At 38.7% G+C, this 144179-nt stretch overlaps 1 protein-coding gene across 4 annotated transcripts; it reads left to right on the plus strand.

Moving 5' to 3' along the window:
• The first annotated feature begins 11397 nt into the window (after window positions 1-11397).
• On the plus strand, window positions 11398-119961 carry Ppp1r12a (protein phosphatase 1 regulatory subunit 12A). Of its 4 annotated transcripts, none has more exons than XM_038314419.1 (25): window positions 11398-11850; window positions 50015-50145; window positions 61136-61254; window positions 71853-72012; window positions 75227-75371; window positions 78808-78882; window positions 79488-79576; window positions 79727-79884; window positions 81891-82015; window positions 88595-88810; window positions 90196-90290; window positions 90570-90674; window positions 91556-91723; window positions 92104-92280; window positions 99687-99777; window positions 100828-101028; window positions 101241-101412; window positions 102361-102482; window positions 104198-104263; window positions 107163-107179; window positions 108728-108863; window positions 109497-109601; window positions 112208-112255; window positions 114615-114665; window positions 117808-119961. In XM_038314419.1, the coding sequence occupies exons 1-25, from the start codon at window positions 11614-11616 to the stop codon at window positions 117892-117894; spliced, it is 3096 nt and encodes a 1031-aa protein (XP_038170347.1). In that variant the 5' UTR covers window positions 11398-11613; the 3' UTR covers window positions 117895-119961. The 4 variants fall into 4 exon arrangements, with proteins under 4 accessions (XP_038170347.1, XP_038170348.1, XP_038170350.1 ...); XM_038314420.1 differs by having other exon boundaries at window positions 91592-91723; XM_038314422.1 differs by lacking the exon at window positions 92104-92280.
• Window positions 119962-144179: the final 24218 nt, after the last annotated feature.

Here is a 144179-nt window from a genome sequence, read left to right on the forward strand (position 1 = left end):
TCTTGCCAGAACCTAATAAAATTTACACAAGCAATTTTGCTAAATTTTTTTTCTTTTAACCTAGGCTATCTTCATTATTATTATTATTATTATTATTATTATTATATCAACTGTGGTTTTCTGTGATGTTCTCCATCTGTTATAAGTAGAAGGTTCCTTGATAAAGGGTGAGAATCACACTTAATTGTGGATATAAGGATAAATATTTAGAATGTAGCTAGAGATAATTCTGGTTTAGAAAATTAGTGGTTATAGTTTCTCCTCCAAAACCTATGACTGCACAAGTCTCCTATGTTTCCAGAATGACTTTCTTTTTGTTGAGTTGGCTGTAGGTCCTATAGTGTCACACTGGTCATTATGGTCTATAGGTTCCACACTTGGTTAGGACTATTGGTCCCGTCCCTCCTTAGGAAGCTTGAGATGGAAAGATTGCAAGAGGCAGAGAAACAGTGAGATTGTGACTCCTAGAAATGTTATAGAAGGTATACCCATAAACACTCATCAACATGGTTGTCTAAAAATGACCTCAACATGGACAACACCTATAGACATGCTAACATGGAGCAGGGAAAGCTCATGATACCCCAATCCTAGACAAAGATAACAGGCAATTAAGGAGTTCTGAAATAGTCTTTCCCAGGGAGGAGGACACCAACTGGTTATTGATTACCAAGCAGTCAGTCCTAAAAACGTGTACATAGAAGTAACATTATACAGACTAAGAAAGTTGTATTTATACACACACACACACACACACACACATACAAAATCACCACCAACAACAACAATTAAAGATAAAAAGGCCATGAATTTTAATGAGAATAGGGGAAGGGTTGAAGAAAGGGAGGGGAAGGAAATGATACAATTATAATCTCAAAAAATTTTTTAATTAAAAATATTATCTGGATGATGATGGTGCATGCCTTTGATGCCAACACTTGGGAGGTAGAGACAGGTAGATCTCTGTGAGTTTGAGACCAGCCTGATCTACAGAGTGAGTTTCAAGACAGCCAGGCTGCACAGAGAAATTCTGTCTTTAAAAACCAAAAACTAAAAGCCAAAAACCAAAACTACAACAACAACAACAAAAATTATGGCTGAAGAGATTGCTCAGCAGCTAAGAGCACTGGCTGCTCTTCCAGAGGACCCAGGTTCAATTCCAGCACCCACATGGCATCTCACAACTGTCTGTAATTCCAGCTCCAGGGGATCTGCACATACATGCATGCAGGCAAAATACAAATGTACAAAAATAAAGAGGAATAAATCATTTTAATTAAAAATAAAATACAACATAGTCTTTTATTAATATACCATGCCAACTGTCCTCATAGACTACTCTACATTCTGAGTGTGTTTGAGTGAATTTAATTAAATCCTTTTGGTAATATTAAAATGTTATTCTATTTTTTATATTTTAGAAAGATATATTTGAATAGAAGTCTTAATGGGGCTCAGGATATCCGTATTAGAAAAAAAAAAGTATCCTAGATAATACCAAAGTACATAATGAAAGTTACTCTATTATTAGTGGTATTGTGCTTGACTGCATGAGTTGAATTGTCCATTAGACATTGGTGATTATGCAAAATGAGTGTTTATATTGTTAAAGGCTTAACTTAATCATTGATTTAGATTGAGTTGTTTCTTGTTATCTAACATTTGAGGGAAATTTCCTTATTTTGAATCATTTTTGAAAAGATGATAGCATCTATTTCTGAAGCCTACATAAGATTTGACTCATGTGGAAATGTTTAATAGTATTTTGCTAGATGAATAAATAGATAAACGGCCTTATCTTCATTAATAACTACAAAATATAGCTGGGTTTTGGTGCAGAAGTTTAGAGTATTGGTTACAGACTAAGCTAAAGGAAAAACTATTGAGCATTTGTTACTTACTGGATTTCTTTCACTCCCATCATAGAAGCTGTCTCTGGTAATTAGAGAATCTGAATGTGTTGGAAAAATGGGTATCTCCCAAAACTGTGTATGTGGGTTAAAGGAAGGTTAAAAAAAATCAAGCAGTACAGACCCCAGAGTAGAAACTGACTTTGGCAATGATAAAGAGAGACTATCTCATGGCGTTAGATAGAGGTATATAATTTGTTTGCCTTTTGTTACCTGACATTTTGGAGAAATGTCCATAAGTTCAAGGGTTTTGAAAGGACAATGCCATCCACTATTGATGCCCAACTGGGATAGGAATTCTTTCTTCACCTGGTCATTACTTGGACATTCATGATGAGGACTGTAACTGAATGTTTCTTTCCCGCCCACCAGTTCCCAAAGAACCACTCGTAGGCTTAATATTAATTATAAACTGTTTGGCCCATTAGCTCAGGCTTATTATTAACTAGCTCTTATAACTAAACCAACCCATTTCTATTATTCTATATTTACCACTAAGTTCGCAGCTTATTACCACACATCTTGCTTCCCCAGCGGTTGCTGGCTTCTCCCTGACTCCACCTTCTTTCTCTCTGTCTCTCTTCTTAGATTTCCCACCTGATTCTATTCTGCCCAGCTATTGGCCAAATCAGCTTTTTATTAACCAATGGCAATAAAACATACTCACAGCATACAGAGGGGCATCTCACATCAGAGGATTTTGGATGGGAGAAAAATGTAAAAATGTAGAATTAGCAGCCAGGCAGAGGTAACACACACACCTTTAATCCCAGCATGGGAAAGCAGAGGCAAAGGGATTTCTTAGTTCAAGGCCAGCCTGGTCTACAGAGTTCCAGGACAGCCAGGGCTAAACAGAGAAACCCTGTCTTTAAAAACAAAACAAAATAAAAAAAAAAAAAAGCAGAATAGCTCGTTTTGCTCCTGGTAGCCATAATGGAAGGGTCAGCAAGCCTCATCTGCAACAGTGGAAACAACAGTCTGTTTGCAAAGGACTGGGAGGTTAACTGTGGTTAATAGTTTCACTATGACAATTCCCTACTCTGTGTTCATCTTTGTTTAAAGCTCCTAGATACAAACAAACAAACAAAAACAAACATTTTACCTTGCTAGCACTCAGAGCTGTAATGATTCAACTAAAGGCTTAATTGGGGCTGGATAGTCTGCTTTTAAAAAGGCTCACACACTCAGATGGAGGCTTTCATGCCTCACTACATGAGCTTCTCTGTAAGGTTGCCCGAGTGTCTGCAGACACGCCAGCAAAACACTCCTAGGGACAGTGATTCACCAACATGATAGAGATCCAAGACTGAGGTCACAATGTTTTTTGTTTCTTCATCTTGGAAGCAACAGATCATTACATTTGCTGGACCTATCGGTCACGCAGAGCAACACAGAAACAAGACAAAGGCTTTGTGGAAAGGTGAAAGCTGGGAGGAAGGAACTCTGGGGGTGGGGGGACAGTTACAGTGGGTTTTTTACTGTCCTAGGAAACATCAGCAGTGGCACCAACAATGTCATTCCTCAGGGTTCTCACACACAGTGATCTGTTTGATATTATCTTCCTCACCTCTTTTTCTACTGACTATGGTGGCTAATTAGCAGCCTTCACACTAACTCTGAAGCCAGTCATAATCCTTTACATAAAGATGTTTGCCCATGAAAGTACAGTAAATAGAATTCAAAGTTGGTCCCTATAATTCTTACCTCTGGTGCATATCGCATATATAATCCTCTCCACTGGAGACTGGGAGGGACTGAGAAAGTCAAGGGTTCCATAATAAGGTATTATTACACAAACCAAAAGAACGAATTCTGACCAATGCAATTAATGCTCCAAACCCGCTGATTCTTAGTTATTAAAAAAAAAGTTTCTCTGGGCGGTGGTGGTGCACACCTTTAATCCCAGCACTCCAGAGACAGAGGCAGGTGGATCTCTGTGAGTCTGAGGCCAGCCTGATCTACGAGAGTTAGTTCCAGGACAAGCTCCAAGAAGTACAGAGAAACCCTGTCTCAAAAAAACAAAAACAAAAACAAAAAACAAGAACAAACAAAAAATGCTTTTGGGGTAGAGGGTGCGTTCAGCGATAGAGCACTTGACCAGCATTTATGAAACTCTGGGTCCTATCCTGAGAATCGGGGGTGTTGGGGAGAAGAGTTAAAATATTTTGAATGGTTGGAGTGTAAAATGGTTTTGAGCACAAAATAGTATGGTGGACTTTCACAAATTAAAGCTAGAATAGCCATATAATCCAGAAATCCTACTCCTGAGTATTTATACCAAAGAAGTGAGATCAGACACTCATAATTATTTATAACAGCAGCCTAAATGTAGATGAAACCTAATGATTATTAATGGGTAAAACGATACGTCAAGCATGATACATCCATATCCATATTCATATGCAGGAGGAAATTCTGACACGTGCCATTATATGGATACAGTCTGGAGACAGTAGGCTAAGGGAAATCAACTGTTCACAAAAGGATAGATACTATGTAAATCTATTTATGAAGTACTCAGTAGTGTAACTCCCAGAAACAAGAGTCATGGCTGCTCAGGACTGGAGGGAACAGGGAACAGAATTCTGCTCAATATACTGAGTTTCTACCTTGCAAGGTGAGCAGCTCCTGTGAACAGACGCTGGCAATGGATGTACCAAAAACTACTGCACCACTGCCCCTGAACTGTACACTTAAAAGCGGCTCCAAATGACTGGGGTGAGGTTGTAACTCAGTGCTATCATGCTTGTCTAGCATGCAAGAAGCTCTGACTCACACCTCTAGTGACACCAAAAAATAAGTTTAACTGATAAATTTCAGTATACATTTTAACAATGACTGATGAAAAGGGGGAAAAAGGGAAATTATCTCAAATGCACTTGAATTTGAGGGAAAGCTCTTAAAATAGAGACTGGATCCATCCTTCCTAGAGATTTTCCTACTGGTCTGGAAAGACAGACATTGTGTTGTTAGTTGCCTAATGGAGGAGGAGACCATACAAGAAAGACTTGGGAACAGCTGGCTAATAGCCAGCAAGAAAATAGGACCACAGTCCTACATGAAACAAAATAGCAACAACAGTACACTTGGAACCAACCTTCAGAAAGAATGTACCTGCCAGCATCCCAATCTCAGCCCCTTATGATGCTGAGCGGAGGATGCTGCTGATGTACCACACTCTTGGGTGCTGCTGATGTATCACGAACTCTTGGATGCTGCTGATGTATCATGTATCATGTACTCCCAGCACAGGGAAACTGTGGGTTTAAATTTTGTGGGTTTTTTTTTTTTTTTTTGTTTTGTTTTTTTTTTTTTTTTTTTTTTTTTGTTTTTCGAGAGAGTTTCTCTGTGGCTTTGGAGTCTGTCCTGGAGCTAGCTCTTGTAGACCAGGCTGGCCTCGAACTCACAGAGATCCGTCTGCCTCTGCCTCCCGAGTGCTGGGATTAAAGCCGTGCGCCACCACCGCCCGGCATTTTGTTTGGTTTTAAGCCTTCATCTCTGTGGTCATGTTTCACATGTCAGCTGAAAACGAAGGCAGTATCATTGTCTGTTATTTGCGATCAAGAACCCCAACTAGTTCATGTACATATTGGGCAAAGAATCCCAAGAAATACCACCAGATTCTATGCAAGCAGACATCTATCCTACTAATTATAGAAAGTAGAAGTGATGCCAGACAGGTGACATTTAGAGAAACGAAAAACAGATGTCGACACATGTGCACATGCATTCATGCTCGCTCACACATGCATATTAGAATTTAATTTATATCTATTTTCCCAGGTCTTTTAAACACTTTTTTTGTTGTTGCTTTTAATTTTTGTAGCACTGGAGATTGAGCCCTGATCCTGACATAGTTTAAGCGAGTGTTAAACTGCTAAGCTATCCCTTCAGTCTACAGGACAGCTTCTTTGCTGTAGTTTTGAGATAGGTGGTGTCTTCCTGTGTTACAGTCCGTGCCACCCTTGAAGTCATGATCTTCCTGCCTCAGCCTCCCAAGCGCTAGAGTTTCAGGCTTACTTTACTACCTTTCCCAGCTGAAGTGACAGCCCAGAGGTCTCAAAGAGTCGTGAACAATTTCTAATCATAAGTCACCATCATTCCTTAACAGGGTCTTCCAAATCCTCGACTATTCATTTGGCACGATAGAAATAAATGTACATTTACAAGAATCTTTGGGTCATTTAGCCCACTCGAAGCGTGTGGCTGTAACACAAAAGGAACAACCCACTAGGCCATTTCTAGTGTCCCAAGAGTCTATCAGAATGGAGAAAAGAGAAAAGAAAGAGGAGGAGGAGGAGGAGGACACACAACCATCATCATCCATTGGCTTTCCAGTGTATCTTCAGCCACCATCCATGCCAGACTTCCAGACAGGAAAAAGCAACTCCCATTGAAGTGTACAAACATCAGGGGATATCACTGCACTAATGACTTTTCAGCCTTTGAGAATTTTGTTTTAAAATGACATGGGTCATACTTTAAGCCCTTTTAACAAACATCATAGTCTCAATTTATGCCAGTGATTAGCTAATTTCACTAATAGCAAGCAGGAGTCACAGTATGAATGACTATCAAGGAGCAAAGTGCTCCATAAATAAAGCGTCTACATTTTATCCAGAGCTGTCTACACACACACACACACACACACACACACACACACACACACACACACACACACGGCATGCGCGCATGCGGAATCATTCCCAGCATTGTGACAAAAGTGTCACCTACTTTGTACAGAAGACTTCTAGCAATCCAGTTACTAAACTTTGGATCCTGTGACAACCTCCCAACTGTTGTGTGTTCCGACCTGACTGTTCTTTTCATGCTTTTACGAGCGTATGCCACACCATGCTCCCCTCCCATGTTCGTGCATAGCCCATCTCTACTCCAGTGATTAGTTCACATATCATTGCCTTCCCCAAGGCTTCCTGTAGCGGCTACTCCTATGCGCTCTCAATTGCTTCTCAGTCTGTGTTCCTGTGGGAAGCTCAATGTCAAATGTGTTCATTTCCCATCATACACACACACACACACCCCACACACAGAATCTTTGATATTGATTGGAGGCTCTGTGGTGCAGTGAGTGCTGCTTTGGACTCCTGCAGTCTAAGCTTACTGATGGCAGGGTACTTTATTTTATTCATTCTGCAACTAGAATGAATGAATTCAGGAACATAGGATTAATGACTGACAATAGGTCAATCACAGTGACTCTATGGGCCGACCTCAGATCCACCAAACTGTTGCATTCTCTCTATACTTGGGGTGGCACTGGTATGTCTGGGAGATATTTTACAGCACATTTTACACTCCAGTCTCTCTGAAGCAGTTTCAGCCATTTTCTTTGAGAGTTTATCCCAGTCACAGAGGTACCTCCAGGTACAGGGGACCAATCTTTACAGTCCAACAGAGCCACAAGCTTCTCTCTTATCTTGATGGGTCTAGACAAGAAATTCTATTCTCCATGAAAACTTGCTCTCACCGTTAACAACCAAGGGCAGCTTAGATGAAGCCCTTCTGCTTGGTTTTCTCTTCTCCGTCTTAACTAAAGATAACAACCCATGTTACTATGGATCAGCATTTTTTGCAAGACAAGGCAAACATTTAGAAAATGTTATTTTAATTGAAATCTAATAGCACGCATATGTACTTCCCATAGGTTCCTAGTCATCTCACATGCTAGTCGCAACCACATTAACGGCCCTGAACTCTTATTAAATAGAAATTGGGGGAGGGCCACTTCAAGCTAGGAAGGAAAGAGTTTTGAAAGCTACTTCTCCTTCCCCACCCCCAGCCCCAGACACAAAGGTGCTCTGAGGCAAGGAAGCAGAGTTGTTCTGTGTTTGAGTAAGGGGAAGAAAGGGAGCGAACAGAAGAATACGAAAACCTGAATCTTTTCTTTCTCATATGTACCGCTTCCTTGATCTTGAAGATGACAGAACTAGTATTATTCACACCTACCAAAACTGAGACCCAGTAAATACCCTTAAAGAAGATGCTATGTGTGTTATCACTGTACCTTTTTTTAAAACCTTACCCTGGGGAATTTAGAAGCTTTCCCTGGGGTTTAATTAGAAGAACAATTGAGCAGGACACAGCAACTTTAACCCCAGCACTTGGGAGGCAGAAGCAGGAAGATCTCTTCGAGTTCAAGACCAGACTGGTCTACATAGTAAGTTCCAGTACAACCAGAGCTACAGAGTGAGACCCTGTCTCAAAAACAAACAAACAGACAGACAGACAAAGTCAAAAAACAATTGATGGGCCCCTCAACTAAATAAATACTGGTTTCTCCAAACAGGGCTCACACACTTAAATTTTCTTTCTAGAAATTAGCTCCAAAATTTCTGTTAGCTTTTCTCCCAGAGCACATAAGTACTTTCATATAAATTTTCCTTCCCAGTGGCTGTCTCAATACGCTGAAAGTCACTTGACTTCCAGGTTTGGGGGAACCAGTGCCATTGCTTCCTGGAAAGAGTAGTTACAGCTTGTAGTATGCCAAGGTTAGGTTTTTGGGATAAAGCCCGATATAGCAGAAAGTCTTCCCTGAAGAGTTAGAAGAACACTAACTACCATAGTGGAGTGCAAGGAACCATTGGGCTGAGGCCTGAGTCTCACTGGCTTTGCACAGAGGCAAAAGACTTTAGATGCCATGACCCAGAACTTGAGACGAGATTAAGTGTAGTCCAAAGCAAGTGCAGAGGTTCACTGTTGACTCAGGTCAACTCTTTGATTGGGACCCAATAGTTTACATTAGCTGACTGTAAACTTCTTTTTAGGTTCTAAACACATGCTCCTCTCTTAACATTTCATTTTCTATCTTGCATATAGGTCATTAGGAAATGGAAATAGTTGTATTTCTTCAACTTCTGATTAGGCCAATGACTCAGTAATTACAATATGAAATAATTGCTTTCTATATGTGCTAATAAAAATTTATGCTCATTTTAAGTTAACTATAGGTCTTCAGTGTATATATACACATTATATATACAGGATATATATATGACACACGCATATATACATAGCATATATGTGTACATGTGCACACATAGTATGTACATGTATATATATATATATGTATATATATGTATTCTAAAAAGACAGAGCAGGTGGCAATTGGAAGAGCTGCCTGACCTTATAAGTTATGAAGAAAAGCTAAATTCCATAAAGTTTGGACAAGTAAACAGACTAAGGTTTGAGGTTTCTGTTTAATTTTCTTTAATTGATAAATTTGGGGAATTGGACTTAATTCTGTTTTATTAATAAACTATTGTTTAGTTCTTGTATTATTTTCATATCCTGAAATAAGTGCTTGGGTCAGAAACGGCATACCTCCCTGATGGAGGACTCTCATTGGTTAATAAAGAAACAGCCTTGGCTTTTTGATAGGGCAGGATTTAGATAGGTGTAGTAGACAGAACAGAATGCTGGGAAGAGGGAAGTTAGGCAGTCGCCATGAAGCCAGCCACCAGGTCAGACATGCTGAATCTTTCCTGGTAAACCACCACCTTGTGGTGCTACACAGATTATTAGAAATGGGTTAAGCAATATATGAGAGTTAGCCAGTAAGAGGCTAGAGCTAATGGACCAAGCAGTGTTTAAATGAATACAGTTTGTGTGTTGTTATTTCGGGTTTTAAGCTAGCTGTACCGGAGCCAGGCAGGACGAAAAGCAGGCCTGCCCGCAGCTCATCACTACACCTCCCATCAAATCCCTCTTGCCCAAGGGAAAATTTGAGATACCAACATATATTCCAAGACTTTTAAGAGCTAATAAATAGACCAGAACATTCTTAGAAAACAAGGAAAAATCGTTTTTCTAGGGAGACTGAGGAGCTGACAAGGCTGTCCTCAATTCCTTTCTTTTATCATGAGGGCTGTGTTCCATTACAGAGGGATTTTCTATTTTAGTGTTAGGAAAATTCACGACCCAACACCATTATTACCATTGTTATGTGAAGGTCCGATGCTACGATCCTTGGCATATTTTATGAAGACACCATGGTGCATTTCATGTGTGGCACACTCGTTTTGTGTTTCAAAGGGAGTATTTTTATCCTATCTTAGATTCTATTGCAATTCCTAAAACTGAAATTCAGACTATATTCTATAAGGAAGGTGATTCCCTAAGCAGATTTTACTTAATTATTCTAATGTAGTCTACCAGAAGGGCAACATGCTGAGAATAAGAAAATAAGTCTTCATGGTTGTAAGCCTGGCACTGGGGCGGGGGTGGGGGGAGAGAGATGGACAGCCCTCCCCCCCTCCCCCGCAAGTCTGATCCATAATTGAAACTGTTTTCTGTTGTAGTGGGGGAATCTCAGTCTCAGACTGAAGACTCTAGAGGACCCCAAAACATTCAATGGTAGGGGTTATTATAGACCTAAAGTGTGGGTGGGTGGGTGCGAGAGAGTGTTTGGAAACGGTAAAGTTAAAACCCCTTTATGATAATTTCTTTTACAGCATGTGAATTTACGAAACGGGTTCAAATAAATCCTATTTATTATTGTTTGTTCAGTGCCCAGGGAAGTCACGACTTACTGGACAGGTATTCGATAAATATTGGTTGAATTAACGGCCTTCATCCACATTCCTTTTGAATTCTAGACGCAGCCGGGTCTTTACTCCATAGAAAGCAATGGAGCTGGAACCATAAATCCCTTAAAAGGTCAGGACCAGTTAACAAGGCTGAGCTAACCTCCTGGGCAGTGCCACACAGGCTGAAAGCCATGAAGGAAGAGGAATCAGAACAGGCTTAAGAGACAGAAAAAACAAAACAACAATAACAAGCACGTCTAAGAGGAAAGACATTTCTGCTGTGGGTGTTAGCAGGAAGCGACCGCAATTACCGTAGGTCATCATCCCCGTCAGTCAGTAGGCGATCACCTCGGTCACCGCCACCCGGGCCCTAGGGACGACTCACACCCCACTTTTTTTTTTCCAAAACGCTCTCCAGCAAGACTGCGCCGCCCGGGTTCCCCCGAGTTGCTCGGCAAGAGCAACCCCAGAGCCACCTAACGCTCGACCTGGGTCCACTCCGTTCAAATCACGCAGCCAATAGGAAAACCCTCCGCCCTGGGCCGACGGCGTCGCGCGGGCCGGACGAGCCCCGGAGGCAGGTCAAAACCCCGGTACCGCCTCTCCCAGCCGACCGGCGGGCCTCCAGAGCCCCTGGTCCCGCCGGACAACCTTTCCTTCCCGGCCTCCTCCCTCCCTTTCCAGGATCGTCCCAGCCCCCGGCAGTCCCAGCCACACCCGCTTCCCTCCGGTGGCGCCCCCGCCGTGCTCGGCGGCCGCGCTCTTCCTGGGCCGGGCGGGAGGGGCGGGGGTGGGGGGGCAGAGCGCGCATGCGCACAGGCCGCAGGGCGCCTCCCCGGCCACGATCTCGCGAAGTTACGCTCAGCCGGGCCGCGGCTGACGGAGGGGCGGGCGGGCGGACAGGCAGGCGGGCGGGCCGTGCCGGGGGGCGGGAGGGCGTCTGTGGGAGGAAGAGAGGTCCAGCTCTGCCGGGCTCGCCCCAGTGCTCTGTGGGATACTGGAAGTCTCGAGCGTCTCCTCCCCAGCTCGCAGCTCGGCTCCGGGCGGCTCGGTGGCCGCCACGGTCGCACACCCCCCGCGTCCCCTCTCGCCTCTCCCTCGCCGCCGCCCCCTTCCCCCCCGCTCGCGATAAGAAGAGCCGGCGGCAGGAGAGGGGGATGAAGATGGCGGACGCGAAGCAGAAGCGGAACGAGCAGCTGAAGCGCTGGATCGGCTCGGAGACGGACCTCGAGCCGCCGGTGGTGAAGCGCCAGAAGACCAAGGTGAAGTTCGACGATGGCGCCGTCTTCCTGGCCGCCTGCTCCAGCGGCGACACGGACGAGGTCCTCAAGCTGCTGCACCGAGGTGCCGACATCAATTACGCCAATGTGGACGGACTCACCGCCCTGCACCAGGTCTGTGTGCGCCCGCCGCTCGCACTCCGACCCCCACCCCCCCACCCTCCCCGGGCCCACGTCGTGCTCGTGCCCGTGCCCGGGCCTCTCCGGTCGCCGGTCCTGAAGGCCCGGGGTGGTGGTGGCGGGAGCCTCCCTGCTGCGGGTGAGGGGGCGGCTCCGGCGGGGTAGGCTGGCCGCGGGGCTCCAGGCCCCCTTCGGACCCCCGCTTGCCCGTGCAGTTGGGAGCCGGCTGATTTCCTAGACTCGGGGCAAGATGGGGCTGTGGGCCTCTGGGGGAGGTGGGGGACCCCAGGGCTATCTGTGGACATGTGTCTGGGACTCTGGGTCAGGACGAGCAGGAGTGTGTAATGGGTTGTGCCGAGGCCCGGTGTCACTGATCCACTGTAGCGGGGGAGGGTGGTTGAAAGCCACTAACAGGGATCGGTAACTTGGGCAGAGGGACCCCCTTGGGCCTGGAGGTGGACATGGGCTTTGGTGTACTTTTTCGGAGTTGATTACCAATGATGACGATAATAATAGTAATCAAGAGCCGGAGCCGGGTGCCCTGAGCGAACGATTTCCTGTTTTCTCCTTTATTACTCTTGGTCACTGGGGAGGGGAAAACGGGGTGTAATTAGCTGATCTGCAGTGGCTGAAAGAGAGGGGCTGGTAGGGTATCGGCTAGGGAAGCCTTCCCAAGTGGGCTTGCCCACCTCTTCACTGAAATCTATGATTCCTGGTCGCGAAGAGTTTGTCGCAGTGTCACATAGCCCTGAGCCCTGGCTCTCGAGTGTGCACCGGGACTAGAAAGAGAAGAATAAACACTCTACAAAGACAGTTGTCAAACTTTGCTTTTCCTTTTGGGGTTGGGGGGTTAAAAAAAAAAAAGAAAGCTATTCCCAATCTTTTCTCAAAATGGATGCTTTGTGCATGTTAAAGTTTTATAGTAGTCCGATTGGGATCTCTCGGTGTTAGCCAAATAAGGAGAAACTATTGGCAATCCAGAGATAATGTTGCTTTGCCTTTAACAAGCCAAAAGCAACAAAACCCTTAGAGTCCTGCTCGAAAAGCAAGTTTTTAAGTGCTGGTAATAGGTGCCATGGCATAAATTCTTACTATTTTCATATTAAGCAACTTGAAATTACTAGAAAATTTACAATGAAAAAGGCCTTTCTTAAGGCTATCTCGAAGTCGTCTTGGTTGGGTGGGAAATCAGATTCAGTTTGAATAATACTGTGGTAAAAACTCCTTTGGGTGGTTGGAGCTTAAGGCTTCACATTTTGTATCGGAACTTTAGAGTTTGTGACTCTTAACTTTTCACCTTTTAGAACAACGTGGTATATTTTCCTTATATTGCTTCCTGCTTTAGTAAGTGATGACCATGTTAAGTTTCATTTAATCAAATTCTCATATCACACTTGGCATTAAGCCTTTGTTTACAAAGCTGACTGGAAGGGTTGAAATGACTGACAATTGGCAGGACAGATCTGGAATTCAGAATGGCCCCCAGTGAAAAAAGACAGCCTGCTTTCTCTCATGTGCTGCAAACCTCATTTGCTTACAGCATAGTGTAACTAAAGATCAGAAAACATGGTCTTGAGAACGAAAACAACTTTGGCATTAAAATTTATAATTGTATAAAATGGAAGAAAAAATCTTAAGAGTTTTCTTTGAAATGTCCCTGCAAGTTTTAATGTGAAATTGTTTCTGAAACACAGTTACTGTTTGTCAGAATGCTTGGATAATGGTTCATATCAGTACATTTTCTGAAACTGCTAAGTAGAACCGTAAAGTTGCTTCTCTGTGGACAATTGTATTGGCTTGGAGACGAAGGCAATTCCCACATTTTTTTTCATATTGCAGTAGTGATTTCGACAGGAGGAAACACATGGAGTTGGCTTTTAAGGGCTTGTGTTTCACTTCTTTAAGAGGCTGGACCTGCGATAACTTCTGGTCTAACTGGATTCAGTGCTTTGTTTGGTGAATGTACATACAGTCTTTATTGAGAATTTTGTTAGAGTTGGCAAGCACAGGAGAAGTTTCTGAGTTTAGGCCATTTGCATAGCTGATTTGGTGACCAGTCCTTGAGTATTTTAGTACTCCAAAGACCATAAAATAACTGAAATATTTAACCAGCCTAGCTTCTCTGGAGTCTGTTCACATATTCCCTCACTTTTTAGTTTGGCAGGAGAAAAGCTGCGGTCCCAGCCCAGGGCTACACTAACTCTGGCCTTTTCCTTACCTTTCTGATGGAAGTGGTTGGCGGTTTAAGGTGTAGATATCGGTCGGATGAGCTCTGGTTGAAAGCAGTGAAAGAAACTCCACTGCTGTTGTTTATCTCTGGTATAGAAATGCCGACTGTTCCGAGAGAAGGCAAGCTTCTGTCCTAGTCCCTGGAGTAGCCTTCATCTTTCAAGTGTAGGATACGGTTGTCTGACTTTTTGTCTAGACCCGAGGTCTAGATGCAGTTATTCACCTGCAGAGCTCTATTTATAGTGTGCGATTATACCTATATTTTAGCGTGCTTCGCGAACAGTTTCAAGATCTGTTGTGTTATGTATAAGATGCCCTATCCTGGTCCTTACTGATACGCCTAAAATGCAAGAGTGTCAGTTTGTAGTTTAGCTTTTTTGTTTTATCCACAAAATCTTAACTTTTTCTCTATGCCAGTGGTTTTCAAGTCAAGTTCCAGTTTCCATTCTTATAGAACATTCTTGCTCAACTTTCTGTTACAAAATGAATTATACCTATATATTGTAATTTTAATCAAAAGTATATATCGTTAAGTAGGCGTGTCTATTCTGATCTGTTTATTTACCGTAGGTTGACAGCGACTTTGTTTTCACGAAACATTTCTTTAAGGGACTCTTTAATCTGTTTTTGTCACTTGTTTAGTTATTTTTTTCATGTCTTGACATTATATGGAATCCTTTTTATGCAATCTGAATATTCAGCTTTAGCTTTAAATCATCATGGATTTCAGATGAAAATGCAGACTAAAACCCCGATCCTCACTAAGCACGACTTTTCATTGACGCCTCTATTTCTGTTCATGATGTCAGCAATCTCAAGATAAAGTTAAACATTTTCGTTATAGTTTACTCTTGCTCCCAGTGTACATATGTCCAGGCAGTCACCTGTCCTTCAGAATTACCTTCAAATTAATTTTTTCCTTGCTAGTTTGAGTATCAAGCTGTTCCATGCACTTACATTTTTATCCTGGTATTATAGGAACAGTTTGTCTTCTCATCTTTATATGTGCATGTATGTATGTACGTACGTATGTATGTATGTTTGTATGGTTTAGTCTAGGATACATACCGATTTTACATACTCTAACAGTGCTGTGTTGTGCCTGTCCTCTTACTATATGTTTGAAACATTGTCATTAGCCTATGCTTAGTAACTGAAATTGGTGAACGTTTTCATTGGGACTGTATCTTTACTTTTTTTTTTTTTTTTTATTTCAATGCTTTTAGTCATCTCTTTTCCTCTACTAGACTAGCCTTCCTTTCTGTTCCAGCCCACAGTAGTTTTCTTCAAGGTTCCATCCAGCTGCTGACTAGAAGGGCTCTTTCTTTGTATAACTGTGGTAGCAGAGACACATGCGCTCTTCTAACGCACGCCCTGTACTTAGGTTCTGCCCATCTTTGTTATTAAAGCACTTCTTACTGGGTAGTATTTGGAAGCTTGCTTCTCCAAACTTAAAGAATCGGACCTGGTATGTTTCCAGGGACTGACTCACTAAAAATTTTTATTGAATTGTATGCTGTATTTCTTTTCATGACTGTCTTATGGTTGGTTATTTGTATACTGTGAGCTATATATTTGAAGCCTGCAAATCCAGGTTTTAGAACATTGGTTTAATATTATAAAATTTGTTTTTAATGAAAAACTTTGTAATGGATGTTTGGTACATTTCTTTTAATTGAGATTTAAAGTATTTCTAAGTATGCTCCCTTTCTTTTAAGAAGTATTAAACCAGCCTCAAATTTGGTTGAGTGGTAGAAAATACATTCAGTTGAGCCATTAGTCGAGGACCTCATAAGAAACTAAGGTAGAGCCAGGTGGTGTTGGCACATGCCTTTAATCCCAGCATTCGGGAGGCAAGGCAGGTGGATCTCTATGGGTTCGAGGCCAGCCTGATCTACAAAGTGAGTTCTCAGGAGACAGGACAGGCTCCAAAGCTGCACATAGAAACCCTGTCTTCAAAAAAAAAAAAAAAAAAAAAAAAAGGAAGAAGCAGCTGAGATAGATTCTCTAGTGAAATCCGAGGTTAGACTGTAATTTTACAGCAATGCCCCCCTGCTTCCAACTAGACAGACTTGTAGATAAGCTTAATAGTAAATCATTCTGCTCTTAAATGCAAGTTTTATCAACTTGTAAGGGATCCATTGAAAGCTTCTATGTAAAATGCAGGACAGGTGTAGTGCAGTTTTTCCTTAAGAAGCAAAGTGTTAGAATACTAGAAGCAGTTGATTTTTGAATTGCTTGTCGTGTAATAGTTCAAGTGTTATATACGTGTTTTAAGCTGAATACATTTATAGTTTTGTAACCTTTTCCTCTTCTTTTTTCAATGAAATGTTGGGGTTTTGATCAATTATAAAAAGTATTAACATTTCTGTTAAAAATGTACATGAAGCCAAGTAGTGCTGGCACACGCCTTTAATCTCAGCACTCAGGAGGCAGAGGAGGCAGAGGCAGGCGGACCTTCGTGAGTTCAAGGCCAGCCAGGTCTACAAGAGCTAGTGCCAGGACAGGCTCCAAAACTACAGAGAAACCCTGTCTCGAAAAACAAAACAACAACAACAAAAAATATACATGAAATCATTTTTCTGCGTGCTTTCCTTTAGAAAAGCTGTTCTATCTTATGCTGATGGCTCAATAAACTTTTTATTGAAATCCTTCAAAATCCATTTTTAAAATGTATTAAGCAAGTTGCCAAGCCCAGACCAGTCCCTTCCTTCACAGAAGTAAATGGACAATGTAGCCATATATGGGGTGAGCTGGTGCAGGCCAGCGCCTACACTGCTGCTCATTGCTGCTGTGAGCGCTCTCTGCACTTGCTGGCGCTCTGCTTCCTGGCAGCAGTTCTGTGGTCTGACTTTGAAGTGTCACAACCTAGACTATCTTTCCTGGGCTTTGGCTCCAGTGTGATTGCAAGCTGTGACTGAGCATTTTCTAGTGTAGCCAGGTAGGAGCACTGGGCAGAAGAGCAGGGGAAGCTTTTGTCAGCTCTCTTACCATGTTCTCCTCCATGTTCTCTTCAGTGAGAGAAACACATTCGGAGTCCAGACGATCTTGAAGAAAGGGCTTTTAGAAACCTTAATAGGCGTAAAGACAAAACATGATTAGATTGCTACTGTAGTAATAAATACCTCCTAAAGGTGCTGGTCTCATTGCTTTAGAGTCTGTTTAATAAGAGCCGTCTTTTATTATACCTTCTCTTGAAAGTTTGCTGGTTTCCATAATCACGGGGAAGAGATTTCGAGAGCTCTAGGAGTTCCTGTAGGTTTACTTTGTTAGGGTTGCAAGTCCAGTAGCCATGACTTAGCAGTGTCTTAGAAACAGTGTAGCTGTAATTCTCACAGCTGCCTTCCTGTCCTCTAGGTTGTCAGCACGAGGAATGGCAGAACTGGAATGCTAAAGCAGCTCCGAGTCCAGAGCCCAAGCTTTAGTCTAGGTACCCACTTTTTAAAACAAAAACAAAAAAAACCAAGGTTTTTCTCTCTGTGTGTATTCCTGCCTATCCCTGAGTTCACTATGTAGATGAGACGGGCCTCAAACTCACAGAGATCCTCCTGTCTCTGCCTCCTGAGTGCTGGGGTTAATGGTGTGCCACCATGCCCAGTGTCCTGTTTTAAGTCTGAAGAAGAAACTCTTTAAAATCATTTTTGTGATTGTATTGAATAGTATTTGAGAGTTTTCCCTGCACAAGTACATTTTTTAAAAACCTACTTTTGTTTCAAAGAACATTTGAAATCTTTTGATGGTACTTAAAATGCAATAGTAATATATTTAAAATTAATCTAGAATTCAAAATTGCTCTAAATTTTAGGACTTGCCAAGATTGTTTTGCTGATCATTAATTAAAGAATACCTGATCGTGTGGCTTCTTTGCTTTGTTTTTTATAATTTACGAAGGAAATTACTACAAAATACTCCTTTTTTTCCAGAATATAGAATTAGTTTTTCTTTTCATTTTTCTTCTAGTAACAATTTTATTACTACATTTAGTATGTACTTATTTCAGTGATTTTTATACCTGAGTGTACATTTTGTTCTTGGAGACAAACTGCAGGCAGACTCATATCTGAGATACTAAAGACAATCTCAGCTAGACCTGGCTATCTAAGCCTTTTATCCTCTGGAAGGCAGAGGCAGGCGGACCTCTGAGTTTCAGGATAGCCAGGGCTACATAGTGAGGTCCTGTGGTCAAAAGAAAAAATAATCTCACCTTGTCATCACTATGCAGCATAAAATTTCTCCAATTTACTTTGTAGACTGTGATCATTGATATTTTGGGCCAGCAGATGGGATGTTACACAAAATGCTAATGTAGCTTCTGATCTAGGAAAATGACTTTTACTCCTGCTTGATTTGCCTATTGTTTATAGGAACATCAAGTTATGTATTCCATGAAGTAATTTACAAGTGTAGCCAAGTTGCCATTCAGGTCTCAATTTGAAAAGAATAATTTTTTTATTTTGATAAAAATATGAAATATGATTTCTTTATTGCCCGTTATTCTCTGGATTTTATTTACATGAACATCTTTATTTCAGTAACTAAAAGTACATCTTTTTTTTTTCCTTTGCTCCATCAGGGAATTTAAAACAAGTAGTTTGATCACCTGGTAGTATCATCATTTTATAAAATAATGGAATATTTTAACAAAAAAGGATGTCGCATCAAAATAAAGGGCAGTTGAGATTCACTTGTCAATCTAGTAAATTATCAAGAGATTGACAGAGGTGTTCTTTGTGCTTTGGTGAAAGTACATTTGCAGCCAGGGCTGACCAGACCCCATGACTATGCTATGTGTTCTGCTTTTACCAGGCCATGTTGTGGCATTCTGTATCATCAGAGTTTAAGCACTGCAGCTCTTGGATACATAATAGGAAACAAGAAGGAATTTATCTGAAGGGATTGGGGAAATGGGTGAAAGCCTTTGGGACCATTGGTTTCGTATTCCTGCTTCCATAAGTCTTTGTGCTTCTTGTTATCCTGTGGAGTGTATCTCCCATCTTATTTTTAGTAAGACACAGCTCAAAGCACAGAGTGTGAGAGAGGTCTTGGACACTAGAGTACACGGCGATTCTCTGCACTTTCTAAACCATATTTTTAGCATTCATATATTACCTGTTATTAAAAGTGTATCTTACTCTCAGACAAAATAGGAAATTTCTTTACATAGTTATTTTTAATTTTTCTTTGTCTGCATTTTAATTCAGTAGGTGTACAATTGGTATCTTTTTTAAAAAAAAACTAAATATTGCAATTTTAACAGTAGCATTAATAGGAAATGAACTGATAAGTTGTCTGGGCAACTATGACAGTATTTATAGTATCAACAGGTATCAGAGGCAGGGTGTGTGGCACATACCTTTAATCCCAACACTTGGGAGGCAGAGGATGCCTGTCTCTGGGGAGTTTGAGGCCAGCCTGGTGTACACAGTTGAGTCCCAGGACAGGCAGTGCTACAGTTGGAGCCTGTGCCTCAAATAAATAAATAAATGAATGAATAAAGAAATAAATTTATGTTTAAGTAGATATTACTACTGTAAAATAATCTGTATTTTAGATTTACTAAATAGAATATATTGCTGATTATTAAAACAAGTTTGTGTAATTTATTTTAAAAAATGAATATCTTTAAAAAATTCTTGGTATTCATTTAGGAAAGGGTTCCTTGGTAGCACACAATAAAAGCAGTACCTTCATTGTAGTGATGCTAATTAGAGACTCTTTGCTGAATGTTTTCATTATGGATCCCTCATACACACAGTTTTCTGACCTCACTTGTGTTTTGGTTGCTTATCTTTCCATTGTTGTGCTGGCTAGCCATAAAAAGGCAGGCGTCACTTATGTCTTACTGCCCTCCATGCCTGCTTGACTCAGATGTTCTCAGGGGTGGAGACATTCCACATTGTCATGTGTCATATAGGCATTTCTGAAATGACATTCACTAGAAACCATGGAGAGCAGTGAAAGCATTTCTCAGCTGTCACCTCTTTAGTAATCTAAGTATGCTATGTGCATCGAGAGAAGAGAGTCCATGGAGAGAGCTTTGCCTAATAGAAAGCTCTAGCTTGACTGTTACCTCATATTGACTTGGTTGTGTTTTGGATTAATGTAGTCTCCTAAAAAAATTCAAGACTGTACAAACTGTCGCTTTCTGCAGTATTAGATAATACTAAGGAGATTGGATTTGATGAGGTGTGAATTAATGCCTTCTTCAAGTTTGGTAGCCATATAGGAAAGTATTTTTTCATGAACTAATTGTTGAAATACCCAAGTATGCATGCACATTCATGAATTATCCTTATATTGAGGTTTTATGTTTATAATATTTATATAAAATAATATAATTACATAAGATAATTTTGAAGGCTATATATCTTTCAAGATTATTTTAGATGGAAATATCAGTGCTTTGGAGCATCAGCTCTAGGACATTTTTATGGATGTCCTCTCTATTAAAATATATCCAGTAAAGTTACATTTTGAAAATGCTGATTACTTGTAGTTGTATCTGGTGCATAGGTAGATTGTGATAATAAGCATGGTATCATTAATAAATAGCATGAGTAACTACATGTTTTCTACAAAGCTTATTTTAAAAAATTTATTGCTTGAGAATTTCATACATGCATGTAAGGTGTTTTGATCAAATGCGTTTCTCCATTTTCTTTCACCTTCTCTTCTATCCCATCCCTATTCCTTCCCAATTTCATATGTTCTATTTTTGAAACCCACCAAGTCTGCTCAGTGTTGCCAATATAGGTGTGGTGGCCTCATCCCTAAATACCCCAATTCTCTTTCCTCAAGCCACTACCAGTTGTCAGTAGCTCTTCAGCTAGAAGTGGGACCTGGTGACCCCTCCCTCATCCACGAACGAGCCTTTGTTGATCTTGTACTGGCCATGTGCATGCAGTGTAGCTTCTATGAGTTCATGTGTGCCACTGGCATGTCATAGCATGAAGACACTGTCTCAGCATAGTCATCCACTCCTTCTGGTGCTTAGAATCTTTTCCCCTCCTCTTCTGAGCCCAGGGAGGAGGGCATGTGATAGATGTCCCGCCCTAGTCTCTCTCTCTGTCTCTCTCTGCACCTTGACCTGCTGTGGGTTTCTCTATGAATTGCCATCTTTGCAAAAGGAGGGGTGAAAGGTGCACTCATCTATGGGTGAAAAGGTAAGTTGTTAGGAAGCTGTTAATCTCAGCAGGATGAGAATACCGGGTTCTTCCCATCTAACCATGGATTCCTGGCACTGTTATGGTACCAGGCATGAGTTCTACCTTGGGGAACAGACTACAAGCTTACTTTTAATTAGAACATGATCATAAAGAGGCTCTCTGAAATTTCAGTTAACTCTTTGCACAGTTTTTGACACTGGGTATAAGTTGTTTCAGAATTTCTCTTAGTGAACCTAGTACACTCTTTTGTTTGTGTTCTAGGTTTTGTTTGTTACACTTGACAGTTTGAATATTTGTGTATTTATGTTTTTGTTCCTAACAAAAGTTTTGATGCTGCTGTATCCAGACTTGGATGCTGTATTTTGTTAAAAGCATGTTAATTAATCTGTGTAGTTTTTCTCAAAATTTTTGAACAGATCGCATGTTCAGCAATTTCTATATCCTTCTGAAGTACATTGGGCAGGATCTGTCTTTTCCTTGAAAATGTCTATTGCAGCTTTATCCCTTCAGCCACCATTTTCAGTCTAATCTCAGTGCATTTACCTTAGGTATGAAAAGCTATAAGTAATTATTAAGATTTCAATGCTTTCTGTGCTTTGTTTTTGTTGTTTGCTTTTGAGACAGGGTTTCATGTAGTTCAGGCTAGCCTTGAAATCCTGATTCTCTTGCCTCAGACTCTTCTTTTTATTTCTTAACACTGTTTATATTTATGCTTATTATATATGCATATTATTGCAAATAGAAATGCCTCGGTAATTAAAAATGCATAGGAAAAAATAGAAGATGTTTAGTGCTAATCAAAGGTCCAGGGTTGAAAATAGCCCCTTAAAAGTCTACTAAACTTACTTTAAAACAAGTATGTGATTACCTATAAATAGGATTATGCTTAGTTTCTATTTTTAAGATTATACATAACCTCTGTTAATTAGTGTTAATACACAGTTTTCCTTTAACGGTTTTATGGAATTTCACTTTGTGTGTCTAAAATTATTTTTCTAATTTGATGACTGTTTACTACCTTTTCATGATGTAGCATGCAAATATTAGACTATTTATCTTCATCTTAATTCCTTGTATTCTGTGAATTGCTCCCAAAAAATGTCACCTAAAAGTTTTATGTTTTGTTCAGAACATATGAATTTATAAATTGCTTCCTAGAAATGTCACCTGAAGTTTTGTTTTGCTAAAATGTTGTGTTGCTTTTGTACTTGTTTATAGAAGACATTTTTCAGTGAAGCTTCTGATATGAAATATAAGAAAACTGACCTTGAACAGACTACAAGATGACACATCTGTTAAACTCGTGCGATGATGTCATCCTCCATAAGTCACCCAAAGGAAAATTATTTTATTGTTTCGCTACTTTGTGTGAATGTGTAAAATTTGTTGTATTCACTGAGAGAAGTAGTTAGAAAAGAAACAAGATGAAAGTATTCTTCCTCACCCACCTCCTTTTTTTCCTATTGGTATGAATATGTATGTGTGTGCATGCATGTATGTGTGAGAGAGAGAGACAGACAGACAGAAAGAAAGAAAGAACATGGGCATACACATCTGCAAATATACATGTAGAAGTCAAAGGACAGCTTTGGATGTTGGTGCTCACCTTCTCCCTTGTTTGTGGTGGGGACTCTTGTTTTCCCAGTGAACACACTGAGCTAATTAAATCCCTGTGAGTTTCTAGGGAGTCTTTTGTTTCTGCCTTCAGGTCCTCTTAGGAAGGAACACTGGTATTTCAGAGGCTCATGTTACATATCCGAGTTGCTCTTCTAGAGGACCAGAGTTCACTTCCCAAGGTCTACTTGGGGACTTAGAGCTGTCTGTAACTCCAGTCCCAGGGCTCCTTTCTGGCCTCTATAGGCCCCAGGCAAACATTCATGCAGGCAAAACATCCATATACATAAAAACAAATTAACAATTAATTTAAAAAGAAGTACGTCATTTTTTAAAAGATTTAATTTGATGTTTTAGAAGTTTGCAATGTATGTTATTAAAATGTTTACCTAATCTATATTTGTATAATGCCATTATCCACTTAGAGGTTAACTTCATGCAACAAATATTTAGATCATCATGTTTGACACTTTACTAATCATATAGTGTCAAGTGTGCTTTTGATTGGCATCGTTAACAAATGATAACAGTTCAGGAGCTGAAAAGGTGCAGGGTTAGATTATTCTTTTTGAGAAGGACTTAGCCCAGAATATCAAAAAACTATTTGAGTAATAAATTTATAAGTTTATTTAATCTATGTCATAACCTGTTTCCTCTGGTTCTTCTCAGAGGTCTTTTTTAAAAAAAATATTTATTTATTTATTATGTATACAATATTCTGCATATGTGTGTATGCCTGCAGGCCAGAAGAGGGCACCATGCCCCATTACAGATGGTTGTGAGCCACCATGTGGTTGCTGGGAATTGAACTCAGGACCTTTGGAAGAGCAGACAATGCTCTTAACCTCTGAGCCATCTCTCCAGCCCCTTCTCAGAGGTCTTGTTCATTTTCTTTCTGATGTGCTTTTTAAGGACAAGCGTTCCTAAGACTCTTGTGCCTTTTTTTCTTTCTTTCATTCCTGTAGTTCAGCTGTTTCCAGAAAATCTGAGCTCCTTTTTACATTGTCCGTATCTTTTTATTTTAGCATCCTCATTCTTCAGCTTACAAAGCTAGAACTTTGATGGCCATCTTCTGCTTTCTCTTCTTCACCTCTTCCATACAGTTATCTTCCCCAGCAGTTTCAGGCCTGCAGTATAGTCTGCTCCAGTCTTAGTTAGGGTTTCTCTGGCTATGATAAACATCATTACCAAAGGATAAGGGAGGAGAGTAATTGACCTTCCATTTGTTATATTGTCACTTAGTAAAGCCAGGACAGGGACCTGGAAACACAAACTGCAGCAGAAGCCATAGAGAAATGCTGTTTCTTAGAACACCCAGCACCACCTGCCCAATGGTCGGTCATACTATCCACATTGGTGTGGGCCCTCTCACATTTATTTACCACTAATTAAGAAAATGTAGCACAGGCTTGCCTATAGGCCAGTCTTACAGAGGCGTTTCCTCAGTTAAGAGTTCTTCCCCATTGACTCTAGCTTGTGGCAAGTAATATATAACTAGCCAGCACAGTTCCAGAGGCTCTTAAGTACTCAAAGATGTGTATTTTTTGTAAAACAAATTCTAACAGTGCTCTCTAATGAAATGAAGTTGCTTTTGCTTTAGGAAATTACAAGTCAGACCCACAGTGAGTTACCCATTTCACAGCCTCTAGGATGGCAGTGATAAAATGGATAGGAACATGTAGACTAGATATGTGCAAGTTGGAACCCTCCTGCACTGCTGGCAGTAATGTAAAACATGTAGCCACTTTTTTAATTATTAAAATTTTATTTATTTGTGTATTTGTGTAAGAGATTATGTAAAGACTGGAGCCTGCATGAAGGGAATAATTTTGTCTCTGTTGTGGGTTCTGGGAATCAAGCTCAAGTTAGCAGGCTTGCGTCTTTCCCACTGAGCCATCTCAGCAGCTTCACTTTTAAAACAATCTCATTTCTCTATATGGCTTAGCAGTGTGTATGTGTGTATACAGTGTGTATATATGTGTATATGTATATAGTATAATATATATTCTAGAAGTCTATCTTGGTAAATGATTTTATTTTAAAGCAAAATTGTTTTTACTACTAAGAATTAAGGCATTGACAATTCTAACAATTCTAAACCTTAGACTAAACGTGGCATTATTCGGTGTAGTTAATAACAAACAAGTTGGCCTGTGTTGCCTTAGTACGGCTTGCTGTCTGCTAGAGTGTATAGGTAAGCAAAGGAGCAGTCACAGATTTCTATCCGTTATATGTAATGACCTGGAGTTGTTGTACTCCAGAGTGTTGTGAAAGCTTGTGGAGGCACATCCACACTAGAGTCAGGGCACCCCAGATTGTAAATGAGAGCAGTGTTTGGGACAGTCCTTCAGAGACAGAGAATAGCATATGCAGAGACCTGGTGGTGAACAGAAGTGGACAGTGTCCTGACAGATTTGTGTCAAAGATTTGTGTGGCCCATATTCTGATGTGGTTTGCGTGTAAATGAGGGTTCTATATCATGTGTTTACTGCTTGTCTAAAGAGGGGAGTATGAAACAAAAAGTGACAGGTGAGTGTGAACAGTGTTCTAAAGGGTACGTGGTTGGACTAGTGGAGATGAGCATTACATATGTTCCTAACTATATGTTATATATTGACTTGGCGGGGGGGAGGGGGAGGGGAGTTGTACTTAGTCTATTCTCTGAGGCCGTTTCTGTCTGCTGGAAATTTGATAACCAAATAAAACAAAGTTCTAGAAAAACCACAAGAATACATATGCCTAAAATAAATCCTCTCTCTTTAACTCTTCCTGTACATTTCAGTCCTAGGATATCTTCTGAGTGCTGCGAGGTGTTGAGAGCAGGTGTTTGGGGATGTGGCTTGAGTGCATGCAGAAGTGTGGGAAGAGTAGTGTAGTGCGGTGACGTCAGCTGAGATGCTGCGCTGGGAAAGTGAGCTCAGAGGCAAGGAGGCGGCCGAGAGGTCAGTGCTGGGAGCATGGCAGGTCGTCCTGAGAATCATACACTTAGGAGTTTCTCCAATGCCTGCAGCTTCCCTCAGCTTCTACGTTTACTCAATAGTGCTTTCAGGGAATAGAAACATTTCCTGTAGCAAAGAAAAAAGCTAGTTAGGCTTTTCTTATGTGTATTATGTTGGTATGATTTTGTTAAGAATATAACTAGGCATGCTTTTGTTTTCTGAAGTTTTTCTTTTGACATTTTAATTTTTTGTTACACAGGTAATGAGAAAAACAGCTCTTAAACAGAATTTTGTGGTCTGTTTTAACCTGCAGTAAGTTCATTAGTCTTATTTCAACTTAAGTGGGCCAGGAAGTAGTTATCTTATTGAATTCTGACTTTTAATATGTAGTTTTCTCTTTTCTACCTACCTTTGACGTTTAATCATGTGTGTGTGTGTGTGTGTGTGTGTAATGTGTGTGACATGAACTGATGGTTTGTAAATTGCCCTTTCTAAAAACACTTTAATGTAAAAATGCTACTTGAAAGAGACAATATGTATGTTATACCATCTGGAGACAAGGCATTTGTATAGGATACAAATGTGGAAATCACTTTAGCTGGTTAACAGTGACTGAAATAGACATTTTATTTTTTTATTTTATTTATTTATTTATTTATGGTTTTTCGAGACAGGGTTTCTCTGCAGCTTTTTTAGAGCCTGTCCTGGAACTAGCTCTTGTAGACCAGGCTGGCCTCGAACTCACAGAGATCCGCCTGCCTCTGCCTCCCGAGTGCTGGGATTAAAGGTGTGCACCACCACCGCCCGGCGAAATAGACATTTTAAATTATGCCATCTTTGAATGTTTTTTTTAAATAGTTTCTCTTGTTCGGACAAGGGAAAACATCTGGTAATATTTTGAGTGTTAACTATAGATACTTGGACATAACTGAATATTGGTTTGCTAGTTTGTTAAGGGTTGGTGTTGATGGTACGTGCTTGTTTCTGTATTGCACGCTTCTCTTCACCCTCTTTCCTGGGGAAAGGATTGGTAATGTGATAGACACTTCAGGAGAGTTTTTAAGTGATTTTTTTTTTTTGGAAGATAACATTAGGTATATTTTGTAGCTATTGGCAAGTAGACCCTGAGCTATTGGCAAGTGGACCCTGAAAGTTCAGAACAAGTTGATTACTAAAAAATGCACATTCTTTTCAGAGGACACCATATTTTCAACGACAGTATTTGAACTCCAGCAGTTTGGACAGTTCCAGCAGGAAAGATGTAGACAAAGAAAAAAGTCCATAAGGCAATTTTTATACAGTGAACATTTTTACTTTGTAAACTATGAATATAAAAAGTATTTGGTGATAAAGATCCATTTTAAGAATTAGTTGGAAAGTGGCCACAAATTTCTAAAAATTTTTGGGAATATTATGCCCAGAATGATATGAATTGTTGGGAAATATTTTTGAAACTGGCGAAAGAAAATGCTGGCTGAGTTCAGGTCCTGGGTTCAGATCCCCATGTGGCAGCATGGTGCAGCCCTGGCACAGGGGAGGCAGGGACCCAAGGATCCTGGAGCTTACAGCCAGCCCAGCCATTTCTGTAGACTCCAGGTTCCAGGGAAAGATTTTGTCTTGAAAATCAGGTAGAGAGCTACTGAACTTTTGAAGAAGAAATTCTGTGTCAACTTCTGGCCTCCATACATATGTGTGTGCAACATATGAACATGTATACACCACACACACAAAGACTGTGAAAGAATGCTGTTGAAACCCACAAAAGAGAGAGTTGTGTGAGAGCCCTTCACTGAGAGACCGAGCAGTTAGTGGTTGATGGGAAGGGTTGCCATTTTCTCCAGTGGTGGTGTTCCTAACAGATTTACTACACTCTAGATAGGTCACCCCATCTTTGCTCGTGCACTGATTAAAAGCAACCACTGATTAAACTCAGTGGGTCCTACTCCAAAGGGACATAAAAAGTAGGGAAGAAGGGCTTCATCAAGAGAGGGAGAGAGACAGGATAATAAAGGGTAAAGATGGTGAAATACATTACATATGTGTATAAAATTGTCAAAGAATAAAAAGTAAGTTACAAATTAGAACAAGAATAGGAAGAAGGCAATAGAATGGCATTTATATGTATAATTTTATATGTATATTTATTTTAAATGGCTTGTAAAGTCTAATATGCATTGTAATGGTAATTTTGGAAGAAATTTTATTGGTTACTAGATGTCCATTTGAGTTTTGTTTTTTTTTTTTAAAAAAAAACAAACAAGTTTTGTTGACTTTTTTGTTTGTTTTTGGAACCTGACTTGGAAGTAGCTCTTGTAGACCAGGCTGGCCTCTTTTATAGTGTGTGTGTGTGTGTGTGTGTGTGTGTGTGTGTGTGTGTGTGTGTTTATGCCACAGTGCACCTTTAGAGGTTGGAGGACAGCTTGTGGAAGTGGGTTTTCTTCTTCCATTGTGTGTGTTCTAAGGGTATAAGTTGGGGCTTAGGGGTAAGTGACTTTACCCACAGAGCCATCTCACTGGTCTGTCTTGACAAGATTTGTAAATTCAAATGAGAATATTGCCAACTAAGTATGGTTTAAGATCTAGTACAGGATTTGGGTAAATTCATATTTCCTTTGTGGTTAACATGACTAAGGTCTGTCACAGCTAATAGCCAGGCCCAGGTGGATAGCACCTGGCTGACTCACTGTGGGTATGTTAGTCTGGTGATGGGTGGTTATGTGTCAATCCAGACTCCTTGGTTCTTGATTTTGACCCTGTCCTTGCTGGCATGTTAGTCAGCACAGCTCAGGGACATTTAAAAGCATATAGAAGTGGGTTTTAATAATAAGATGAAAGAAGATGGTATTGACATAAAATTGCATTTCTAAATTGCATATGCAGGTTGAAATCCTCGACAGACATGAGAAGCAAGTGTGTGCAGGGATGGAGGCTAGCCCCGCTTGCCTTTCCTTTATGACTTCCCACCTTAACTTTTGAGACAGTCTCCTTAATCCAGAAGTCATAGCTTAACTAAACTAGATAACTAGTGAGCTCTGGCGACCTGTGAGCACAGTCTTTTCAGACAACTCATAGAGCCTCTCTCATTGTATAAACTTTTCTGCTTAGCCTCACCTGGGATAAATACATTTGTCAGTGTAAAAAGTTATTCTTTTTTTGTTTATTTTTGTGAACGTGGTATTGAAGCTAGGCTTCATTTGAGTTGTCAAGTTTTCAATTATAACAGGTTCTTGCATTCTTAAACAAATGGAAAAATTGATAGCTGCATCTTTGGAGGGACCTGCTTAAAATAATGGATAATAGAGAATTGTATATTAATGTTTGTGCATATCATAAATGTGTACATATTGTTGAAGGCAGTTACATTAGTTTCCATTCCTTGTGTAAGGATTATTTCATTATCCCAGTGAACAGAGTGAGGTACATTGTGACGATTGTATTGCGGAGCTGAGATACGAACGTAGTGATTAGATACCACTGGACATAGACTTTTCTGTAGTGGCTCTCGACTATTTGAACCAGATTCTATCACTGTGGTAACCTCAGGAATCCCTGGGGCTTAATTATAGACAGTTGATAGGCCAGAGTTGGTCCGTTATCTCCTGAAACTGAACCAAAGAGCTCTTGAAGAAACTGCTGAGCGGAGCCAGAGGACTCTCAAGGCACAGCTTGTCCTGTGCTGTCCTGGAACCTCTTAGCTGTTAGGTGGTACTGGACAAGAACTAGGGGATCCTTTGCTGTACAGTTAGTTTTTGTAATAGCCCTGCTTCTCCCTTTAACCTCAAGAGTGTTAACACACAATGATCAAAGTGCAGCATAGAACTAACAAGGCATAGGCTCTGCTAAGACGTTTCTCATCCCAGAGGACATGGTGTAGGCTTTAGGGAAAGTGCCCTTTTGCTTCCAATGTATGGGGCTCTGTACCTGCTTTCCGCTAACATTTGCTTTTATGTTCTGTCGGTTTTTCCATTACTAAAGCTTGGCTGTTATTTTTGGATGCTCTGATTCCAATTTTAGAACTTCTACGTTTTACATGACTGGGGATGACAGGGAGATAAAAACAAAATATAGACAGCAAGAAAAGCAAGCAGTTCTGAGTTTCAGGAAAAAAAAAACATAAGCTTTTTTCTATTATTAACTGTTCTTTTCCTATTTTGGAATAAAGTAGAACTAAAGCCTGGTTTAGGTAAGGTAGTTATCAGAGACAGTGATAGTAGTACACTCTTGGAAGATAGGAAATAACTAAGTATGTAGCGTTGGTTATTACTTGTTGAAAGTAGAAATGAATTTTCAGGAAAGACACTTTAATTACTCTGAAGACACTGCAAGACTTTGTATTGTTTAGAGAAAGCTTTTTATTGGAAAACCAATTATGGGTTAGTATTATAACTATTGTTAAAACTCCTAATTAAACACTGAGAGCTATTTAAATTGTTTTATTTTTATCTTTTTATATTTATGTATTGTTTATATGTATGCTTCTGCACCATGTGAGTGCCTGCAGATGCCAGAAGAGGGTGTTGGTTCCCCAAGAACTGAAGTTACAGATGATTGTGAGCTGTCGTGTGGGTGCTGGACATCAGATCCAATTTCTGGAAGGGCAGCTAGTGCTACTAACACTGAACCATCTCTCCAGGCCTTTGGACATGCTTTTATGAAGAATTCTGTTCTTTCAGAAATTTACGGTAGCCAGTAGTAGTCTGGTTTCTTTTTAGGTTGATAATGGAGTTCACTCCATTAAAAATGCTATGAAAGTTGTATTAAGCCATATAACTCTAAACTGTATTAATTTTCTTGTATTTTAAGAATAATCTATCTCTATAGATAGTAGTAAGATTAGGGGAAGTCTACTGTTAGTAGAAGCGCATGATAGAAAGAATGCGTAACCTCCTTTCTAGGTGTGTGCTGTTAGCATTCTCTTATTTTTAATCTTCTCTGAAAGAAATAACAATATTTGATTTATTTTTTTTTGTTTTGCTTAACCTTTAAGAAATTTTTCTTTTTATTTATGCATGTGTGCACGCTGCATGTGCAGATGGGGGCCACAGAGGGATATTGGATATCCTGGGACTGGAATTCCAAGCAGTTGTGAGCCCACCTGATGTGGGGGCCATCTCTCCAGCCCCTAACTTGATGTTTTTCATTAAAGTTAGCTGAGTATCTCTTTTTTCTCACCTTTCTTTTGCCTCATTTTTTCATTCTACCTTGAAGGTAGCTCTAAAGTTCAATATTATTTTTTAGTTAACTTATTGTTGAAAAAGTAGCTAATTAATTCTCTAAAACTAAGGGAAGGATATGACTTGATGTTAAGGATCATTTTGGATAATTTTAAAAACTTTTTAAATTAGAGTTTTTAAATTACATATATAATATATTTTTATTTTACGTACTTGAATTTATGTGAGTGTTTTGCCTGTGTGCATGTATGTGCACCATGTGCATGCCTGGTACCTGTGGAGGCCAGAAGAAGCATTGGGTCCCCTGGAACTGAAGTCACACAGAGTTGTAGGATGCTCTGCTGGTGCTGGCTGGGAACTGAACACATGTCCTTCACAAGAGCAAGTGCTCTTAATTGCTGAGCCATCTTCCCAGCCCCCAGTATGGGGTAATTTTATCAAAAGACATTTTAATTTTCTTCTGTGTATCTTTTCCTCAGGGGCTTTATTGTGGGTGGCAGTCATAGTCTCTAGCCCTCTCTGCCTTTCATATAAAGTACCCATTGACCTGCGGCAGGAAAGCCAGAGCTGTTACAATCTCATTGCTTGTTACTGAAATCCACTTAAAAATGTAGTCACGTGTTAATCTCTAGGAACTTATTTTAATGATTTGAAAAAGTGTGATCAGTCTTATATACATTAAACTGTGCAAGACTATAGCCTTTACCCATATATTATTATAGACATATTTTCATGCAGCCCACTGTCCTGTTTCTGAGTGTGTTGTGTATATCTTTATATAATTTGTATACTTTATATAATTTGTGTATTTCCGATTATGGTGTACAATTTATCTCAGTGAATAGCTGATTTTCTTAATTTTTATCATTAAAAAGCTTTAGTATTTAAAAAATTTTATACCTATAGTTCTGTTCCAGCTTACATTCTTTCTAACTTATTTATTTAAACAATTGTACACTTTCATACCAAAAATTTGATGAACATTTTGATACAGAGGGATGTTTTCAGTAAGAAATGATTTTTTTTCCAGTTCTCTGGACTGATTTTTATTTATTTTTGTCAAAGTAAAGGAAATGTTTAATCCCTGGAGCATTACCAGATTGCCCCCAAAGGATCACACCACTCTGCGTTCCCATTAGCAATAGTAGTCTGTTTTGCCATGTTCTTGATTTGCGCTGAGTATGGAGATGGGAATGATTTTCAGTATTTAACCTGCTGTAAGTAGAGTATGTCAAAAATTTTAATGGTATCAATTTATTCCACAGTTGATGAGGGCTTGGCATAATTGCTGACAGGGATTGGTCAGCTACATGGTTAAAATTGTATAGCGTGGATTTTTATTTCCTTGGTTGGCTTTTTCACGAGTAGGATCCTCTGTAGTAGCCAGGCTGACTTCAAACTTACACAGTTGTCCTCCCTTTGCTTCCCAGAGTGCTAGGATCATAGCCACCACATACCTTTTATTTAACTTTAAAATTAAAGCTCGCGTTTAAAAGTTGTGTTTTGATCATGATAGCTATGAAAATTTTCCTTCACGGATGGCCACATTTTTCTGTTTTATGTAATCAATCTAAGTAAGTAGTTGCTTCTGCCAAGAGGCTTATCTTAATTGGATTCTGATCAACATACATCTACTGCGTCTAGCAGTTCTGTGGTTATCTTCCTGATTGTCTTCCACTATAATAGAAGTTCCTTGATTCTTGTCTTCACGGTGTTATTACTGAACACAGCCCCTAAGAATATTGATCACTAGACATGCACAAACTGTTTAAAGATAGGAAGGAGTCTCTTCGTAATGAGTCATTTCAAAGACTACAGACTTAAAATGGAATTTAACATTTAAAAATTGCTTACAGGGCATTCTAGAAAATGGCTCAGCAGCTAAGAGCAGTGTCTGCCCTTTGAGAGACCTTGGGTTTGAGTTCCTGAATCTACATGGAGATTCGTAACCTTCTGTAACCCAGGTCCAGGAGATCTGACACCCTCTTCTGGCCTCTACAAGTACTAGGCATGCATGAGGTACACAGGAATACATGCAAGCAAAATACCCATACATAGACAACTAAATATTTAAAATAAATGCAAAGAAATTCTCCCCGCTTATTTGGTATGCAGATAGACAGCCAGATAAAGAACAGAACTAAGACGTTTTAACAGACAAATGACCCTGTACTCTGGCACCTAGCAACTCTGAAGATTGAGCCTATTTGGTTCAGCATTGCTGACTATTTAGAAATCCTCTCCTATTGAACTTCAGTGTACTCACCCAGAAGCCACTTGTTTTAGAGTTTTTATTGCTGTGAAGAGACAGCATGAGCATGGCAAATCCTGCAAAGAAAACATTTAATTGTGGTGGTGTCTTACAGTTACCGTCATGGCACGGAGCATGACAGCATGCAGGCAGACTTGGTGCTAGAGCAGCTGAGATTCATACCTCTTGCAGGAAAAAGGAAGTCAGTTCACACACTGGGCAGTATCCTGAGCATAGGAAACCTCAAAGCCCACCCCCACAGTGACAGACTTTCTCCAACAAGGCTGTACCTCCTAATAGTGCCACTCCCTATGAGATTATGGGGGTCAGTTACATTCAAACTACCACACCGTGTCCTTAAGTTAAAGAGAATGATTATACACACCATGCAAGGATTCCTCCTGGAAATATTTCTGAAACCTGATTCTCTAGGAAGGATTTGTGAGTACTGTGCCTGGCCTTTTAAAAGCTGTGCTTGTAAGACAGACAATCTATTGCTCAGGATTTAAGTACACGACCATTTGTTGACAGCACACTTAGAAAACTGTATATTCACTGAAATTGTGGTAGGTACTGAGAGTCATCAAAAATCCTGGACATTCTTATGTACAGCCTCTATTTGTTTTCTTATGTTTTTATAATGTAGATGGATGGATATGACACCATTGTAAAAATCCATAATGATATTTAGGGAAAGGAATCAGCTTAAGAATAGAAAAAGTAAGAAAGTTTTCCTGAATATTTCAGTTAAACTAACAATTTGCTTGATTTACAAACCCCTACACTGTAGATGTTGCAGAAGAAAATGGCCACTGTGACTTAAACATAAGTTACAGCATGCAGAATGACAGAAGGTGCAGTGCAGAGCCAGTTGTCCCCACCAGGGAAAAGTGCAATCTAATCCAAAGGCTAATGTGACAAAACCTGTCAGGTGTTGGCGTACCGCTGTGGATGACGTTGTGAATTGGTACGATGACTTTAGGAGAATATCAGGGAGTTTCTTAAAAGAGTGATTGTACACCACAGAATTCCAATTTTTATATTTACTGAAGACACCAAGATCGTGGATTTACTTTTAGGATTTATTATTTTTATTTTATGTGTATGGTATTTTGCCTGCGTGTGTTTGTACACCATTTGTATGCCTGGTGCCAGTGGGATGCAGACGAGGGCCTTATCCACCTACTCATGAAAACATGAAAGTAGGAAGCATTATTCAGACCTCTTTTTCTCTTAATTTTCAATTCAGGGTGTATGTTTTACTAATTGAGATTTCGGGGAGGAAAAGATATGAACACAATTGGTCAGGTGGATAGATAAATGGCTGTTTCTTAATTTCATATCCATGTATTTGATTTTGTTTGAGAATATTTACAAATAGATTTACTATCATAGACAAATGAAGAGGGACCAGGGTGGCTCTAATAAAAGTGTCATGTTTGTAGTGAGAAGGGATGGATCTCAGCAAAATGACATCCCTGCCTGACCCCTTTACATGTAAAGTGATGTCAACATTTATTTTCATTTGTATTCTGCCCAAAGCATGTATAAAGAGGTCTAAGTTTATGTTGACATTTATTTAAATAATATAATGATATTATTTTGACCGGCTTTAAGAGAATTTTTAAGAGCCCTGTATTTTACTCATATTTGAAAAGTCTGTTGTGCAGGCTAAATTTGGGGTTCTTCTCATGGTGGATGAAGTCAGTTACAACTGCCCTCCCCTCTTCTGTCTGCTTAATTCTTTTCTAGTCATTGCTCTCCTGTCTTTAACTCATGACCATTTGATGGTAGTAAATGTTCAGGATCTGATACACTTCTCTTTCCTTCCTCCTTTAGCCTCTGCCATCTTACTGTTTAAAACTTTACATTGTGTTTCCTAGAAGCCCCAGGACTGCTTAGGCCACTGCCCGTTTTCTGAGCTCTTCAAAGAAGTATGGTAGTTGCCATGCTAGAGAAAGATATTCCTTCGTTTGGAAACATCAGTTACAGTTTGTCTTTATACGTCCATCAAATGCTTAAGGAAATGGTTGGTGCCCAATAATTTTTGGAAAGAGGTGAACAGTGGAGCAGTGTGGTAAAGGGCAGTAAAATAAACAGGAGAACAAGAAAAGAAAAACGTTTCTGGTCTTTCGAAGGATTTTTCAGGAAGAAATGGCTTATTACAATAAAAAGAGAAAAACAGCTTTTGGACTCACCTGCATATCTTATTTATGCTTTCATAGTAACATGAGTAGCTGCATCAGATAAGAGTTTATTTTTATTAGCTGTAACTTTATTGAGTTTTAGACATTACTGAGCTTGTAAAATGGCCTTCTTTTATTTCCTTTCCTCTCTTTTTGTCCCAGTGTACATAAGTATGTAAAATTGTAAATAATGCAAAGAGTTAGCAGGCAGGGTGTACGTGACTGTAATCCTAGTTTACAAGTGACTGAGGCAGGAGGATCATGAATTAAAATCTAGTATGGGCTACAGAGTAAGACCCTGTCAGAGACAGGGCAATGGGGTGCTGACTTAGGGTCTCTGCGTTTCCTTTGAGCTTTCGCTGTTTTGGTTTTGTTTTCTCTCATAGGAGTTCTGAAATTGCTTCATGTGGGTTTCTAAATCACCTCCATACAAAGAAAGCAAGATTAATGCTTTTGTTAGTTTATTTTTTTCAGTAGTGGTCAGTTTTGCTATTCTTTGTTTATCCTTTTTAGATTGTATACACTGTAATTCCTCTAGTAACTTTCTTCCCGTGTTGGAAACTTTGTGACCTGAAATATAAGTGAGGGGAGTATTACTGCAGAACTGAGGAAGAATTTTCACAGCACAGATGACCTCACTTGTTCCTATGTACTGTTACTTTAGACTCCGCTGTTTTTGGTTTTGTTTTTTAATGTTTGGTAAATTAAGAGCCATAAATTAGAATGGAAAGTAAGATGCTGTGAGTTTGTTTTAAAAGGTAGTAGCTGAAAGCAAGCTAGAAAATAGTAAACCCTGTTAACAGAAAGCATGTTTTCCAAGAAACATTATCAGGACCATTTTAACTATATAAGTGTAAACATTTGAATCCTTATAGAAGCATACATCAGTGATATAGTAACATCAGAGATGATCTTTGATGCCAGAGTGAATTAATAGAGAAAAGGTAAATCCATTTTGGTGTTTGATTAACGTGAGAAAGGAGTAGGAAATAGAAGAGGAAGATTTGCACCAGAGGAACCTGAACTAATCCGTATGTACTCAGCTTTGTACACTGAGTTTGTTTCGTTTGTTTACTTGTTTGTTTTCAGTTGCATTTCTGAGATTGTCAGAAATCCTAGGATAAAATATATGCGCTCTCTCATGGTCATTGGGTACCTATGTTCTTGTATTTTCAGGTTTTTAAGTTTGACTTTAACCCTCTTCTCTTTCTTCCTTGGGAATCCCAGAACCTTATATGGTCAAGACTTAGCTTTCAGACTTTCAGTAAAATGCAAGGCACCATTCCAAAAGAAAAAAAATGCAGGCTGGCTTTTACTTTGTCTTCAGTGTTCTTGGCTGCCTCTATTACCACAGTAGCTGAATTACTAAGAACCTTATGTGCTGCATTAGTCGTCGTCTTGCTAAGGGAAAAAAATTCCTTTTGTGGTGGTATTTCTATGCTAGAACTAACATTAACAAATGGCACATGGCAGTGGGAATATAATTTGATTTTAAAAAATAAATTGCAAAGCAGTTCTGGTTGTTTTGTCTTGCCGTAAATACAGGGGCTATGCAGTCTCTGATGTGTCACACCTAAGAAATACAGAATTTGTTTGTGGTACAGTGTTAACGAAACTAGAAATAGAAATTGCTACTTGAGGGTCTTTCCTCCGTGGTATTGCTGCTGTCTGGACAGAGGACACGTGAAAGGGTGTGAGCAGCCAGCATGCTGTTGGATAATTTCTTTCAACTTCATTGCTTCTTATTCACATCTAGCAGAATTGTCATTTTCCCTTAATAAAATAATTTTTCTGGGTGATTATTAGTATCACGTAATTATACCTTTAACTGTAAGGCAGCTTGATATTTTGTTGACATCCATTGTCTTCCTCCGAGAGCTACCAAGTTCTAAACCACACTCGTTCTTAGGACGGAAATGATTGGAAGTTCTGGGCAGCAGATCCCCCGCCCCGTCCCTCTCAGCTGTTTTCTCCCTTGAACTTCCATTAGAGGAATTTGTAGGAAAGAGAATTACCTTAATCTTGGAAGGCAGTGACTGTGGTCAGCATAGCTAGTAAAGGTGCTACCACACTGAGGAACAGTCCCCAACAGGAACTTCTGAGGAAGGCGCTCAGGCTCTAGACAAACTGGAACAGAACCTAAGAATGTGCTTTTGTGTTTCCAGCATGGGATTTTGTTTCGTTTAAGAACTTTAGTTATCTTAGAATTTTATGTCTGACTTTCTAACAGAGAAACCTTTTAGTGGGAGACTGCTTCCATAAATAGCAGACTGTAATTTTACTTAATCATTGAATGTGTAGTTGGATAATAACTTCTGTGTAGTCAGAGGTTTATAAAATTTGTATGCAGTTTCTCTTCCCCACATTGAATTTTAATGAACTATTGATTATTATCTGTATCAGAGTTTCAGACTTGACAGTGCAGTGTTCAGCTTATTCATTGCATAGTAATACAGATAAGATTCTAGGGAGTGGTGTTTCTAAATTCATTTATAGGTACTGTTATGTGTGATGAACCAAGCATATTATAAGCAAAGCTTAACCATTTTTAGCATTGATCTAAATTCTGTAATTGATGCTAAAATGCAACAGTAATTCCCATTAAATATTGGTTATCTATAATTGCCATCAATCAGTTAGGAAACATTTCAGAATCTTTCTATAGAAACCCTTTTGGTGTACTCTTTGTAACTTTTTTTTTCTTATTGTGACAAGGTAACATGGAGCCCAGACTAGTTTCAGACTTACTATGTAGCAGAAGATGACTTTGAATTCCTAATCTCTCTGCCTCCATTTCCAAGTGATACCGAATTACAGGTGTCTATTTCCAGGCCTTGCTATTTTCTTTATAGCCAAACTATTTCCTTTAATAGTAAGAAGATATAGTAAGGAAACATTGTAATAGGACAGATTTTACCATGAAAGAGTTCCAAAGGGGTTTATTTAGCCTCCCAAACTATGAGGGTATAGCTAGAAAAATGCCAAACACCAGGTCCTAACAAATAGTCCAAAAATATAAACCAGCAGAAACACAGGATATATAGTTTTCCAGTTCATCTTATGAGTTTTTGAGACAGTCTGGTACAGCCCACATTGACCTCAGACTCGCTGTGTAAGTCTCGCTGAGTTCCTGACTTTTCTCACCTCCGTCTCTCAAGTATGGGGATGTGCCACCACATAGGCTTTCCTTCATGGTTCATTGTATGTGGGGTCATGTTGGCTCACTTGAGTGAGGAACTCTTATGTTGCTGAGGAAAATAGAAAGAAGGTGCGACTCAATATATTACCATAAAAGCCTTTCCTTCCTATGAGTTTCTACCACCTTATATGGCCTACAGTTGCTCTAGCCATATCGTACTGTATTGGTATTTTTCTCAGGCAGAAATAACTGTGTATTAATTACTTTGTTTTTATTTTTAACACTGGTTAGAAACTTTACTCATGTTTATACTTATGCTTTTCACTTGATAAAATATCCATAAATTTATTCCATATTTCTCCATAAATTAGTTCTTCATTGATGACAATTAAGCTATGTTCTACTTTGATTCTCTGTTGGCTGTGATAAATACCATGAAAAAACAACTTGGGAAGGAAAAGGTTTTTTGTTTTACAGAGCACAGTCCATGGTTGAGAGGGAAACCAAGGCAGTAACCTGGTTTTAGGAACTGAAGCAAAGCCCTTAGAGGAACGCTGTTACTGGCTTGCTCAGCTACATCTTGTTATATGTCCTGCATCTCAGAACGGTACTGCTCATAGTGGACTGCTCCCGTGGCCCTCCTACATCAATACCTGCAGGGCGTTCAGAGGGAAGTGCTTTCTCAGTTGAAATTCTCTTCCCAGGTTTGCGTAGGTCTGTATCAAGCTGAAAAAAAAAAAATCTATGACAGTATGTGAATTAATTATTTAAAAGTATTTAAACTTACCAGGTTTTCATGGATACTTTTGTGAGCATATATGTCTATAGAATAACTTTCTAGAATGAAATTGCATTGACCAGAAGCCATAGGCATTTTAAGTTTTGATAGTAGCCCGGAGCATACATTTAGGAATATTATTGTGCATTGTGCTGCAGCTGCTGTTTAGTCAGTTTTGTAGCCTGTTGGTTAGAGACACAGGTAGTAGAACCAGACTTGTGAGTTATAAACCCAGTCTTGCTTGTTATCAGCTATTAAATTATGATATGATAGTAGTTCTTAAATATTGGGTTGCTATGGAGATAATTTAGTTACTGCATGTGAAGCAGAACAATTTCTAGCATATTCAGAAATGGAATAGAAAGGTTGGTGTTTATTTGGGAGGTAGATTCAATGAAGTGTGAACTCAAAGCACTTGACCTCCTTAAAGGTTTTGTTTAGTTTTGTTCCCATTTTCTTTGTTTGCTTAGAGCACTACACTTGGGCTCTTTATTTCTTTCTTTTCAGAGTAATGCTTCTGATTGTGATTCTTTTTGTAGTTGTTTTTATCTGTATGGATATTATGGGATGCATATATGTCTGCACCATGTGTGTGTCTGGTGGCCAAGGAGGCCCAGAGAGGGCATAGGATTTATACCCTGGAATGACAACCAGTTGTGAGCCACCATGTAGTCCCCAGGTCTTGGAACATGGATTGCCTGAAAGAGCAGTCAATACTCTTAACCACTGAGCCGTCTCTCCAGCCACTGTGTTCTTTGTTGTTTCCATTGTGGAAATTCTCAGTCTTTCCTGTGACATAAAGTATGTTTTAAATATGCTGTTTGTGCCTTACCATCTATTCTTCTAGATCAGCTACCATGGGCAGCAATGCTTATGAATCTAGTGAGACTCTATGTTGTAGAATAGATTAATACGAATAATAAAAACCCAGAGACAGATAGCTGAAGATAAGAAAATCAAAGCAACCAAGTCACTAGAGCGCTCTTACCTCTACCAAGATTCAGACAAAGGGGCAATCCCCCGATGCTCTCCACCAACCTCAGACTCTCCACTACCACATTCCACTGTTCTCCTGTCTCTCCCCCTTTATATGCTTCTCTCCTGTCTCCACCTCCCTTGTGCTGGTATTAAAGGCCTGTGATCACACCTTTGTGTGAGCTGTTTCTCTTTTAGAGAGATTCAGTCTTGTGTTACTCAGGGTGGCCTTGAACTAACAGAGATCCATCTGCCTCTGTCTCTGCTGTCCTGGGATTAAAGGTGTGCGCCACCACACCCTGGTCTGTGTGGCTGACTAATATGGCTGCTGCTCTCTGATCTTCAGACGAGTTTTTGGTATTAAAACACAAATAATATGCCACTGTAGATTTAAGTACTCCTTAAAATAGAAATTCTGGGACCATTATGAGAGGTTTTATTTCCCTCACCCATGCCCCCAAATCTAGGTTAATACTTTAGTCCATACAATTTATAATAGTTCTTTTTATTTTATATTTGTATTACATATATAAAATAAAAACATATTATATATTTATAAATATATATATTTTACTTTATATTTCTTCCTATTGGACTATAAACTATGTGAGTGCAGAAATCTAGTCTGTGTTCTTTACCATTGCATTCCTAGCAGCCAACACTGTGGACACTCAATAATTGTTGAATTGGTGGAGAAACCATGTTCTCTATGACTTTCTGACTTGCTGAACCTTGAAGAAGCGACTAGATGATAAAAACTATGATATATTTGTTTTTGGAAAGCCATAAGAACTTTAATGTCCTCACTAGAAGACACTTTGGCAAAACAACTCAGTGACTTAAAAATGTTTTGTCAATTAATAATTGGGTATGCATTCTGACTTATTTTCATTTGTCAGCTCAAGGGCAAGAATTGCATCTTGATGCGTAAATTTGGGTTGTGCTAAGAATTGACTTAGGACTTAATGAGTGCTAGGCTGTATTCCCAGCCCTCTTTCTCAGACAGGCTTTCATAGCTTATCCAGCCTGGTCTGGATCACACGCTGGACCCACATCGCCTCAGTCACACTGTATTCATATTCTTCTGTAACCTGTTTTTTATTTTCATTTGCTTGAGTAAAATTGTAGATACTTTTATTTCCTCCCTTCAACTAATGCTGTTTTCTCATTGGTAAATTGATTTGTTAAACTCTTATGTCTGAGTTAGTAATCATGATTGCTAAACTCAGGCTTTGCTTTTCTTTTTTTTGTAACTAAAAATTTATATCTCGAAGACAGAAGTGGTTTCTAGTCCCTTGTCAAGTAAATCATTGAAATAACATTTTTAGGTACTATGTAATGTATAGACAGTTTTTGTTTCTTAGGAACCGTAATTGAGAATAAAGACTGTAAATTATGAATCTGTAATAAGATAGCATGTCTCATATATAACTAAATATAATTTTATGTGAGGTTAGTGTTTTCACGTCTCATGTTTATTATGTACTTATGGATTAGCCACTGTACAAAGGAAGTCAAGGAGAATGTGCCCTCTAGTGCTGGTCTTTGGCTCTACAAAATGCATGACTTGATAGATTGTACAGAGTGGGCAATTAGTAAAAATTATTAATGAGAGAATGATGCTAGAATTTGAATCATTTCATAGTTCTAAGAATTTTAAACTTCAGAAGAAGTGTTCTCTTTCTAAGTCCCTAAATGAAAGTGTAGCCTCTAAAAATTTAGGTTTAACTTCTGCTTTTTAGATCTTTATCAATAAAGGGAAAAACTATAAGTAGATTTGAACATGTCTTAATCTTTGGATATTTGCTTCCAGTTTTGAGGTGTTCTTATCCAAATACTTAGTGTTGAGTGAGTGTTTAAGCAGTGTTTAAACTTTCTCCATAGAAATTTAATTATTTGGAAAATTTTTGTCATGTTTATTACTTTTTAATAGTCTATTTGCCATCTCTAGTTCGTCCAGCTAATAAATATCTAGTGTCTTTTTTACTATCAAAGAAAAGACACTATCACTATATTAGCACAGGTGTAAGCTGTTTCCTTTTCTGAAACAAGGGGTTCCTTCTGGATTAATAAATACGTTGAATCTGTCTTGGACTGCTCTGGTCATTTTATCATTTGGATGTATCCTTTTTGAAGGGCGGGCTTTGTGTTCCATATACGTGCTTACATGGTGGGGCAGTAGAAAGCTTAAACCTTCTGCAGTGTGGAAGTACTCCTTGCTTTCATAATTAGGTAGAGTAGTAGGCCTCTGTAGATTCTCGCACTTAGTTATTGGGCAATTCTCAGTGCAAGACCATGGTGCTTGTTACTTTGCGTAAGAATACTGCTTGGAGTCCTTATTAGCTAACTCACACTTATAATTCCTCTTTTGAAATGTCTTGCTGCACTTTAAAATGGAATGAAACCATGATTTGGACACTGACATTTCAGTTCCTCTTAAGGCAGACTGACACATCAACATGTGTGTCACACGAGTGTATGGACTGTTTCCTAGTGTATCCACAGATTGTTTCTGTCAGTAGAGTTTTGTTTCTTGTAAGAGTCATACAGAGTTTATGTTTTCATGTTGTCTTTTACATGTCAATAACCGGTACTAATGATTAGGCATAAGCATTTTAATTATTGTTGGCAATTAAATTTTCACACTAAATTGCTATAATTACGTTCATATGCAACTGCTGTTTTCCATTGCTCTGCTTTTTGCATCTTATCTAATTTGCATGAGTAAGCTTATGGAAGGCTCTTTGAAGGAGGCTTGGGATCCCCAAGATACTCTTAGTGCATCATCTAAAACTTCGTTATCCATTTGTAGGTGGAACTCTTACCACAGTGTAGTAAAAGAAATATTTGACAGTTTTTCTCCATTTAACGTAAAGAGGGGGAAATATTTACTCTTAAATTAAAAATATTAAAAATGAAAAAAGTTAAGTGGGAAGGATTTAGTGTGTAGTTATAGAAAAACAGTAGCCTAGTCATTGAAGGGTACTGCTCTGTGTTGTTAATTCATGTGCCTCTCATCGTAAACTTTTGAGTTGCTGGATACTGTTGTACCGTCATCTTTCCAGAAGCTTTGTCTCGGCAGGTGAGCAGTCCTCCCAAGGAGACAACTCCCAGACAGTCTGCCTCTAGAGCGTGCTTTTAACAAAAACACTTTGGGGGGGACTAGAACGGTATTAGAACTTATTTTAAGTACTGTTGTTTCTGTGGTTGTGATTTTGCCTAATTAAATTATATAGATGCTGAATATTTGGTTTTGACTTATTTTAGGAATACAGTTTAATGTTATCAAAGCTAAACAGGTTCAATACAAAATTTGTCTTCAGGCTCTGCCTTGAAGTTTTTTTTTGTAGTCCCTTTATGCATACTTCATTTTTTTTATGCACACACGTGAATAAAAACAGAAATCTTACATACTTGAACCAGTTTGTTGAGTAAGTTTGCAGCTCAAATTAATGTGCTGCCTGGACCTAAAATTAAAGGATGAAGACGTCTCCCACAGCCATTTACTGTTGATAATTGGCCTGGATGTACATTCAGTAAAAACTTAAGCCATGTCTGTTAAGATTTTAGTAATATACTTGATTCATTGTTTCTTACCTTGTATGGCTCAATAACTGACCAAATTTAGTCAAGTATTTTAAGTCTGCAAGTCACATGTCTCTTAATGTGCTGCATGTGTTAGCTTCTGATCTTCTAGAAACAGCACTTTTTATGCCTTGCCAGTGTGTGTGTGGCTTACAAATACTCAGGAGAACAGTTTGAACAATTTACACCTTGAATTTGAGATGTAGATAGAATACAAGTTTGTGATAGTGCTAGCATTAATTCATATTAAAACATTACAACTTATGAACTAAGCAGATTTAGCATTAATTATTTTATATATTTGTGCTATTTTTGCATTATATCAAGTTAAACTTACACATATTTAAAATGCAGAGCTTCATTTATCATAAAATAGGTATTTTCTATATGCTATTTTTTTTTCAAGTAGCCTTCATCAAATGAAGAAACTTGAAAAATACATCTTTTTTTTCCCCCTAAACATTTTCATAAGAAGGCAACTAAGACTATTCTGGATCCTACTCACCTTTATCTTTACCATGTTCTAGTTCACGTTCTTTATTATATACAAGGGTTTGTTACCCAGTTATTTTTACTTTAAACTCAGATATATATCTCTTGTAGGAAAATGAGATTCTGTTTCAAATGGCTAATCTAACTGTATAGAAGTTTATTAAGATGTATAGACTTTGGATTGGGTTAATTTTGATGTGTGATGGGTTTTCATTTGTAAGTTTTTCATGTTTATTTAAAACATACTTTTCTTTGCTAATTGAATAAAATGCTGTAGATGTCTTTATTCTAAGCAGAGTATGCTGATCATAATTTACTTCTGTTGGTGGACTTTTCTCTTCTGCCAGCCCACTTCCAAAAAACCACACGGAGACTTATTATTAATTATAAATGCTCAGCCAATAACTTAGGCTTGTTACTAGCTCTTATAACTTAAATTAACCCATTCTTATTCATTTATGTGCTGCCTCAGGCTCAGTTACCTCATCTAATGTACTGCCCATCCTGTTTGCTCTGCATCTCATGGCTTCTCCTTGAGACTCCGCCCTTCTTCCCTGCATTTTCTCTGCACCAAAACTCCTCCCTAGTCATCGGCCAGTCAGCTCTATTAGCCAATGAAAGTAATACGTATTCACAGTTAACAGAAGGGTTATTCCATAGCATACTTCTTATTTATGATTTTACAATCACTTTCCTTCATTTTTTCAACAATTTCAGGTCCCATCATTTTATTTGTTTGTTTTAAGATACAATTATGTCATTTCACTCCTCGGATCTTATTATTTTAAGAAATTACCTCAGTGTAGGTAATTTCCTAGTTTATATGTATTGCTAAAACTGAAAGTTTGCAAATTAGATACATATTCAAATTTCTAAGCTCATTTATTCAGAATTAATAAAATCACCATATTTCCCCCTCTGTCTACACTTTGAAACTCTAGTTTTCATCCCCATAAGTGGCTTTCCCTTGCTCTTTACTCTTAATTTTCATTAAACCTTATAGTTTCTCAAAGTTTCAACATAAGCCCTTAATTCCAGGAGGCAGAGGCGGGTGGGCCTCTGAGTTTAGGCCGGCCTGTTCTATGTAGGAAGTTTCAGGCTAGCCAGCACTACAAAGTGTGACTTTTTTTTCTTTCTATACTTCCACCCTTGTTATTTGCTGCTGCTGCCCACGCCTAGGATGAAGATAGCCATTCCTCTCCATATGCTTCTGGTGATGATTTGAGATCCTGATGGGATCATGAAATTCCTCTGCTTTAAAACTGTGCATTTTCAAATGTCACCTTGAATCCCACCTTGATTTTTTCTGTTTCTCACCGCTGTTACTCTGAGCCACTATTACTGCAGGAGCATGGTATATCCTTCTCTAAAAAGCCTCCTGTATGATTGACTTTTCTTTGAAACCATAATTGCATTTGCATTATAAACATTTGTTGAGCAATCTTATATTTTGTATTGATGATAATTAGAATACTGTCTTAGAGTCTATGAGAATTAGCAAAGGTTGAAAAGGGAAGAGAACTCAGTGGTTTTTTTTTTTTTTTTTTAGGAAAATGATTATTATGCTTAGAAATATCTCCAGTAAGTTAACATGAAGTATCATTTTCTTTTAAATAACATTCTGTAAAGTACTTCCTAACACAGTCAAGTTTTGTATCATTTCTTTGTTTTGGTATTACATAGCTGTGGTCGTCAAATCCCTTATAACTATTTTACCTTTAACCACTGCCCACAAAAGGCCACAAGTTTAAATTAATAATAACTGCTACCTATTAATTTATGATCAGAATATGTTCTAAGTACTTTGGACCCTTCCATGACTTGTAAATTGTTGAAGGGTTGTCGCAGATGTATATGAATTTTAACATGTTAGAGAATTTTAGTGGTATGTAAATATCAGCTTCTTTCCTGGACTGGAAATAACTAAGATACTAATGCCACAAATGATGGTGTGTGTGTGTGTGTGTGTGTGTGTGTGTGTGTGTGTAAGCCAGAGGCGGATGTCCAGTGTTTTCTCTGTTGCTCTTATAAGATAGGGTCTTGGTGACCTGGAGCTCATCACTTTAACCCCACTGGGATCCTGTTGGCTCCCTTTGCCTAGCACTGGGATTCAGGTGCATATCTGTGCCTGGCTTTTCGTATGAGGCCTGGGGACCCAGACTCAGATTTTCATGCTTGTGCTGCAAACACTTCACCAGCTGAGCCATTTCCTCTGCCCTTCATGATTTTCTTCTTCAGAGAAACGCTACTAACAGCATTTGTCTTGCTTCTGGAGAAAGTACATGTTTTATGGAATCAGAGACAACTATGTTAGTGTCCAGACTGTCACTTATGCTACTTCTTCCAACTTGTAAAACCTTTTAGGTCTTTGAAAGTCTGCACTCAGTGTGTCCTTTCACATGCCAAATACCATACAAAGTATTAGGTTATCAAAAACTTTCTTTTTGTTAAACCTTTGTGTTAGCAGTAAGAGAAATTGGTGGTGAGCAATTAAGCAAAAATATGTAACATGTTGTAGAATAAGTGACGTGGAGAACATGGTAGGGCAGGAGTTTGTGGATTTTATATGGAGACCAGAAAAGACCTTATCAAAAAGGTGACATTTGCTGGTGCCTGCAGCTCATCGCTAGTGCTTGCCTAGAATGTGTGAGACCTTGGGATCTGTTCCCAATACCACTGTCCCATTCCCACTCCCTACCCCCCAAAATCTGTGAAACTAATTTTTTGTAATTGCTTAGGAACGAAGAGATTGCCGAACAGTTAGGGATTTTTTTGCTGCTAAGGCAAAGAACTAGAGTTTTCCAGCCTCTTTTAGTCATCTCACGACAGCTTACAACTCCAGCTCCAAGGCATCCAACACTCTTCTGGGCTCTGCCAAGTGTCTGCTCACACACTCATTAATTAGTTAATTAATTGAAAGTAGACATTTAGACAAAGACTCTTGTTATATCTGACATCAGTCATCCCCAAACTGCTTTCACTTACATTGAAATGGTCTTTACAAGGCTTTTTTGTAGGGATAACCTAGCGTACACTATCACACACTCACACACACTCACACACACACACACACACACACACACACACTACTGATGACAGGGGACTCATCCTCTCTACTGTACTTCACTATATGGTTTGTATGTCCTGTTCTATGTGGTCTCCTTTGAGGAGAGAAACTTGTAACCGTTCATTGGCTCATAAGTGAGTGCCTTTGTATTATTTATCTTTGGCTATCAACACTGGTAGCTGTTGTTGGAATCCTTGACCACCCGAAAGCAGATGGTGTGCTGTCACTGACTGTCGGCCTCCTCCTTGGGGCCTTAGTGAACTTGAGGGTGTGACAGCGTCTCAAGAATCAGGAACATTTGAGTTTGTTTTCCCAGCTGCATGAGGGGCCTTGTCTTATATTCTGGGAATGTGATTCTATAGCTCTGTGAAAAACTATCTTTTAATCATAGGTACAATTTTGCTGATGGTTGCAAACTTGAACTTCGTATGTTGAGTCGACTCCATAGTAGTCAATGTCTCAACTTGGATTGATGAGCTAAAAATTTCTCTATACTTCTAACTGCGTCCTAGTTAAGCAATCTGACATTTTACTTAAACAGCACAGCAACAAAATGACTTTTAATGGGGGGGGGGGTGCACTGTTAAAATTACAACCCATTAGACGTGAGTTCCAACCTAAGAGCTTAGTGATACCCTCATGAAGTTTTGATTTTTGTGTAATTATGTTCTCTACTTTCTGTAGCAACGGATAAAATGATAGTTACCAGCATTGGGGACACTGACACCCATGGTTTTGCTCAGAACACTGGGGGAAACAATCTCATGGTGAAATACAGGATGTATATGCTTTTGCTGGTTATTTTGAATACAGACCAACTATGAAATTATGTTAAATGTCAGCAAAAATATAGATAGCACAGAAAAGAGGAGCTGTGTATTTTATCTTTCAGTTTCAGATCAGTTTTGCCATTCAAATCTTTTTGTTGTTTTCTTTTTAGAAGATAAGTTTCTTTTCCTAAGTATAAGCAGATACTTTGGTTGAGAGCTGGTTAGGTATTTGTTTGTTTGTGTTTATGCTTTTTTAGGATAGGATCTCCCTTTGTAGCATTGGTTGGCTTTATTCATGGTGCTCTTATCTCTCCATTCTCCAATGAGGGATTCTGGGATTGGGTTTCCTGGACTGAAGATTCAGGCAGTTGTGAGCCACCATGTGTTGGTATTGGTAACTGAGCCTGGTTTCTCAGTGAGAACAACAGGAGCCCTCTTAACATCTGTGCCACCTCTCCGGTCCCCTCTCCAGGTTTCCTTATTTACGCTTAAGTTTTGAAGATTCCATGAGTTCTTATAGATTACATTAATATTTATGGAGTCGTGTGTTAGAAATGAGGATTTAAAATATCAAATAAAATTACAATAACTTAGAAATAAATTTTTCTGATCTCTGAGATATCAAAACAAGCAAAGTGCTTTTTCTACGAGATTTATGGTCTGAGGTCTGTCTGGTACCCACATACAGATGGAAGGAAAGAACTGACTCCACAGAATTATTCTTTTACCTCCACACACATGCGTGTGTGCACACCCACATGCATACAGTAATAATACATTGATTAATTTTTTTCTCATGCTACATAAAGAATATTTTAAAATCAAAACTATTTTCTTTTAAAAACTTGAATTTCACCTTGGTGATGTATTGGTTGCATGTCTAGTATTGGTGTTAATTTCTGTTCTTGAAATGATAAACTGATTTTGTTCATTTTTAAGAAATCAATTTTCCAGAAATCAAATTCACCATATTCTTGCTGTGGCTTGTCATTAGAGAAAAGTAATGCCCATTAGAAAAGTAGCTAGTTGTAACAAGCCGCTTGTATAAATGCTTCTGAAGACACCTGTCATATCCAGAAAAGGGCTTTAATGTATACTTCCTACTTTATGCCGTAGCGTATTAGACGAACACTACCCAGGAGTTGAGATCTGATACAGTTTACATCTTTATTACTATTGCTTTTGTTTTCCAAGTGTTACTTGTCACAAAGTCACGGGGAAATAATATTTTGATGTTATTTTGAAAATAATTTGGTAATTTCCTAAAAGGCTCTTGGATCCTTTCCATTCCCTAATCTAATAGACCACCTTTTGGAAATCTCCGCTATAGTCAGTAAAAGGTGTTATTACTTAGTTATGATATGTTGACTGCTAAGTATATCTGTCTTCTGTTTTGTTGAGGCAGGCCCTTGCTATGGAACTCACTGTAAATCAGGCTGGCCTCAGATTGTTGGCATTCACTCACCTCCATCTTCCCGATGCCAAGACTGCAGATGTGTGTGCCTACATGTGTGGCTTGATTTGTTTTGTTACATTTTAGTGGGTTGGGTTGGTTTTCCTGCTTGGGTTGGCATAAAGAGTAGTCGCCTGCCATACTATTAGTGAATTTAAGGGAGGATTCGTGGAATCTAGTGTCATTGTACTGTTTGATGGCTGTATAGTCATGATAGTTACAGATTAATTTACAGAGGATATATTTAAAGATGCATAAAGCAGAAGTTTTATTCTGTTGACTTGTTTTTCAGACTGTTGATTCAGTTTTTCTCTAGTCATGCTTTCTATTTTGTTTTCAGGCTTGCATTGATGACAATGTTGATATGGTGAAGTTTCTGGTAGAAAATGGAGCCAATATCAATCAACCTGACAATGAAGGCTGGATACCACTCCATGCAGCCGCTTCCTGTGGATATCTTGATATTGCAGAGTAAGCCATTTCTGTGTTTTAGTGTTATACTAATATCAAAAACATTTTATAAAAATCCTTGTGAACGTTTAATCCTGCTACCTTAACTTCAGGAAAGAAAGCTAGCAATTCTTATGCATCCAAATACTAAGTTTCTTACTGCTGGGGCTTTTGCATTTTGTATTAAAATCAATAATGCATACATTGTCCATTTGTTTTCTTTTGAGTGTAGCTATAGTCTGACCGAATGATGCAGGGTTAGTAGTTAGCAGTCTTGTCTACTGTGTAATCATGAAATCGTCAGAAAGGAACAGTTCTTAAGTGAGTTTCATTGCTAAACAGAGAATGATGCATAATTCTCCAATTGACCTCATTAGCTTTTCTTAAGATCATTTTCTGGAAGTACATCTTGTAGTGAGAGTCACTGTATTCTCAACTGCCTTTTATGTATGAGTACTTTGTTCAAACATTTAGTATGTTAATATAGATATATTAAAATGTTTCTGTTAAATTAGTTTTTATTACTATGCATACCATTGTATAATCTATTTTCTTATATCAGATTTTAACAAGTACTAAATACTGAATATGTTAAGCACAGTTAATGAACAAGGACTACTAAAGTAGAGCACTTTTGATAAACGTTCATAAAATTATGTGAAAGAGGTAAAAAGGGGTAACAAACTACTGTTTGCAGACCATAGTTGGCAGCAAGAAGGGACTATTGTAATTAACTTTTAGTAAGCCTTCATTGTGGATCTCAGTGTGCTTTTTATTTTCTGCATGTATATGAAAATTGGGTATATATGTTTCAAGGGGAAACAATATAGTGTAATAAAAAATGGCCTCGCCTAGAAACAGCTTTATTTTATGTTTGCCACTAATCTGTTAGAGGTTTGTTTCTTCTTTCTGAGGCCTGAACTGTTTGCTATAAACTAAAGAAGTCTTGGTAGATATTTGTGAGGTGTTTGTGTGTGAGTACAGATGTGTGTGCACGTGTGTGTGTGTGTTTGGAGGACGGGGCAGCTCTGGTGTTGTTTATCAGATGCTTTCTAACGTAGTTTTGAAGCAGGGTATCTCACTAGTCTGGAACTAGGTGACTAGATGAAGCTGGCTGACCCCTAAGGTGCAGAGATCTACCCAGCTCCACACCCCAGTGCTGGGATTAAACTCACAGGTCACCACGTCTGACTTTTTTTTTAAATATCATTTCTTTGCATAGATTCAGTTGAGTCATAAACATACTGCGTCAGTTGTCATGCCTTCAGTTATATGTAACAGAATTTAAAATTTAAAACGACTTAGTCAGCAAGGACATTTGTCCTATACAATAGTATGTAGTTTTGACGAATGGCTTCATTCATTCATTCATTCATTCATTCAGATTTATTAAACTATTTAATATCATCATCAAGGACTTGGACCATCTCAGGATTTTCTTATGAATGTCCCACTTACAGTTTTTAGTCTTAGCCATGTTTCCTCTTGCTCACAAGATTATTACCACAGTTCAAGAATTGTGGCTTTATACATACATTCACATCTAAGAGCTTAATTAAAAATGGGTCAGTAATTTGGCTATTGTAAATAGTACTACGGTAAGCATTGATGTGCCATATCTCTTTGATATATCAGTGGCTTAGGGTTTCTGTTGTGATAAAACATCATGAGCAAAAGCATCTTGGAAAGGAAAGGGATTATTTCAGTTTACAGCTTGCAGGTCTCGTCTGTGATTGAAGGACTTCAGGGCCGGAACCAGGAAACAGGAACCAAAACAGAGGCCTTAGAGGAATACTGCTTACAGGTTTGCTCACTCATGGCTTGTTCAGCCTCCTTTCTTACACAGCCAAGGACCACCTTTGGCTTAGAATCCTTGGTGCAAATGCCCGGAAGTTGGTAGCATAGTAGGGTTATATAGTAGACACACTTTTAGATCTATTTTGAGAAAGTTCACTTCTGACTTCCATAGTGGCTGCACTAGTTTAACTTTGGAGCAGGCTTCTCTGTTGCCAAGTCCTCGCCATCATTTGGTGGTCTTTTTTAATAACCACCTTTACACCTGGGATGAGACAGAATCTCAATGTAGTTTTGATTTGCATTTCTTTGATGTGCATTTCTTGTAATGAAAATGAACATTTTTAAATGTTTTCTGTTATTTGTGTTTTATCTTTTGAGAATGTTCTTCTCATGTCATTATCCCATTTATTGATTGAGTTGTTCGATTTCTTTTTTAGTTTTTATTAAGTTCTTGTGTGTTCTTGATATTAATTTACGTAAAAATACAAGCTATAATTTTTTTCCTCTCACTCTATATGCTGTCTCTTCACTTGAATATTTCCTTTACTAAACAGAAGCTTTCTAGTTTGATGAAATTTCCCTTGTTAGTTGCTGGCATCATTTCCTGTGAGACTGGAGTCTTGTTCAGAAAGTCTTTCCTATTCCCATTTAGGTGTTGCCCCTGCTATTTTCATTTTAACAGCTCAGAGGATTAGATCTTTGATCCTGTGCAGTTGGTCTTAATACAGGGAAGGGATAGGATCCGGTTTCGTTCTCTTGTGTGTGGCTGTGTAGTTTCACCGTCATCACTGTCTGTTAAAGAGGCTGTTTCCAAAGTCAGGTGCCTACATGTATTTACATTTGGCTTGACTCTAATACTCCACTGATCTCCGTGTCTGTTTCGTGCTGGTACCTTGCTCTGCCGTGGCTCTGTGATAAAATTTGCAACAGGTTATGCTGATAGCTCCAGCACTGTGCTTTTGTTCAGCAGTGCTTTGACTATCAAGGTCTTTTGTGCTTCTTTGTGAATATTAAGATGGTTTAACCTTGAAGTTTTGATGAGTTGTGTAGAATCTGTAGATTGGTTTTGGTAGTATATATACATTTTTCTAGTCTGTGAGTATGGCACATCTTTCCATCTTCTGATGTCTTTTTTAGTTTCCTTCATGACTTTTGTACAGTTTTCATTGTAGAATCTATTCCCTTCCTTTGCTAGGTTTAGTGTGATATAGTTCATGGTATTACCAAGATATTTGTGGGTTTTATTTAACTTTTTTGGAGGCAGTTATGGAAGTTTTTCCCTTTTCTTTCTAAAATGTTTATTAGTGACGTATAGTAAAGCTGTTGGTTTTTATGTTGACTTTTATATCCTGCTGTTCTGCTGATGTTTTTATCACCTCTGAGAGTTTTCTGGTGGGGTCTTTAGGGCCTCTTTATTTTTAGAGCTAAGTCATCTACAGGTTAGAAGGCTTTGATGTCTTCATTTTCTACTTATGCTCCAATCATTTCTTCTCCTTGGTTTACTGTTTTTTTTCCTGTGTTGATTTTAACGTACTAATTACTTTTCAAGTTAAGAATCTTTTGAAGCTCATACATTTACATTTGATGTACTTCAGCCTTTTCTTGGTTAACAAATTATACTGTAATTCTTGAAGAAGCCCTACTCTTTTGTAATGTGTTCTAAGAGTGTACATTGCTACTGGATTGGTAATTTCTCCATTCATAATCAGTAGAGGTGTTATTCTTTAGTCCTCTCTTCATGGCCAGACATTATAGGATCAAAATAACACACCATTGCTAATCAGCTTTGTCATGTATTGCACATACATTCGCCCGAGTGTCCAATACTGGCGACATTGTTTTGTTTTTGGTATTTTCTTTCTGTCTTTAGGGTATTTGACTTGTGAATTTGTTGAATGATTTTGTGTTTTGTTTTTGCAGTAGATTTTATTATACCACCTGTGCTGGCCTGGTACTTGACATGTAGCTTAGGCTGGCCTCAAACTAATGAATCTCCACCCTCAGCCCAGGATTATAGGCATGCACCTTTTACCCAGCTGGAATAATTCTTTGTTCTCAGTGATGCTACCAAGTTGACAGTACCATGTCGTTCATTGGTTAAGTTTAGTTTTAGATTCTTTTCCATTTAAAATTTTTTAGGTAAAATTAAGTGGTAAAATAATCATGTAATTACTCCTATACCCTATAAATAGCCATTTATAAAAATTTCTCTACTAATATCCTAATTGGATTTTTAAATCTTAAGTATTAGTGAAAATAAGTATCCCTTTATAGATAAGTAACAAAATAGCAAAAATATTCCTCCAATCTATATTTTAAAAATGACATGCTGTTCTGGGGACCACTCATATTAGGGTATAGAGATAGATATGTGTTTGTTTTCTGTATATGCCTGTGTATGTCACAGTTTTACCTGTCCCACTTAATTAACCAGTGAACATTGTAGTTAAATAATTATACCTCTAGTCTTGGCAGCTGCCTTTTTTTAATTCTTGGGAAATATAGGGATTACTATATTTATTTTAAAAAATATTTTGAGTGATTTAATTAATGTTTTAGTTGCTGAGATAGTTCTTTGTATTTTACTTTCATTGCTGTAATCCCCTTTTAAGCTTCCACTATAAATGCTTAAGGAATGCTTTTCTCTTAAGTAGCCGTATGTTGTAGGAGGCTGCTTGTTGGTTCCTGCCTGCTCAGCCCCGAAATCATCACACAGAAACTATATTAATTAAATCACTGCTTGGCTTATTAGCTCTAGCTTCTTATTGGCTAACTCTTACATATTAATTTAACCCATTTCTATTAATCTGTGTATCACCATGTGGCTGTGGCTTACTGGCTAAAGATCCCGTGTCTGTCTCTGGCAGGGCTACATGATTTCTCTCTGACTCCCCTTTCTTTCTCCCAGCATTCAGTTTAGTTTTCCCCACCTACCTAAGTTCTGCCCTGCTATAGGTTCAAAGCAGTTGCTTTATTTATTAATGGTAATCACAGCATACAGAAAGAAATCCCACATCAGCTATAAAATTTTCTAATATAAAAAAATTAATCCTATATTAGGTTAGCCATATATAGTCTCATAAAATATAGCCTGATTAATTGGTACTCTAATGTATCTTCTTTTATGGAGCAGTATTAAAGATTTTATATCTCAAAAGGCTTGTAGCATTCAATAGCATTTTCCATGGTCTTATTTATAGTGCATGGAAAAAGGCTTCATATCTTTGTCACTTGGTCATTAAGGACTTGGCTATTTAAGGATATAACTTTAAGATGTTTGTGGTGGTTTAGTTACGGTTTGGTCTTTCCTCTTTATAACTTTGATCCATAAGCTCTACCAAAATCCACAAAATTTTTGTTGACTCATCAGCAAAATATGTCCACTGCCTAACTACTTTTTACCATCTCCTTTATTTTCTCTACTTCTGGGCACTGTTGCTTTACACTGGGTTATAGTTCCTGCACCAAACAGTCTCTTCTCTCCACCTGTTTTCCTTGGTGTAGCTGACAGGATCCTGTTATAGTACCTCAAGCTGGGGAACATCACAGACTTACTCAGAGCCTCTAGTGCATTTATACTGTGTTCAGGGTAGAAAGACGGTGACCCCTAAGAGTCTGTTTTGTCTGCCACTCACCACTCTGACTTTCTGACTCTATCTTTGGCCATTTTCTAGATTCTTCTATACCTGTTATGGTCTCCTTGCTGAGCCTTTAGACTAGCTAGACATCTTCTTTTATGGTCTTAGTCCCTCTGTCTAAAATTCAGTATTGGTATTTTTTTAATTTTTAGTTTTAGATTTTAAAAATTATACAATATAATTTGATCATGTTTTTCTCCTCCAGCTCCTCCTAGTCCTACCCACCTGGAGTGATCTGAATAGGCATGGCCCCCCTAGACTCATGTGCTTGAGTGATTATGGAGGAAGTGTGTCACTGTAGAGGCAGGCTTTGAGGTCATATATGCTCAAACTACACTCAGGGTGGTAACTCTCCTTCTGCTGCCTGCGGCTCAGGATGTAGAACTCTTAGCTCCAGCTCTCCAGTACCATGTCTGCCTGCATGCTGCCATATATTGTACAAGTTCTAATTGGTCTTAATAATAAAAACTCAGAGCCAGATACTGGGACAAATGCTGAAAGATCAGAGAGACAAAAGAGCAAGCCACAGCCAGCTCTTATCTTGCTTACTCCTCAGCCAAAAAAGAGCCAACCTCATGTCTCTTCCTAGCTTATAGTCCTCTTTCCGCTGAGCCATATCACTTCCTGTCTGTCTGTACAGACCTCCAGACCTCTATGATTAACTAGTGGCTAGCTCTACCCTCTGATCTTCAGGCAAACTTTATGTATTCGGGCACAACAAAATATCACCACAGTCATATCCTGCCATGATGATAATGGAGTAAACCTCTGACACTGTAAGCCAGCCCCAATTAAATGGTTGCCATGGTTATAGTGTCTCTTCACAGCAATAGAAACCCTAAGATACCATTTAACTTCATAACTTCATCTTTATATTTCCCCTCCAAAAACAAAAACAAAAATCTACACAGTAGTGAAAATCAAGCAAGCAACAGCTATTAAGAAAAAAAATGCCAAAGAGTAAAGTTAATAAAGATAACATTCAGGTTTTTTTATGTGTGTGTTGTCCAACATCCCCTGGGCACGAGACATGCTCAAACCTATATAGGTGCAAGCAAGATGGAGTTTTAGCCCTGAGGGGAAGTGGACATGGGGTCCCACCCCTAACCAAGAAGCTATTTGCACTTGATTCCTGCCAGCAAAGGGAAAATCAGTTTTCATCCATAAACAATCAGTTGCTTGTATATCAACACATTTCAGGTCAGACCCCATGCTCAGTTAGATTGCTAATTTTTCAAAAATTAGTTATGTATTCTTAGCCACTAAGACCCTATTTACATTATGTAATTTATTTGGATAGTCCCATGTAGATGAAACATGCTAAAAATGAAATTTTGCTATAATAACTAACATGAATACTTGAGAAAGACTCAAAGGCAAGTCCTACTGTTACATAAGTAGATGCTGGTGAGACAACTAAAAGACTGGAAGAAAAAACTATATACATAGAGATTGCTTTGTTAATTTAAAATATCTGCTTTGAATGCATAGCTAAAGCATTACAGGTGTGGCTTGCCATACACTTACAGATATTAGAAACATCCAAATGCTTGGTCTTCAATATAGGATGAGTAAATTATTATAATTTATCTTTTAGGTGTTGAAGGAAATGTGTTTTATATATATTTTATGATCCACTGGGGCTCGGGGGAGGGGTTAACAATGCAAATGCTGGTCTTGATACAGGAGCTTCTTTAGACTAGTATTTTCGTGCAGACACTAAATTGAGAGTATTAGATACAGCATGCAGAGACTTCTGTGCCGTGCTGAGTCTGTCCTTTGGTGGGTTACATATTTATTCTGTTCTGTTTTTGACAGACCAGGGAGGAGGAACAAGGAAACTAGAGTAGTGGCAAGCAAGATTCGTAGTGGTAATAAGGAAAAAACATGACTCATTGGCCTAAGGCATTAGAGTAGGCAGGAAAGTAAAAGGTGTTGTAGTGGTGACAATAGCTGACGTTTGCCCGGTGTTTGCTGTGTGCCTTTTCACTGTTCTCAGCCTGTGACGTAGTCTCAGCTCTTTTATAGCCACATGAAAATACATTTTGCTATCCTATAGTTGTCTTGTGCATAATCCCAAACTCCTGAAACCCCAGGGAATGCGATTCACAGGTTTGGTATAGTTCTAGAGTGAAATAGAACATGATCACAAATGGTGCAGTCGTTACTTATCCCACATAATTATAAATTTCCTTTTTATAGAAATATGAGTTTGGTTATAGAATGCTGCCTCAAATTGGTGAATATGTAACTTATTCTGTATTGTTTTTCTGAAATATGAAATTTAGATTCTGATGAAGAATGATATATTAATAAGTCTTAATAAATGAGGAAAACAAGTCAAAGAAAAATCACATGTAGGAAATGACAGAGCTAGTATTTGAGTCAAGATAGTCTAGCTTTTCAAATTTGCATTTTCAGCCCAAACAAGATTATGCCTCTTTTCTTGCCTTTATAATTGGGAGGTTTATATGGTTAAGTTTATTTAAGTTTAGGAAGTTCATTTTGGTTACTCTCCTTTGGGGTACCAGTGGGAAAGTTTCAGTAGCAACCAGAATACAGTTCTATAATATACATTGTGGGTTTCTTCAAGTCTAAGATTGTGTCCTTCTAATTCAATGTATTCTTTGCCAGTTAAAACATAACATTTTTAATGTAAGTTTATTTTTAGCTCAAGGGATTTTTTTCTTCATAGTGCTGTTATCTGTGCCGACAAAAGTTACAGTTTGACTTAGTGCTGCATGGTCTTGTTCTTCGGCTTCCTTTTGCTTTGTTAGGACCAGTGTTTGAGTATGCACACAAAAACCTTAGGAAATGGCAGGTGGTCACTGTGGTTATTGTTGGAACTAACCAGAGACTTTAGCAAGTTAATGAATGTCTACCAGGTATTAGAGGTGAGTGCTGAGCTCAAATTCTTCAGAACATACAGAGTAGTGCTTGTCTCTGCCCAGCCAATTTTTGAGTTATAGATTAAAATTGATTCTGTGAGATTCTGTTTAATTTTGTATGTCCTTATGAAATATTTAGTTATAAATGATAAGTCTAGAATACTACATAGTTTTATCAAGTATATGCTGAATGCACGAATGCATAATTCCTAGACTGAGCTTTCTCAGCAGTTGCAGAACTTGGCATTCTTTCATTTCTTGGGCATCTGTCATACTGTGTGCTTTTGGATTGTTTGGCTTTGAGGGTGTTTCTTTGAAATTGTGCTTCATAAAACGCACCCTTCGGCCATGGCAGTTGCTCTGAGTTGTGTACTTTGTTTTCAGTGTGTATGTCCTTTAAGTGACTTCTAACACCCCAATAGACGCATTCTGAATGTAGTCTCTGAGGTTTGCCTGCCAGATCGACTTACATACTGTCTTGACACAGAGCAGTTTCGCACATCTTTTCTGCCTTAGACTCCTCTGTTTGGAATATTTAAGAAAATATTCTTTTTTAGTTTTCTGTTACTTATGTTAAAGCTATATGCCTCAATTCAAGTATAACCTCTCTTTATAGAAGTTCCATGAATAAGTTTAAACTATTAAGGTTTAGACTGGTATGTTAATGTTTTGTTTGCAAGCTAAACATATTACAGAAAGCTTATATAACAAAAGGATCTTTCCCCATCTGTACCCAAAGCAGCGGATACAGATCTTTCCTAAATGTACCGCCTAGGCATTTAACCATGTGGCACTTAGTCTTTCTCTACTTTCTGTTTCTGTGTCGTGTGTGTGTGTGTGTGTGTGTGTGTGTGTCTCTCTCTCGCATGCTGGAGATGTAGCATCTGATCATTCTTAGTTACTCTAAGAAAACATCTTCAGTCCCTGAAACACAATTCTTTCTGTCCCTTTTACCTAGAATACATTGTCCCTCTGGTGTTTGTGTGTGTGTGCTTCATTTTGTTGAAATGAAATTACACATTCATCAGATAATCTTTTCTTGATTTCCAATCAGTTTTATTACCACATTCCTAATCTGAAAATCTAAAATCCAAAATACTCTTTAAAAAAAAAAAAAAAAACAACTCTGATACAGGTGCAAAGTTCACACCTAACCTCATATTCCAGCCAAGTCAAAGTACAGTTATACTAAAAGTATAGATATTGATGTTGGCCATATGTTATGTTTAGTCTTAAGGTCATTGTTGTGATACTTTATTAAGTATATGTAATTATTCAAAAAATAACCCCAGATATGTAATTCAGAACACTTTAAGTTCCAAGCATTTTGGTTAAGGAATATTCATCTTATCTTTAAATAACACTTCATTCCAAGACTTAACAGTTTTATTTTTTGTTAATGCTGTTTATTTCCTTAAGACAGGGCTTTGTTATGTAGCCAAGATTAACTAGAATTTACCATCTTCTTGCCTCAGCCTTGGGATTACAGACAATTTTGCATTTATTTCCTTTTTTTCCCAGGGTTGGGGGATGGATATTTCGAGGCAGGGTTTCTCTGTAGCTTTGGAGCCTGTCCTGGAACTAGCTCTTGTAGACCAGACTGGCCTCAAACTCACAGAGTCCGCCTGCCTCTACCTCCTGATGCTGGGATTAAAGGTGTGGGCCACCACCACCCCACCAGTTTTGCATTTCTAGGTGTTATTTAGTCTAACTCCTACTAGATTGTAAGCTCTCTGAAGGATAATCCATGTTTATTATTATAATTCTGGTATGTAGCAGAGTAGACGGCCCAACATAGTTTTCAAATTATTGGCTGCCTTAAAAATACAAGCAAAATATGTAAACACATTTCACAAAAGGAAAGTACAAATACCAGTAGAAACTGTCAGCTTCCTGTGTAATTAAGAATACAAATAAAGCAAAAACAAGGCATTATATCTCCATGTTGGCAATTTTTTTTTAAAGGTTGATAACATCAAGTGACCATTTAAGAGCATGTCTATCATCTGGGGAGCCTACATGGGACTGAACTATGGGCAACGGTTGTGTAGTTTGGTCTGTTTGTGGGAACTAGAGCCCATTTCCTGTGGTGGAATGCCTTCATCAGCCTAGATGCAGCGGGGGTGGGGCCTTGGTCCTGCTACAACTTAATGTGCCCAGGCTTTGTTAACTCCCCTTACCCTTTCTGAGGAGTGGATTGGGGGGAGTGAGAAGGAGAGGGAGAGAGGGAGAACTGTGGTTTGTATGTAAGATGAAATAATAATAATAATAATAATAATAGTAATAATGAAAAGAAAGAGCATGTCCTTTAAAGAGGTAATATTAAATAAAGACATGATCCTTATTTTATTTAATAATAGATGTATTTTTAAGTTATTTGGAAGAATTACATTCTAGTTCACTTAAAGTAGTTTTGTTTGTTGAATGAAGGTAGCTGTGTGTATATGTTTATATACACATAAATTCATAGCAAAGATACTAAAAAATCATTTTGTTAGTAAAGCAGGTATATCTGTAGAAAATTTAAGAATTACACATTTCAAATTTCTGTGATGATTTTTGTTTAAATAATGTGCATATTTATTGTTTTTGTCCTTGTTGCTGTCCTGACATGAGAGCTTTACTGTTGGATGCACGTTGGCTCATTTCAGCAGTATTTCTTTAGCTAGCCTTCTTTTGATTTTGCAGGTTTCTGATTGGTCAAGGAGCACATGTAGGAGCTGTCAACAGTGAAGGAGACACACCTTTAGATATTGCAGAGGAGGAAGCAATGGAAGAGCTACTTCAAAATGAGGTTAATCGGCAAGGTAATATAAAAAACAATAAAAGGGGAACCTGTTTGAAACTATTTTAGAAAGAATGTCATACATGACTTCCCTGAAAAATATCTGTTGCCATTGAAGGACAGTCATATTTGAATAAATTTTAACAGTCGTTTTAATGATTTTATATATAGAATTATTCTATTTGAAAAAAATAGTAATTCCTCTCTACATTGTTTTAAAAATTTAGAATATGTATCATAAGACTTGGGACATAAAAGTACATACAATAACTTAAGAGTGAAGCAACAAGCAAGAGGACATACACGATAGATGTGTCCCCTTGCAGATTGGAACAAGATGGCCATAAATGCCTACTGATGGGAACATTTGAGCTGAGCTCTGAATGAGGGGGAGAGGGTGAGTCATGTGACTCTGGGAAAGGAACATTCTAGACAGGAAGCGATGACTATAAAGGTGAGAAGACACCTGATGTAGGCAAACTGCACTAAGCAGACTAGCAGGGTCCACGTGGCAGAGCAGCAGTAAGACTGCAGATGAAGATGGGCAGCAACAGCAGGCCTCGGGCCTACGGGGTCTGGCTCTAACTTAGTGAATTACGGGGCTGTGGGAGGGGTCGAGGCAAAGGGTGGATGGAAGGTTGTGTTTACAAGTTTCTGATTGTTATGCCAGGAATAGATTGAAGGGAAGAGTCAAAGTGTGATATTTAGGAAATAATTGTGGTAATCTAGTTACAGTGCAGTTAGACATGAGTGGGTATAGATTAAGTGACTAGAAGGGATGTGAGTGTGTGTCATATACATATATAATAATGGGGGATGAAGCAGGGTTTTGCTGTGTAGCCTAAACCATCCTTAAACTTGCAGCAATCCTCCTGCTTCAGCCTCCTGAATGCTTTGATTACAAGTATTTGTCATCATGTCTACATCAGAGGATTGTGAGTATAGTTTGATAGCTTGACCAAGAATTGAGTGATAAGATAAAGGGTATGTAAAAAAAAAAAAAAAAGAGTCCAAGGTCTTTCAGTGAACGTTGAATGGACTGTTTCCATTTAAATAGAAAGATTGTGAGAAGAATTGTTTCAGAAGTTCATTTAAACATGCTGAGTTTGTTTTGCCTGTTAGAGAGGCAGTTGAATATGTGAATTTGGAGATACAACATGGACATAGATGGTTAGAGGAACCTCTTTGTGATAGGGAATGATTGCTAATGGGGACAGAGCTCTTTTCAGTAGTGATGGGGATTACAGAATTGGTTGTAGTGACAATTGCACAACACAGAGGATTTTCTAAAAATGCTGAACAATATACTAGAAATGGAATATGCCATATCTCTTGAAGGAATTTTTAAAACACATATATAATATGATATTGCAGTTCTGCTTCTGGAGGTATGTCCCAAAACAAAAGAGTCCCTAAAGATAAATTTGTGCACTCATGTTTGTAGCAGCCTTGTTCACAATAACCAAAAGGTAGAAAAAACCCAAGTGTCTACTGATGGAGAACTAATAAACAAAAAGCAGTGCGCAAGTGCAGTGGGCTGTTGTTAAAGCCTTAGGAAGAAAGGACCTTCTGATGCACTAGTCAGCCTAGAAGAGATCATGCGGAGTGACAGAGGCCACAGAGAAAAGGACAAGAACTGTAAAATTACACCTATACAATGTACCTGGAATAGTCAGATTTGTAGAGAAAGTACAGCTATGTGTGGGCACATTCCTGTAAAACTAGTAATTGGGAGGCAGATGCAGATTTTGAGTTCCAAGCCCACATGGACTACCTTGGGATAACCCAAGAAGAAAGGAAGAGGAAAGGAGGAGGATGCTGAACAAGGTCTGAGAGGAGGATACTTCCAAGAGTTGTTTAATGGGTAAAGAATTTCAGCCTTATAAGATAAAGAAGTTTCGGGTTCATTAAATAGCTGTTAATATACTTCACTCGGAATACGTGTTAAAAGTGACTAAGATGGGGCTGGAGAGATGGCTCAGAGGTTAAGAGCAATGGCTGCTCATCCAAAGGTCCTGAGTTCAATTCCCAGCAACCACATGGTGGCTCACAACCATCTGAAATGAGATCTGGTGCCCTCTTCTGGCTTGCAGATATACACACGGACAGAATATTGTATACATAATAAATAAATAAATATTTTTTTAAAAGAGTGACTAAGATGACCCAAGTGGGTCTATGGCTAGGACCTACAGCTTGCTGTTGCTGCCTAGCCACATGAGAATAGAATTTTTCTCACAAATCACTAGTTCAGAAAGTAGTATATTTTTGAGTTTCCTTCCAATTCATAACCTTCCTTAAGTTGAAAAGACATGCCAAACTGTTTTAAGATGCAGTCTGTATATGTAAGAAAGATTATAAGATATAATAGAAATTTCCAGCAATGTTCAGGTACCTTACATTTGATCTTATACATTTAAAAAATCATGAAAGCATGTAACTATTAGGTCTTCAAGGCTGCTGCCTATATGCTTTGGTAGTGATTCACATTTTATACCATAAACTATTATTTCTCTATTGTAATGGCTCCGGGCTTTGCAATAGAGAAATTATTAATTATTCAAAAATTATGAATGGGTTGACAATTATAACTTTTTTCAGATAACTAAATAGAATATTTGAGTATATTTATTTTAAAAGGGAGGTCAGAAGTACCTGTAGGATGGTCATATGTCAGTTATGGGGAAGGAGAGGAGCTAAATAGAATCCCTACTATATGATTCAATTTTATAAAATTGTCTAAAGTACAAGCTAAGCTACAAATGAGTGGTGGTCTAGTACTGGGTAATATCAGCAGTGGCAAGAGGGAAAATTATAATGAACATGAAGAAGTTTGAGTGAAACTTTTGTTATTTAGCTTGATTGTGGTAATGATTACGTAGGTATGTGTGTCTATTAAAACCTTCCCAATTGTACACAAAATATCTGCCTTGTGTTATGCTTTAATTAAAAAAATAATGAATTTAAACCAAAAAGGCAATGGAAATGTAGTGAGTGATAGAGTTTTCACTTAGCATAGTAGACACTCTGTGCCCAGTTCTTACTGCTGCGGAGAAGACACAGAATATTCAGGATGACAGCTGTACTAAGGAGGAGGCCCTTGTCCACATCCCGGCCGCCCTGACACACAGAAACTGTATTGGTTAAATCACTGCTTGGCCAATTACTTAAGTGTATTGCTAGCTAGCTGTTATATCTAGAATTAACGCATCTCCATGATTTTATATTTTACCATGAGGCTTGTGATAGATTTGAGGAAACCTTGCCGGTAGGCCACAAGCCTCATGGTAAAATACAGTTTCTGGTCTTGGTACTACAGGTCTATTTCGCCAGGACCCAAGCAGACCCATAGTGGAAGGAACCTAGAACGTGAACCTGGGTTCTGCTTCGTCTGAAATTTAAAACATTAAAAAGAAGAAAGAAGTTGCTAGTATAGCTGTGATCAAGACCAGTTTAATTGTAACAGTCCATTTACTATTGATTAATGTACTGACAGATGTTCTAAGTGTTAAATACAGCAGCAACAAAAGAATTAGAGAATCTTGTTTCTCAATGATTTTAGTGTAGGAAAAATATAGCAAACGTTTGAACATTACAACATCGTGTGTATGTGTACAATATGCTGTAAGGACAGCATGTTCTAAGAGTAACTGCCATAGCTAGGAAATGTTTCAGAGGGATAGTGTTTGGAGGCAATTTGCTTGGGTAGAAAGGGGATATGTACCAAGTAAAGGAATTTGGTCCATAGTTTATGTCGAGCATTTATGACTATGGGAATATAAATAATGAGTTAAGATGTAAGTAGTTAAAGGTAAGTCTTGAAAAGATAGGCTGGAGCCGGGTGGCAAAGGACATTTTTTTGGAGACATTGGAGAGATGGGAAGCTCTGTCTGTGAGGAATTCATTTGGTTGGATTAGGTTTTTATAATGAAAAGGATTATCATATGGGGGATGAAAAATGTACAACTCCAGGAAGCGTGTATTCCTTAAGAAGGCGTTCTTTTAAGTTTAATTTCTTTAAGTAGTCTGAGTGAAAATGATAAGAGCCAAAACTTGGTTATTTGAGGTGGGAAAAGGTGGGACTTTGTTGAGGGACTGGAGATGAAGTGATCCAGTTGAAAACTGACTGTAGAGTTGACATGTTAAAGCAGCTCACTGAAGTTTGCAGTCGAAGAAGTGATGCTTACATAGTTCACAAGGGAAAATGGGATGAAGCAGAAACTGATTCTAGGACTGTTTACTTTGGAATGTTCTAGGCTTTGTAGTATGCCCCATGACATCCAGATAGCACTGATGGAATTGATGGAGATGTCAAGATGAGAAATCCGCAGGAAAAGAGAGACTGCTAGTGGTATACAAAGGCCCTGCACTCTTGTTGGTGCAGAATGGGTGTGGAACTCCATGCGTATTCTTTGATTTCATCATCAGCTGTTCTGTGGTGTTTATAGAACTGCTAACCCCATTTTACAGATGAGGAACTGAAGCTTGGTTGCTGGCCAAGTTCATGCAGAAAGAAGTAATAATACTGTAACTCTGCTCCAGAATGTGAGAAGATTGGTTGAATTTGGGGCTTGAGAGATGGCTCAGCAGGTTAAAAGCAATTGCTACTCATCTAGAGATGTGAGTTCTGTTCTCAGAACCCATGTGTGGCAGCTCTGAAGTAACTATAACTCCAACTGTCTCCCAGGGCACTCCCCACATACATAGCATATACTTACACAGACATAGATACATAAAAATAAACTACTTGTTTTTGTTTTTGTTTTTCATTTTGTTTTATTTTTGGTTTTTCGAAGCAAGGTTTCTCTCTGTACCTCTGGTGCCTGTCCTGGAACTAGCCTGGTAGACCAGGCTGGCCTCAAACTCAGAGAAATCCACCAGCCTCTGCCTCCTGAATGCCGGGATTAAAGGTGTGTGCCACCACCGCCCAGACCCCCAAAAAAAAAACTCTAAAGATACATTGAACTTATATTCAGTCATTGTAACACAGAGTTTTATTGAATGTGTCCTAGAAAGTACTTTTTAATGTCATTTTATTCTTATGATGACAATTGTGTTTATATAAAAATAGCTTAATTCTAAAGAAGCAATTATAGGGAAAGTTCAAATTTTAATAATTTCAAATGGAACACTTTTAATATATCTTTAGCAGATATAAAAATTTTTTTAATTATTTATCCCACCCTGCCTCCAATCTCTTGCCCTGTATTGCAGGCTAATCTCAAATTCAGCTTTTTCTCCCTCAGACTCTGAGCACTGAAATTATAGATGTATACCAGCATACCTTGCTCACATCACCTTGGTATCAGAATTCTTATGTTTAAATAATGGTATGCAGGTGCACTTCTGCCTGTGTCCACAGAGGTAGAGGCAGAGCACAACTCAGTGTTGTATCTCAGGGACTGTCAGATTTTAAGGCAGGGTCTTTCACTGTTCTGAACTCACCACACAGGTTAGCTAGACTGACTAGGTTGTGGAGCCTGAGCGACTCATTAGCCTTCCCTGCTGGGGTTGCACCGTGCCAAGTACCACTTAACAGCTGAGCCCTCTCAGCCTCATGTTGTTGTTAATTTGACTTTTTCTTTTTTAAAAAGAGAGTCTTGTTCTGTAATTCATGCCAGCCTGTAACTCACATGGTATGTAGCCCAATCTGGCCTTAAATTCTAGATGCTCCTGTCTCAGCTTCCTGAGTGCTGGCCTTTTACTTTCTTATTCTTCTATACTTGAGTAGTAAATAGTTATGTTTAAGTAAATGGTCTTTGAAATTAGTAATGATTAAGCAGAAGCTAAAAGAATTTTTGCTTCATATTGTGTTTGTGTGTGTGTATGTGTGCGCGCGTGCACTTAAGCAAAGGTTACAGATATTTGGTTTTTTACTTAATTTGTTTCTTTGAGACCGACTTTCTTTTTGTAGCCCTGACTGTCCTGGGACTCACGCCATGGGCCTAGCTGGCTTTGAACTCAGAGATCACCTGCCTCTGTTTACCAAGTGCTAGGATTAAAGGTATGCACCACCACTGCCAGGCACAGATAAGTTTTTTTAATTTTAGTTAACCAAATTACTGTCTTACTATGACTGAGAGATTTGGCTACATTTTTTTGTAACATACTATGACAATTGTTAGTCTAATCACTTGAATATATCCTACTCAATTTTATCTTCTATTTGCATTGTTTAAAGGTGTTAGAACTATAGCAGATGACTGAAGGAAGGTTTATTTCTCTTAGACAATAAGGTAATAAAAGAAAAGCAGAATCAGAGTTTTAGAGCTGGTGCTAATTGCTAACATCTTTTATTGATTCCTGTTCTAAAACTTTTTTTGTGTGTGTGTGTGTGTGTGTGTGTGTGTGTGTGTGTATCTTCAAAATAACCCTGTGAGGTCACAAATGAATAATCTGAAGCGCAGCATGTATTTATATCTTCCCATGGTAATACAGCTGTTGAGTACCAAGTCAGAGGTTCAGTGTCAGCCAGTCTGGGTTCAGTTCTATTTCTTTTGTTTTGTTTTGTTTTTTGAGATAGGGTTTCTCTGCAGCTTTAGAGCCTGTCCTGGAACTAGCTCTTGTAGACCAGGCTGGTCTCGAACTCACAGAGATCCACCTGCCTCTGCCTCCCGAGTGCTGGGATTAAAGGTGTGCGCCACCACCGCCCGGCTCAGTTCTATTTCTTAATCTGTCATACTAATAGCCAGATAAATTAGGGATTTCTCAGCACCACAAGTCAGTTTTTCAAAGCTCTGGAATCTTAAAACAGGTCTACTAACATAAATTACATGATTTATTGATAGTTTTATTTCATTCTAGATTTTTTTATGAACTAAATATTAGTTGCATTAAAAGTTGTTTTAAGAATAAAGGAAGAGAGGTCTGGACAGATGATTCAGAAGCTAAAAGCACTGGCTACCCTTCCCAAGGTTCTGGTTCATTCCCAGTGCCCACATGATGGTTCACAGTCAGCTGTAACTCCAGTTCTAAGGGACCCAGCACCTTCTGACCTCCATGGGCATCCATCACAGAGGTGGTGCACGTACATTTGTGCAGGCCGAACTCTGTGCACCTAAAACATGAGAGGGATTTTCTTTTCTGATTTTTCACAAGGTTTCCTTTACTGCATACCTTAAACCTGGATTTTTTTTTTGGCAAGATTTGGAGGTAGGGCCATGGTGGCACACACCTTTAATCCCAGCACTCGGGAGGCAGAGACAGGCAGATCTCTGAGTTAGATGCCTGCCTGGTCTACAAGAGCTAGTTCAGGACAGGCCCCAAAGCTACAGAGAAACCCTGTGGAAAAAAAAAGAGAGAGAACCTTTTTTTCCCAGGGTAATGCAACATACCTTTCTACTTCAGAGAGGGAGCCCCTGACGAACTGAAGTCAGAACTGCACAAGTGATCACTAGGAGAGCCAGTGAGCTTTTCTTGGCGTTTCCAGCAGATGTATGGGTGAGGGGTCGCTCACAGGAGCAGGGATGAATCAAGTGCAGCTGTCTCACTGAGAAGCCTGTCTTAACAAGAGTGACAATGAACTTAAGCTGTGTCCTTGGGGCTCTCTGTAGAATCTACAAACTCTCCTTTCCCAGTTGGTCAGTCTCCTTCTGTAAGGCTGGCGAGGGATTTTTGTTTTGTTTTGTTTTTCGAGAGAGGGTTTCTCTGAGGAGGGACTTTTGAGAATCTTGCAAGTTTCTGCTTTCTCAGCTATGTGACATTTTGTTTACCTCCTGGGTCTCCTGAGCCTTCCAGAAGAATGCCTCAATCCCAAGGAGACTGCTGGGAGTGATTGCTTTGTAATTGGATAAAGATAGATAAACAGCAAAGTCAGAGTCTGAATGCTTTAAGATGGTGAGAGTAGAAAAACTTCTAAAAAGAGCTGTGTCCTGGGAAGTGGTAATTTGCCAAGCAGGCAAAATAAAGATATGATCTGTGTAGGAGATAATTGCTTAAACAGCATGGCACATTTGGGACCCTAGATGGAGATCTAGATGTTCACACCGATTGAAGGTGGAAGAGGAAGACGAGAGACGACCATGTCTGCTACTTAAAAGACGTCTAGCTTTGTCTCGTAAGAGATGTTCAGCTGTTGACAAATTTTAGAGAGACGTAATGACCAAATTGGGGCTGTTCCCATCTGACAGTGGTAGGGGTTTTGAACTGGAAGGGTTGGATGAGTTCAGTTCATGATCAGAGTCCAGTGTGAAGTGAACTAGTGAGAGGAACTGTCAGAGGACAGACTGGGAGATGGCCTCTCAGAGTCTGGTAGCTAATCGGAGAGTATTGTATGGTAAAGGGACAGTGACTGCCAGGGTTCTGTATGACCACAGATTACTTGGTAGCTGCAGCAACAGCTAGTTTCCGGAAGTTGCTAAACTTCTACTACTGAGTTTGAGATACACATGGCGGTGTTCCACTGCATTGTTTTTTTTGTTTTGTGTGTGTGTGTGTGTGTGTGTGTGTGTGGTTTTCTGCTCCTCAGGCTGTTACTCGGCTGATCTTAATCTCTAACTACATTTGTATGAGGAAGGACAATTGTGCATAGGAAACTACTTACAGAATGATTGATGGAAGTTGGAAAGCTTAAGAGTAGAACTAGTTTCTACAGAGTAAAACTTCCTCCAAGGTCAACACCAACAAATCACTAGGTTTAAAAGTAAAACCTGCATTATTTTATTTGGCCCTGTCAAATAAATAATTTCAAAATAAAATCATTTCTTTTTAAATAAGCTTTACTATTTTGTGTGTGTGATATTTTCTCTTCTGTATCCAAATTAATATTTGTGTTCAAACTAGCAGAGATTGCTCTACCATGAAGTATCCAGAATGAACCACCTCTCTGCCTTTCCTAGTACTACTCTAGTTAAGGTGACCTCTGTCTCCTGGTTGAGTCATTGTAGTAGCCTCCATACTGTGACGGCTATTCCACGTCTCACGTTTCAGCAGAAGTGATGCTTCTAAATTAAGATGACTGGTCATGCAGTTCACTGTCCTCAGTAGAAAGCTTGACATCCTTTATAAAGAGAACATTCTGTGTAGATTCCCACCCAGGCACCAACTGGTACTTCATTCCCTCTTTTCTAAACAGTGATGGCATCATTTTTATTAGAGACTATTTTCTGCCAACCTGTAGAATAGCTTCTCCTCATTAATCTCAATCATTTTTGTCTTGTTTCATTTTTTTCCTCAAGTATAACATTTTCTGCCTTATAAATAAAAGCAGCTTCACGTCTCATAATGTAGGCACTCACTGTCTGCCTGGCTGGAGAGGAGGGTGGGTGGGTGGGAAGATCCTAGCCAGACAGTTATATATATGGATATAGATTATGAAAATATATTAGCTAAAGGAGATTAAAAGGGTTATGTTATATATTGTTATATATATATATATTTTTAATCATTTACTCCGTCAGAAACTATTTCTTTACCACTAAGTTTATCTATATTCTGTCAGATGATTAAGTTATAAAATAAGGGAATATGTTGCCGGGCGGTGGTGGCGCACATCTTTAATCCCAACACTCGGGAGGCAGAGGCAGGCGGATCTCTGTGAGTTCGAGACCAGCCTGGTCTACAAGAGCTAGTTCCAGGACAGGCTCTAAAGCCGCAGAGAAACCCTGTCTTGAAAAAAAAAAAAAACAAAAAAAAAAAAATAAGGGAATATGTTTACTTTTGATAAGCTCATTCTTCTGAAGTACAGTACTTTATAATTTATAAATAGTCATATGTCATTAAGTAACCATTAATTGAAGCCATAAGAAAAGATAAGATCATTTAGCAATTTCCCCATTATCTTTACTAATTTAAAAATACTTTCTCTCATGGTAGAGAGCCCCTTGAAGATGGGAAAGAAAATCTTATTCATGTTTATATTTGCTCTGCTCTTATCACTTTAGTCAAGACAGTGCTTATAATACTTTTTAAATGAAAGACTTTCCCTGTAACTAGACATTCCCATCGTATGGAGAATATGCTATGCTGGAAAAGAAAGGGTGTTTAGAGAGGAAAAAGAAGGCAGTTAGAGCTTGATGCATTGACTGACACTCCTCCACGTGGCAGAGCGAGGTCCACTTCACTTGTGTAGAGTTTAGGAGATATATATATATATATACATATATATATATACACACACATTTATATACATCTATGTACATGAGGATTAATCATATCTAATTGTTCTAAATTATTTTATTTTGTACAAAGGATGCTTGAATTAAAAAAAAAAAAAAACAGAAGTAGCCAGAAAATATAAAAAGGTTACCGAATTAGATGTGGTGGTGATTACCGAATTAGATGTGGTGGTGCATACCTTTGTCCCAGCACTTAGGAGCTCAGCGCCTGTCTGGTCCACAAAGCCAGTTATAGACTACCCAAGGCTACACTGTCTCAAAAACAAATACAACCAGAATAATATTGTGGGGCAAAAGCTAAATACTTGTCTGAGAAGGCTAATAAAATATCTATTGTATTTCACATTCCTTTATAATTAGCAGCCATTTTTCAAAACCGTTGTGTAACTGTTAGTTTTTGTTTAAACATTAATTTTTGTAATCTTGTTTCACTGTGTAGAAATGGGAAGAGTATTCTTGAGTAAGAAAAATGAAAATAATGTAAGTATACTTTTCCCCCCAAAAGGTGTTGATATAGAAGCAGCTCGAAAAGAAGAAGAACGGATAATGCTCAGAGATGCGAGGCAGTGGCTAAATAGCGGCCACATCAGTGATGTTCGGCATGCAAAGTCTGGAGGTACTGCTCTCCACGTGGCAGCTGCCAAAGGCTATACAGAAGTTTTAAAGTATGTATTACTTTTCACAGAGTTTCATTTTTTTAAAATATGTGCAAATGTTATTTTGAAGCAGACTGTAGAAATATTTGTTCTCAGAGGAAAACATTGTTTCTAAAATTCTTTTCTCAATTTTTTAATATTTCTGTTCTCTGGATATTTATGTTTGTTTGTTTCAGTTACAGTTTTCTCATAAAATGGATTTAAGTATCAACCAACCATTATATCGTATCTGTCAGGATGATAAGTTACTAGAGTCATTGGAGAGTTCCATATTGACTAAAGGTTGAGAATAAAAACAATATGTAAATAGTTTTCTTTTTACTATAGAAACGCTAGAATTCAATTTGCTGATACTAATAATATTAAGTATTAGTCGTATTAGTCCATAAACATCAGTGACTATAAGACTGTATGCTGATCAGCTAGTTTCCTTGTGGCAATGTTCCTGTGTGTTTGTGTGTGTCTGCGTGTGTGTGTGTGTGTGTGTGTGTGTGTGAGAGAGAGAGAGAGAGAGAGAGAGAGAGAGTGTGAGAGTTCTTAATAAAAACAATAAAGGAGCTCTTCCCAGATTTCCTGACCATTTTAATTTCACCTTCAGTAATGTAGGTTTCTCTTAGAATAGTAACATGGTTAGTTTTCTGTTTCTTTCTAATCTAAAGCTTTTCTGTATTTTTCAACTCCATTAATAAGTAATGTGAATGTAGTGAGTTACCAAGCAATAATAATTATTCTTTATCTCAGCAGTTCTACCTCTAGGAGTTTCTTACAGATCTCACTTAAGAAGGAAGTTATGTGCTGGCAATATAATTTGTAATAAGAATAGAAGAATGACTTAATAAATCATAGTACATAGTTTCCATAGAAGACTCTAGCAGTTAAAACATAAATGAGAAAATTTCCTTTGTATTATAAAAAGAATGCTAGTGTTATGAAATGTCAAAATCAAGTGAAGAAATAAGTATTAAATTAAAAATTAGATTTGTAGATGTAACTTTTCATGGAGTTGTCTAATCTGTAGTCTTGTAAACTAATCAGCACTGTACAGCTTGGGATAATACCCTCCTTTTGTATTTTTGGGTATGTGCATGTTTGTGTGTGTGGTATGTGGGTGTGTATGTGTGTATGTGTGTGTATTTGTTGTATGTGTGTGCATATTGTGTATGTGGTGTGGTCTAGTGGGTGTGTATGTGTGTGCATGTTCTGTATGTGGTGTGGTCTGTAGTATGTTTGGTACTTACGGAAATAGGTAAATAAGATGAATAATGAAAAGAAGAAACCTGTTCCGAATGAGGCCTCTGCTTTCTCTCCCTGTGGTCATGCACAGCTCCTTGCAGTGTGATTTTGAAGGCTTTCCTTCTCTGCCGCCGTTGCAACTCCGTAGAACCTGTCTGTGGGGGCTGGGTTTTGTTTTCTCATTTTGCTGTCCATCAGGAAGCTCTTTGAGTGTAGGTGCTTTTGTTTTTCTTTATCCTTTATTCTTCTTTATCTTCTTTTAATTTTTGTTTTGTTTTTTTCTAAGCGTCCTCATAGAACCTGGCATTTAGAGAACTGTGTTGAAGATGTATTTTCCTGCTAAAGTCTTCCCTCTACACCCACTCCCAAGTATTTATAATTTCATGTTGTTAAAGTTCATATTGCCTAATGAGGATATGTTTTTATTATCTAATAGTCTAGTGTTATTTTTCCCTCTATTAATACAAATTCTGGTTATATGTAAAATAAAGGAGATCTGTTTACATCTTTTAGCCTGTTCTTTAGATCATTGCTTTTAAATACTGGTCTGCAGACAAAAGCCAGGCAATATTATAAGAACCATATAGAAGTATTATAATAAGGATTATTATGTATGTAAAATTAGGGATGAATGGATATAGACAGACAGCCAGGCCAGCAGACATGGTGGCACATGCTGCAGTCCCTCTACTTAGGAGACTGAGGCAGGTTCACCATGGGTTTGTCGTATGTAATAAGATAGTCTCAAAACCAACAAAATATATTTGGATGTATAAAAGCCCTAATAATTAGAGCCCTAATGTGCTGATTCAATAGTGCTATATTTGACCTGGAGAATATTTTTTATTAAACCAAGTTTTTAAGATGGCTTTGGTACTGAGCTAGGTTTGGAAATAGCTGCTATAGCTAGATATTATTAATTAATAGGCCAGTTTATATTTCTTATGTTTTGGCTTGTTTTACACAATCTCAGTCTTTAACCCAGACTAGCGGCAGTCATCCTGCCTCAGCCACCTAAGTGCAGTGACTACAGATGTGAACATTTACACATAACCACCACTTCTAACAGTAAACAAATAGGTGATTATACATTAGCTGTCACTACCACCTCCTATAGGTAAACAGAAGCCCTTCTCAAGCTCACCATCTTGGAGAGTCAGGTAAAAGTATATTAGATTTCTGATGTAAAGCATCGTTTGCTTGTGTGTTGGGCTGTGCTATGTGCAACTTATAGGTTCATTATGCGAACATAATTTCTGAATAAAACGAAAGTCAATGTCACTGTGCAGTTAGAAGGGCATGCTAATTTATATTATTCTTTGCGTTGTATAAAAAATGTATTTCCATTTTATAGCTTGTTAGTGATTGGAATATCTGCTTTCTACTGATGCAAAATAGAAGACTCAGTACCTTGAAATACGTGTTTCGCTTTGTTTGTTCCTAACAGAATATCAGTTTCTTTTGAAATTTTTTGTAGTAGATCATAAAGGTTCAAAAAGCTTCCATAAACCATTTCCTCAAATACAAAGCAGCTAAGCATTACCAAATAAGCTTCTTGGATTCTAATATATTTTTAGGCCACATTTGGCCTGAGATGATGTATCATCTGGACATCTAAAGATAGCTCTTGCAGCAGCAAATAAGCTTTATGCACCGATTTATCCATTGTGCTTAATCTTCCTTTTAAAACTGGGCTTCTCAGTGAAAATTTTCACTTACAAGTAATACTAACAAGAATTAATCAGTGTCATATCAAACTGTAAGAGTTAAGATCATTAGCATTAATTAAAAGCTCATGTGGCAATGACTCAAGTGTCTTCTGTAAGTTACTTTCCATTTGCCCTAATTAATTCATTAAGAGGAGGAGGACTTGGAAGTCTGAAAAGAATTACATTGCTAATTGTGCTTAAATTGCATGATAGAAGGCTGTTGATCATGTTTGTTAATTTCTAGATTTTAATGATTATCTAATTCACTGTAATTTCTTTAGACTTTTAATACAGGCAGGCTATGATGTTAATATTAAAGATTATGATGGCTGGACACCTCTTCATGCTGCAGCTCACTGGGGTAAAGAAGAAGCATGTCGGATTTTAGTGGACAGTCTGTGTGATATGGAGATGGTCAACAAAGTGGTAGGCCTTTTAAACATATTTTAACACCAGAAATAGAATTCTAACCACAATATAATGCAAGATTATGAATTATGTGACCTTTATCTGCTCTCCATTAAATGTTTAAGTTGTTTTAGCTTCCAAATGAGGTGTTTATGCTCTGTTCTGTGGAAAAGGGAGTAAGATTCTTGAGTAATCATTTTATCATACATGTACAGAACATTTGAAGACTTGCATAGCTACTATATTTTTAGGTACTCATATATTAAGAAATTATGTGTTTGTTTAAATGTTTACTGCTGTCAGTAGAAGTCGGAACAGTGTACTAGGGTGTTTCTCATTCTTTTTGACTGGTCATCTTTAAGGCTAGGGCTTCTTTGTTTGGAGACAGTGTCTGATATAAAACTGAGTTCTATATGTCACTGAGGTTTATATTGAGACTGATTGCCTGCTTCCACCTCACATGTACTGAGATTGCAGGTTTACACTGCCTCCGCTGGCTGATAATAATCTCACTAGCCTGTCACAGTTGTTAGTGATAGTGGATCCTGAAATGAGATTGCTGAGATAGAGCACTGACCAGAAAACTGTTCAGTGGGTAATGAATTACTTCATGATCCATAATGGATAAAGGAAATGGGGAAAAAATAAATTTTGTGCATCATGTTTTTACAAAATTATGGAGATCAAGTTACCAGGTTTCTTGGATCACTTTTCCCTTTCAAGTAGTGTCATTTTGTCATTGAACAGAGTATTCTTGCTAGTTAGTTTCCTGCTCCATGTTGGTAGACAGGTTTCACGTTTCTATATGAAAATGATGTTCTAAAAGTCAATAAAAAGTTTTCTCACCTTTTTAATTTGTCTACAAACTAAAATATTATTTTAACTCTTAATATTGATTTTAAATATAAAAATTTTTATTTTGCTTTTTATTAAAATAATTACTAGAATGTACCTATTGTCTCTTCTTTAATATCATTGATGATAATTTTCTTATTGGAATTTCTGTTTATGCACAACAGTTAGAGCATATCATTATCTCGATGTCATACAGGTTTAAGTTTTTCTGCTGCTAATGGCACAGGTATTTTTTCCCATCCTAATCCTGCCTGACCTCATGTTTGCATACTGTGCAGTCACATCATATGCTGCAGTAGTGCAGGCCTGGGTTCTCTGCCCACGTCTGCTTCTCTCACCTCCATGACCCTGTCAGTTAGCACTCAGGCTTTCCCTTTGAACACTGAAAATCATCAACAGTTCTAGAACCTGCTTCACTGGTAATCCCAGAGATTTAAAGAGATCGTGGCTGCAAAAGCAGTTCGTTTAGAATGAGTGAGAAAGAAAAAAATGAAGAGAAGATGAAGTTAGAGTCAAACCATGGCCTTGATAGATCTGTGGCTCTGCTGATGAGTAGGTGTATTGAACTGATTTGTCAAGCAGCTTGTTTTGTTCTTTTGATTTGACGAGTTCCTACTTTCCAATATCTCATCTCTGTGTCCTTATCCGTGTACAGTTGCTTCGTCTAAGCTGTGTGCTTTCCTGTGCTTGCATTCCATTGGTAACACCGGTGGCACATGAGGATAGCTGCGAGTCTCATAATACCTAGACTCTCGTGTCTTGCAGATCGCATGCAGCCCGTTTGTGTTCCTGATACATGTTGATAGGTGTGGGGGTGCTTTTTACACTGAAATGTTTTCTCTCTTATAGCCCACATTTTACTTTAGTTTTCATTCTCTTTCTGCTGCTATTTGCAAAGCAGACTCATTAATCAAGGGAGAAAATGAGAAGAAAGGTTAGTTAGTAAAGTAACCGGTTTCTAGCTATTAAAAAGAAATTTCAATTGCAAAAATGTAATTACAATTCATAAAATTTATAATGGGATTTTCTTCATAAGGTTTGGTACGTGTTTAAGAAATCAGTGAGTTATTTGAACATAAGGACATGATATTTAAAATACAAATTGCATTAAAATATAGAACTCCAAACATTTTAGAACTAAATGTCAGTATAATATATCAAAACTGAATTTCTGTCTTAAAATTCTGAACCAGTTATTTTATTACAGATCTTGGTTTGGGGTTTGTTTTGTTTTTTGAAGTCAGTTTAATTCTTAGCTTTTACTGCTTCAGGCTGAAATTCGTCAGGAGAGATGTTCCAGCTTCACCCATTGGTTTGGTAGAGAAAGGTGACTTTAAAACCTTGAATGTTGTTCCACAGGGAATACAAATATGCTGACAAGTGTTCCTTTGAACTCATTTTTAAGAGTAAGCAATGCTTGAAACTGCTGCATAAGCACACACACGTGCATGCATACACACACAAGCATGTATAAGATTTAGGAAATAATCTAATTAAAAGGCCTCAAAAGTAACCATATCACTCATTAATTTCACTTTTAACATGGAAATTGCCCCCCCAAATACACACACACACACACACACACACACACACACAGTGCGACAGTCTTTATAGCAGTGTCTTTTTAAGGACTTATTTTTACTATTTTAATTATTTGTATGTATATGCATATGTGAGTATATGCACGTGAATGAAGGCCGGAGGTATCAGATCCCCCTAGAACTGGAGTTACAGGCAGTCACAGTGTAAATGCAAGGAACTGAACTTGGGTCCTCCGCGGGAGCAGTCCTGCTCTTCATCCAAGTAGTGCTTCTTATTGTAAGCAGAGAACAAAAGCAAATGACAAGTGTTGATTCAGATTAGTAAAATGTGTACATCGTGCCATGGAATTGTATTTTTCAGTGAACGGGAATGAACTAGTAATATATGTTATAACATAGATTAATCTTGGCAGCATATGAAATGAAATAAACCTATCTAAAGGAGTTGAGTATAGTTTGATTCATGTAAAATGTTTAACGCAAGCAAATATATATACAAGGTAGGTTAGTGGTTGCCTTAGTTAGGAGACATGGGAAGAAGGTAGGCAGATACTTTAGGATATGCTTATTCTTTTGCGGGTGGTGAAAGTTTTCTAAAATTGTAGTGTGAAGTTACTGCTATAAATATACTCAAAACAACATTGGCTGATTCTGGTACTAACATGTAGGGAAAGTATTGTGTTCCGCTGTTGTCACACATGAATTTCTCATGTAGCATTGGAGTTCTTTGTATACCTGTTTCCAAGGAATAGAGAGTTAGCCTAGTCACTGGAGTGCTTCCTTAGCAAGTCCTATGACCTGAGTTCAATCCCCTGAACCCTATAAAAGGCTGGGTGGAGTAGTCTGAACGTCAATGTCCCTGGTGCTCACTGGCCCAGCGTAGCTTACTTTTAAGTTTCAGGCCTGTAAGAGACTCTGGAGCACAGATCCAACAGTGCCCTCTAACCTACACATCGGTACTCGCACACATGCGTGTATACCGACATGAACATGAAATGTGTGTGATTATTCAAAATTGTGATTTATTGAATTTTTACTACTTCTCATTTCCTGTCTAGGGCCAGACAGCCTTTGATGTAGCAGATGAAGACATTTTAGGATATCTAGAAGAGTTGCAAAAGAAACAAAATCTGGTATGTTTGATTGCTAAAAATTGCTTATATTAATGAATTTGCCATAGCTTTGAGTTTTAAGCAGTTGAGGTGTTGTGGTGCTATCTTATACTGTTTTAAAGTTACCCTTAGTAATCACAAAATGACAGTGGGCTAGAATATAGGAGTGGTGGGGCTGGGTCACCATATTGTTGGTTACCTGTTTCTGTGTCTTGCCTTTTACAAAATGAGTACTTAAAACATGTTTTTCTAATTTCCTAAGACAATATGCTTAAAAGGTATGACCATAAACCCTGAGTTTATAATAGAAGGCCCCAAACAAGCAGGGAATGCTATAAGTAGGGGATAGAGTCTACATATGTTACTATCGGTCACCACCATAAGTAGACAGTGAACCCTGACTTCCGTGAGCTGAAGACAAAAGGACTGACATTTTTCTTTTTATTGCTGATTAGAATTCCTGGGGTTTGTTGTGTTTTAAACTACCAATTGGTTTTCAAGCTTTTTCTTTGTAGTTAAAATTTATATCCTTCTAAAACGACATTTTTAATAACTTCATTCTCTTTATACTCTGTACTATGCTAATTGATATTACCCTTCTTTCCCTTGCATTACTGTGGATAAAGCTTCATAGTGAAAAACGGGATAAGAAATCTCCACTAATCGAGTCAACAGCAAATATGGAAAATAATCAGCCCCAGAAGACATTTAAGAAGTGAGTAATTGATGAAGGAAGGGTTTGTTTCTGCTAGGAATGGAATAACGCCGTGGCCACTGAAGCTACTTGTGTGTGTCTGCGGGAAACTGATAATGTATTTGGACCTTTGATGTTTACAATCAATTGAAGTTTGTTTTCCCTTCACAGCAAAGAAACACTGATTATTGAGCCGGAGAAAAATGCATCTCGCATTGAGTCTCTGGAACAAGAAAAGGCTGATGAGGAGGAGGAAGGAAAGAAGGATGAGTCAAGCTGCTCCAGCGAGGAAGATGAGGAGGATGACTCAGAGTCCGAAGGGGAGGCCGGTAAGCTTAGGAGCATCCGTTCACTTTAATTTTATTGTTCCTGAAGTTTTAGCTTTTTTTGTACAGGCTTGCTACCTGTTGTGTCTATCTTGGTAACCTGTGAGTTTATTGTTTTCTGCCTGTCAGGAGGTGGTACACTTCTTGCTTGGTGGTACACTCCTCCACTTCTTGCTGATGTGTGTTTTAATTTAAAGAAGGTACAGAGGCTTCTCAGTGTCCTAGGACCTAGAGGATGGTACAGATAGAGTTTGAGCGGCTTCCCAGCAGAAGGTGGTACAGAGACTTCTCAGAATGTCCTTGGACCTAGAGGATGGCACGGATAGAGTTTGAGCGGCTTCCCAGCATTTGAGAACACAGGGATCTACTGGTTCCTGTGATTCAGTAATCTAGAAAGCTGGCTCTGTCAGCTTCCCAACTTTTCCCTAAATGGTCAAGGAGTGGAGGAGCTGCTGAGATTACTTTCCTGTGAGGCTATGGAGTAATTGGTTTGAGATATTTGAAGATATTGGCAAAGTGTAATACAATAAACACTCATATTCTAATTACTAAGATTTCAGAAGTAATAACTCTTGAAGCTCAATCATACTTCAAATTTTCTTTTTAGTAAAATAAAGATATTATATGCAGCTGCCTATAAAATCTACCTTAGCTTTCCTTTTCTTCCTTCTCAAAAGGCAGTCGTGAGATTTTTTTCAATAATCTTTTAGTTTGTATCTATAATCTTCTGGTTTTTCAAGACAAGGATTCTCTGTAGCTCTGAAGCCTGTCCTGGAACTAGCTCTTGTAGATCAGGCTGGCCTCAAACTCACAAAGATCCACCTGCCTCTGCCTCCTGAGTGCTGGGATTAAGGATGTGCGCCACCACCTTCTGGCTCCGTGTCTATACTCTTATAGTACACTCGAGTAATATATGACAACTATATTATAATACCAGGGTCATGTACATGAGTTTATTATTTCTCATAGAATGAAAACTTCATGCAATATTTGAAACTTTCTTTGGTTGGTTTATCTCCAGTGCTTACAACAGTTGAAATATAGAAGCAGTGGGTATTTTTTAAATGACACTCTATATGTTAAGTACATTATTTCAAGAAAAATTAAATTGTGCATATTTAACTTCAAATTTCTTGCAAGAAAGAAAGTCATATTCTCTGGGACATTTAACCGTATTGATATGACTATAAACTATTGTCGAAAGTAATTTTTTAAGATTTACTGGAATAATGATCTTGAATAATAGTTACTTTGTTAGAAAATTAATGACTGTTGTAGGCTTTTTACTAATATTTCTAAGCATTCAAATTTTAAGTGTTACTTAAGATTTTCCCTCTAGTTCAGCAGTTCTCAACCTGTGGATCACAGTCATCATGAAACACATATTTTCAATGATCTTAGGAACCACAAACCATAACTTTATTTTTGTTGCTCCTTCATAACTAATTTTGCTGCTGAGCGGTATTTCACTTCCTAAGACCATTGGAAATACATGGTTTCCAATGGTTGTGATCCACAGAGAGAGAACCACTGCTCTAGTTTTAAGAGTTACTGAAGTTAGGTCCTGTTTGTGCCCTTGTTTGTTAATGTTATTTAAAGTTCTGCATCCATAAAGACAGATTCTAGAAACTCCTTTCAACCCTAACTGCTGGGCTGGAGAGGCAGCTCAGCAGATAAAGCTTAAGCACCAGAATTCAGAGCTCCAGAGCCCATAGGAAAGCTAAGCAGATATGCTGGCTACTTGGGATGCCAGCCTTCAGGAGGCACAGACAGGAGAGTCTAGACTAGCTGCAGTTGGTAGGCTTCAGGTTCACTGAAAAACTGCAGGATGTTGACTTTGGGTCTCTGCATGCATGTGAACATACACTTATAGAACCATTAAATACATGTACATGTGTGCGAACATGCACACACACACACACACACAAAGTGTGTAATAGGGAAAGAGCTGTAGGAGCCTAGTTCCTATAAACTCTCAACTCTTTAATTTTTTTGTTTGTTTTTCATAGATAAGACAAAAGCAATGGCTTCTGTAACTAATGCTCACACTTCCAGCACACAAGCAGCTCCTGCAGCTGCAACGACGCCTACACTGTCCTCCAGTCAGGGTACCCCAACATCACCTATTAAAAAGGTAAGCCAAGACCCTGTTATGAAATATACATGTATTCAGTTTATGTACCATTTGCACAAACTGGTTAGAATTGTTTGCAATGTTTATAGTTGTTTCAAAACATACCATATTTTCTGCTCTTAATTTGTAATTTCCTCTAAACTGTGGCATAGAGGATTTTTTTGCCTTTTATAATTGATAGTAAGTTGATTGATACTATATTGATAATAAAGTATATAAAGTTAATAAAGTATAGCAGGAAATCAAAAGCTTTTATAATATCAAAATTGACAAGCATGGTAGTTTTTACTTTCAGTAAGCTTTTCTTTTAAGAAACTCAGGTTTTTATTTTTTTGTCTCTTAAGTATGACTTAAGTAGAGTCATATAATGATAATTGCTCACCTTGGAAAGCACAGCATGATGTCAAATAAGGCTCACAAGTAAGGGGGAAAAACAATAATCTAAATTTTTTTCCAATTTATACAAGGTACCTGGCATGCCACTGTCATATGCCAGTAAATGCATATCAGAAACAAGTGTAGTTACTTGTTTTTATTTTGGGTAAATTACTGTTTTTCTTACTAAACAAAACCAAGATAAATAAAATTAATAATGTAAAAATTATTTGAGAGACAGTAGCGTGACCAGTGATGAAGGATAATCCCAAAATGTTGGCTTCATTTCTTCTATTGCCCCCTCCATTCTACAGCAAAGCTCAAAGCTATTTCCTAGTGGTGTGCCGCTCGCTCTTAAGCACAGTAATGAAGAGCTTTCAATGTACTTTTCTTAACCTTCGGTTTTCTTCATACATGTTTGTCCTCAGCAGCCCTTACCTTTAGTGAGCTCACTTGTTTGTGCCTTTTCCAGAACATTTAAAAATGTACATATTGCAGTCACCATTAACTTTTACCCTGATTATGTCAGTTTGTGTCTCCTATGCACAGACATGTTATCCTCCATTCCCACAGTAAAAATAATCACGCATAGGAGAGTTAACGTTGATGCAATACACAGTATATAATAATATAATCTATGCTAATTAATGTGCGTGTGCAGGTTTTCCAGATTGTGCTTCAGTATTAACTTTTATTGATTTGTCTGGGTAGAAATTGGACAACTTGAAGGTTGTGTTTGGTTGTTGTATCTCTGTCTTGAGATGCATTCTGTTGTGTATCTGGCAATGTTTGGGTTGAGGGGACTTGAGGACTGATTTTAAATCCTCACTAATTGTATATATAAGAATTTTTTTAACCTCCTTAGTCAGTATAACTCTTCTGAAACCCTGACTGATAGGGCTGTAACTTTATAATAGTCTTTGTCTAGATAGTGGGGAAAAATAAACAAAACTCAACCTAAGAAAAGCCTAAGAGAAGAAAGAGCATCAGTTCTCAGTGCTGGAAATATATGGGTGTCAGTGGTGCGCAGTTAGAGCATCAGGACACCGTGGGTGAATTGTTTGCTTACTGCTCTAGGACTGAAGTTCTTAAGACTATAACTACATATGCTTGACATGAAATGCTCTTAAACTTTGATTCCATTTTGAAGATTGCTGTAGATTGCTAATTAACTAGCATTAGCAAAGTTTGATTGAACTATATTCTATTTCATTTCTACATCTGTCATGTGCTTCTTCCGAGAATACTAAATTTGTGTTTCTTTCATTTAGGTGTTTTGATTTATTGTTTACTAAGACCGTAGGATTATTTCAAGTTCCCATGTGCCACTGTTAATATCTAGGCAAGAAATCAGCTATGTCTTTTTTGATAGTTTAACTAAGCAGTTCTTTTCATAAAGATGTAGAAAAAGTTACAGTAGACTTCCTGTGTTGTTTTCCTTCTCAAACACAGCTCACTTCTTAGCTGACACCTGATACACTAATGGAAAGTACTTTGTATCTGTGTAACCACTAAGGTGGTAACTTAGTGGTTACACAGATCATTCCTGTAAAGAAAAAAAGCTTAATTCAGATCTTAGTCTTGATTAAGCTGAATTAAACATACACATCTATAATTTATATATTTGAAAAATCTCATGTAACTTACCTTGAAGATCATATTGTTTGAGATTTTATTCTTAAGATTTTATAACCAATTTGTACAAAACATAAAGACATAACTTACTCAAAATCTGAACATTTTTGATGATAGAAGAGTCTTACAGTATGGCATAATTTATATATAATATTTAAACTTTTATCTACTTTAGCATTTAGTGTTTTTAAGTATTTTTTAAAGGTTTTGCCTATAAACAATTAGAGACTTAAATGAATTTGAAAGTGCATTAGTATTGATACAAAGTTTTCTTGGGCTGTTCAACCTTGTCTATCAGAGCCTAGACTATGGATCTGTATGTGTGCACTCACTCCAGGGACTAGCTCACACATGGAAGCAGCAACGTGTTATTAATGTCTCTTTATAGTACTTTAGTATACAAGGTCATTTCGGCTAACAATCAGATATGTTCATTTTTCTTGCTTTAAGGTTTGATCCTAAAGTAAAAGAGCAAAAGCATATGAATAATGCCACATGATAATCTGTGGAAACTATCAGCTTGAGCTAGGGGTGCAGTTAAGCAGCAAGCTCTTCCTAGCATGTGTGATGCTTAGGTTTTCACCCTCATCCCTTACCCCCTCACCCCCCAAAACCCACAAAGAACTGAAATTAAAAAATACATAAACCATCAGTTTAATTTTAGACTTTAAATTGGTAGTTAATAATATAATTAATTAAATTAATAAGCTTACGGAACTTTCTCTAGTCAAAGTAACTATTGGGATTCTAGCAATTCACAGAACCAAGGAAGTGTGAAGTATATTTGTTTACTAGATAGGGAAAATTTAGAATTTTCTCAGAATTAATTGTCTGGTTCACTGGTTTGTCAAGCAGAGCAATAATTTTATGAAGACTTACTTGTGCTGTGGGTACGTACAGTACACCAGGGTAGTGGACTGGTGTAGATGGTGTGTAAAGGTGAGGAAAGTCCATTCAGTTTGAGGATGTAATCAGAGCACTTGAGAGAGATGGATAGGAAGCGCTTGCATTGAGAAAAAGCTTGCATAACTTGACTGACAAGAAACAGTGAACAGCCAGGCATGATATATAATAGGGAACTGAATTGATCACTTTAGCTTCATCCACTTATATACAGAGTAAAGCAGGAAATGAGGGTAAGTTATGGAATGCCTTGATTTATGGGGTAATAATTTATATAATAGTAAGGATCACAGGAAATATGTGAGCAGTGCCGTGAGAGTTCATTCCCTATGTAGTGTTACTCCGGCAGTTAATGTGTGGGTACATTTAATGTTGATGAGAGAAGGAGGAAAGATTGCCCACAGTGATAATGTGTATAAATAGGGACATAGATGTGGGCTTTTAAAAGACAGAAGGGAATTTTGAAACATGGTCCCTGATTTATAGATTGAAGAGAATGACCAAAAAAAAAAAAAAATAATGTGACTGCAAATTTTTAAACAGAGGACATTGAGGAGATAACATTGGAGCCTTTACTAGAAATAGAAAACTGGTATTTTGGAAGGAAAATATTTGGTTGATACATGTTAAGTTTTAAGTTCCAAATGCAATTTATGAGGTCCATTCTATAGGTAAATAGAATTTAAGTCGAGGGCTAGCAGGATGAGTCAGTGGGTAAAGACGTTTGCCATTAAACCTGGAAACTTGGGTTCAGTCTCTGAAACTCATGCATTAGAAGGAAAAACTAAATCCCATAAGTTGTTCTCTGACCTCCTCACATGCCATGGCACACATGTACACACATGACAGGTAGATAGGTAACTAGGTAGTTAAGTAGGAAGGGAGGAAGAGAAGGACTTTTTAAATTAAGACATATAAGACTAAGAATCTGGGCATGTTGGTACATGCCTGTAATCACAACACTCTAGAAGCAGAAGCAGGAAGATCTCTGAGAGTTCTGGGATAGTCAGGCTACACAGAAAGGAAGGAAAGAAAGAAAGAAATTAATTTAAAACTAGAAATTTAGGGCTGGAGAGATGGCTCAGTGGCTAAGAGAACTGGCTGTTCTTCCAGAAGTCCAGAATTTAATTCACAGCAACCATATGGTGGTTTACAAACCATCCTTAATGAGATCTGGTGCCCTCTTCTGGCTCACAGGTATACATGCAGACAGAATACTGTATACATAATAAATAAATAAAATCTTTTAACAAAAAGAAAAGACTAGGAATTTAAAGGTTGGACACTGGACTAGAAAAGCGCAAATTTTAGAATACGCTTAGTAAATTTAATATTTGCCTTGAAATAGAAAGCTACTTTCAACCCTTGGCAGAAGAAGAAAAGAAAGGATATCTAGAAGCTAACTCTTAGAGTTCTTCTGTTGAAAGATTAAGCACAGTCAGGTTGTCAACCAGAGAGAAACAGAGTGGTCTGAGGAGTAAGAATGGCGACATGGTGTCCTCTTATAAAACAAGAGAAGGAAATTTCCAGTAGGTAGTTACAGTTAAATATCAGTAGGTTTCTTCATGTACCAGCTCAAAATGAAAGGTACTTTTAAACATCTGGACCATCTGGTTTTAAATCCTTGATCTTTAATATGGAGGTTTATCAACTGTTAAAATACAGTGTTGTCATTTCAAAATTGGTATTCTTGCTCTGTTTGTGTCTAGTCTAAATGAGTAATAGCAATATTTCATTGTGTGTTAGAGTAATTCATGCACAGAACTTCGCTCAGAGCTGGACAGGAACAGACATTTGTTACATGTTGGCCTCTGCTATCTGTCTGCTTTGTCATGGGGGAAAATTCATTTTACAGAAGGTGCAGTTGGAGCAGGGGTTGGTAAAATATGTCTGGTAAGCCAATGTCAGTTTACTGCCTATTTTTACCTAGCAAACAAGGAAAGAATAGCTTAAACATTTTTAAATACTTGGAGAAAATATGTAATACACCACTTTGTGACACAACTTCAAATTTCATCGCCCTTGAATAAACTTATTGGAGCATAGGTCCATTCATTCATTTATGATCAGTGTTTTGCAAAGCCCAAAGTGTAGACTTTTAACACAGAAATCAAAAAGCATTTCACCCAATGCCTAGCACACTGCATAGAATATCACCACAGTTTCAGACTTGGGGTGTGTGTGTGTGTGTGTGTGTGTGTGTGTGCTACCAAATTACATAGCTATTAGCCAAGCATGGTGGGCATACTCCTAGAATCCCAGCACTAGAGAGACTGAGACAGAAGGATTGTCAGGTCAAAGTCAGCCTGAATTGCATCCTGGGATGCTGTGTCCAAAAGGGGTATGGGGGTGCTTTTTTTTATTTATTAAGTATTTAGGTACAAATAAGATCGTGACAGCTTGTGTTGTATCCAGGAGATGTTACTATATTTGTCCTTAGAGTTCTTGTTTCTTTGTTTCATATCCTGAAATAATTCAGTGTGCATTTGGAGAAGTGTGATCTAACTAGACTGTTGATGGAAATTAATCACAAAATGCACCAGAAAAAATTTAAAGGTCTGCTAGCATCTGTCAGTATAACTGAACATTGTTAACCTACAGATTTTAGCAAATTTTGACCATAAATAAAAAGACAAGACCTTGTTACATTTAGTTGTTATACTCTTCGCTCTGTACATTGAACATTATAATTTGCAAATTGATAAGGTGAAGTTGATACAGTGAACTATTTAAGGATAACTAATATATTTTTAGTACTGCTGAAAAACCCTTAAAGGAGAGTTTTATGCATAAAAATAGTTTTTTAGCTAAAATGTTGTAGTTAATGTTCATTAGGAAAATTCAACAGTAAACTTGGAGTTATAGTTGAAATAATATAGGGTGTATACATCACTGAAAACAAAATTCACATGCAGTGACTTGTTCACTCATGCTGTATGGCTCTATGCCATTAACTAGTTTGGAGTTTTCTTTATTAGATAATTCCTAATTACCTCTTGCTGCAGCTGGAATTGGTTTTAGCGTCTTTCAAAGGTTAGGCCACCACACAGTTACTATGCATTAGTTTATTATAAAGTTGAAATTAGGAAAAAAGTGTTGTTTTTTTTCTTTTAACATCCCTTTTCTCTTTTCATACTTTGAATCTATATCTCTTGACCTGTCTTATTTTAATTGGCTTTAGTTTGATTTCATTGCTTCTCTCATGCCTGTGGAGTCAGTAGATCCTGCATCATGGAGGCAGGGCTTGCGCAAAACTGGCATTGTGCTGGTGCCCAGTAAGGGCGAAAAATCCATGGTGAGGCATTTCTATGTGCAAGAATGTATATTGGGTTACAGCATAACAAGCTTCGTATGAGTGTTGATTCGAAAGATGCATGGTTTAAGTCCTTACGGTGTGCTCATCTTTTTTTTTTCTGTATTTGCATCATAATTCTCTGTGTGATATGAAGTGTGTAGTGTGTTTTTGTAACGCTAACCTCGGAAAGGTGGTCTGTTTACTCTTTAAGGTTTAGATCTTTTTATTTTTGCCTTAAGACATTAACCTTAGTAAATGTTTTCTCCTGAAATTGCCACTTAAAATCCTAGACATTGTCTGTAAGCTGATTGTTTCCAACTGAGGGCTGCTTTGATAACTTGTTGTTTTTGTCCTTCATGAAATGAAAACAGTTTCCAACATCAGCTACAAAAATTTCTCCCAAAGAAGAAGAAAGAAAAGATGAGTCCCCTGCGTCCTGGAGGTTAGGACTTAGAAAGACAGGCAGTTACGGTGCACTGGCAGAAATCACCGCAGCTAAAGAAGCCCAGAAGGAAAAAGACACTGCAGGTGTAATACGTTCAGCTTCAAGTCCGAGACTCTCATCCTCTTTGGACAATAAAGAAAAGGTAACATATTTCATAATCTGCTTTCAATAAACTTGAACTGCTTTTCCAGGAGCATAAAATCTGCAAATCAGATGCATTTTCTACGAGGCATCATTAGACCCTAGGTATCAACTTAATTCACAAACTTTATAGTGTGTGTGTGTGTGTGTGTGTGTGTGTATGTAGTATATAATGTACCTGTCTTGTGAGTTCCAGGAAGGTCAGTTGCATTTACTTAAAACTTTAAATTTGGGGAAAATACTAAGCTTTTGAAAATTCTTTTCAATACTTTTTTTAGATTTGTTTATTTTATTTGCATGAGTGTTGCCTGCATCTGTGTATATGCATCACACAACAGAAGAGGATGTTGGGTTCCCTGGGACTGGAGTGACGATTGTAGAGCAGCTGTGTGGGTGCTAGGAACCAAACCCAGGATTTTTGCAAGAACATTGAGTGTTATTAACCACTTAGCCATCTCCAGCCCCTCAAACCCTACCACTTGTAATAGAGTATATTAGGGAATGAATAGGCTTATTTAATTTACTATAGAATGTTTTCTGTAGTTAAGGAATAGAAATGTTTTTCTAGCATGTGATTATGATCAAATTACTTTCATCTATCACCTTCAGTTGCTAGGCCAGCTTTCTGATTTTTGTCTTAATAAACAGTTTTAATGACATTTTGAAAGACAATATTTATATTGCATCAAATGGGCTCCTCAAAATTGTTTTCTTACTGAATTCTCTGTGATTGGATTTCTTAGGTTTTTTTTTAATACAGTTTACTTTCTCTGAGTATTACTGTGTGTTAAGCATTCTAATATGAAATTTTTTTTCACTCACTTTAATGTTTTTGCTTTTTTATAACTTATTGCCCATTTTTTCCAAGTGTACTGGCAGTGTGCCATTATCACTGACGCTACATACTCTCATCCACATATTGTAGTAATGTTTAGTTAATTATTTAGTTAATTAATTAAATTAACTAATGTAGTTAATGATTTAGTTAATGTTCATTTTCAGTGTCTTCATATCTTAAATCATGGATTGTTATAGCTAAAAACAGCTTATGTAACATAAGTGACTCCTTGTTGTACTAGATTTGAACCTTATTTCTTCAAAAGAAATAAATGAATTTTGACAAACAAATGTATTTTGACTATATTACAGTTATAGTAAATTATTTTCTAATTTAGCCTAAGGAAAATGAAAAGAAAACTGGTTGAGCCAGGTATTCTTCATTGCTTTTGTAGTATCTGATTGATTGTATCAGTTTTAAAGTTCAGGAACTAAACTGTGAAAATACTGAACAGTAAATTGTGTGGCCATATAAGTATACCTTATTAAAAACCTTTTCTTAAGGATTCCAACACAATTTTTTCATGCGTGATTTTTTCTTGTTTTCAGGAGAAAGATAGTAAAGGAACAAGACTTGCGTATGTTGCACCTACAATCCCGAGGAGACTAGCCAGTACATCTGACATTGAAGAGAAAGAGAACAGGTATGTGCAGTAGGGCTTATCTTATGTGTTCCCTGCAGAATCTTTATTATTACCAGTGGTGCTAGTAGGTCAGGACTGTAATTATGTGGTACGGGGGTTTCAGTGTCCTCAAGAACACTGGTTGCACAGTCCCTGGGTGATAAGTGTGTACAGGCTTGGTGTGTTTATAAATGATAAGGAAGGCATTGTTGCTGGACCATAGAAAGGAAAGTTGCAAAATAAGAGGTGACAGACACTAATGCAGCATCTACCAGAATCTGAAGGGCGTTCTTTTCACAGAGACTCTTCAAGTCTGCGAACAAGTAGTTCTTACACAAGAAGAAAATGGGAAGATGATCTTAAAAAGAATAGTTCAATCATTGAAGGATCCACTTACCATAGAAGGTAATAATGTGATTTGTTAGTAGATTCTCTATGTTCTTATAAAAACAGCCCTCAATTTAATATCAGTTATGCACATCTTTTAACTACCGTATCTTTTTTTGTGTTAAATTGTAATTTAGAGACACAGTATATATTTAAAGATGGTGTGAACTTGCTCTGTGTATATATTTAATTAAACTTGGTATATTATGAAGTATCCTTTAGAGTCTAACACTTCTAAAGAACTTCTTATGATTGACTAAATAAGTCAGCTGAAATAGATCATTGTCATAATTGATTTAGCCATTGTCTGTGATCTGGAACATTGCTATTTGGACTAGAACTCAGAGCTATGAGAGTATTTCCATTTAAAATCTTGGTGTTGCTATTTTGAAGAGTAGGGACTCCGTTCTCTGCAAGAGAGAGAGAGAGAGAGAGAGAGAGAGAGAGAGAGAACTAAACTAAAACAGAACTTCATTCTCAACTGAGAAAGGAGAAAATGTGAGCACATGTAATGTAGACATGGGTCATTCCTAAGGATCTATCCCATGGCTAAAAACTTTTCTTCACAAATGCCAAATGCTTTATTTTGCTTAAATGAATCCATTCCACGTTTTTGTTAGAGCCAGCCTGGTGTGATTGTATATAGCATATTCTAAAAAATGTGCAGTACTGACTGTTATTGAAGGCATTTGGAGAAGGCATAAAATTCTACACTATCAAATTGGTGAATTTAATCTATACTCTAGCAAGTTGTAGGTGCAACTCTTGGTGCTGGAGCTGGTGGTGATGATTAGGAACACAGTTGGTTTCCTAGTGCTTGAAATTGTGTGATGTATACAATAGTGAATATAGAATACACATACAGACACATCCTATATAGAAATGACTCTTTCCTTTAGTTGCTCCTTTGGTAGAAGACAAGATGATTTGATTAGTTCTAGTGTTCCAAGCACCACATCAACACCAACAGTTACCTCTGCAGCTGGGCTTCAGAAAAGCCTACTCTCCAGCACAAGCACTGCTGCAAAGATTCCCACGGGGTCTTCCTCTGCAGGCACACAGAGCAGGTGAGTCCCGGAGACAGTCTGTGTTCAGGTCTACTATGTGCTTATGTATGTGCATGCGTTGTTGTGTAGAAGAATGTGGGCTCTGGATTTTTTTATTTACCTAATTAAAATTATTCTTAAGCAAAAATTGGTTCCAAAACCAGCAATTATGCATGTCTGGGGAAAAAATAAACCTAAGGTCTTGAATCATATTGCTTAAAATAAAAATTTCTTTCTTTGACAGCTCTCGTTGAGCTTTTTGATTGCTAATTGCAAGAAGTCTTATCTTGTGTTTTTAAAAAATCCATCCCCATTGTCACATGTTTCAGCTTCTAGAAATTGCTTTCGTTGTTTAGCTGTTTTCCTTTTCTCTTTTTGTGTTGCTGCTTATGATGCTATAGTGCCTCAGATCGTTTGTGGGCTGAGGATAGTACTGAGAAAGAAAAGGACAGTGCTCCTACCGCAGTGACCATTCCTGTTGCTCCAACTGTTGTAAATGCCGCAGCTTCTACCACAACCCTGACTACAACTACTGCTGGCACTGTTTCCTCCACATCAGAGGTCAGGGAGAGACGCAGGTGTGTAAAGGTCCTGACAGTACTAGTTCTGCTGATATGCTTGCCCAGTTTTTGGTATTTGTGTTCTTTGCTTGTTTGTTTTGTTTTGTTATTCCCAGAGATGTGGTAAGTGTATTAGTTCCTTTCTGTCGCTATGATAAAACACTGACCAGGGCCACTATGGAAGAGGGTTCCAGAGGGTGAGAGTCCATGATGACAGGGTGCTGTGGTAGCACCAGGAACAGCAGGCCACATTGAAATCTCAGAGCCCACCCCTAATGACATACTTCCTACAGCAAGGCCACACTTCCAAAGCCGCCTCAAATAGCTCCACCAGCTGAGGGCCAAATACTCAAGTAGATGACCCTAAGGGGGACATTCTCATTCAGGCCACCGCAATGACCATGTCTCTAAGAGGCTAACAAATGAGATAGTGTGTATCCGCTCCAGCCTAGGAAAGTTGACAGAGCTAGCAGCTTTTAGCCGTTAGGCTTGTTTACCCATCTCTGAAAGAACTGATGTTTGGGATAATCTAAGGCAAAGCCAGACAATTGCCTTCTTTGTGTGCTGGTGCACGCACATGTGTGTGTTATGAAGACCTAAAGTTACTTAGGAGAACACACCAAAATTTATAGTTCCCTTTGCAGAGGAAATAAAATGTATTTGAATTTTTTTTAATTTTCACCTTAACATTATTGAGCTGGCAACGTAGCTTAATGATGAAGCCAACACCTAACTCGCCAGTTCTAGGCCCACTCTTTACTCCTCCTCCTACTGCCTTCCTAGTCTTGCTTTTCCTCCCTTCCCTCTCTTTCCCTTCCTTCCTTCTTTCCTTTCCTTCCTTCCTTCCTTCCTTCCTTCTGCTTCCTTCTTACTCTTTTATTCTCCACTAGGAATCAAATGCACCGAGTTACACTGTGAATAGACACTCAGGTCTTAATCATGATTTCTAGGTCAGAATTTTTTCTTATATGGAAAGGTGGTTACTATACATACTTTTTTTTTAACTTCTAGAATCTTTTCTGCCTCAACATTCCATGTTTTAAATAAAATTCCCAGTAATGAAAGTTTCCCCACCCCAGAATCATCGGTTGTTTCAGAATTCAGTATGAATGTGTCTTCCACCTTCCCATTCCCCTCAGTGCTGGGGCTCAAAACCAGTGCCTTGTGCATTCCAGGCGAGTTCTCCAGCACTCAGCTTTCAGACTAATTCTTACATCAGGTTTATTGACCGTCTTTCAGGAGACAATTGACATGTGGCCTTCAAGTTAGTATTAATTTTAATGAAGGGTGTTAAAGATTAGAAAATTAAATCCTGAGAACTGGAGGGATGGCTTAGCGGCTAAGAGTATTGGCTGCTGTTCCAGAAGACCTGGGCTCAATTCCCAGCACCCACACGGCAGCTCACACTTGTCTGTAACTCCAGTTCCAGGGGATCTGACACCTTCACACAAGCATACATGCAGGCAAAACACCAACGAATATAAAATAAAAGTAAATTATTTTAAAAATTGTTAGGACAAAGATTATTCTAAGGCATAAGAAACAAAATATATGTCATCTCTTTTCTGTCAACAACTAAAAGCAATATTTCTTAAACACTGCTTATCACTATTTTGCCTTTTAAAAAAAAGCTTTAAAAGAGTGATTTCAATTTAATGCCATCATTACTTGGGTAGGATTGTCAGTCAAAGACATAGAAGTAAAACCAGGGCCCTTCATAGAGAATTTGCAAAGACTGCCACACCCGGGTTGGAGGTTTTCATTTGGTTTTCAGACCCTTCGTCTTAGTTTCCCATGTTTTCTGCCTATCTGGCAGTACTGTCTGCCTTCAAGGCCTCAGCCAATCCCTTTCTGGATTTCTTCTCCTTCTTTGTCTCTGGGTATTGGCAGTAGTTACCCTTTGGCTGTAGAAATAGGGTGGCAGATGAAGACCTGCTGACATCATCAGTTTCCATGGGAGAGGTGAATTCGGGAGAGTGTGCAGATCAGCACCACGTTGCACACTGCTTCATCCTTCCTTCCCAGTTCCCCTTCACTCTCTCTGACCTGATGTGTCTGCAGATCTCCAAATGTAGACTTTTATATGAGAACCAAGGATTTTAGCCAAGGCCCTTATGCTTAGACAGCAAGTATGCTTACCCACAAGTCATCTTTGGAACCCCCAACAATTAATTATTTTTGTTTGTTTGTTTAAAAGTAGAAACACATCAAACAGGTAGAATATGGTAGAAAATATTTCAGTGTTGTTTGTAATTTACCATAATTTTAAATGCATAGGAATGTCTTATAAATGATTCCATATTTGCACATAACTCTTGCTTTAGTATAGTTACCCTCTTCCACCATTTTCCCATAGCTCTCCCATTTGTCTTTTAAATATAAAAAGACAAATATAGCCGGGCACACGCCTTTAATCCCATCACTCGGGAGGCAGAGGCAGGTGGATCTGTGAGTTCGAGGCCAGCCTGGTCTACAAGAGCTAGTTCCAGGCCAGGCTCTAAAACTACAGAGAAACCCTGTCTCGAAACACACACGCACGCACGCACACACACACACATGCACAAATATACACCTCTGAGCTAGACATGGATACATGGTGGCTCATGCCTATAATCCCAGCACCCAGGATAAAAGCCAATCTGGGCTTACATAATAATTTCCAAGCCAGTCTTGACTGTATAGTAAAACCCTATTTTAAAAAAAAAAACAAGCAAGCTGGGCGGTGGTGTGTTACATGCCTTTAATCTCATCTCTCTAGAGGGAGAGGAAGGTGGATTTCTGTGAGTTCAAGGCTAGCCTGGTCTACAGAATGAGTTCCAGGACAGGCTCCAGAAAAAGAAAACAAAAAGCTATAGAGAAAACCTGTCTCCAAAACAAAACAAAAATTATTTACTCGGGACTCAAAAAATGGCTCAGTGGTTAAGAGCATTGGCTGCTCTTTTGAGGGGACTCTGGTTCAATTCCCAGCACCCATATGGCAGCTCACAACTGTCTGTAACTCAAGTTCTAGGAGATTCAACACCCTCACACAGAGTATATACAGACAAAACAGCAGCATACGAGAGAGAGAGAGAGAGAGAGAGACAGAGAGACAGACAGACAGACAGAGAGACAGACAGACAGATAGATATTTTGGGGGGATATATTTACTCTGGAAAGAAACTTAAGTGTGAAATAAGAAGTATGTTACTCATTTTTTTAATATACAATTTGTTTGACCAATTAAAATAGCATTACAAGTAAATATAGCATTCCAGCTAATAAATATCAGTAAAATAAAATTTTGTAAGATAAATCATTAGAAAAAAATCTTTAAAGTGCACAGATTTTATAACCCTTTCAATTAGTAACTTAGCCCCTTAACCTGCCTATGTTCAACGGTTATGAAGAACTAATGTTTGTGGAAATTTTGGAAGTGAATTTAAAAAGAATCCAGGCTGGAATAAAAGGTAGGATGACAGGTTAGTGCTCTTTCCCATAAGGGTAAAATAAATAGTGAAGTGGGACTTGAGAGATAGCTCAGTGGACAAAGTGCTTGCTGTGTAGGCGTGAGGATTGGAATTCAGACCCCCATCATCCGTATAGATGCCAGGTGGTTGTGGCGAGGGAGCTAGCCCTGGGTTAATTAAGAGACTCTTCTTCGATGAGTAATTTGGAACACAAACAAGAAAGACCGCTGATGTCAACCTCAGGCCTTCACATGCAGTCACACACATATGCACACATACATACATGCATAAACATGTCGTTTCCCCCACATACAACCAAAGCACACACGTACACATGAGACAAAAAAGAATGAAGTGGATATTTCATACAGAGCTGAATTCAGAACTCAGTAGTCCACGTTCCTACTTTACTTAACAAAGCAGCTCATGAAGGCTGAAGTGATGGATGTAGCTATCTGGAGTCTTACTCTAGACAAGCTCTCACTTTAGACTTTTCTTTTTATCTGGTAGAATTCACAATGAGCCCATATGTGCTGAATGAATGAAACAAATAGCTCTTTTTCCCAGACTGAGGAGCAGCAACATTTAGTAGAGTGCCACACAAAAAGAAAAAGGGGAAAGAACGGGGAAATGTCCTTTATTTAAATTTTAGTAAATACATGTTACTTCGTTTACTACATTGTAATTCTTTACATGTGATTGTCCTAGAGAAGGCTATAAAATTAAACCCTTGTGATACACTAGAATTTTTCTTAAATTTTAATACAGGATTGAGTTTTTTCTTCCTCCTTTCAAATCTTGTGACATAGAAAATTCTGTGTAGTTGTTAATGGAAAAATTGGCAGTATCTGTTACATGTATGTAAAAACTAGGAAAATAGAATGAACATTATAAAACAATGGTAGAATGAGTATACCAAGCTTAGTGTGGCCGAGCAGATGAAAGGGTGTCAGGTCGTAGATGTACTCATTTATACATCATTCACTTTGTAGTGGTGCTGATGAGAGCATGTGTAACAGGATCTCAATTAAGATTGTAAGAAAAATTCAAGCTAAAGAAGAGTTGATAGACAAAATGTTTTGTTTATTGGTTTTTTCCTCCTCCACTTTTAGAAGAACATACTAAAGTTGCAGAAAGCAAGATTTTTTTAAAAAAATTATAATTTGGGTTTGTGAATTTAGATCAGAATGAGTATTTTTGTGAGATTCATTCAGTAAGAAGGAATTCTTTTGTGAAATGTCTCTATTACAGAAGAAGCCCTCCTTATGATAGACATAGTGCTGCTTGACAGCAGAAAGACATCTTCTGGGACGTAGCTCTCATTAGTTACATCTTCCTGAAATGTGATACTCAGCCAGATGAGCCTACAGTGTATCCTGAACAGGCTGTTGTAGTTAGGGCTTCTGTTCCTGTGACAATCGCCATGGCTAAACGCAACTTAAGGGAAGAGTTTATTCCAGCTAACAACTTGTGGGCCACTGTCCAGGGAAATTAGGTCAGAAACTCAGGATAGCAACCTGGAAACCTGGAGCAGGAGCTGATGCGGAAGCCATGGAAGAAGTCTGCTGATTGGCTTGCTGTTCATGGTTTTCTCAGCCTGCTTCCTCATAGCACCCAGCACCACCACCCATAGTGAGCTTGGCCATTTCACACCAGACATCAGTGGAGGAAATGTACCACAGGCTTGCCCACAACCCGGTCAGGTAGAAGCATTTTCTCAGTTGAGGTTCCCTCTGCAAGTGACTAAGACTTGTGTTAAGTTGACATAAAACTAGCTAGCACAGAGGCCATAAAAACAGCTTAATTCAGAATAATTGCTGAGGTGTCATTTTGGCTTTCTTAGCCATTTTTTAACTTTTCTGAGTTGCTCTCCATTGCTGTAATCAGTAGAGGCAGCAAAGAAAGGCAGTCCTCTCTTGCCTAGTCAGACCATTGAACTTTACGTAACTGCTGAGATCAAAGTCACTAATTAGAAATAAGCTTGTCATCTCACAGTTATTTATATAAGAAAATGAATGCTAAGAACAATGAGTCATGTATTCTAGTCTTAGATAGACTTCAGAAACAAAGTATAGGCAGTATACTAAGTTCCTTTGTGTTTGAAAGGAATTAGAGTCTCTAAAGAACTTGGGGTGGGGTGGAAGGGGGGACTGTGGATGAGTCTAAGGAGTCTGAGTATGTGATGTGCTGCTAGATTCTCTGAGGTTGGAGTTTTACAGGTGGCATGAAAGTGCAGTCAGCACCAGAGCTTATTGTGCTTTAATGAACAATGTCCAGTTACAGGACAGACTGATAACAAATTGAGAGGCGAACTAAAGCTGACAGGGAGCCCCTTTAAAAGTTCATTGGAATAAATAAGATTGACTTTGGAGAGCAGAGCAGGAGGGATGATCTAAACTCTCCATAGAACTCCTGACGGTTATAGACAGATGAGGGTTGTGTGGCAAAAAGTGATCATGATTGAACTGGCCCTAGCAGTGCTGCTTCCCCAAGAGGCAAGTCTTCATCCCCTTTGTAGATTATTCAGTCCTTAATCAAAATGTGAACAATTGTAGCCGGGCAGTGGTGGCTCACACCTTTAATCCCAGCATTGGAAAACAAAGACAGATGAATCTTCAGGAGTTCAAGGTTAGCATGGTCTACAGAGTGAGTTCCAGGAGAGCCAGGGAGGGCTACACAGAGAAACAGTCTCCAAAACAAAACCAAAGAATATGATTTGTACTCAGAGTTTAAATAGATAACAGGCATGTCCCCATCTCAATACAACCGTTCTGACATTTACAATAGAGATTTTAAGGCAGACATCTCACACATCATCTAAGAATGCTAAAACAAGCAGAAGCAGGCCTAACAGGGAGAGTTTAAGGAATTTGAAGTCAGGTTTGTGTAGGAAGAAGCCGCTTGTTTGTCCCGGCCACCCAGAACTGAAATAATCACACAGAAACTGTATTAATTAAATCACTGCTTGGCCCATTAGCTAACTCTTACATCTTAATTTAACCCGTTTCTATTAATCTGTGTATTTCCATGAGACTGTGGCTTACTGCGTAAAATTCCCAGCGTCTGTCTCTGGCAGCTCCATGGATTCTCCCTGACTCTTTCCTTTTCCCAGCATTCAGTTCTGTCTTCCCCACCTAAGTTCTGCCCTATCAACAGGCCAAGGCAGTTTCTTTATTTATTAACCAAGAAAAGCAACACAGAGACAGAAGAACCTCCCACACCAGGTTTGGAAAGAAAGATATACCTAAAAATATTGTAGATGTAGAAAAGATAGCCCCCTCTGTTTATATAATAAAAAAAATGGTATAACATGGTCCATTAAGTGGACAGTGCTAATAAATGGATTTGTGGGGCTCTAGAGAAGTAACATGGAATGAGTTGTTTCTCAGTAGATCTTAGATTCACCCTTTCCATATCTGTGAATTGGCACTTTGCTAGTGAAATGATTATGTCTCTTTCAATAGAGCAAGACATAATCTTCAGTTCCCTGGTTTCTTTTTGAAAATTAAGTTACAATATTTTTTTTTAATTAAGCTATACCATTCAATAAAACAAGAAAGGAATCGACGTGCCGTATTAAGTATAACTAGCTTCCTGTCTAGAAAGAAATAGAGCTTACTCAGGGATTGAGAGCACTTGTTCTTCCAGAGGGCCCAGACTCGGTTCCCAGCACCGCATGGTTGTTGGTGGTCATCTGTACCTCCACTCCCAGGGGGATCCAGTGACTTCTGTGGGCATCTGGCAGGCAAATAATACAGACATACATGAAGGCAAAACACCCATACACATAAAATAAAAAAAATAAGAATGGTCATACTGAATTAATGAATTTCAAAGTAGGTACAGAGACATTTTCTGAAGATTTTTTTTAACTCATTAAACACTATGCTTTCTTGTTTTAATTACAAACATTGGTGAATATTTCTATTTATAAATATTGACTCTCCAAATGACAATTTTTATTTGTTACTATAGGTCATACCTCACTCCCGTTAGGGACGAAGAGTCTGAATCCCAAAGAAAAGCAAGATCTAGACAAGCAAGACAGTCTAGAAGGTCAACACAGGTATATTTATGTGTATGATATAAAGAACATACAGATAATTAGTATACAACCTTTTCATTTTCATTCTGCTGTGTGAATAACCAGAAAAGATAAAAGATTGCTGGAGTTAACCTTCCATAGCTTTTATATATAAGGTTACACTTTTGATATCACATTGCATCTAATTAGTTATGGTCTTTTTTCTCTTTGAGTATTGTTTTAATCCTCTGTTCCTAATTTGGTTTCTGGTACAGTGTATTCATAGGTGTTAAAATGAATTAATCATATAATGCTTTTTTTTTATTTTTCAAGACAAGAGTTTCTCTGTGTAGCCCTAGCTGTCCTGGAACTCACTCCGTAGACCAGGCTAGCCTCGAACACACTTCCTGCCTCCACTTCATAAATGCTGAGTTTAAAAGCAGACACACCACCACCTGGCCATATGATGTCTCACGAATATGTGGAGGTGGAGGAATGGAGAATAGGCCTGGTGTTCCATATTGAAAACACCAAATGAACAAATCTACAAACAATATCTCTTGGGCTAGTTACTGTCTTCTTACTTCCTCCTCATCAGTCTGATTATGGTAGATCTTTTCTGGAGTTGAGGAACTCAATAGTCTGGATTCAGCTGTTTGAACCTTACTATTACTTGCTTTTCAAAGCATTACATTTGCTGGGTCTTAAGCTACTTTTTCCATTTAGCTTGTTTTCAATAGTCTAACCCAAAACCATTGCTTACTTATTGAAGATTTTGTCAAACCTCAAGTTAATGTGTAAAAATTAATATATGTAGTATTTTATATAAATGGATTATATGGATTGGCTCTTCTGAAATTAGGAACATATATTCAGATTTTTCAATCTTTCTTAGTATTTTGTTACTTTATGAATGTAGACAGTTTCTTATTTATAGTTATGACTTTCTCAGTTACTATCATTGTTGCTCTTCATAAAATGAATGTGATTTTATATATTAAAATTACATTCATATTTGATTTATCGGCTTGCAAAGTATTCTTTGTAAATGACCTTGCATGTGTCTCACCATTTATGTTTTTTGATGTGCAGGGGGTAACGCTGACTGATCTTCAGGAAGCTGAAAAAACAATAGGAAGAAGTCGTTCTACAAGAACTAGAGAACAAGAAAATGAAGAGAAAGAAAAAGAGGAAAAAGAAAAACAGGATAAAGAGAAACAAGAAGAAAAGAAGGAGTCAGAAACATCTAGAGAAGATGAATATAAACAAAAGTATTCCAGAACCTACGATGAGGTAATGCTATGGGCAGCACAACTGTGTTAAGTGTCATGGGTGGTTCTTATGGTTCTGAGTGTGCTGAGATGTATGGCCTAATAAACAGTGTATGAAATACGTGAACAGCTTGGGCTAGAATCTGAATGACTTTGGCATGCTGAGGATAGTACTTGTCCCTTGAAATCAATGTTGTGTATATTCCAATGGGTTTTAACTTTAATGTTCCACAGACTTATACACGTTACAGACCAGTATCAACTTCCAGTTCAACCACTCCATCATCATCCTCTCTTTCTACTGTAAGCAGTACACTCTATGCTTCAAGTCAACTAAACAGGCCAAACAGTCTTGTAGGGATAACCTCTGCCTACTCACGGGGATTAACGAAAGAAAATGAAAGAGGTAAGAAGCCATATTTTTTTCAAGTAATCCTTTGGGTAGGTTTCCCTAGTTAATAGTGCAACTAAAGAAGAAACTCTTAAACTGGTGTACTGACAGAAACAATGTAATCAGTCATGTTCCTTATGTGTCTACATTTTTAGCACATTCAAAGGCCCCTGTATTCTTGTAGTATCGAAGCTGTTTGCAAGGAGGAAGCATAAATCATGTTTATATTGATTTGCTTTTAATGAAAGATAGATAAATTTTTCAGATGAAAAGGTTTGTCCTTAGAAAGGAAATGAAGTGTCTGTGATGTGATAGAGTGGTAGAGCAGCAGCTGGTTCAGGGATCCTGCCATCTAGCCCATCGGTTTCTGTTTGCTTTGTTTCCTCTCGCATTGTTAGCATCATTGGGTGTAACCTGCTGTCCACATTGATAACTGGAGTCCTGTTCTTCCTATCAGTTCCCTTGTTTTCTGTTTGCAAATATTGTGTCTTTGGGAAATGTTTTTATTTTGAACAGCAAGAAAGTAGAGATAATTTGTTCTCATGACCATTAAAAATGTGTCTTAATGGGAGCTTGAAATGTATGCTTATACCAAATATACACCAGTACTGATGGAAGGAGAAATTATTTTTAATTGAAGAAATGTAGGCTTCACAAAAGAGGCTAACTTAGAATTGGGGTGTGGGTTGGTTTGTTTGTTTGTTTTTTAACATCCACTTTTTTGTGTGTCCTGGGCAAGGATGTATATGTGAGGGTGAGGATGATGGGGCACTTGTGCAGGTCGAAGGCCACCTTGACTTGTCAGAGTCTGTTCTTTCCTTCCACCATGTGGGTCCCCTGGCTTGGCAGCAGTTGTATTTACCCACTGAACCATCTAGCCAGCCCTAGAATTGTTTTGACATGTGCTTGTAAAAACATTATCAGGATAAATTGCATCCATGTGGTCTATGTAATCCATAATAGAGGGAGAGAAAAAAGAAGACGAAAAAGAAGGTGAAGATAAATCACAAGCTAAATCAATCAGAGAGCGACGGCGACCTAGAGAAAAGAGACGGTCTACTGGAGTTTCCTTTTGGACACAAGATGTGAGAACCTGTTAAAAATGCTTGATAGTACACTTAAGTACTTGCTCAGAGTTGTTACATCCTTAAGAGGATATATGTTTTAAATTATCAATCCAATTATTAAATTTTAAAATGTGTGTGTGTGTGTGTGTATAGAGAGAGAGAACCTGAATAAATGTAATGTGTGTGTGTGTGTGTGTGTGTGTGTGTGTGTGTGTGTATACACAACCTGAATAAATGTAGCCTCTTGGTATTTTTTTATTTTTAACATTTTTAGTAATTTCTTCACAAAGCTGAGGGTCATATTAGGGCACCATGCATTCTAGGTAAATAAATGCTTTGTTGGTGAAGTACGACCTCAATCCAAAAAACATTTTTATTAAAGTATGATTTTTATCCAGAAACATAATTAATAAATGTATAGCTTAGTGACACACAAAAATGGTGATACAAAGCTCCCATATTCTTTCTGTTTTATTGCCCTCATTTTCAAAGTCAGCAAGTAAGCGCCTCTGAGTACAGCTGGGTTCTGGTTTGGAAGTACATCTGTGTTATTATATGTAACAATACATTTAATTTTATTGCTATAAAAAATTTGAATCTCTAAGTTGTATACGTTGCTCCATTGAAAAAACAGAAGGTTATAGCCAGGTAGTGGTGGCACACACCTTCAATCCCAGCACTCAGGAGGCAGAGGCAGGTGGATCTCTGAGTTTGAGACCAGCCAGACCTACAGAGTGAGTTCCAGGACAGGCAGAGCTACACAGAGAAACTCTGTTTCCACATAAGGTGGGGGGGGGGGCACTTTCTAAAGGGAGGAAACTTTCTCCTCATAATTTTTTAAAAATTTTCAGAACTTTTATTTTCAGTTTACTTTTGCCATAAACAACATACTCCTGTCAACTTTTTTCTAAAAACTTTTAACTTCAGAGGCTTAGTTTTCTTCATTTTATTTTATATTAACAGTGTGATTACATGTAGTACAAATAATATTGGCATATACAATTTAAAATATATAAGGGGCTGTGATACATGCGGACAGTATCATAGATTATGGGAACATGTTAAATGACATTGAATACTTTAATGTCTTTACATTGTCTGGTATGAATGAAATGCTTGTATGTACACTTGAGTAATCAAGGATGTATGCGGCTAGGGTTTTTGTTTTAAGTCAAATATAATATCCAGGTAGAACTTAAGACCCATAAAACAAAAAAAATAAAGATTTAGGAAATTATATTTAAAGAAATTTACCTTAAAACAGTCTTATATCAGAATTGTAACTTACAGCTTCTGAAGTACAGCCAAAAATATTAAAAATAAATTTTTTAAAAAGTAGCTTAGTTTTGAAAGTTGGGACATAATGAATAAACGATAAGGAAAAATGGGGGGGAAGCAAGTGTATTTTATTTCCTTTAAAATTTTTAATATTGACCCTGGTGGTGGTGATGCATGCCTTTAATCCCAGCCCTCGGGAGGCATTGGTAGGTGAATCTCTGTGAAATCAAGGCCAGCCTGGTCTATAGAGCAAGTTCCAGGACAGGCTCCAAAGTCACACAGAGAAACCCTGTCTCGGGGGGCAAAAAAAAAAATTAAATACTGAAAAGTTTGAAAATATATAAAAGTTACGTGGTATATTCTGGACAGAATCATTTTAAATCCAGAAAGTCAGAAATATCAAGTGTTCAGCATCTATGTCTGTTTTTAAAACTTGATTTGGTCGTGTGCTTTAGAGTGATGAGAATGAGCAGGACCGGCAGTCGGATACAGAAGACGGTTCCAGTAAGAAGGAGACCCAGGTAAATGGCCTTACCCCACTGAGTACATTTCTCAGTCACCTTCTAGCCATGCTCCACTGCGTCTGTTCATTCACATTTGGTACTGCAGGCTGTAGTGCCCATGGCTGTAGTGCCCATGGCGGGTAGTATAAGTGCTTCTTGGCTCAGGTTTGGGTGACTTGATTAGGACATAGAGAATATTTTAGAGGTGATAGCAGGAGGGGATCTGTAACTGTCAGAATTAAACTATACGCTATAAGTGGGCACAGTTTATTTTATCTTAAACTTCAGAGTTGAGCAAGTGCAAAGGGAAGGAATGAAAAAGTAAAACTGAAGAAGTGTCAACGTATATTGACCAAGGGAAAGACCTGGAAGGTGCTCAACAGTAGCAAAATCTAGAAGCTGTACACTGAGCTTTTATTCCTGAAGATAGCAAAGTTGTGATCTAAAGAAAATATGCCTCTGACTTTGTTTACATGTTTTTAGACTTGATCCTCCAAAGGAGTTTTTTCTTCTGCTCATACCTTAATCACACCACATAATAGAGGGTCTTCTGAAAAGATACCTCCCCATTAGTACAGTTGCAGCTTCGTCTTCCCCTGGCTGTTTTTATACCTCCCCTAGTAGCTGTCTAGGATAATAAAATATTTAAAGACTCTATTCACATGTACTAGGTAACTGTGGACATTGCTTCTAGGTCCAAGTATACCTATTTTGGCTCAAAAGATACCTTGATCTTTAGGTAAGTAGGTAGATAGCCAAAACAATGAGTACATTAGTACTGAGTTCAGTTCAGCAGGTAAACTTGCTTGCCACATGGGCCTGGTAACCTAAGTTAGATGCTTAGAGCCCACATCGCAGAAGGAGAGAACCAGCTCCCAAGGGTTGTCCTCAAGTATGTACCACACACACACATACATCATTATCCTAAAATTTTAGTTAAAAAGTACATATCAGAAGCCTTAAGAAAATGTTCAGGTTTTTTAAGTTTATTGTTTTCATTTCTAGATATTTATTCCCAAGGTGTAAATGAAGTATGTAAAGATAAATGTATAGAAAATACATTGTAGCATTTCTTGTAAAAGAAAATGTTGAAAATTGAAACTAGATATATGTGCATAAGTTCCTATTACTTGTATTTGTATGGGTGTTATGTTACAGAATAGTTAGCAGTTAGTGAAGTGGATTTGCTGCAAGTTCCTGGCAGCTTCCTGCAGGGTCAAGACCACATGGCAGGTCCCAAAACGAAGGTGGTTGGTCCCCAGCCATGTGGCAGCTGGCTGGTCCCAGGCGAGCCGTGTGGGTATTGGACATTTATTAGATGGGTTATGGAGGGGAAGGAAAGGGGGAGAAGGGGGAGGGAGAGAGAGAAAGAGGGAGAGGGGGACAGGAAGAGAGGGGCTGAGGCTGTAAGCAGGAAGGGAGTGGGCATGCCTTGTCTCTTAAAGAGACAGAACATTACAGTTAGTATCTAGGGGTTAGATGACTGGATGGGAAAACATAGAAGTTTATATACTGTAGACATTTACATGAACCTATTACTTAAAAAAGATATAAAGGGTATTTTTATTTTGTAAAATATTTAAATAGGGAGCAAGGGCATGCTAAGTGAACTAAGCAGGACACAGAAAGACACATGTGGCTCCTCTTATTCAGGTATCTAACGATGTCAGACTCAAGAAACAGAAAGTCAAACCGTGCTCACCAGAGGGAATAGGAAGAGAGAGATGGGTGGTTGTGTGTTAGATCTCATGGCATTGTGAACATATGTAATACTATTATACATAATTTAAATCATTTAAATTTTGGTTTGAAATTATTTAGAAAGTAAATTTTTTGGAGTTTGGGGGGTCACAATTTAGCTTTAAGAAATAATTAATGGTAACACCGAGATTCTTAAAGATAAATAGAACTTGAATAATTTCTAACTATTGAAGAGTCAGTGAACAAAACTGGTAATAAATGTGGCATGTACATATTTTAGTTGTCTGAACATTTTTTTAGAATTTACTATTCTTAAATTTTAAATCCTTTTGAAATTATTAAATGTCTATAAAACTGAAGAGTTAAGTCAGTAAAATAAGCATATTAAGTACTACGAGCAAGAGAAAAATTAATATTGTAAAGGAAATTTGAACATACTTTAGAATTATTAAATTAGTCTGAGAAAGATTAAACAGTTCTGGAGAAACACGGTTATTTTAGGACATGTACAATTATCCAGAGTCTTAACAAACCAGTTCTGAATAGTTGCTTTACAGAAAAATGTAGATGAAGTGATAGAAGGGGGACTAAATACCATCCTCCCCAAAAATTTACATTTATCCCAGTTGGTGATTGTGTGTCCTCATAACCATTTCATGGTTAACATTCCCATTTAATGGGGACTTCAGTGTAGCCACAACTTTTCTATATTTCTTATAGGTTAATTGCTAAATCTGGAAGGAATATAAAGCTGTTTTTAGAATTTTAGATTGACTGTGGGTATACTATTCACAGAAAACATGATATCCACTTGTCTGACTCATACCAAGTCTTTATAAACAAGGAGGAATAAAGTGGTTGCTTTGAGGTGTCGTAAAGTAAACTTTGTTTTGTCACTTCTCCTGCTGAGTGACAGTAAGTAATGGATATTTTTCACAGTCCTTCTATTTCAAAAAATTATGTATGCTCAGTTTTGCAGGAATTCAACAGAATATGTTTCAAAATGAAATTGTAAGGTTTTGTGCATGCAAAAATATAGTGATTCTGTATTCTACAATTTCCCTAAAAATTACTGTACTAAAATGAAAGCATGAATAAGTTTCTCTAATAGTGTAAATATCATTGTTACATTAGATTTTTTTCCTCAATTTCAACTAATAGTTTAATGAAAGAATAAAATTTAATACTCATCTTGTCTTTTGTTTTTACTTTCTAGACGGATTCTGTTTCCAGGTATGTTAAATTTTTTGCCGATTATTTTCCTCATTTTTACCATTGATAAAGAATATGCTACTAGATACTTAATAAATTTTGTAGATTTTTAGAATTAATTGGACAATTAAAAAAATCTGTAAAATTATAGATGACCTAGACTGGCAAAATGACTCAGCAAGTGAAGTGCTTGCTGGCAGCAACCTGAATCAATGTGCAGAGCCTACACAGGGGAATGGAAGAGCCAGCTCTCTCAAGTTGTCCTCTGATTTGTTCGTGTGTACTGTGGCACACACACGCACAATTAAAATTTTATAAAACACATACTTTTAAAAAAAATTAAGATTTCAAGCAGTGATGTCATATGCCTTGAATCCCAGGACTCAGGAGGCAGAGAGACATTTGAATCTGTGAGTTCAAGGCCAGCCTGGTCTACAGGTCAAGTTCAAAGTCAGCCAAGGCTACATAGAGAAACCAGTCTGGAAGAACTAAAAAAGAAAAAAAAAAGAATGAATTAAGATGACATAATCACTGTTAGTGGTTTGCTATGTTAGGAGTATCACTTTAGATTGATTGGTCATTATAGTAAATTACTGTGAAGGAAGAATTTCCCCAAATCTCTACAGTAGTGTTACTTTTTCCTAGGCTTTCCCATGTTTCCTAAGTTATTTCAACATTGACCATCTCACTATTAGTATCAGAAAGTGATTTTAAAAAATCCACACACAGCCAGACATTTATTGAATTAAGTATTCAATACCTTCTCTCCTAAAAGAAAATGGATAAAGCTGGGCATTGGTGGCTGACATCTTTAATTCCAGGAGTTGGGAGGCAGATACAGGCAAATCCCTGTGAGTTTGAGGATCCTGATATACAGAGCTTGTTGCAGGACAGCCAGGACTACACAGAGAAACCCTGTCTTAGAAAAAAAGAAGAAAGAAAATGCATGAGTGGAGATATTTTTTCCTCACCACCTAGCTCAGAATCACTCAATTCTTGATTCTAATCTTGATCTGTTTTTCTTGCTGACAACTACTGACCATGATCCTGTGAGACCTCGAACAAATTTCCTGTGCTGATGACTCTGTGGACGTGAGGTGTAAAGCAGAAGAGGTCTTCTGAACTCAGAACCAAATGACCCAGGGATTCAGTTACTGACAGCACACATTTCCTGTTTAAGACAAACCCATTATCGACATTTAAGAAATTAATTCATTATTTCATCAAATTTAAGATGCTACTAACTTTATACACTACTATATACCACCAAAAAACAGAAAAGCGCCATCAGTTGGACTGTAATGAATTGTGTTATAAAGTGTTATAACATGATAAAATATGAAAAGGTTGTTTAAATCTAAATAATTTAGCATAATATGAAATTAGCTTTGATTTTAGATATAGAAATTAACAATAACTTCCTGTTTATTATGTGTCACGAATATACAAAAGCTGATAACAAGTTAAAAAGACTATTACTGTTTGTGACTCTCAAGGCGTTCTAGATGTGTACTAACATAATTTGTATAGCCTGTAATAAAGGTTTTGATTTCAACTCATCCTTTGCAGGTATGACAGCGGTTCCACATCATCCAGTGATCGGTATGACTCCTTGCTGGGTCGCTCTGGCTCTTACAGTTATTCAGAAGAAAGAAAACCTTATAGTAGCAGGCTAGAAAAGGATGACTCAACTGACTTCAAAAAGGTATCTGTGTGTATTCTTTTAGTACTATTCTGTAAAACATGCTTATAAATTGGGCTGATTTTGTTTCGTGAGGGGGGGTAGTTTTTCCAGACAGTTTTATGGTGTGGTAGTCCTGACTGCCCTGGTTTTTCCTCTGTAGACCAGTCTGGCTTCAGACTCACAGAGACCCACCTGCCTCTGCCTCCCAAGTTCTGGGACTAAAGTTGTGCGCCACCACTTCCAGCTGAAATCAATACTTTGAAATGCCTTATTTTACCATGAGTTTCTGACAACTAGTTGTAGGTGGCATGTAAATAGCCATGTCTTAGAGAGAAAGAAGACGACTCAGGCTTTGTATTTGTTGTCTATGTTGCTGGAATGAACTGGAAAGGGCCATTCAGAATGTGAAAAATAAGCATATGTATTCAGATAGATTTTGTTTTATAATCTTTTCATTTGTTCTTTAGACAAAACCTTACTGTTTAGCACAGACTGACCTCAAATTACTTCTAAACGACTTAAAAGGCTATTTAAATAATTAAAATACATTGTCAGATTATAGCACACATCTACATTAATTGTTCCACTTTAACCTTGTGGTCCTTAATCTCTTTAGGAAAGCCTCAAAAGTAATCTGTTCCTTCATTTTTCTAGCTTTATGAACAAATTTTAGCTGAAAATGAAAAGCTGAAGGCACAGCTACACGATACAAATATGGAACTAACGGATCTAAAGTTGCAGTTGGAAAAGGCTACCCAGGTTTGGACCTTTCTCTCTTTGTTAGTCTCAGGATAGCAGAGATGATGTAGTATATCTAAAAGCTTACATTTTTTTCTGTAATATTACTTATGAATGTGTTTTATTAATCATAATGCTTTATTAATAAAAGAGCATCAACATAAATAACAGTTAACTAAAGTCTGGTTTTTGTAATATAAAAATACAGAAGTATAATCATATGGAAAGAATTCAAGGATTTTTTTGTGTTATGGAAAATCGAACCCTAAAGTTTGCACATGCAAGACTGAGCTACATCTGCAGCCTCCCAGATGGAGAGATGGCTCAGTGGTTAAGAGCAATGGCTGCTCTTCCAAAGGAATCAGGTTTGATTTCCAGCATCCACACGGTGACTTACAATGGTCTATAACTCCAGTCCACGGGCATCTGATCTCCATGGGCACCTCGGGCACATGGTACACAGACATACCTGTAAGGAAAATACACACACATACACATACCGTGTATATTATATGTGTATGGTATTATATATGTATTTTAGCAATATATTATATATATATGGTTTTTTAAATTTAAAGAGTAATTTTGTATTATGAACAGTTCCAGTTGTTCAAGTAAAAGTGATTTGAGGGCCTGGCTCAGCAATTGGGTGCTTCCTGCTAATCTAGAGGACTCAAGTTCCCAACGCCCAAATGTCTCACGACTACCTGTAACTCCAGCTCTAGGAGATCTGACACCCTCTTCTGACTTCTGAGGGTGCTCACACCTGTCTGTCTGTCTGTCTCTGTCTTTCATGTCTCTGTCTCTTACACACACAAGTACTTTGATGTAATAGTGCTGGAGGGTGGTAATGTTCACCCCTTCATAACGTCTTTCTGCGGGACATCTTTGTGATGACAAAGCTCAGAATTTTGTACCTAGGAACTTGGAATTGTCTCCCAAGGTCTTTCCCCATGGAACACTGTTTTTTGGGAAATAGAAATAGTTGTATCCCTTCCTTCTTTGCCTCATCATTTCAAACAAATGAAAACAAAGAATTGATCAAAGAATATAAGGGACTTCATAATTGAAATCCTATAGAGTGAGTGCTCTGAGAATTGCACTAATTCTTAAGAATACAAGCTTGTTTAGTAGCTATTAGAGTCCAACTAGAAAGAACTGTTCACATCTGAACAATACTGAATGCTTCTTTCTTAGCCAGTTTTTGTGCCTGCTTTTTATTTCTAAAAGTTCATTTTTCATGTTGAGCTCTGTTACCTGATTTCTAACTACTGCTGCTTTAGAAGCACTTGTCCACGCCCAACAAATAATGTGCTAAATTCCAAAGTCAGGTGAACCGTAGAGTGTTAAAAAAGATACGAGTTATTGTGAAGGTAGAGAAGAAAGACGGACAAGAACATGCTTCGTAGTGTGGGGTCGAAATAACTGGCATGCCTTTCTGGTTGCACATAACTGACGAGGCCATTGAGCACATAGCAAGTCCACTGAATATTGTTTTCCTCTAGGGATTTGGTCACATTTTCTTGGTACGGTTACCATTCACTGTTCACCTGGTGTGACGTCATTACATGGTGGATCAGCTAAGCCGTGTGCTCTGCTGAGCTCACCTTTTTATATGCTTCCTTTTCTATACGTTCTTTTGTCATTTTGTAATTTTTCCTGTTGGGTTAGTTTTCATTAATCTTCTTATTCAGACTCTGTAGGAGAGGAGAATTGACAGCCGTCAGTTACTGTCCTGTATAGATCTGTCTAGAGAATTGACAGCCATCAGTTACTGTCCCATATAGATCTGCCTAGAGGAGAATTGACAGCCATCAGTTACTGTCCTGTATAGATCTGTCTAGAGAATTGACAGCCATCAGTTACTGTCCTGTATAGATCTGTCTAGAGAATTGACAGCCATCAGTTACTGTCCCATATAGATTTGCCTAGAGTAGAATTGACAGCCGTCAGTTACTGTCCCGTATAGATCATCTGCCTGGGAACATTACTCACTGGACATGGGCCTTTGTGCAGGTCACTGCATAGCTTATAGAAGAGTGCCTTGGTGTGTTAAGGATGTATGTAGCTCAGTAGTAGAAAACATGTTTAGGGCTGGGTATGAAAGAAAATAAAGATATTTTCTGCAACTGTAAATACACAGATTTATGATTCTCTTCTGTAGCCAAGAATCAAGTCTCTGAGTGTCCTGTTGCAATCCACCTGCTTCATACAAAGCCATTTGACCTGTCGATAAGCCTACCTTATTCCGAGAGCTGGAATCTGTCAGCTAGACTAGCCATTTGCTGATGGGTCAGAAAGGAGTGCAGCTTCTGAGGGAAGGCTAGCGTGTTTTTGATGTTGGAGTTGCTCATTTTCACGCTCAAACTGGAACTGTAAGGAAAAAAGGAAGCTATATAAAATGAGAGCTATGAAGACCATTCCATTCTTAAACACTTTTGTTTATCATTTTAACACATACCCTGTTTTTATTTTTATTTCTTTACTGAAATTTGCCTATTAAGGCAGCTGAATTGTATTATGCCACCTGAAAATTGTTACTTTTGGTAGCATCCACCAAGGAGAGTTACACTATATTCCCTCAACATTATTGTACTTACAACTACTTTTCAATTTGTTTTTTACAGAGACAAGAAAGGTTTGCCGATAGGTCACTATTGGAGATGGAGAAAAGGGTAAGTGTCCATCTTACTGAATCAGTATCATTCCCCTTCCTATTGTTTGGTTAAGCAGTGATAGGTTTGATTTTGTTTTGTTTTGCTTCTCTAGACTGAAGTATGATATTGCAAGCAGGAAGAAATGTTGATATAGGAAACCCTTACGTCATTTTCTTTTTCCTACAATATTCACATTGGTTGTGGTAATTTAGCTGTATGTCTCTCCAGTTGCTATTTTTGCTCAAGAATCTGGACATGGCCAGAGGAATACATCTACAGTTTAGACTGGAAACTTGAGAATGTAACAGTGGTCCATATGTAGGAAGAAAACCTATAGAATGTCGGACATCTTAGCAGTAGCTGGACTTACGAGGTGTGGAGGAAAAGAATACACATCGTGGTTTCTGTGATCAATATTGAGGTCAAGGAATCAAGCAGATGATGTGGAATTTGTCTTTCTTTTCTAACATTTTTTTAAAATTATCAATTTGACGTTTTGCAAAAAAAAAGTGGGGCACAGAATACAATAAAATAAACTGTAGTCTGTTAATTTCTCTAGTACTGTACAGTAATTCCTCTTTTTGATTTCACCTAATTTTTAAAAATAGTATTTGGACGCCGTTTTAAAGGTTGCTGTATCTAGTAATTGCTAAAAGTTGAGATTCACATATCTTATTAAATTTAATGTTGCTGCATATTGTTCACATTGGTATATATCTTATACTGAATTTTATCCCTAAGACGTGTAGAACTACTAAGATTAGTTCTTATACCTGTATAAATTATTAATATGGAAAACGTAGTAGAATAAAATAAATAGAATAAGTTCGTTTCACAACACTTTTAAATAATATTTCTTACGAAGGCAGTGCTTATTACACAAATCTTAGCACAAGAAGAATGTAAAATTATCAATATATTATCAAGTATAGGTAATTTCTAATTTAGTGCCTGGCCTGGTGATACACACACCTTTATATTCTCTTCTCACCTGACCTTGTTTCCGCTTGTCAGATGCAGATAAATTACAGAGTAGCTAATGCGCTCCTATCTAATAGACGGTGATTACCCTTTAATTGACATTACAGAGCATTGTTAAGAGGTGCTAACATTTATTTGGCGTTCTCTGTGTATAAGGCAGACACTGTACTAAAGAGTTTATATGTATGGTTTTCAGTTTGACAGTTAACAGTTTTTGGGGGCTAGTAGGATCAGGCAGTTGGGAATGGTGTTTTAGTATTTACCTATAACTACTTAAAATTTTGAAGATACCTAGTAAATTTGAGGTTTGTGAGAGTATTACATATCAGTCTAGAATTGTGTATTGGTTTGTGTGAATTTGTTGTGGTTGTGTTCTTTGCTAGAGGGAAGGTCTATTATAAAGTAACATGTCTATAATAATTTTTAAGCATGTTGATATTACATGAATCTAACATGGTACTTAAAAGTCTATAAGTGGGCCTCCATCCCTATTTTAAAAGCACCTGCTCTAAACACATTGACATTTACCATAATTGTACTACATTACTAAATATTAACATTAATTGTTAATCTGGGAAAGAATGTCATTGAAATGGTTTCAGTGTTGTTAAACTAAATGTCAATGGTTTGTATCTGAAAGGTGACCGGCAAGAGTCAGTATCTTCTGGGCGGTATGACCTAACCAGTTTTACAGTTCATCAATGACTGCTGCTTGCTTTTCGCATAACACTCTAGAAATGCTTATCAGATAAGGGAAATAAAACAGTGCACTGCAGTAATATGTTGTGTGTTGGCTTTGCCTGCCACTCTTTGAAATCAGTTTAGAATAAGTGCTGTCATTGTTTTCCTATATTCACTGCATTGGTGCTACACAAAATGTCAAACTCTAGGTCTAAATTTACGTAGCTAAAGCTGTAAAGTAAATTGCTTAACTAATTCACAGTAAACATTGTGAGTAGAGAAAATGAGTTTCTCTGGGATCCTTTTGACGTTGTAAAATGCACATATCTTAGGCACGTTTGCTTCTTGCTTCTCTGCTCCTATCATCATAGTGTAATTGCATCATTGTGTGTGTGTTCTTTTCTATATAGTCCTCAATCTTGAACATTGGCTCACTCTATCCCTAAGTTTTATCTGAACTAAAAACCAATAGTAATTTGAATATGTTGTGTACCATCTTACTAGAAAGACAGAACTGTAAAGAAATTGCTGATGGGAAGTAATCTTAGAAGATCTTCGGTTTGTTTCCAAGTTCTGGGACGCTTACACGACACTGCCATCACGTCTGCGTTCACTGCTCTTGGTTTTATCTTTAATGCTCAAGTATCACTAGTTCACAATAGATAAGACAATGGGAATATAATTAAATAATTATTGATGCCTTAAATTGATCTAGGAACGAAGAGCACTAGAAAGAAGAATATCTGAAATGGAAGAAGAGCTCAAAGTAAGTACGCTAATTATGGATTTAAGTTTTGTTAACGCTGCTCTTCTACTGTTCCTGGTCTCAATTCTGATGATCCAATTTGTAAACTCTCTATGTCATGTTTCTCTTCCTAAATCAAGGTTTTAATGATCTAGAAGAGGAAGTAAAACCTGAAACATTGTTAGTTTTCACATTTATTTATTTTATGTTTATATTTGTATGGATGCGTGTGCCATGCATGAGTCCTGAGGACGGAGGATATCTTTGGGGAGTCCATTCCTTCCTTCCACCATGTGCATCCTGGAGTTTAAACTCAGGCTTGAAGGCAAGCACTTTCACCTCCTGAGCCATCTTGCCAGGCCAAGATCCTTTTCTTATTATAATTTCTATGCATTTTTTCTGGAGAGTTTTATGCCTATATATAGTTCATTGTGCTTACTCTCTTTTGCTCCTTTTTTTTTTACTTCAGCCCTCCCTACCAAGTCTCTCTCCCTCTTAGCTGCGAACTCCAACTCCCTCGTACACTCATGTTTCTTTGTTTTGTCTCTGACCCACTGACATTGACAGGGCCGTCTTTGTGACCGTGGCTTGCTTTGTTCGCTTTACTTTTTTTTTTTTTTCTTTTTTTTTTTTAAGAAGATGAGGTCACCTCTCGCTATCTAGCAACTGTCCTGGAACTCATTCTGTAGACCAGGCTAGATTTGAGCTCATAGAGATCTGCCCTATGTCTGTCTCCCAAGTGCTGGGATCAAAGGTGTGCGCCACTTCATCTGGCAGCCATGAGTTTGGAACTGCTAATCAGTTTGTATGGTACTTCTAATATTCAGGTATTTTTTAAAAAATTAAGTGGTTATATAAGAAGTGAGGTTTATTAGTTCTGCTCATTTCTATATGTAGTTCACTATTATTTTGGATGGTAAACTATAGAAGGTGATAGAAAAAATAAAATCTCCTTTAAAAATAAAAGTTTCTGAGGCTGGGGACATAGCTTGCCAGTCCTAGAGGTCCTACATTCATCTTCAATATTAAAAGAGGAAAATATAACCTGAGATTGTGACAGACAGAGGCATCAAGTTCTCCAGTTACCTTTGGTAATAAGTTTTTGTTTTGAATGTTGAACTCTGAAGGAACAAAATGGTGTAGTTAATTGATTAACCGTTACCACATTGTCTTTTGCAAAATATCTTTATCACATCAGAATTATGCTCATGAAATTAGAATTTCGGGTCTAAACATTTCAGTGGATTGGTTTTTAATCAGACCATTATTTTTAAGTAGGTTTGAAAAGTAGAAACAAATCTCTCGGATTTTGTTTATGTATTGCTTAGCTTGATGTGGAATTCTAGGGGTAAATGGTTTGCCTTTCTAAATGCATTGGAGTATTCCTTTAAGATTTCATTTTTGTTGTTCATTTTCTGGGATTCTTATTGTACTCTTGAGTATTTTCTTATTTTTTATTCCTATTTCTTTATGTTCTGATTCCTGCAGAACCTTCACCAAATAAACCAAATTGAACCTCTGAGAGAGTTAAATGAGAGGCTGCTGACTGAGAATAGGGCCTTGACCAGAGTGGTAGCCAAGCGCTCAGGGTTCTCTAGGCACCTGCAGTCTGTGAACCTATAATTTATAGTTTCGTCATTTCTCCTTGGTAGCGCCAGGCAGGTGTTTTTATGTTAGTAAGCGTGTTTTTTGTAAAAGCTCACAACTACAAATTAATACCATGTGTCTGGAGCTTATCACGTATATAACTGTTTAATTATGCATGCCTTCTCAGAACATTAAAATTATTACTAATTGTATATTGCAACTGATAAGCCACAGTAAAATTAGGGAATGATTTAGAAATTAAAAGACTGTCTGTCCTTTGTCAAGCTAATTCAGATTTCTTTCACTTCAAAAGTAGTTTAGGTATGTATAATATTCATAGTCCTTAATGAAGCATAAGCAGAGTACCATCTAATTACATTTTAAGCTGACTGTCGAGCTTACTTTGTCTGTTTTTTTCAATAGCATTGTCTGCGCTCAGAGCCATTGTCCTTTATCCCCACTCACTCACTGTCCGTTACAGTCAGTGTCAGCCGCCGGCTCTCCACTTTGTTTCCGAGTACTGAGCATATGGAACTGTGACCCCCTGTAAACTTCACTCTTCCTGAAGGCGCGCCTTGGATGAATAGTTTTACAAGTTCCAGTTTTGTTCTTCTAATGTTCCATTGTCACGGCACATTCTGAAAACTGAAGAGAGAATTAAATATTTCAGAAAATACATTTTTTTAATGTCCAAAATAAAATCTGTTCCATTTCGTAGTCAACCTGCCAAAGTACATAAAGTTTTAGTTACCCTTAGAAAGTTAATGTAAGGGGCTGCTGCTCTTCAGGGGACCTGGGTTCACTTTCTAGCACCCACATGACAGCTCACACTTGTCTGTAATTGCAACTCCGGGAGTTCCAACACCTTCACACAAACACACATGCGGGCAAAAACACCAGTGCACATAAAATAAATGAAATAAATAATTTTTTTAAAAAAGAAAGTTAATGTAATTTCTAACATTCCCACCCTCTCCTTAAGTGTGTCTGTATCTGTATAGCAACAGAAAATTGGATTGCTTTCTTTTAAACATAAACTACTCTACTTACCTTGATTATTTCCATTTAATGAGTGCCTCTCTGGGGTCAGACACTGTCTTAGGTCATCAGACTTGGGTCCTAAAGACGAGTTGCTTAAGGAATTTTAATAATTCAGAATGAGTCCTCACAATTCCCCTTTTAAGCTGGTCATTTGTGGAGTGGTAGCATTGTCTGGCTTCAGAGCAGAGGCCTTGATTTAGGTGTTGACAGGAGCTATGAAAAGGACTTGCTCTAAGATCCTATCCTAACAAAAAAGGCTTCATTTCACGGCTGCTCTAATGTGTGCTTGTGAGTCATAAAGTCAAGTAGTTTAGTAGAAGTTGATCATTTTGAGAGATAAAATTTCATTCCATCATTTATTAGACTAATTAGATTCACAAACAGTGTTTTTCCTTCATAGTATATGTTGTAGACATTAGAAATCCATACAACTGACAAGCTTGACCATTTGTTTTGTGGTGACGTCATAACATCCGTGAAGAGCGCCTCTTTGCCTTTTCTATCTAAATGGAACTTCTTTCTCTTTTCCTCGTAGATGTTACCAGACTTAAAAGCAGACAACCAGAGGCTAAAGGATGAGAATGGGGCCTTGATCAGAGTTATAAGCAAACTTTCCAAGTAGTCTGGAGGACAGAACCAAGCAACAGCGGGACTTGCACATCCTCCCCAGTGGACCATGTTGGCAGTCACTGGACGCCTGAAAGACCTCTGGAGACTGTCATTTTCCACATCCTGCCAAATGCCCTCTTATCTAGGAGTTCTGTTTCGTTAAATTTTCTGCCCCGCCCCCTTGGTTATCAAGACCATTGTTTCATGTTAAAAGCAGCTGCTGAGAAGAATCTTTTTTTTCAATGACTGAGAAAACTTGTTTACAGCTCCAGCAAATAAAGAAAGTGTTCAAGGCCAGATATGCCTCAGATATTTAACCAGTAAGCCTTAGTTGTACATAAATACTTTTGTGTCAACAAAACTTCCGGCTCTCACAGAAGACAGTTATTCAACAGGTTTTTTGTTTTGTTTTGTTTTTTTGATGTGCCACAATTTCTAGTTTCTCAATATTTAAATTTTTTGCTTTACATCTGTGTTTGGGTTTGTACCTTTTCCTTCTAGCTCTTCATGTGGCAGAGTCTTTCTGTGTCCACACCCTTCTCATTGACAGAAAAAAACCTTGCTCTTCTGAGCTTCTTGTCACACGTTAGGCTGATGTGTTGCCTCCCACCTGGAACTGAATGGCTCGGTGGGCCGTCTGCTTTCACTGTTGGTGCAATATGCATTGATTTCTTAGATGGATGCTTTAAAGTCCTATCTTCTGCCTTCATCGGTCACTTTGTTTTGTTTTTTATTGTAGTATAAGATGTTAGATTCTGTAATCTTCACATTCATTTTAGCAGGTACTGAGTGATGCTGTATATATAAATAAGTGTATTGTTTTGATTTTTAGACCACCACATGGCATGCTTGACTATTTTCTTAGTTCAGATGTCTGCTAATGCAAAGTAGGCTACTCCATAATGGTGTCTAAAACAGAACTTGCTAACAGTGGGGTATCAGGACCTTCAAAGTGACACGGTTTATGGAGCCCTATCTTTACAAGTTTTTCTACTGTAAAATGCTTTGACTTTTGTTTTCATTCGGTAGTATTCAAACATTTTAAAGTTGCATAAGATAATTGCTTCCCATTTCACATGCCTATATTTATCTGAGTGCTGTCTAAAATTGTTGTGCTAGCCAAAGTAGTGCTATGAAATCATTTGCAGACTTAGTCTGTGATTAATGTTAAGTGCACTGTTACCGCCATGTGAAGAGGCATCCGCTTTGATACCATCGTCATTGTTCAGACCATTTTATACATTTCAGTGGCCTTTTTTTAAGGAAAAAAAATAAGCAAAACCAAGTTCATGATGAAAATTACTTTTATTTGGACAAGTAACTTTTATATTTTCATTAAACCATGCAAAAAAAAAAATTTACATCTTCCTGGCACATAACTGTCTCCTTAACCACTGAACAGTTCAGCCATTTGAATAAATTGTACATTGTAAAGCTTATAGTAGCTGACTGTATTATTGAGTGTATTGTATACTATATTAAATGTGAATTTGTACCCCTTCATTTTAAAAGGTCATTGTGTTCTACTGCCTATTTTAGATGACTTTGGGTTGGGGAAGGGTGTTTGGTAAGTAGAATTGTAAAGCTCTCTCTCTTGATTGGTTTTATGAAGATATAAGGTTAATACTCTTACTACCAAGCTCAGGATTCTTGATCTTAAAGGTACAAGGATAGGTATGAGGATTTTATTTTTGGTTATATTTGAACTGTATGAATGGTGGGGTCTGAATACAGATTATGTCATGGTCTAATGAGGAGGTAAAACACACAGATGATTGATCAGTTTGAGTGACTGCAATGTGTTCTGGGTGCACAACAGTTAGGCATGCTGTGGTTTTTATTTGTGAAGTTTGGATGCCTGTGAAGAATGATTCAATACATGTTTCTAATATTTTAGTGTTTTGTATTTAGGTTATTTATTCTTTGTATCTAAAATTGAACAGCTACTGTGCTATATTGACTTTATTGGTAGTATTGAGCAGACCTTGTTTCTGCATGAAACTAGTTGCAAAACCCACTATTTTGGAAATAAAAAATGTATTTTGACATATACAAATAAAATGAATAAACCTATTTTAAATGTGTGAACTTTTAATGAAAACAGTTTAAATTTTGTTCTGAGATATTTAAATTCTGCATGGGTATTTTTTCACTAATTGCTTTACTTGGATACCAGTTTGAATAATTTTTGAAATTGTAATATTGTGATAATTTGCACAGCAATGTACATGCTCATCTGTAAATGCGATCTTAATGGCCATATTTATGCAATCTGTGTACCAATTTGGACAAATGTTTATGTATTTTACATAAAGCTATCTATATGCAGAATCTGATAACTAGTTTTTTATGGCAAATGGCTAAAAATAATGGTAACTGAGACTCAAGTTAGTTGCTTTGTAGCATGAGATTTCATTTCCATAAACATTTGCAGTGTCTACAAATTCAGCTTCTGCTTTTTTCTTAGTCATAAACTCAGGCTTAAGAACATGCACGAAGATATTATTCCACTGAAATTTAAAATTTTTCCCGTTAGATTATTTTCCAACTTAGATTTGTCCACGTTTCATCTACCAGCCGAGCTGAGAGTGGTTGAGATGCATTTTTAATTTCTCGTTAACCTTTAAGTAGGGGGCGTGAAGTAAGCCTGTCGTTAACAGAGTACTCAGTTCTGTTCTCCAGATTTCCAATACTTTCCTATTTGTGTTCATGGAATTATCTGTATTGCTCTTACTTTTTAAAAGAAGAAAAACATTTCATACACAGATATCTTGAAAACTAAGGGGGAAAGCATAGGAATATTCCTATGAGAAGTAAAGTGGAGTTTTGCTCATCCACTAGGCTTGTTTATTCTTTTACCTGAAGCTTTATTTTCATTGCTGGGCATGGTGGCATAGACCTATAATCACAGCAATTGGACATAAGAGGCTGGAAGATCAAATATTCAAGATCATTCTTAGGTACACAGCAGGTTTGAAACCAGCCTATGCTACATGAGACCTTGACTCAAGCAAACAAGAAAATAAATTGTATTGCCATTTAGTCTGCCTAGCTTCCCTGAGACTTTCAATACCTGAACTTGCTGGGTCTGTTACAAGAGAAAAATGTGCTCAAAGCCATAGAGCTTTGTCGGTGTTCTTTGCCCTTAGGCAGAATACAGAGCAAGGGCTTTGAGCTCTTATATCCACCAGTCCCGTCTTCCTAGAGAAAATCTCTAGTACAAAGACAAAAGATAGCAGGTACTCAGTCTTTTTTGTGATGCTCGGTGAGTGTGTGCTCTGTGAGTGTGTCTTCTGAGTACACGTGTACCTAGGATAGCATGCATGTAGAAAAACAGTCCTACACAAAACTACTAGGTTTAGAATGGAATCTACTGTGTTTCAGTACTGAGTCCATATCTTGGCTTTGGAAATCTCCGTCTAATTTCTATATAAATGACAGCTCCTTTTCTCTTGAGTAAAGAACAAATGGTATGTTTGTTTTACCTACAAAATAACCAGATTGCAAAGTGCTAAACTCGTGCGTGCGTGCGTGTGTGTGTGTGTGTGTTTGTAGAGAGAGGGAGAGGGAGAGATTGCATTTCTATAAGCTCATAGAAGAGTGCCTCCCTCCAATCATATTCAAAACCAATGTTTCCAAGGCTGCGTTGGATGGCAGCATGACCCCTTCGCTTGCTCTGCCATAGTTTAGACTGACAGCATTCCTGGGCAGATCTACCTGGCCTATACTTTTTAATAAGCGTGTTACAGTTACGCTCCAGTGTAGTATGAAGTTTAAGTGTGTTACTACCTTGTCCAACAATGAAACAAGTACTGTGAGAGCCTCACAGTATAAGTGAGTACTTTAATGTCCCTCAATAATTACACTTAGGGGCCAGGAAGTTGGGTCAGTGGCTAAAGCTTTGGCCTCACAGGCATGAGGGCCTTAGTTCTATCTCAAGACCCCATGTCAAAAGCCAGGCATGGTACCACTTACTTCATTTTAGAGCTGGAGAGGTGGGGACAGGAAAATCCGTGGCCAGCCAGTCTAAGCTAATGAGTGAGCTTCAGGCCAGAAAGACCATCTTACAGAAGTGTGTGACATTCTTTTTTTTTTTAATTAAATATTTATTTATTTATTATGTATACAATATTCTGTCTGTGTGTATGCCTGAAGGCCAGAAGAGGGCACCAGACCTCACTACAGATGGTTGTGAGCCACCATGTGGTTGCTGGGAATTGAACTCAGGACTTTTGGAAGAGCAGGCAATGCTCTTAACCGCTGAGCCATCTCTCCAGCCCCAGTGTGTGACATTCTTGAGGATGACGTTTTAGATTGTCTTCTGGCCACACGCAGGCAAGCTCACACATATGAACACACATGCATTTGAAGTTTTCACAACTTGGCCTCTGTGTTTATAAATTCTAAAAATAAAGCATACCTTTGACATAATGGATCTTTAAATTCAGTCAGCTCTTAAGTGAAGACCCCAGCTTTCCAAGGATAAATGTCAGTGTTAAATATCTTGTAGTACAGGGGTTTTGGTGCTACTGTTTCTGACTAGAATATATTGGAAGAGAACTTTGAAATGATATACCATGAACCTTTAATTTTTTGCTCTGAGACTAGTAAGAGAAAGAAGAGATGGATTTCAAGCATTGCAGAGAAGAGTGTGCCCGTGCTGCCACGTCTGTCCTAAAGGACTCCAAGAACACTGAGCTGCTGCATCTGTGAGTTTACTTATGACCCCCAGTTGCTTGCTATCACCAGAGACGCACAAGGAATAGTAGCAGGCTTTTATTTTTTTAATGTTTTTTATAATTATTTTGTTCTTAGGTTTATTTATTATGTATACAGTATTCTGCCCATATGTATCCCTGCAGGCCAGAAGAGGGCACCAGATCTCATTAAGGTTGGTTGTAAGCCACCATGTGGTTGTTGGGAATTGAACTCAGGACCTCTAGAAGAGCAGTCAGTGCTCTTAACCACTGAGCCATCTCTCCAGCCCCAGTAGCAGGCTTTGATAACTGCCATGTGCTAACTGGCACGGCGGGCAGTATGGGCTCTCCTGTGTTACTAATATTTTATCATTAATGGCTCACGTTGGTGCAAACCTTTAGTCCCAACATTCAAGGTGCAGAGGGAGGTGGATCTCTGCGAGTTCGAGGCCAGCCTTGTCTATATAGTGGGTTTCCAGGCCAGCAAGAACTACACAGTGAGACCTTGTCTCAAAAAAAAAAAAAAAAAAAAAAAAAAAAAAAAAAAAGAATGAAGAAAATTGCTATTCATTATTTCCTATTTTAAATAAGTTTAAAGTGTGAAGTTAGGCTTCTCACAAGGCTTTGTTGCCTTTCGGTTTCATATGCTGCTTAAAATACCCTGGGGTCATCTGGGTTGTTTGTTAGTCTTCCAGTAAAACTGTCCCACAGTAACCTCCTGCCTAGGAATCCTAGCCTGTGTTCTCTTCTCTTCTGTCTGATGCTTACATCCCGCCCGCCTCATTCTTACCTGCATTGTCTGCTATATTGGACCTCTGATACCAAATCATTGCTTTACTAGGACAAGAGCAGAAATGGGGGGGGGGGGCGCTATATCTTAGTATTTTTCTGTGTGCCATGCTTTAAACATCTCTCTCTCTCTTTTAAGGTTGTTTTGTTTACTTTTCTATGAACTGAAATCTCAACATTTAGCATAGTGCCTGACACACAGTAGGTGCTTCGTAGACATTTTAAGGAGGTGATAGAGCTGGCTTAGCTGGATCCCTTGATCCCACAGTGGAAGAAAAGAAACACAAACATACATGGTGAAGACAAATAAAAATGCTTTAAGGGACGTGAAAGCTAAGTAATTTGGTTATGATACATAAGTTTCATGGGAGAAAAAAATTGGCTTGCATCTATAGTGTGTGTGTGTTTGTGTGTGTGTTTCCAGCTCTGGGGAGCCATTCAAGGACTTGACATTCATTAAATGCTTTGTCAGCGAGTTATACCCTCTACGGAGGCATCTAGGTTTTTAAGATTGCTGTTAAATGTATATAAGCTATTCGGTAGAAACTGCTGGTCTGGGAGTGTAACCAAACAGTAGACTGCTTGCCTAGCATGTCCAAAGCCCCAGAGTCTGGCCCCAAAGCTGCAAAAGATAAATAAAAACAAATATGCTGATTTTTGCAGACTTTGTTCCAGTCATTTAATAATCTCTTGTTAATACCTACATGCCAAGCACTCACCTGCATGGTGAGGATACATGCAAGCATCAGTGAACAAAAGTAAAGCCCTACCTGGGGAAGCAGAATGACAAGAAGCATATGCCATTTTAGAAGTATGGTTAACTTTGGAAATAAACAGCAAAATAAGAGATTTTATAATTGATGGGGCAAGTAGTCAGGAAACAACCTCATTGAGAATGTAGCTAAAATTATAGTTTCAAGAAAAATGGAGCAAAAAAAAAAAAAAGACTGTTCTAGTTTCTGAGAAAAGAGCATTTCCAGGCTGAGAAAGCAGACATGCTTTAAGGTGCATGTGTCTTCAGGACTGAGAAGCAGTCAGACCGATAGGGTCACAGAGAGGTGAGAAAATGGCGCAAGGAGACAGCAGGCTCACACCTAGACTCGATACGCATCGCTGCTACACTTGCGCTGGAATCCTGCTCACTTCCAGAAGACCTACCTGGTCTACGCTCTAACTAGCTATATACATCTCCCTAAGGATTTGTGCTTCTTAACTCAAAATTGGAAAGCTGTTTTGTAATAAGATTGTTGAGTTGTAGGTTGCCAGTTGGTAAGAGTAATAGTCTAGGAAACCCCAGCGTGAGCCTCCTAGTGGGCACTTAATCCAATGGACCCAGCAACCGAGCCAGAAAGGAGAAGCTAGAAGGGAAGAGGTACCAGCGTGTGTGAGGCCCAGGACGCAGCCTCCAGCACTGCAAAGAAGGGAGAGCGTGATTATTACAAGTAGAGAAGTACTCAGGCACTGAGCCACTTCCTTAGCTCCTTGTGTGCGATTTTTATCAGTTATGTGCAGATCACGTATTCCTGCTCTGCAAATCTGGACTAGTGTGTTTCCATGTGTGTATGGCACAGTTCCAACAGAAATGCTAGCACTGTCCCCTGTGTGTATAGTGGTCACCTTCACGCGGGAGTGGTTATCTTCTTCCTTTCTAGTAGGAGCAGTTTAAGCTGCTAGCAAACCTGTTCGGTCACAATTCGAGCCCTGTTTTGGGTTTTGCATTTCCATCAAGTCCTTAGGTTGTGCCGATGCTGCTAGTTCAGGCACCATAGTTTGAAACCTGCTGGATACTGATGTCAATTGTCTCTTCAGAATGGAAACGGAGTTCCAAAATTTAAGTTAACAAGAGCTTATAGTGTAGGTGTGCAGTGTTAATCGCCAACAGGAGATTGGGTGATGCAGCTATCAAATGCTGACTCATGGGCAATCCTTTAAAAGCATCCTGCATTCCGTCCTCTCACATCCTTCCCAAAGAACTCCCAGACAAATCCAGTTAGTGCCAGAGCCATAGAACAGGAAGGGTCTTTTCTTTCCAGATGGATGGCTAAACAGCGTCCCATCCATTTGATGAGACAAGAGGTAGCCTGCCTGATCTGAGGAAAGGTTTTCTAAACTAAAGGTTTCTAAACTAAAAACCTTAGGACTTCAGTGCAGAGGCAGTAACCTAGAACTAAGGTCTCTTGCAGACTGAGCATTGAACAATCTATCACAATCATTCCTTTCCTGTAAGATTCAAGCTCCCTGCATTGTCTTAAGAGCGTCATCCTGGGTAACAGCGCCCTGTTCTAATCTAGAATATACCTTCTTTCTAATCTAGAATATTCCTTCTTTCTCTCCATGGTTTATGGATGGATTTCCTAGGATTGCCGAGTTTAGTGGCAGAAGATAGGTTCTGGAAAACTCGCCTGCCAGGAAGGCACTCTGATCAGTGGCTGTAGGCTTTTTTTTCTCCTCAAAAATCTCAAGAATGAAACTTTAGTGAGTTTTAGGAAGTTTATTAAATTCTTACGCAGGAACTTGAGAGAGAGAGGCAGCTATGCTCCTGTGTGGCAGGAGCTCTCTCCAGGGAGTGGGTGCTGCTGAACTGCTAGTCAGAGGCTTTTAAGGGCTTGTGGCAGAGATTGGGGAGGGAGATAAATTGGCAGTCCAGTTTTCCCAACCAGGTGCTGCTCAGTTTCGGTCACGTGGCTTCTAGCAAATGTCTGTGATAACAAAAAACCAGAACTGCTGAGGCAGACCTGACCTCCAGCAAGGACATCAGAGCTGCTGCTTTGGGATCTGTCAGACTCTCTCTCATCACTGCCGGGCACCATAGATAACCACCTTGGATCGAGGTGAGGGTATATTTTAAAAGGTTTTATGAGCATAAGAGTCTAGATTAGTAATTCTCTACTAGGTATTCAGAGACCAGCAGTATCAGCATTATGTCAGAAATACAATGGCAGATCCAAATAATAGGGCACCGGATCACTGCTGATTGTATTCCGTATTGCCATTGTATTTGCATGAGAAAGAGAAGACAACCTAACCGTCTTCTGCAGGTTCTCAACCCAAAGGATTCTGTCACAAGCTAAAATTTAAGAACTGCTGGCCTTGGGTTTCAAATCTAAATAATTTGAGCTGAAGTAGAACAGAGAGAGAAAACACTGACCAAAAAGCAAGGAGTCGACTTTTGCCGTGATATCGATGATTGCAGATGCACAGTTGAGGAGGGACATGGAAGACTTCTGTGACCACCGCACCCCCACCCCGCAAAAGAGGCAACAGCCTAGAAGGGAAGCCATCACCAGAACTCTTAGCAAGTGTGATGGGAAGACTGAGCTGTAGTCTCCACAGTTGAAGGTTTCTGCAGGCTTCTGCGGGGTGGGGGTGGGGGAGTGGGAGGACTCAGTTCACAGGTGAGGCTGCATTGGGAGGTGGATGCTGGGTTTGGGGCATCCTGCCCTTTGTCAGGCTCCCATCTACTGAGTGTCACCTCAGCCTCCCGTTCCCCTTCTCTCTCTCACTTCAGGTGACTTCCTTCATACAGTTAAGGAGAAGTCCTACCTGTGACAAAAGTCTCCAGAATAAAGAAATACTTTGTATTATCACGCTGTATCTAACATATTAAGTCCCAGGACATGAGACTTTTTTTTTTTTTTGTCTCCTAGTGCTGAGTACAGATTGGTCAATACACTACTCTGGGGAAGAGCAAATTGAAGTTCTGTGATAAGTAGCAGCAGAAAATACAGATAAAACCAAGAGTAATAGGACCCTCTTCCCAATGGTTCAATAGCCAAGAAAGGGAAAAGAAAAAGTTGCTAGTATGTATATAATCTAAAAGAAACCTAATCACTCAGATTTAAACCTTGAAGGGTACTCAACATTTTTTTGGTTTTGTTTTTTTAAATCTATTTATTATGTATAGTGTTCTGCCTGCATGTCTGCCTGTGTGCCAGAAGAGGGCACCAGATCTCATTACAGATGGTTGTGAGCCACCATGTGGTTGCTGGGAATTGAACTCAGGACCTCTGGGCCATCTCTCCAGCCCGGGTACTCAGCATTTTTAAAGACAAATTTATCAGAAAGTTTTCAACATGTTAAATTTGAAGCACTTATTTGTGTGTTTATTAAGTGACAAAACATAAATTCAAACTGGAGCTTAAATTTGGGAACCTGAACGTGTGTGTGTGCGTGTGCATGTGCGTGCGTGTGTGTGTGTGTGTGTGATAATGAGACCCAGACTGAGATCCTGGAGGGAGGAGATTCAATTGAGAATAAGGTTGCAACCGTAGAACGTCTGTTACCCAGTGTTAGGTAGCAGGAAGAGGAGGAACCTGTAAAGAATTAAAGGTTCACCAAAGAGACAGGAGGCAATAGATTGGCATCCTAAGGAGTAAGAAAATGTCTCCAAGGAGCAGCGATTGTTAGTGTAACTAGAACTCAGAACTGGTCACTAACTGAAGTAATATGGAACCTCACAAGGCCAGTTTCAAGTCAGAAGTTGAGGTCCAGATGAGAATGAGGAAATTTAGCTTACGTCCTTGTCGTGATTTGCCTAGGAAGCCTAGAGAGAGCAGGATCCCAAAAAAGACCAGCATTTCGGCACTGCTTTCCCAAAGACCTTTGCCAGCTGATTAAAGGTTGGGGAAGCCTGATAAACAGGGCAGGAGATTCAAAACATCTGTCTCCAGTAAGGAACTCTGAGCTTTGAGTCTGGATCCCAGAGGCTATGTATTAGAAGAAATGCCCAAACCTGAAATAAAATAAGCTGTCATTAATGTCTGAGGTTAGCTCAGTCCTCAACAGTAGTAAGATGGTTCAACCATGCCCTTTCTCCCTGTCAGAAGTACAATAATAATAATAATAATAATAATAATAATAATAATAATAAAATAGCACCATCCTCATTTGTCAGTCTAGCATTATTGCACATTTATACACCTGTCCAGAATTCAACAACAAAGTGTACAGGACATACAAAGAGATTACACCAGACTAAAAACAGAAAAGTAGGCAGAAAAAGAACCATAGGACATGGAATTTTATTCAGATCGGATTTAATCAGGAAAGCTGAACTCACCTGCAGAGTAAGGAATTTGTTGTAGTAATAAATACTTTTCACAAGTGTGAGAAAAACTGAAGCAGGATCTGACCATACAGAGTAGCCCTACACTGAAGTCATGAGCCCGCCGTTTCAATAACAAATATATACATATACAAATAAATACAGTTTGACAAATATATACATATACAAATAAATACAGCTTACCAAATGAATTTATCGGGGAAGTGCACAGCCAGGCATTCTCAGCTACCAATGTTAACTTTCCAAAGAGCCTAGATTGGTTGGAAACTGTGGTACTTTATCCATTGGTGAGTCTGGGGTTACGGCTGGTCTCCATGTTCTGCAGCTAGGGAGTGTACATGAAGTTGAGTAGATTAGAAGGGACCAGCTCAGTGACTGTGTCTCCAGCTATAACCACAAAGGTGGTCAGCGTATTAACTGTTGTTTATTTCTGTGTTTCAAATCCCGCACCTAGGGGCTGGAGAGATGGCTCAGAGGTTAAGAGCATTGCCTGCTCTTCCAAAGGTCCTGAGTTCAATTCCCAGCAACCACATGGTGGCTCATAACTATCTGTAATGGGGTCTGGTGCCCCTTTCTGGCCTGCAGGCATACACACAGACAGAATATTGTATACATAATAAATAAATAAATATTTAAAAAAAAAAAACAAATCCTGCACCTAGTTCTCTTTTGGCCAAGTAGAATCCTGAATTAAATTGCACAAATGGATTTCTGAAATCCTTTAACACCGTGTATACCTTTTGGTCAGTCTTTAAAATAGATGTGACTCAAGAAATATTAAGACCTAGATAATTTCTGTAGTGTATTCTACCAAAAAAAATGCACAAGTTTTACAGAAAGTCTTCAGGCAGCAAGATGCTGGCTTCTGTGGGGTCCATGTCCCTCAGGATGACGAGTGCAGAGATGATTGGCCCCATTACCAAGCCAATAGATAAAAATGAGAAATCAGCCTGCGTGATGATTAAGTGCGGTTTATACAGTGACTGAAAGGTTGGTTTACGTGTGAAAAGCAACAGTTTGCTGTGTTAACACAACAAAGGGAGAACAGCTATGTGAGATTAACAGCCCATAGATTAATGAGCTGGCTCAGTGGTTAAGAGCACTTGTTCTTGCAGAGGGTCCAGGTTTGGTTTCCAACATCCACATGGTGGCTCACAACCATCCTTAACTCCAGTTCCAGGGGATCCGACACACTCTTCTGGCCCCTGCAGGTACCAGGCACACACATGCTACACAGACATACGTGCAGGCAAAACATACACATCGAATAAAATAAACCTTTTAATTTTTATTTTAAAGAAAGAGCACTTAATGTAATGCAAAGACCACTCACAGTCTAAAACTCTGAGCAGACTCAGGTTATAGAAAGCTTCCTCATTATGGTGAAGGCCATATTAAATGCCTACAGTAGGACAGGCACAAATAACAACGCCCTCCAGAGTTCACATTACCGGCAGAAGTGTTTTAACTATAAGGAAGTGGACAGTGTTTTGGAAGATAAGTCTCTTTACACTCATTTAAACATTATTCAATGTACACATATATGGACGATCACATGATAGGCCATAAAAAAGTTTCCTCCATTTATTTAAAAACAGGAAAAAGCAGAGAAGAATAGGAACCACTTTGTAGGTAATATTTTCCTTTTATTTTCTGTGTGTGTGTGCGTGTGTGTGGTTTTAACTGAACACTTGATTTTGGCAGAGAGACTTAGCACAGAGTGAAAGGTGTTCTGTATTGTAGGATGGGTGCCAGGCAAAGTAAAAGGTGTGTCCGTGGAAGACTTGAGTCATCTTTGGGTCAGCGGTTGGCTAAGAACAGGAGTACTGGGGGAGGCGCTGGAGAATTATAAAAAAATAAGCTCTACCCTATACAGAGGCGGTGGTGAGCCTCCAGCGACTGCTAACATCCTGGTGGAGTAAACGCATAGAGAACTGAGTGCATTCTGTTTATAATTTTACTGTTTTAAATTTCCGGATTAGCAGTACATTGAAGTGGATATCATGTACAAATAACACTACTGTGTATATGTTTAGATGTAACTCGGAGAGGAACATAAAAGAAGGAAAGGGAGTAACTGAGGGGGTTTGGAGATGGTTATTTAAGGCGGTAGCCCTAAAATATTGTTTCCTGGAACACACAAAACGGATGACTTTCAGATTCCAATGTTTTCAGTGTGGTGGCCTCAGGCCTAGAAAGGCTAAACTGTAGATCCTGAGACATTCCCTTGATGCCTGTGGTGAGCGCCTTCCCCACTCCCTTTTTCCCCATAGCTGGTCAGGAAAGCACATTAGAATTAAAAACAATAGGAAGAACATTATAATCAGAAAGCCCGGAGTCTGCTCCACTTTATTAAAATAACCAGCAAACTATTCCTTCGTGTAACAAATACTTACAGGCTGCTTTCTAATTCACTGTTGTTACAATTTATTATTGTACGGCTTGTGGGTGGTTTAGCTAAGCTGCTCATGAAATGCAAAGGGGAAGCTCGGAGGAACTGTGTTTTAAGTAATTCTGATCATTATAAATTCTTTGTAAACAAATGAAATGTTTTAGGACCTGAAAGACTCACTGGGGAGAGGAAAGTGCTTGCTATACAGGAATTAGGAACTGAGTTCAGATCCCCAGCACCCACATATATGCTGGGCATGGAAGCAAGCATCTGATATCCACGGGCAGGGGGATGGAGATGGATGAATACCCGAGAGCTCACTGGCAGGCCAGACTAGATAGCATCAAATCCAGTAAGAGAACTTGTCTCAAACAACAAAAACCTGAGGTGGAGAGCAGCGGAGGAGGGTACCCAAAGTTCACTGTTGGCCTCCCTAGGCACACACAGACACTCCCACATCATATGCCACATACATGCACATACACCTAGTGGGCTAGCAGGTAGCGCAGAATCTGTTGAAGTCTTGGGAGCGTCTTTTCAGCGTAGACTCAAGGGTGGGAAAGTAAAGATGAAATCCCAGTTCTTTTACTGCTTTCACACATTGTGTAAAACCTTCTGCCTTCGTTCATTCAAAATGCTTTTCTGGGCATCCTTCGTGGTGAGCTAGCTTTCCTGCCAGGCGTCTCCCCACATGTCTTCTTTTTGTGCAGCTTCCGTGAACCCAGAGGCTTTGTCCATGGTGCTTCCTCAAGAAATTTCAATAGGTTATTTTCTGACATTTTTATTTTCATTGTCTCTAAATCCTCTTCAAGATCAAGATAAATTCTTCAGGTTAATCTTCAAGGGCCTCTTCGGGCACCCAACCTCTTCACTCCCTCTCCTTGTTTTAGGGTTTTGCCTCATTACTTGGCCACCAGTTTGCAAGTCTCAGCGAGGCTTTTCTCATGCTCCACTTGCATCCTGTCGGCTCCCTGAGGACATGCAGGCCACGTGAGCCCACATTCCTTATCTTCTGTCTCCTTTTTAAGAGACGGCAGTCTCCAGTGTAACCAGTGGTCTTCTTTGCCCCGGAGGCACACACCCTTTTTAATGATCTCAAATGCCCATACTGTCTCTTGCCACCTCATTTATAAACACCCAGAAGACAGAGTATCTAGAGGTCCAGCCCAGTGAAGCACCTTGGTTCGTTTCCCTTGGCCCTTCATTTCCTTGTTAGCCCTTCCCTTTCCCTTTGTGCATGCCTGACTCACCTCTCAGGTATCTGCCCAAGCATCCCAGTCTCTTAACACAGCCTGCTTCTTCTCCCTTGACTTGCCCCTGGTGCTTCCCTGTCTTCTCCCTGCTCCACCGGGAGCTCTGTGAGCATACACACCGGTCCAGGTGGTCTTTGGTGTATTTCCAGAAGCTGGCAAAAAATAGGTACTTGATGAATATTTGTTGATTTAATGAATATCTCTTGGTTTCCTTTGTTTTTCTCCTAGGTTAAGTATTTTTAATATGTCCCTATTAGAGAAGGAAAGTTTGAAAAGAATTTCTGGAGAATAGCAACTCAGAAATGAGTACTGATGGGACTAGAGAGTATTGTGCAAACTTGGGCATAGTATTTAAAGTCCTCCACCAGCTGGCCCCTTGCTGGTTTCTTCCTTCTCCTGATACTTAATTGAAACATTCTGTGCTGGTTTGAATAAAAATGCCCCCCATGGGCTCTGGGGAGTGGCACTATTAGGAGGTGTGGCCTTGTTGGAGAAAGTATGTCAAAGGAAGGTAGGCTTTGAAGTTTCAGAAGTTCAAGCCAGGCCCAGTGGCTCATGCTCTCTTCCTGCTGCCTGTGAATCCAAACGTAGACCTTTCAGCTCCTCCCCAAAGTTGCCATTGCCATTGGGCCTCTTCACAGCAATAGGAACACAAGTTAAGACGCCTTCTATGTCTAGGCATTAATGTTAATGTGAGTAAGCAAATTAAAGCCATGACTTTTGGTAGCAAAACTCATATCCTAGTCAAAGGGATCTAACACTAACAAGTAGCAGATGTAATATTGGCTGTGGTGATATAAAAAGAACATCAAGAGAGTAGAGGTCTAGTGCAATTAATAGCATGCTTGCCTGACATATTCAAGACCCCAGGATCCATCCCCAGCACTGCACAAAACTGGGCATGGGCATAACAAGCTTTTAATCCTAGCACTTGGGAGACAGAGGCAGGAAGCCTTTAGTGTGCCTCACTTAACAGACCAGAGAGATTGGTTGTCTTCCAATGAGCCTGTTATGTAAAAGCAAGTTCTTGCAGCAAAAGCTTCACGGGCCGTGGACAAATGATCAGAGAGGAAAACATGACAGAGCAAAGTGTGGGAATAAGCGACTACTGAGTGTTTGTCTCAAATACGACATCTGGGTCACCCCTTCTGAGGTCCAGGGAACATGGTGGAAGAGAAGGTGCAAGGATTAAGGGATGAAATAATGGGGGGAAACGTGTTGGGGTATTTTCTTCTAAATGTGATAATGGTCTGCTGCAACCAAGGGACCACAGCAGCTGCAACAGCCTGCCTGGGGCCTGGAAAGAATGGGGCGGAAGGGAGGTAGAGGGAAGGACACGGGAGCAGAAATAGAGCTAACTGGGGAAAAGGGGTTAGCGAATACGAGCTGGAGATGAGAGAGCGGGGTGGGCGGTGAATGTGGCCACAGCGCATTGTATGCGAGGAAACTGTTGAACATGAAAATAAAGGCCATGGGAGGGGAGCCCACAGAGACTGCTGAGCTGAGCTCCTGGGTGCTCTCGGACCCAGACCAACAGCTACGGACCCCGCGTAGGACCGACCTGGGCCCTCTGCATGTGTAGAGGTCGTGACAGTTGTGTAGTTCCGTCTGTCTGTTGCGCTCTTAGCAGGGGGATCAGGATCTGTCCGTGGTGCTTGAGCTGGCTTTTGGGAACCCATTCCCCCATGCTGGGTTGCCTTACACTGCCTTGATACAGGAGGAGCTTGGTCCTGCCTCTCAGTTCGATGCGCTATGCTATGTTCAAGCCCATGGGAGGCCTGTCCCTTTCTGACCAGAAACTGTGGAGGAGTGGATGGGAGTGGGGGTGGGGCGGGGGTAGATGGGAAGTGGGTGAGGGAATGGGAGGAGAGAAGGGAGGGGGAAACTGCTCTGTATGTAAAATAAATGAAAAAAATTAATTAAAAAATTGCAGAGAGAAAAGAAGATAAATTTTAAAAGCCTCTACGTTTTTATCACCTCAGAATCCCTTGCACGTGCCAGTGGTTGCTACTGGGGTTCTTCCCTAGATTCATCCTCTCCCTCGGCCCGACATATGGAAGTTCCTGCGCTCACAGTGTTTGTCCCCTAGGCTGGGAAGAGAGCAGTGTAAGAGTGCTTAAGTGTGCTGCATGTGGGGAACATGGCTTCCTCCCAGCTCTTCCTCCTGACACGTTGGCTTCAGTGAACATGCCAAAAACAGGCAACCCCAAATTTTCTATAGTGTGAGACGTGCCTGCCTTCGTCAGTGTTCTATTGCTAGAAGAGACACCGTGACCACAGCAACCCCTATAAAGGAAAATATTTCATTGAGGCTGGCTGACAGTTAAAGTTTAGCGCATTACCATCGTGGCAGGAAGCATGGTGGTACACAGGCAGACATGATACTGGAGAGGCAGCTGAGGGTTCTACATCTAGATGCAGGCAACAGGAAGAGAGAAGGCACTGGGTCTAGCTTAGGTTTTTGAAACCCGAAAGCCCACTCCCGGTGACACACTCCTTCCAACAAGGACACACCTCCTAAGGCTAAGCATTCAAATATAGGAACCTGTGGGGATTCCTCTTCAAGCCACCGCAATGCCCAATACTGAGTGCTTGAATAAGCAGAGCAATGTTAGGTATCAATGGACAAAAGTAGCTTAGCTAACAGAAAGCACACACAAAGTGCCCAAAATGGCAGAACTAATTTTTTTAAAAAAAAGAATTTATTTAAGAAAAGAACACAAAAATCCATTTATAGCTTAAAAAGGGAAATAAATTTTATTTTATTTTATTTATTATGTATACAATATTCTGTCTGTGTGTATGCCTGCAGGCCAGAAGAGGGCACTAGACCCCATTACAGATGGTTGTGAGCCACCATGTGGTTGCTGGGAATTGAACTCAGGACCTTTGGAAGAGCAGACAATGCTCTTAACCTCTGAGCCATCTCTCCAGGCCTGGGAATAAGTTTTAAATGGCAAAGCTATATATACTTTCAATAGACACACTTAGGTACTTTTTTTCTCTAAAGCTAGTACTTCACATTTTAAATGTTTTTAAGAAATTACATTGTTTCTTTGTAGATTGCCATGTAGCTTGCATTTAACAATACACCAGCTTCTTTTATTTGTATTAAACTCGTCAGCACAGTCTTACATGGGTGTCTGTCAGCAGGAATTACCAATGTAAGTATATTCTACACCACTGGTTCTCAACTTCCTAACGCTGCGACCCTTTAATACAGTTCCTCACGCTGTGGTGAGCCCCAACAATAACGTTATTTCCTTGCCACTTCATAACTGTAATTTTGCTACTGTTATGAATTGCATTATGAATAACTGATAATGCAGAATATCTGATATGAAAGGGTCATTCATCTCCCAAAGGTGAAAAGTGATATTCTACACAGATCCTTGAACTACACATTTTTTACTCTTGAAAGCACTTTATGTTTTGGGACTTGTCATAATAATAGCACCAGACAGGGTACTGAATCTGGAGTAAAACCATTAGTAATTGTCACTTGTACTCACACATCTTTGCAAAAAAAAAATTTTAAGATATTTATTTATTTATTATGTATACTATGTTCTGTCTGTATGTATGCCTGCAGACCAGAAGAGGGCACCAGACCCCATTACAGATGGTTGTGAGCCACCATGTGGTTGCTGGGAATTGAATTCAGGACCTTTGGAAGAGGAGGCAATGCTCTTAACCACTGAGTCATCTCTCCAGCCCCTGCAAAAAAAAATTTATGTGCATCTATGTTCTGCCTGATGCATGTCTGTGTGAAGGTGTCAGATCCTGGAGTCAGACAGTTGTCAGCTACTGTGTGGTTGCTGGGAATTGAACCCAGGTCCTCTGAAAGAACAGTCAGTGCTCTTAACCACTGAGCCATCTCTCCACCACCCCTCCTCCCTTTTTAAAAATGGTTTATTTATTTTTATCTTTGCAAATGTTAATAGGAGCCGGAATATATTCTTGGGTCCTGGTATACAAATATCTTTAGAACCCCCATTTTACATTTGATACTGAGCCTAAATATAGAAGTGCTATTTTTGTAACTTACGTATTTAATCGTCCCTTTCTTTTTAGAAAGTTCTATGACATTGGCTCCAAACTAAGAAATTTGCAAGTTCAACTTGACGTGGAACAAGTAAGTTTCGCTGTTATGTAATTATTAGATTTAAAAATATGCGCGACTGGCACAAAAGCCACTTGTTATAATTATGCATAATAATAGATTCTCTGGGTAATAAGAATTTTCTATGAAAGCTGTTTTAGGGGAAAAAACTTGTGGGTTTTTTTTTTTCCAAAGCAATGAACATATAAAACCAAAGTGTGGGAAAGAACTCTGAGGCCTGGACCGGCTGCTTCAGTAAGCATGTCTGGTATGTTGACTCACGAGGATTAAGGAAGGAACTGTTCTTGGTATCTCCTGTCAGGCAGGCATGGTAAACACTCTGTGCATAGCATATGGTTCAATTCTCTCAGTGACCATAGGAAACTATAGAATCACCACCTTCCAGAGGAAGAAACGGAACTCGTGAGCTGATGGGAGCAAGGCATCAGCCATGCTGGCTAGCTACAGTGACAGCTCTTGCCTAGCATACACCAGCTTGAATTTGATCCCCAGCACCAAAACGAAACACCCCAAATGCCAGGTCTAAACAGTGTCCAATGTATTGCTCACCCTGCTTCATGGAGCTTCAAGAAATCAGGGAAAAGTCCTCCTGTGCATATCCTCCAAAGCCCACATTCCCACCTCTTCTCTTTAGTTCAGTTTGGACCTGTCAAACTAAACAATTCTGAGGATAGCCAGGCATGGTGGTACACACCTTTAATTTCAGCATTTGGAAGACAGAGGCAGGTAAATCTCTGAGTTCAAGTACAGCATGGTTCACATAGTGAGTTCCAGAGCAGCCAGGATTATATTTTAAAATAATAATAATAATCCTGAGGATTGTTTCGCTGTCCTCTCTCTTGTAAAGATGGCAAGCTTTCGAGCTCTTGGTGAAGATTTACACGAAGAACTTACTATTTCAGGTGTGATTGACAGACGATACTATGATACTTGACTACATCTCTGATCCCAGAACACTGGGAAAGGGCTGCATCCGTACGTTTTTGTAGTAACTCTTGAGTTGCCATGCTGAAAAACATGCCTTACCTGATTGTTTAAAAACTTAGTCATGAGCCAGGCATGGTAGTGCACACTTTTGACCCCAGCACTGGGAAGTCAAAGGCAGGTAGATCTCTGTGAGTTCAAAGCCATCCTGGTATACATAGAGAACTTCCAGAACTACATAGAATGACATAGTGTCTATCTAGAGAGACACACATGAACAACATGGGACAACTGAAAGCTTAATGATTTTCATAGGTTGAAATTTATTCATTTACTTATGTATGGGGGGCAATGCTTGCTGTGGCATCTGTGTGGCGATCAGAGGACATATTTCAAGATTCAGTTCTCTCCTCATATGATTCGAAGATCAAACTCAGGTCATGAGCCTCAGGATGGAATTTTTAAATAGGTCCCCCTTGAATTCTTCGTCGCTTAAGTGTGACAGGTGTCAGTCACACCTGCCCAGCCTGTTCCAACATCATCCCAGCTCTTCCTTTTGCCACTGTGCCATCTTGTTTTCCTAAAGCTGTGCTCATTTCCTCCTCTTGCCTGCTCCATTCCCCTCCATGGCTGCTTTTTGGAGCCTGTTCATCTCTGTTCCCTGTACAGACTGGTCAAGCTTCCGTCCCCTCACCCTGTCTGCTCAGGATCGTCTGTGTGCTAGAGTTCTTACTCATCATACTCAGTCTGGAAATAGCTGGGATCAGTGGGCTGGTTTTAAAGACCAGCAGTTTCTACAGTTAATAACACCTTGGGCAAACAAATTATTTTATGATTCACACCCTTCGTGGCCCCTCATGAGAGAAACACAGTTGTTAGGTGGTGAGAATGTACATGTAATTAAGTACTTGAGTGTTCAATAGCTGGAGCGATAGGTTTGTTCTGATCAGATAATTTCTTTGATGTTAGGGCAAGGACTGTTTCATTGAGAGAAATGTACCTACATAAGGCACTTCAAAGTATTAAATTGTGCACTTAATGCTAATTGCAGATCCTTCCATATTAGATAGAGTCAATATAACTACAAATATGTTTTCACAGAATAATGCCCAATTCAGTAAAGAAATCTGGAACAAAGAGGTGAGTTTTGGGTTTTTTGTTGTTTGTTTGGTTTTTTTTTGTTGTTTTTTGAGACAGGGTTTCTCTGCAGCTTTTAGAGCCTATCCTGGCACTAGCTCTTGTAGACCAGGCTGGTCTCAAACTCACAGAGATCCGCCTGCCTCTGCCTCCCGAGTGCTGGGATTAAAGGCGTGTGCCACCACCGCCTGGCCTTTTGGTTTTTTTTTTAAACCTGTTAGTAGATTTAAGTACATGAAACTCAGTGATTAATTTTACATGAATCATACAGTGCTAAGTAAGAACTTGCTATTCTGATCTAAGAATTAAGCATAACAAATAAGTGGTTTAAATTTAATTTTAAAATTTTTTGTTTTGTTTATTATTTGTGTGTGCGTGTGTGTGTGTGCGTGTGATGGGAGGACCATGTGACACATGCATGTGGAGGTTCAGAGAACAACTTTGCGGGGTCTGTTTTCTCCTTCGATGTTTATGTAGGTTCCAGAGATCAAACATAGACTATCAGGCTTGCTCAGCAAGTGTTTTTATCTACTGAGCCATCTTGCAGACTCTGTGTAATGACTACAATTAATTTCTTATTCAGGCAAGAAGAAATATTTTAATGGAGAGAGATAAGGTTATAGCTAAACCAAAAGTCAGTCCCTTCATTAGAAAAGGCATGTTTTAAAACTTACAACTCTATAGAAGTAAAGTGCCTGAGAGCCTGGATGAATGTTTGAAGACTATGAAGGGTCTTACCTCTCAGTTACGCCACTAGGTGGTGCCAACAGGCTTTTCCCAGTGTGTGCTTGCCCAAGGCGATTTAAGAGCCCCTTTCTGTCTACATTGCTTTCACCTGTAAAAAGCCCTGCTCGAGACTACTGTTCTCAACGGAGCCTGCTCTTTCTATGCACCTGACAAGCAAGATTGTATAAAAGTGCGTTAAGCAACGGAGAACAGCCAGTGTTGCTTGGCAAATCGCTAAGTGCTAAAGGAGACACTTACAAGCTGAAAATCTTGGGAAATCACTAAAAATATAAGACACCCTGACTAGTAGTGAAAAGAAAGAGCCCGTGGGGCTGGGGATAAAGTGCGCTTGCTCTGTTCTGGAACCACTGCCAACGACCTCACTCTCTTCCATAGGTCACAGTGTCCCTCTTCCTTTGTGTCTTGACCGGTAAAAATGAACGGCTGGGACTAGAGGAGTTAACCGTAGATATGAACTTACATCTCTGATGCATGTGTACTTTTTACATTTGCTTATCCCATGTGTGCATGCACATGCGTGTGCACAGCCACATTGCACGGCCCACGTGATTGTTCTACTCTACACTTCACATGGAAGGTCTTTATTTCTCCTTTAGTTTTGAAGATGAACACTGTATATATTAATCTCCATTAATAATTATTTTCCTTCTGGTCTTAAAGTGCATGGCCCTGTGACCTCCTGTATTCTTGTAATGACGTCTACTTCTATCATGATAAATCCCTTTGGAGGTATCACGGCGGCACTTCTGATGCAGCCTGCATCATCTGTTGCTCTTCTCTGTAGGCATTTAGCACCAGATGATGCATAAAGGGGACTTCTCTGGTCTTGCCTGTGACATGCTCTAAATGCCTCTCACACTTGGTTGCCCATTACTTTCCTTCGAGCCGCGAAGTTCTGTACTGTCTGTCATTTCACTGAGTGTATTTCCTATGCCTTTAGCCTGTATGTTATCCTCTCTTCTGTAACATATTTGCATTTTGCAGGTTCAGTCTCTTAAATGTGAACCAGAAGTCACGAATGGACTAGTTGTGATTCTTTTCCTTATTACTACATGAAGAATTTGTGACCCTTGTCTTCATTCCCTTATAATGTTTTGTCTGCCTGTTGAGTTTTTGTTTATTGAGCTTTTCAGTTTCATTTGTGTGTATGTGTGATTTTTTTTTCACCTAGAATATGTATTTCTCTGTTGAATTTCTCATCCAAGTCTTGAATTGACTTCTTTATTTAATTCAACTGTTTATCTGTATCATCTTAATTAAGGTCAATGATCGTTTTAAATCTAGATGTTGAAAGTTTTCATATAACATTTGAATCATTCTATAGTTTTGGACATTGAAGAGTTATGAACTGTTGAAAAGTCATGTTGACTTATTTTTTCATATTTTTATTTCTATGTTGTGATTTGTGCCTCTGTTGTTATGCACCTCTTTTCTAGATATTTGTAGGCATTTTCTGTGTGACTGGATTTTTCTTGAGGACTCAGTTCCCAGGAGAGAACAAACCACTGGGGCAGCTCCAGCACCAAAACAAAATCATATTCATAAAAAGAAAAAATATGGAAGAAAATTAGATAGAAGCAAGAAGAGGAATAAATATAAAAACAAAGGGTGTTGAAATTAGGCAACATAACTCAGAAATACAGCAAAACAGAACAAAAAGGAAGAGACAAATCAGGAATTGGGTTAAGGAAGGGTTGAGAAGCAAGCCACATCTGAGTTCTATTACAGTGTGTCTCTGCCCCCGTGGTTTGTCAATGCACATTGCCAGGATCAGAAACACATTCACTTTAGAAGCCTGTCTTCTTTGTGGACCAGCACTGCTTGTTCAAATCGGTTGTGTAGCCTGTGGGTTAGGCATGTTCGCTTTTTTTGTTGTTTTGTTTGGTTTGTTGTTTTTTTTTTTTTTTTTTTGGACAGGGTTCCCTGTGTAGCTTTGGATCCTATCTTGGCACTCATACTCTCTTGTAGACCAGGCTGGCTTCGAACTCACAGAGGTTCGCCTGCCTCTGCCTGCCAAGTTCTGGAATTGAAGGTATGTGCCACCATTGCCCAGCTGATTCTTTTGCATTTTGCATTCACCTGTTAGAGTCTAAGGACTCTCTCTTACCTTGTTCTAAAATTTCCATTTGATACTTTCTCAAAGCTTTTATTTTTTTCCCCAAAACGTTGTTTCTAGCAGTGTTTGTTTGTTTCACATATGTCTGTAACAGTTCATTGAATTGTATGCCATGACCCATCTTTCTAGAACAGTATCAGTGAAGCTGGCTAAAACAACTTAATAGTCCAAAAGCCCTCACTCCAACGACAACACAATTATCAGTCATACCAAGAACCAGGTAGACCCGGATCGGAATAAAAAAGAAAGAGCGAGCCAACAGCTGTCAGCCCTCACCTGGCAGGTGGGGTACAGCATCTGGGAAATAGTTCAAAGCTGGCAACTCCTCCTAGGTCTTGTTGCTCTAGGCAGTAGTGAGGAGCTTGCCCCGCCCCAGCAGGCCTTCTGGAACACCACCATAGTGGGAGGGGCAGGTACCTCTGGATTCCAGCGTGGAGGGAGCTCACTGCTGCCAAATGGGGAAAGCAAGTCCTCACCCCCAGCTAGATTTCTCTTGCCCCATACTGTTGGGAGCTCTGAAGTGCTGCAGGTTAGCCTGAGGAAGACGGAATTTCAGTTTCCATTTGGTTCTTTCTTGTCTGACACTTTGTCCCCCCTGTGGTGTTTCATGAGTTCCAAGGTGTGCACGCCTTTCTAGGCCGTTCCTCTCCTGCTCCTGCAGTTGGGAAAAGCAGTCGTTTTGTTTGTTTGTTTGTTTGAAGTGTATGACGGGCACCAATAGAATTAGTGTGCCACGGGCATCTCTACAATCTGAGATCCATGAAACAAGAAGAAAACTTGTGGACTTCGCTGCTATGATACCCGTTGAGTCCCACAGTCTAACTGGTCTACCTATCCCCCCCCCCCCCCCCCACTGCTCTTTCTGAGTCTATTTAGTTTGCTGAGTAGATAACATTGGATTTGGCATTATAGTCAGGATGAGTAAACTCTGCCCATTTTGTCTTCTCAGAAATATGTCATATTTCTGTTCTTTTTAATCCTGTCTTTGAGATAGTAGTCTCTCCCTACTAAAGAGAGCAAAAAGGAAGTCATCAGTTAAGATAAAGTTGTAAAGGCTGGAGAGATGGCTCAGTGGTTACGAGCTCTGGCTGCTCCTCTAGAGGTCCTGAGTTCAATTCCCAGCACCCACGTATCAGCTCACAACTGTTTGTAACTCAAGTTCAGGGGATCTGACACCCTCACACAGACATACATGCAGGCAAAATACCAAGGCACATACAACAAATAAATTAGAAAAAAGGAGATCGGGTTGGTAAGTAATTGTTACTGCTCAAGTACCTCTGAAGTCAAAAAGACTTAAGGCCTCATCCTAAGTAGTAAACGTTATCCCTCGAGTCCCCAAATTCTGTGAACATTGTTAAACATAGTTTTGTCTTTTGCCCTGTGGTAGATGTTTTCAGTGATGAAATATTAGGCCTATTTTAACGAGTGAGATTTAAAGTACACTAAACTCGGTTCTGGGTGGGGACGCATTCTGTGTAAGTTCAAGAAGCAGCATTGTAACTGTGCCACACTGATTTCCTCCTTTGTCATCAGAGCAAATGCTTGTGGAAGGCACCTCTGGGTGGCAGCCACCTGGTTCACCTGCCTTCGTGCTCCTCCGTGTCTCCAATGTAGGGAAACAGGCCCTGTTCTCTAATTGCATGTGATGTCGGCTGTGCCAGCCTTATGAATCACAAGACAATGAAATGCTTCATGTGGCTTCAAAGCCTCAAAGCCCGGGAGCCTCCGGGGGGGGAAACGCATTCTTAGCCAGTGAGGTGTCACAAGGTGGTGTATCAATTTCTATCATTTCAAGGTACAGACAAGCACCTCGCCTGTGACCGCAGATGTTGTCCTTTCCGTTCATCAAATGGACAGCTGTGATCCCATCCTCCAATCCATCCTTCTCTCCGACCTCCCACTGTGTCTTTCTAGGTGAACACTCTCAGATGCTGAAAAACTATCGAGTCTGGTCGTTCGTGGTTTATAGTCTTTTTATAGCTCTCCTCCAAGTTCTGGGTATATCTTATCAAATACACTTGCTTGATCTTTTTTTACTGTTCGGAAGACAACCCCGAAGAGCATTCTGATTGAGGGCCTATCAGCTTGGAGTCGAAATGTAAGTCAAACTGTACTGGTGCACATCTTTAATCCCAGCACTGGGAGGGCAGAGGCAAGCAGAGCTCTATGTGTTCAAGGCCAGCCTAGTCTATATAATGAGTTCGAGGACAGTCAGCGCTACATAGTGAGACCCTTCTTTTTGATTTATTTATTTTTTTATTTTTCCCAGTGAGACCCTTCTTGAAAACAACAGCAACAAAGATATGGGATGGTTGTCAAAAGACACAAAATTCGGCTAGATAGGGAGAATAAGTTCACAGGATCCCTTGTGTGAGGACAGCAGATTGAATTCTTGAAAATGGCTAAGACAGGTGATTTGAAGGAATTTCTCCCCTACCCCATGATAAGTATGTGACTTTACCCATGGTCATCGCCTCTACGTAGTCATTCCACAATAGATATATTTTCTTCAAAACAACATGCTAGAACTGGAGAGATGGCTCACAGGTTAAGAGCACTGACTGCTCTTCCAGAGGAGGTCCTGAGTTCAATTCTCATCAACCACATGGTGGCTCACAACCATCTGTAATGAGATCTGGTGCCCTCTTCTGGCCTGCAGGCAGACATGGAGGCTGAACACTGTGTACATAATAAATAAATAAATCTTAAAAAAACATGCTATATGGTATAAATATATTTAAGTTTATTTGTAAGTTAAAACTTTACACTCTTAAAAGGATTCTACCTTAACTAGTGTGCTGTGGAGTCTCTGGCGGATGCTGATGCTGAGGATGCTACAGGCTGGAGTCCTTCAGAGCAGGAAGATGCTGTGCATAAACCATCCCTTTGAGTCATACCTCCCTGCATTTCACCTTACTTTCTGCAGTTAGGTCCATATATAGGAAATTGTGTTAACACTCAGATGTTTTTAAAGTGCAATGGCAAATGTTTATAGTTTCGTGTAAATATTTGTCTTTTCCTACCCGTCTTTGACTTCTTAAATAGGTGTTCA

This window comes from Arvicola amphibius, chromosome 17 (assembly GCF_903992535.2).
Source record: "Arvicola amphibius chromosome 17, mArvAmp1.2, whole genome shotgun sequence".
In the NCBI taxonomy this organism is placed as follows: Eukaryota; Metazoa; Chordata; class Mammalia; order Rodentia; family Cricetidae; genus Arvicola; species Arvicola amphibius.

Excerpts from the sequence above, each read along its gene's own strand:
- Ppp1r12a (XM_038314419.1), top strand. The coding sequence starts at position 11,614 with ATGAAGATGGCGGACGCGAAGCAGAAGCGGAACGAGCAGCTGAAGCGC. Across the intron at positions 11,851-50,014 it reads GACTCACCGCCCTGCACCAG|GCTTGCATTGATGACAATGT; the intron begins GTCTGTGTGCGC and ends TTTTGTTTTCAG. Across the intron at positions 102,483-104,197 it reads TTTCCTTTTGGACACAAGAT|AGTGATGAGAATGAGCAGGA; the intron begins GTGAGAACCTGT and ends CGTGTGCTTTAG.